This window comes from Labeo rohita, chromosome 9 (genome assembly GCF_022985175.1).
Source record: "Labeo rohita strain BAU-BD-2019 chromosome 9, IGBB_LRoh.1.0, whole genome shotgun sequence".
NCBI lineage: Eukaryota > Metazoa > Chordata > Actinopteri > Cypriniformes > Cyprinidae > Labeo > Labeo rohita.
The window spans coordinates 22,070,298-22,210,276 of record NC_066877.1 but is presented as its reverse complement, the minus strand read 5'-3'; the positions used below and the strand labels follow the sequence as shown (position 1 = coordinate 22,210,276).

At 36.3% G+C, this 139,979-nt stretch overlaps 7 protein-coding genes across 8 annotated transcripts; 6 read left to right on the top strand and 1 right to left on the bottom strand.

The window, feature by feature from the left end:
• The first annotated feature begins 21,106 nt into the window (after positions 1–21,106).
• Positions 21,107–32,862, top strand: ercc1 (excision repair cross-complementation group 1). The gene is made up of 9 exons (XM_051119434.1): positions 21,107–21,254; positions 26,075–26,452; positions 26,725–26,828; positions 29,187–29,286; positions 29,510–29,586; positions 29,732–29,831; positions 29,924–29,995; positions 32,111–32,179; positions 32,367–32,862. The coding sequence occupies exons 1-9, from the start codon at positions 21,192–21,194 to the stop codon at positions 32,427–32,429; spliced, it is 1,026 nt and encodes a 341-aa protein (XP_050975391.1). The 5' UTR covers positions 21,107–21,191; the 3' UTR covers positions 32,430–32,862.
• A 1,059-nt stretch (positions 32,863–33,921) lies between these two features.
• Positions 33,922–37,199, top strand: LOC127171032 (granzyme B-like). Its single transcript, XM_051119440.1, has 5 exons — positions 33,922–35,645; positions 36,006–36,153; positions 36,325–36,490; positions 36,568–36,828; positions 36,916–37,199. Exons 1-5 carry the CDS (start codon positions 35,600–35,602, stop codon positions 37,063–37,065), a joined length of 771 nt encoding a protein of 256 aa, XP_050975397.1. The 5' UTR covers positions 33,922–35,599; the 3' UTR covers positions 37,066–37,199.
• Positions 37,200–39,381: 2,182 nt separating this feature from the next.
• Positions 39,382–42,476, top strand: LOC127171031 (granzyme B-like). Its single transcript, XM_051119439.1, has 5 exons — positions 39,382–39,780; positions 40,032–40,179; positions 40,358–40,526; positions 40,606–40,866; positions 41,679–42,476. The coding sequence occupies exons 1-5, from the start codon at positions 39,735–39,737 to the stop codon at positions 41,826–41,828; spliced, it is 774 nt and encodes a 257-aa protein (XP_050975396.1). The 5' UTR covers positions 39,382–39,734; the 3' UTR covers positions 41,829–42,476.
• A 1,256-nt stretch (positions 42,477–43,732) lies between these two features.
• LOC127171029 (granzyme B-like) lies at positions 43,733–48,919 on the top strand. Of its 2 annotated transcripts, XM_051119436.1 has the most exons (6): positions 44,286–44,353; positions 44,578–46,368; positions 47,123–47,270; positions 47,406–47,574; positions 47,658–47,918; positions 48,215–48,919. In XM_051119436.1, exons 2-6 carry the CDS (start codon positions 46,281–46,283, stop codon positions 48,368–48,370), a joined length of 822 nt encoding a protein of 273 aa, XP_050975393.1. In that variant the 5' UTR covers positions 44,286–44,353; positions 44,578–46,280; the 3' UTR covers positions 48,371–48,919. The 2 variants fall into 2 exon arrangements, with proteins under 2 accessions (XP_050975394.1, XP_050975393.1); XM_051119437.1 differs by lacking the exon at positions 44,578–46,368 and having other exon boundaries at positions 43,733–44,353.
• Positions 48,920–50,411: 1,492 nt separating this feature from the next.
• On the bottom strand, positions 50,412–53,509 carry rabl3 (RAB, member of RAS oncogene family-like 3). The gene is made up of 8 exons (XM_051119442.1): positions 53,410–53,509; positions 53,024–53,115; positions 52,810–52,939; positions 52,580–52,694; positions 52,314–52,464; positions 51,205–51,276; positions 51,026–51,064; positions 50,412–50,851 (listed from the first exon to the last, which is right to left on the bottom strand). The coding sequence occupies exons 1-8, from the start codon at positions 53,453–53,455 to the stop codon at positions 50,795–50,797; spliced, it is 702 nt and encodes a 233-aa protein (XP_050975399.1). The 5' UTR covers positions 53,456–53,509; the 3' UTR covers positions 50,412–50,794.
• A 326-nt stretch (positions 53,510–53,835) lies between these two features.
• dnajb11 (DnaJ heat shock protein family (Hsp40) member B11) lies at positions 53,836–59,251 on the top strand. Its single transcript, XM_051119433.1, has 10 exons — positions 53,836–53,995; positions 54,475–54,631; positions 55,645–55,742; positions 55,917–56,049; positions 56,214–56,356; positions 56,442–56,524; positions 57,466–57,523; positions 57,670–57,781; positions 57,957–58,116; positions 58,232–59,251. Exons 1-10 carry the CDS (start codon positions 53,922–53,924, stop codon positions 58,294–58,296), a joined length of 1,083 nt encoding a protein of 360 aa, XP_050975390.1. The 5' UTR covers positions 53,836–53,921; the 3' UTR covers positions 58,297–59,251.
• Positions 59,252–72,647: 13,396 nt separating this feature from the next.
• Positions 72,648–127,028, top strand: satb2 (SATB homeobox 2). The gene is given in 13 exon segments (XM_051119428.1): positions 72,648–72,756; positions 89,462–89,594; positions 89,596–89,678; positions 93,542–93,724; positions 103,517–103,643; positions 105,319–105,442; positions 106,134–106,236; positions 108,241–108,282; positions 108,385–108,962; positions 110,350–110,562; positions 112,250–112,402; positions 115,119–115,313; positions 122,550–127,028. Coding segments are annotated over 13 exon segments (2,604 nt in total). The 5' UTR covers positions 72,648–72,707; the 3' UTR covers positions 123,171–127,028.
• Positions 127,029–139,979: the final 12,951 nt, after the last annotated feature.

Below are 139,979 nucleotides of genomic sequence, written 5' to 3'. Positions count from 1 at the left end.
CAAGCTTGAAATGAGTACTAATATAGAATTTGTTTTTTTAATTTCTCAGGTGGAAATTACATTTGTTTTTCTGTAGTATTTGCCTCATGGCAGAATCATTTTAATGTGTGCATAGCTTAAACTTGTGAAGACCAAATTATTAAAAAAAATGTCCTTGCAAATAAAGCAAAACATGTTGAAATTCTAATTATAATGGAAAATGCAGTGCTCTTTATTATTTGCAGGCTCAAAATTTGGCCAAATCATGTTTTGCTTTAAATATATGATATCAACAAGTTTGTTTCTAATGCTTTGCTGCTGAAATAGGTTTACTAAAGATTTACACAACTTCTTTTTGGGCACGTTAACGTGGGAAAAGTGGTTCATAAATGATCAAATGATGAATACATTTTTTAATTTTTAAAATTCTGTATTCTAATATTTTAATAACTACAGAAGTCTAGCTAAGCTAAAGTGTGTGTGTGTGTGTGTGTGTGTGTGTGTGTGTGTGTGTGTATGTATGTGTGTGTGTGAATGTCCAAGTCAGTGCAAGTTTAAGACTGATTGAGGGCCATCCATCCTTAGCTATTGGTGAAAAGATGAGTGTGAGAAGATCTCCACTCCTCCTTTCAGAGCCTCTGCACATGTCCCAGGATTTATCTCTCTCCTCTTCGGCTTCTTTATTCCAGCAAAAAACACCAACCTCTTTGTGACTTATGAAGGGTTAGAGAGTCATCGATATATCACACACACCAACACAAAACACACCACACACATAGATAAAAACTGATATATTTTAGAAGATGACTTCTTTTTATATTCACTGCGCAATTACATTATTAGTTGAGGTAAGAATCAATATTACTATTGCTCATCCTTGCTCCATTCAACTTAAAACTTTGATGTGTAACTCATTTTTGTGTCACAAACTTAATGATGCCTTAAATGTTGCGACTAAGGAGAAATGTATAATTATTGCCTAGATGATTAGACTTGTTGATTATAACAGAATCTTAAATTGGGTTCATTTACCTTGGGCCAGGAAGCAACCACCTAGTACACGCTAGCAACCAAATAGCAACACGTCAATAATCATCAGGAACACTTTAGCAACTTCCTGGCAACCACCACACAGGAGAAAAAGAAAATCTGTGTAGAAATAATTTTTATTACATTTTATTAAAAAAATATTTAAATCAAAAAATATTTTTACACACATTTCAAGTTATTCTTGGTATTATCTAAGAATCTTTTCAAAATCATCTTCAAACCTTTTTATCTCTTCTGCTCTCTTTCCCTCTCTCTCTTCTCAACGTGGGGAGTCTTGGTGATAGGAAATGCTGAGCCATAAATTGGAACATGTGAATGAAAGAGAGAGTGGGAGGGAGGGGTGGAACAGGGGACCCCTCTCCTCTTCCCACCCCTCTTATTTATCTCCTTGAGCATTAAAACTCCTGTATTCCCTCATCCATCCATTCCACCCTCCCTGCCTCCCCCTCCACCCCAAATTCTTGCCTACTGTTCTCCAGGCCAGTTCAGCCCAGTACACACACTTTACTGGGCCCAGTAATGACCTGTGCCATTAACCCGCCGATCCTCTCACACCCTCTCTCTGTCACACACACACAGTTTTATTGGCTTCCATAACAGCGTCTCATTACCCTTATGCCCCGCAGGACTGTGAGTGCTTCAGGGTGGTGTGGCATGGGAACAAACCAGACCCCAGCAGTCAAACACACTCACACAGACATAAGAAAAGAAAGTTCAATGTCTTACCAAAGATATTGGGAACATTACCAACCAGACATATTGTTTTGAAATTATATGTGACCATGGACCAAAAAAGCAGGCGTGAGTTGCATGGGTGTATTTGTAGCAATAGCCAAACATACACTGTGTGGGTCAAAATGATCAATTTTTTTTATGCCAAAAATCATTAGGATATTAAGTAAAGGTCATGTTCCATGAAAATATTTTGTAAATTTTCTAACGTAAATATATCAAACTTAACTTTTGATTAGTAATATGCATTGCTAAGAACTTCATTTGGACAATTTTAAAGGTGATTTTCTCAATATTTTGATTTTTTGGCACCCTCAGATTCCAGATTTTCAAATAGTTGTATCTTTACAAAATATTGTCCTATCCTAACCATACATCAGTGGAAAGCTTATTTATTTCAGATGATGTATAAATATCAGTTTCAAAAAAATGACCCTTATGACAGGTTTTGTGGTCCAGGGTCACATATGACATTTTATACAGTTGCCTCAAAAATAATTTAAACACTTAAAGCAAAAACGCATGCATTTTATTACAGTACCTAACAAAATATAAAACCAAGTGGCATCTGCAATTATTTTCTCCAGACTAGCTAATTTCTTTTACCTAACTAGCCTCAAGTTCATTTTCGTGTTAAGTTAATTCCCCTCAAGTGTCGTAAAGTGGAGTGTCTTCATTTAAAAAAAAAACAAACAAACAAAAAAACAAAACAAATCATCATTTAAATTAATTAAATGTAGGAATCCTTATAATATAATATAATATAATATAATATAATAGTTGACATTTTATGTAAAACAATGACATTCACATACTTATATGTCTGAAAAAAACATCCAAAATATCCAAATATTTTCTCTACAGTTACTATATGCCACAAAACAATATGTAAAAATAAAAAAATCTAAATGGATGAATGTCATTAAACTGTTAAAAAATATCAACATTCTATGTGGGATTAGCAGTTGAAGCAAGAACGTACTCATGTTTCAGTTCTCATAAGAGTCTGTGAAGTGCAATATAAATACACACTCACTCGCACTCTCGGGCCAGAGAGAGTTCTCTCCAGTCTGAAGAGAAGAGCAAACACACACATACTCACAATCACTCTCACTCACACACAGACACGCTGTTTGGGCCGGGTGTCCCTGTCGGCGTGGCAATGACCCAGTGGCTCTTAGTTTGACCTGTGCCCCAGCGCTGCCCTGGGGTCCGGAATGCCAGTTAACACATCACAGAGCTTTCTCTTTTCACTCCCTCTCTTTTTTCTTCTCTTCTCTTCTTTATCTCTGACATGTTCCTGCCCTTCTTGCCCCGCAGAGGCGGCAGCGCAGCTGACAGGGAACAGGCTTTTCTCTTTCTCTCCCTTTCCCTCTCTCCTCTGTTCCTTCTCTTTCTCTTTCCTACTCTTTTCTGCTTAATTGAGTTGTTTGGCAGACGGGCTTGTCAACCCGCCGCCACAGCGTGGGGAGTCTGTGTGTGTGTATAGACACACACAGTGTGTGTGAGATGCTCTTTGTGCTCCACTAGACGGGTTAGTTTTTCACTGTTAGTGCTGCTTGACTAGATATTCCACAGTGCGATAGAGACAGAGAGCGGTAAAGAAAATAATGTAACGCTTTTTATGCATTAACATCCTATAAACAAACAGTTTCGTTTGCATTCCATTAATATTTATATTTTAGAGATTAGATTTTTTTTTCATTTTCTGAAACTTTAAATTTCTGTAAAGCTGCTTTGCAAAAATGTGTATTGTGAAAAGTGATACAAATAAATGTAAATTAAAATTAATTAAAATGTGTATATTTTTCAGTTAATCTCTATTGTAAAGTAGTTACAACTGTCTAGTAACTGTGGAATTTTGGCTGTAACTGTTACCATAGTAGTTTTGGGGGAACTTGTAATTTCAATAAAAAATTTATTAATGACGCATTGTTAACGTGCAGTGAAAAATTACTAAAAAGATGTTTTTACTGTCACAATACAAACTTTTACTATACAAAACTAAACTGTAAAAGTTTGATTTGAAAATAATAAAAAAAATGTGCTCATATAAATTAGTGTAAAAACTATGTAAAGTGTTAGTGTCAGAGGAAAAGTGTATTGTTTCATTAAATGCATTGTTTGCTTTCTTCACAAGGCACTGTGAAATAGAGCTCTCAGCTCTGACAGCCAAGCAAACATCATAAATATACTCTGAGTTCAAGTTTCTTCCAGATGATTCTGTGCTGTTATATTTCACCTCAAGAGGCTTGCAAGCATATCTTTTGAGACACAAGACAGAATGGAAGTGGTCAGTAAACACAGCTTGTGTGTAGCCTATTAGTCACACGTGCCTCCTAAAACATATAACTATGTGTTTCATGTACATTCATAGTTTAATTTCACTACAAATAATTGCATATTTTAGTGCAAGCATTTCAAATTGGATTTATCACCTTACATTGCAAAATAGAACATTTAGAAAAAGACAAGTCCATAATCCATAATACTGCTTCCCAGTGTTGGGGAGTAAGTAGTTACATGTAGCGGAATTACGTAATATAATTACAAAATAAATGCAACTTTAATATGTAGTCACTGAGAAAAAAATTAATTAAATTACAGTTACTAATGAAAAGTGGGCAGTAACTAGTTATTAGTAATGCATTATAGTAATAATGTTACTTTGCCTGGTAACTACAGTGTAACTAATTACTAATAAAATGTAAGTAATAATATTACAGTTACAATTAAAAAAAGAGGCTAGTTACTAGTTACTTTTTTGTCAGAATCACTAATAATTTGAAATTAAAAAATTCAAACATCTCTATTAGTTTTCATAATTGTTGTCATGCATGTACGCACATGATGTCACCAATACAGCAAGCTAGCTTGTAACTTTCAACCATTCGGCTGCAAAAATGATTAAATTACCAATTTTTGGGGGGTGTAATTGAAAAGTAATGTAACTAGTGGTGTAACTAATTACTGTTTGCCATTTATTAAAGTAATAATATTACTTTTGAAAGAAGTAACTAGTTATAAGTAATATATTACATTTTTTGAGCTTGCCCAACACAGCTTATGAAAATAAAATTTTTACACACAGATTTGATTGATTTCTTTCCCAAATTGCTCTAAAATATGAGACAATGAGAAAATGTTTCAGGAGTTTCATAGAACAAATGCTTATTACATGCTTATTTAACTGTTTTATTTTCTATTTAGATTTATGTATATGCTTTATTTTTTAAATGAACTTTTTTGTTTGTTTGTTTGTTTTTACAAGACATTGTTAGATGCCAGTGTTTCCTTTCATAGTGATGCAAAGATTTGATTACAGTATCATTAAACTATATCTTGATATGATTGTCTGACATGAACATCTTGGATGACAAGAGGGTGAGTACATTATCTGTAAATTTTTGTTCTGGAAGTGGACTTCTCCTTTAACCCTGCCTGCTTTAAATGTTTTTTTTTTTTTTTTTTTTTTTTTAATTCTTAAAATGTAAAAAAAAAAAAAAAAAAAAAAAAAAAAAAGAAATGTAGATTTGTAAAAGTAATCAAAAAGCAATCAAATGTAATTACATTAATAAAGTAACTGAAATAGTTACACTACTTATTACAGTCATAAAACACAGTTGTTTCACTTGTAAATGGTGCTTGATATGTGCATATTTCTCTTTTGATTCAGACAACCTTTCCTGGAGAAGAAGAGGATTCATATTTTAGCCAGAAGCAAAAAGGTAAAAAATCGTAATTATGAATGTTTATTACAAGCATGCAGCTTTTTGCACTACAGGACATTAACTGATAGACTGGGTTTGTGTCGATTATGAATCTATCATATTGTGAAATGTTATATTTGAAAAGTGTGCTTTTTGAATTATAGTATGGTACATATTTATCATACTTGTGTTATATTTGATGAAGTTGGCCAGTTCTGTTACTCCTCTGTTTAATACTGCGAAGCTGTTTTGAAACAAACTCTGTTGTTTAAAGCACGACTTGATTTGTATTTACAAAAGTAACTGATCCAAAATGACATGCTTTTGAAAGCACATTTCTCATTGTATTTGGTATGAACCAGAGAAACCCATCACGGTAGTTGTATGTGTGTGTGTGCAAAACATGTGCTTTTCGCTCAGTGTGAGTGATGCTGTCATGCCCTCTTCCTTCTCCCCTGTGCACTCTGCCACAGATCAGAGACAGGGAAGGGCAAACGCTTTCTCTCTCTGTGTGTGTATGTGAGAGAGAGAAAGAGAGACACGAGTGTTTGTGTCATTTATAGACAAGGTCTGGACTTGAGCCACCTTACCTCAGCTTTTCCCCACGCTACCCTCCCAACCAAACACACACACCTCTCCTCATTTGGGAACTACTGACATCTATGCCAAGTCTCAGCACACACACACACACACTCACCCTCTGGAACTGTACTGACAGCAGAACTCAGCCAGACGGTGGACAGACGTTGTGCTGACCAGCACAAACCTAAAGACACATCGGCACAAGGGCAGTGGAGGGAAAGAAAGAAAGATGAGGGGAAAGAGGGAGAGAGGGAGGAGAGGGGTCAGATCCTCTCTACTCCAGCTTGCTGGAATGCCAAAACCAGCAGGCAGGATCAAAGCGCACCGTGCTGCAGAATTCATAAACGGCCCAAAATATGCAGGTGTATAAATGACTTACCACTTAACAAATGGCGGTTTACCAGCATTTCTAATAGTGCAATAGTGGCATGTTCTGAACTAAAGCTAAAACGATCGATTTAAAAACATTTTTGTAAGCTGAATTAAATAATAAATGGAAAGTTAAAAAAGTATTTTATTTCTGTGATGCAAAGCTGAATTTTCAGCAGTCATTACTCCAGTCTTCAGTATCACATGATCCTTCAGAAATCATTCTAATTTGCTGATTCATTGATCAAGAAACCTTTCTTATTATTATTAACATAGAAAATGTTGCTTAATAATTTTGTGGATTTTTTTTCAGGATTATTTAATGAATAGAAAGCATAGAACAGCAACTGAACAGAATTTATTTGAAATAGAATTACAAAAAACATGCAATGTTTTTACTATCAATTTTGATCAATTTAATGCATCCCTGCTGAAAAAAATTGAACATTTCTTTAAAAAAAAAAACAATCCAGCTATTGATGACAAAGTCAACTTCAGTTTGTCTCAGCTCAATGGATTTCAATGCCAGATGATTTTATTATTTTGTACATATCTCATGCTGATTATAAAGTCATTTCATTCAGCCTGTGTACAAATGTCCTTATGCTTACGGAGGGCAGTGAGAAAAGTGGGTGGTGTAAAAAATGCACTCTGTTGGAAGGGCACGGTCACACACACACACACACACACATGCACAGGTCACTACTGGTCTCGACTGGTCAGGTCCGCAGGTGCTGCTTGGCTTGACTGCAGCCTTGTTTGCATATATTTGCATACTGTCAGACAGCGTCAGAGAGTTGGAGTTAACCCAAAACCAGAGAGAGAAAGAGAGAGAGACAGAGAGATGCTGCTAGTTTAAACTCTAAATACAGAGAAGAGACAGGGTGATGAAAATAAAATAAAAATGTCCTGTTTTAAAGAGATAGTTCACTTAAAAGTGAAATTTCTGTCATTAATTACTCACCCTCATGTCGTTCCAAACCTGTAAGACCTTCGTTCATCTTCAGAACACAAATTAAGATATTTTTGATGAAATCTGAGAGTTTTCTGACCCTGCATAGACAGCAACACAACTGACACTTTCAAGGCCCAGAAAGGTAGTAAGAGCATTGTTAAAATGTCCATGTGACAGTGGTTTCATCCATAATTTTATGCAACATTACAGTTATTTATATATTATTTCAAGTGTTTGCTATACAATACAACTTATTGTCCATGGACAGTGTTGGGGGTAACGCATTACAAGTAACGCGAGTTATGTAATAATATTACTTTTTTCAAGCAACTAGTAAAGTAACGCATTACTTTTGAATTTCTAAGAAAATATCCGAGTTGCTTTTTCAAGTAAGTAACGCCAGTTACTTTTTCCCCCTTTATTGACTGACAGGTCTCCTGTTGGGAAATTGGGAGTAAACATGATGTTACTGTATTCTAGACTAAATGTGAACATGCATTAATTCATCTCACTCACAAAAAAACGGATTCAGCATTCTTCAAAATGAATAAAAACAGTGAAAAGCAAACATAGAATATGACGCAACCCTGCAATAATTAAATATGTTAAATAAAGCATAATGTATTTAATCCCATCGTATTAACCAGTGTCTTTGCTGCTGACCTTCAATGATGCAATTCAACCATAAGCAAAAATTATTTTAGATAAACTAACATTTGTGCTTAATTTTTAAGTGATCTCCTGCATAAATGTACATTTCTTTCAGCCTGAGGTGAATTCATTTCACTTTTGTTGTAAAAGGGCTTTTACAAAACAAAGAAACAAGCCCTGCCCAGATTTAAAGTAACACAAAAGTAACATAACGCATTACTTTCCATAAAAAAGTAAAGCAATTAGTTACTTTCTCAGGGAGTAGCGCAAAATTGTAATGCATTACTTTTAAAAGTAACTTTCCCCAACATTGACTATGGGCATCATGTTGCCAATTTAGAATCATCTCCCAAATTGAAAAAAAAAATGCAATTCAATAAACATTTTAAAGTATTAACTTATCAAACTCTTAGGGAAAAAAAAAATTATTGTGGTTACTTTTACTGGCCCTTCTTCTTTGGCTGGGATCGTTAAGAGCCCTTTGAAGCTGCATTTAAACTGCATTTTGGAAGTTCAAACTTGCAGGCATGCTAAAAGTTCACTATATGGAGAAAATTAAATGTTTTCCTCAAAAAACATAATTTCTTTACGACTGAAGAAAGAAAGACATGAACATCTTGGATGACAAGAGGGTGAGTACATTATCTGTAAATTTTGGTTCTGCAAGTGAACTAATCCTTAAGACAAGACAAGTTGCCAAGTATATATGTGTGATTTTCTTCTTCCAGAATGTACTAGTTTAACATATTGCTGTCTAAAATGAATCTCTGCCCTCCCTTTCTCACCTTCTCTCTCAGTTTGTCCTCTCCTGCTGAGGGACACTGATGCTTGTTTACTGCCGCAGTGTCTCTGGACAGGGAAGCTTGTAGCACAGCGTGAGTCTCACACAGGTGTGAAACACACGCAAACACTAAATATTACAAAGTGAGCGAGGAAACGTTTCTGCACAATGTGAGGTTTGATTTGATGAAAATTATTATTGAGTGATTACTGTATATTATTAAAAATGTATTTAGATTTTATATTTATAAAAAATAGAGAAATTATTCCTTGTTCAGACACTGAAAAAATATTCCAATATGATCACATTTACATAATTATATTTAATAATAATAATAGCAAATTTTGGTATCTTGGCAAATCTGGGCACTGTTGAGATAATCTACTTTTTCAAAAGCCTCTGGTCTTTTTTTTCAGATTTTTCTTTACTTTCAATACTTTCATTTAGCAAGGATGCATTTAACTGATAAAAATGACTGTAAAGACATTAATAATTTTACAAAAGACATTTATTTCAAACAAAATCTGTCCTTTTGAACTTTCTATTTAATATTCTGGTTATCAAGAATTTGGTTTCCACAGAAATATTAAGCACAACTGTTTTTAACATTGAATGGAGTAAGAAATGTTTCATGAGCAGCAAATCAGCATATTAGAATGATTTTTGAAGGATGTGACACTGAAGACTGGAGTAATGACTGCTGAAAATACAGCTTTTTACTATGTTTTTGTAAAATAAGTGCCTTTTTTCAAAATCATTAAAATAAATAAATAAAAAATCATATAAATCCCAAACTTTTGAATGGTAGTGTATCTTCTGAAACTCCAATGAGACACGTGTGAGTTATGTGAGTTTTTTTTTTTTTTTTCTCAGGAGGCTTAGTCTCCAATCGATCTCATTGCTGTCTATGAAACAATCAAGATGTTAAAGAGGTCTTAATCATGATTTGGGTCTGTTCACCTGATCATTCAAAACCAATATTTCTAATTCACACTGAAAAGTCCTGTCACCATAAAACTTTGCAAAGAGGACTTGAGTGTTGATGGATGGAGAGATAGATGGATGGATGGATGTGAAAGTGTTACAGAATGACAATCGCTCTCTTTCTTTTGATACAAAGACGGGTCTGTTCCACAGCAGCTACGAGTAGCCTGACCATCTGTCAACAAACCCCCACAGTACAAACATTGTGTTTATAGGACGGACTGACTCGCACACACACACACACACACACGCCGGCACACGCACACCTGACCGGCCCAAAGCATTACATCTCAGATTGTATTCCTGCCAAGAGTTTATCACAATGGAACGCATCTCTTCCCTGTGCAATGATATCATAGAGAACCCGCTGGGCTCTTTTCTCCTTTCTAACTCACTCTCTCGCTCTGTTTCTCCCTCTGACACAAACCCTCTTTCTCAATGTGTGCGTCTTAAGCCGGCACAATAAGATCTGGTCCCCATACAGCAGGCGTGACAGTAGAGTATTGAAACGCTATTGGAGAAGAGAGACGCCACTGTGTGACAGAAGACAGAGAAGAGACAGCATGAGTGAGAAGAAGAGAGAGCGTGTTTGTCAGTCCTTACAGCTTATGGAGCCATCTTTCACTAAGATGCTCATTATTGCTGTGTTTGTGTGTGTGTGTCTTTTCCAGCAGGTTCTCTCACACACACAGCTGTGAACAGGGTGTAAAGGGAAAGAAAACCCTAGACTGCACCAGACATCACCTAGGCAACAAGATACCACCTGCATCTTTCCTTCTTTCTTACTTTATCTCCACAAGTTTCTGTTGAAGAGAAATGTAAGGTTTGTTTTTTCTCGATAGTGGACTTCAGTGACAGCCAATGAGTTGAAGGTCCAAATTGCAGTTTCAGTGCAGCTTCGAAGGATCCCAGCCAAGCATAAGTGTCTTATCTAGCAAAATGATCTGTCATTATCTAAAAAAAAATAAAAATGTATATACTTTTTAACCACAAATGCTCATCTTGCACTAGCTCTACGATCAGATGCATGTCTTCACACATTGCATTGGAAAAGTCACATGTGGTTAGTTCTTCATCTGTGTACTTTGGTTTAAAAAGGTAGGATAGCGTGAAAAACTGACTTATTTTCTCTCCAACTTCAAAATGTACAGCTGCTTGTAAAGGCGTTCGACTTAAAAAAGTATATAAATTTGTTTGTTTGTTTTTTTAGAAAATGACAGATCGTTTTGTTAGATAAGACCCTTATTCCTCAGCTGGGATCCTGTAGAGCCGTTGGAAGCTGCATTGACTCCCAGTGAAGTCCGCTATATGGAAAAAAATCCTGTAATGTTTTTCTCAAAAACCTTAATTTCTTTTCCACTGAAGAAAGAAGGACAAAGTATTTAAGTTGAAGTAGGCAGTTTGTATAGTGTACATCTATTTATACTGACTTTGAACTTAAAAATGGTTAAAAGAAACTTACTTGCTTTAATTTAAAAAAAATAAATAATTCTCTCCCAAGAAAACTTATCAAAACATTTGGTCATTTTTTGTGCAATCAAATGCTTTTTAGAATTAGACACAACTACAACTACACAGCTAGCAGTTATAAAATCAAGGTTCATGGGTGTGATGTAACTAAAATTGTAGCTTAAATGTAGCTTAATTATAGCTAGTCTATAAAACACAATTATATAACAGTATAGAGTTGAGTTGAAAAGTTCACATACACCTTGCAGAATCTGCAAAATGTGAATTATTTTACCAAAATAAGAGGGATCATACAAAATGCATGTTATTTTTTTACTTAGTACTGACCTTTCACATAAAAGACATTTACATATGGTCCACAAGAGAAAATAATAGTTGAAATTATAAAAATGACCCTGTTCAAAAGTTTACATACACTTAATTCTTAATACTGTGCTGTTACCTGAATGATCCATAGCTGTGTTTTTTTAGTGATAGCTGTTCATGAGTCTCTTGTTTGTCCTGAACAGTTAAACTGCCCGCTGTTCATCAGAAAAATCCTTCAGGTCCCAGGTGAAGCATCAGCGTTTGAAACTTCTTTAATAGTTGCATATAAATCCCTCTGTTGTCCTCAGTGTGAAAATATGGATCTCAAAATCATACAGTCATTGTTGGAAAGTGGTCAAATACACAAAAATGCTGAAAAACAAAAGAATTTGGGGGACATGAAGGATTTTTCTGAAGAACAGCAGGCAGTTTAACTGTTCAAGACAAACAAGGAACTCATGAACAACCCTCACTAAACAAACCAACAGAAAAAAAAAAATATAGCTGTGGATCATTCAGGTAACAACACAGTATTAAGAATCAAGTGTATGTAAACTTTTGAACAGGGTCATTTTTATAAATTCAACTATTTACTTTCTCTTATGGACTATATGTAAATGTCTTTTAAGTGAAATATCATAATCAGGTCAGTACTACATAAAAAATAACATGCATTTTGTATGATCCCTCTAATTTTTGTAAAATAATTGACACTTTTGCAGATTCTGCAAAGTGTATGTAAACTTTTGACTTCAACTTTATCATAATTCATTCCCTTATTAAACTGCTTGAGATTCTCATATCAATGCTTTTATTTATTTCCGAGTTAAATTAACTTTCTTACAATTCAATCAACGAAGAAGCAAGCTGCCCAAATAAGAGTAAACTGGAGTTCCTCAGTTTAACCAGTTCTACAAGACATGATACTACACAAAGGTAATGCAAACCACAAAGGAGAGACTGAAACTGACACTGCATTGGAACATACCTACTTTTGCAATCCAGTTATGAAATTGTGATACACTGTAGTAGTGTGCTGAATCGTGACAGATGTATTGCTACAGTATGTGTATTGTGAGGTAGTTAGACCTACTTGATATGTCCTATCCAAGGCCTATGTTTTGATACAAAATATTGCACTACACAACACAACACTCGTCACTTTGCTCAGTTGCAGTACAGACGATATGTAATTCCATTCATCCCTCATGTCATTTTAAACAACTTTCTAAAATTGTTTTTCTTTATTGTGAATGTGTATAAGTTGCTTGAGCAGTAAATTGCATCTGTTACATGGGAGGTCACCGAATGGTGAATAGGGCAATATTTGGAAAGCTAAGTTCAGAAAAACAGTCAGGTTGCCACTGTGCATGCAAGCAACAGCAACAATAACAAGGTGAGACAGTGAATGCATTGGGGTTAATTTCCCAAGTGACTCTCTGTTCCTCTCTCTAGCACACACACACAGTAGGCGAAAGGCAGGGGGAGGATGATCTGCTCAAATAAATGTTGTCAGGTGTGTTTTGTGCTTTAACTCTAATTCCGGGTGTTTATCCGCACTAATGAACAACTCTGAGTCAGCGCAAGAGAGCTAATTGTGTGTGTGTGTCTGTGTGTTTATGTGTGTGTAGGGGGAACATGGGTTAATTTAGTAGAAGAACATTGGAGATTCAGTAACTCTGACATTTATGGGCAATTAAGGATGGAGGAAGGAGAACAAAAAAACATGGGTTATGGAAAGGAGAGGGGAAAGTATGGTATGTGTTTGGGTTTATGCAATTTCATGACATGCCAGTATCCAAAGCAAGCATCTGTTTAAGGATAACCAACACACTACATCTTATCTGATTGTTTTTTCAAGAACGTTATCATCTAATGAAGGTCATCAGTGGATCAGTGATGTTATAAGCACATATATTGTTGTAGATAAACTATGATGTTCAATACAGTAAAACTCCGCTGATGCACTCTTTTTATGCCACATGGACACCCACTTCCATTTACTAGGTTTGTCTATTCTAGAAAGGCATACATTGAGATGGTAAGGAATTGCATGCTTTTATCTATGTGGGAACAGTTAGGGAAGCCCATTAAACACCTTCTTGATTGAATTGGCGGACTTTTCTCTAGGTAGCATAAACGCTGTCTTGCTCAAAACGATTAACAGCAGTTAACCTGAAACAGAAAACCAATTTACTGTAAGACAAGACAAGCACCCCTTGTGTCATTGCTGAGAATACAATACATACAATACTAGAAGAGTTAGTGTAGCTAGAAGTGGTTTTATTCACATACTTGTGTAGAGTATGTTTCAGACTAACAGCTAAAGTCAAGTGCCTGAAACAGGCTCTATGCAGGCACATGAATACAGACACTTCTTGCTATGCAAGCCTGATTTAGCCAAAAGGAACGATATAGTGTCTATTACCATAATTGTCTTCTTTTTTGCCCAGTTTTCTCCTTCAGGTATCAGAATGTTTTCTTTTAATAGCTGCCATGGCAGAGTTTGAAGAAAAGCAATTTATATTTAAATTATATCTGCTTAACTGAATAACACCTATTGTTAATGCCAAAGATATTTAAAGGTAAATCTTGAGTATTGACCTTTATTACTGCCAGATCAACCAAGTACAAATATGTTTAGCCCGACTGTTTGTTGGCCAAGTGTCTGCATCTGCATTCACATATAACAAATATACATCAAGATCTGAGCTGTCACTAAAAATTATTTTGGTAATCAAATAATCTATTTATTATTCTGTCGAGTAATCAAGTAAATTGATAATTCTAATTAATATTTCCCTGTGGTAATAAAAACAGACATAAGCAAACATAAGCATTTTTTTTTTTCACTTTACTGCGCAATCTAATCCTTGTTTAATCCTTGAAATTTTTGAAAAACACTTTTGACCATAGCATCAGACCTAGTCCCAAAACACACTTGGCTTTTCTTTGAACATGCTAGTGTGCCATCTTCGTTTGTTTCCATGATCATCATTATGCCAGGGTTGTGTATGTACATGTGGTGCGTAGATATCAAAACAGGGGCGAGGTGCTGTTAGGGTATGGGCATGTTTGTTTCAGTATGTTTAAATATCAACATTGTTTGGCAAAAATCTCTTAGTGCCCCTTTAATACTGACTAAACAAAATTTAATTCAAATGTAAACTTAATCGTTAATATTTGGTCATTTCTTTATGACAAAAATCCTACAGCCACTTTAATTTCTTGAATATGTGGACATCAAAACATGTAAACTAAGAGTGAGGGGGTTGAGCTTTTAATTGTGATGAACAGTTAACATATTGAGAAAGATGTCAATGTATTCTCTTATGTTTGCATAGGTTTATAAATGATTTACTTTACAAATCTGATTAAATGGCGTTCCTGCTTATAAAAAACCCAAAGTCAGGGCAATATTATTTGCTGGAGTTTGAGACAAGTGTAAATGATAACAGTTTGTGTGGAGCAGCATTTACTGAATGGAGCCGCTCTGACACACACGTACGTAACCTACGCGCATGTAAATAATTAAACCGCATATGTTAAACCTGCACCGTATATATTTATTTAATTGAGTCATAGCATTTATGAATTCACAATAGCATTATGTCTATGGTTTTTAAATGGGGTTATTATATCAAGCAGCCCTGGAAAATGGTCTAATGTGTCACTTTAGGTATTTTGCTGGTTACTTTACATGGGCAAATTGCAGTCGAGGACTTTTTAAAATCAAGTACCCAAACTGAATCGAGGAATCGTGACAGCCCTACTAAGATACCTGGAAGAATGTTGGTAACCAAACAGTTTTGGTTACCATTGACTTCCACTGAATGGAAAACTACTGTTTGTACTCAACAAATGCTTTCCAAATTAAGCACTCTTTAACAGACATCTTAGAAACATACATGTCTCCAGGTACTTGCACAAAATATGTTTCTGGCCTAAGACTGACAAATGTAAATGAATGCATCCTGAAAGCAAAACCAGACGAAACCCTGACAAAAATGGTCACCCAGTCTAAACTCACACACGCATTGAGTCATCGTGCCTGATGCCCAAGCATTACACAATCCAGCACGGCTGACAGTCATGCTCGTTTCCATCGGCAACAGCTGCTGGGAGGCGATGATGTCGTGCCACACAATACGGCATGTGAGCGCTGACAAAGGCGGCACTGTGTTGGCGCAATGCCGTCACGGCCCGCTTCCTAGTTCGGCTGCCATCAACGTTTGCTTTTTTTGTTGTTATTGTTGCTGCGGTTGTTTAGAGGCCTGTTTTGGAGACTGGGGAGAACACAAGGGTCTTAACCCCCTGGTCTCACAAATAGCCACAAAAGAAGGGCGCATTCAGCAGCCGCAAACACACAACAATGCACCACACGAGGGGGGAAGTAGGTCATGGGAAGAAGCCCTGGATCTGGATTGAGATGCATTGTGGGTAGACAAGGTCACTTAGTGCGCTCTGTTTTATACAGGTTATGGAATATCATGTATGTTTGGGTCTTAGTGGCTGGTGAGGAAGTATTCCCGAGATATTTACCCTGACGACCTCTCAAATCCAGTGGGCAGTGTTTGCCCTCGCTCCATCCCACTTGAGAGTTAGCTGTACACTCATTAGTGGGCATTTTCAGTGTCTTTGTTAATTGCGCCTTGATTCTTTCCACACCTGGCCGCACATATCCTTCTCGTCAAGTCTTTCCCAAAATACATCTTAATTTTAGCCAACCTGGGATTCTATCTTCTTTCAAAAACTTTCGGTATGTCTTATACTTTCTAAAGGTACATAATTGACTTCGTTGTCTTGGTCGCACCCTTTCTCTGGTTAATTGAGCTCATAAGGATTTGCTCCCTGTCACAACTGGAGAACAGACCGTACACAGACAGCATGCAGCCTGCTACCATCGGCCCCTGGAGGCCCTCAAGACGGCCTGGCTGTCCCGAGGGCCACACCCACAAACACAAGTGCACATGTACATTCGAACACATCTTTATCTCATTTAACCCTTCTTACTGTATGTCTTTACTTTGTAAATTATCCTATATTGTTTTATATAGCACATATAATCGCCTTAATTTCTCTCTTGGTTCTCTCTCTCTCGATGTGTGTGTACAGATGCACACGTACGTAAGATAGAGCCACCAGGGGCCAATGAAAAACTGTGCATTGATATTGTAGCTAACAGGCAGTTTTGGGAATTGCTGGTCCCAGGATTAGAAGGTGGGGGAGGTAAGATAGAGTAACGAAGCCTAACTGGGAATTCTCATAATGTGTGGCACTGGGACGTAGGGACCAATGTATTGTAACCTGACTGAGAAAACACACTTCATTATGTGTCTATGTGCTAAGAGGAGAGGTTATTAATGTTGTAGACAACAACAGGCCTACAGAACTAGTGTGTGTGCTGCAACAGGAGACAAATGCCATGATATATGGTGACAGAAACTGTGGAAGAAAAAAAGAAAATATGTTTCTGCTTGCATCAAGTCAGGGCATGATATAAACCTGAAGTGAAGTTCTTTAGCTAATGAAGGAGCACTGTAATTACTTATCATGCTCTAGCTTAAGGGTTTTGACAATTTGTCTACACTTACATAATCAAACATAAAATTCAGTCAGCATGACCAGAAGAAAAAAAAAACACATTAAAGAGCACACCTAATATGAATTATATTAGGGGAGTTCTTCGACTTCTGTGCACCAGGAGATTATTTTTTATTAACATAAGAGACTTTTTCTTCATGTTATATATGAAGACCAAATTAAAACTTTCTTCATTGTTTATTTCTCAAATGCCTTTTATGTACAGATTCTATTGTTTTGTCTTTATCATAAACCCAGACCTTCAACCCTTACCATTAACTATTAACTTTAGCCTAAAATTATGAAATATAAAACCTGTTAAAAACTGTAATAATCTAAACAAAGTTTGGAATAAAGTTTATATTTATTCAGTATTTATTTTGAGGAAGTAATTTGCCAATTTTAAAAAAATATATAAATAATATATTAAATAATAAATAAATAAATAAATAAATAAATAATAATATATAAATAAAAAAAGGTAAAAATATGAAATTAAATTATTAAAGGGCATTTTTCAAACATATTAAAAACTATTAGGAAAACCACTAATAATTTCCAAGACAGAATCACATCACATAGCTTGAGACAAGGTGAAAATGGCACTGTAATGGCAATTTTCAGTCCTTTAAAATAAAATAAAATAAAAAATATAAATATATATTCAATATTTATTTTGAGAAAGTAATTTGCCAATTTTCTAAAAATAAAAAAAAGCCCTGAAAAAAATAAGAAAATATTATTAAATAATATTTAGAAAAAAATTAAAAAGTAAAAAATATATAAACATTATAAAATTAAAATATGAAAGCTTTTTCCAAATAATAATAATTCCCATCACAGAAATACATCACAACGTTTGAGATAAGGTGAAAATGGCACTGTAATGGAAATTTTCAGTGTTATAAAATAAAATAAAATAGAATAAAATAAAATAAAATAAAATAAAATAAAATAAAATAAAATAAAATAAAATAAAATAAAATAAAACATTTTATATATGTAAAGTGTGAGGTCTTTGCTTGCATTACATACAGATAAAATTTATTCAATATTTATTTTGAGAAAATAATTCACCAATTTTCTAAAAAGGAAAAATGTCCTACAGTTGTTTCTAAAACTCTAAGCAATCAGTTAATTTGTTAAATTATGCAAAAAGTATGACATTTTTAAAAAATATATAAAAATCTGAAATTAAAATATAAAAGGGCATTTTATATTTTTCAAAAATACTAAAAAATAATAATAATTTTCATCAGAGAATCACATCACATCATTTGAGGTAAGAAATGATGAAAATGGCACGATAATGGAAATTGTCTATGCTTAAAATAAAGAAGAAAAAAGAAATATATAAAAAAGAATCTGAAATTAAAATATGAAAGGGATTTTTTCCAAAAACATTAATAATAATAATAATTTCCGTCACAGAAATACATCACATCATTTGAGATAAGGTGAAAATGACACTGCTGGGCCAACTTAGGTACCTGCTGAAAAAAAAAAAAAAAATTGAACCAGTCTAAAATGGTTTAAGATGGTCTCACAACCTTTTCAGTTTAGCCTGGTTTAAGCTGTTTTAAGCTGGTTTAAGCCAACTTAACAGTTATGACAATGGCTACTGCATTCAGCTCAGTGTAGTTAAACGACACCGGAGCAGGACTGCAAAATTATGTATGCTGTGTGCTTTCACACAGAAAAAAAGCAGTTTTTCTGAACCTCATGGGTAAGAGGGTACTTTGGCACATTTGGCACAGGATGGTACAGTCAGTGTGCTGCTGAAACGCATATGTTACAGCTGAGGGTGACTCGGTGTGTGTACGTATCAGGGAATGTGGAGATCTCAATAAGATATGTGTGTGTATGTGCGTGTTGTGTATCAGGGCATGTGGTTTCCTCAGTAAGGGGTCTTGCGAGTCCTTCAGTCGGACAGCTGGAGGGCCAATCTGTCCTCTCGCTCGCCCAGCGATGGCACGGCAGATAAGCGGCCACCACGGACCCGACCGTTACCCCTCTGCCCCAACACACGCGCACACACCCACACCGGGAGCCCAGGAGCAGCCCGCAGCCGGGGGCTGACAGCTCGACACAGCCGCCTCAGCATGGGGTCTGCGAGGGGAGGGGAGGAGAGACCTGAGGGAGGGGCCGGAGGTCTGGAGGTGGCCGTTGCTGCAGCCAAAGCCAGGCTCACTGCCAACATAGAAAGGGAGAGAAAGTAGCGACAGAGGACGGAGAAACAGAAAGCAGTGTCCAGATATACCAGCCAAGTGTTAAAAAGCACTAAACGCCTCTCTAATGCATCAGTAACTTTCCTGCTGCATCTCTCCTCACCCTTTTTGGACAAGAAAATGACTAAGAATGTGAACATTTGTGTTGGTGAACATCTTTGGCTAGTATACAAAATGAGAGCTTTTCTGAATGATGTATTCATTATTATAATTACATTATGGGGATACACATTAAGGTTAAACCTATGGAGCAGCTAATTGGCTCAACACCTTTACCCAGAGTCCTTTGCTTCACAGGCTAGATACACAGCCCCACTCACCTTAAAACCCTAACTGTGTCCTTGTCATACTGTGGTTAACCAGACAAATCTTTTATGGTAAGCTCAAGCGTGCGTGCGTGTGTGTGTGTGTGAGAGAGAGAGAGAGTATGTGCGTCCATACTCTCTTTTATCTTATAATATTGTCTGTTTTGACCTGAACAGTGACTGACATACATTGGTATGATGCCAGAGGTTTGTGTGTGTTGTGTAAATGCATAGCAGCTCTTGGAGGGCATGAACACAATCTCAGAATGAAGCTGGCACCATCTGTCTGTGGGACCCACAATGCTATGGCACAGTGGCAGGACGTCCCGAAACGCCATCCACATACACATACAAACAGGGTTAAATGGGCAATACACAGATGTCTGTCAGACTTTGGGTTTCTTAATTGGATAACCTCTAATTTAACACAAACACTGAACATAATGTTATGAGGTCCGAGAAGAGAGGATGAAGCCATGAATGACATGAGTGAGAACAATATTGACATTGTTAAAAATAAAGACATACAAAAGAGTACTTTGGAAATCATCACCTTGGAATTATAAAGTTCTATCTGACGTTTTTGTCAAAATTGAGTTATTCACAACTTATTTACATTATGTGATGTTTCTTTTGTGCACTGTGTACATTTTGGGCCTTTTTTTAGAAAACAAAAAGGGTTCCGCCTATAGAAGTCTATGGAACCAAAAAACTTTGAATCTCAATATCTCAAAACTGTTCAGAATGCAGATAGAACCTTATAATTCCAAGGTGACGAGATACCATGGTAGAATGATAAGATCATGGTAATAGCATTGTGATTGTTGACATATGGGAAAGTTGTCACAAGGACTATACTCAGAAACTATAAAGTTTTCAATCAAAGGTCTGGTTTCTTTCATATTTGTATTATTTTTATTTTTAACTCAAATAAACTAAACTATATTTTTAGTTTAGTTATCATTATCATAAAATATTTTTAGATAAACTACCCAGGTGAAAATTAGTGCTTCTTAAGATAAACATAAGATAAACTAAATATAGCACTTTAAGTACATTATTGAAGTAAACTTTTTCCACCTGGGTATTTCTCTCTCTCTCTCTGTCTCTCTCTCTAAAAATTATTTTCCCCCTGAGAAATGGTGGAAATGTTTAACAAATTTTTGCAGTTTGTGATGCAGTCTGAACTGTAAATGACCAAATTCCTATGTCGTATTATTAAGGTAGATGTTGAAAAAGTACGGTAACACATAAAAATAACACATAAAAAGTAGTAGGGAAAATCGATACGCTTTCACATTGTTTCAAAAAGGGACCCTCTTTATGAAAAGTATTAAAACATGTTGTATTGTCGCCATCTGTCGGTTACTATGAATAGGCGTCTCAATATCGATCGATTGTTCTGTGTTTGACACATTTGCCTGACACTGTTTGTTTAGGTGCAATGGCGGCAGATGGAGTAAAATGTTTGGTTCATAGTTTGTGCATTTACTGATTAACTAATAAATGGAAAAAAAGAGATTCAATATCAATTTGGACGACTCCGCGTTCACAAAGGAAAGAAGTCCGGTGGGTTTTGTTTTCTTATTATGATTATGTTGCTATGGTGTGTTGTAGTGTCTGGTAACTGTGAGGATTGAGGCTCGAACCCCTAAAAAGCTTCATACATAAACTACCACCATGGTACTAATAATTGGGATTGAATCTGTAATGCATGTACTGCAGGTCACCAAACAGCGTCAATCAGTTCTAGTGAATAAAATGTTCATAAAGACTATTACGTAAATGAGGTTTGTCACCCTTGTCAGTTAATAAAATCACAAGAGCGATCTGCCAACTTCACGTACAACTTTCACACACTTTTTGCAAGTGTGCCCGTAACAAGGTGTTGATGACTCAAAACATACTGATGCATCACGTTGCCCACCACAACAGGAACAGCCCGACACTTGCACTTGCACTTGCACAGTGTCTTGACCTGTACGTGCAAAACTAAAAATTATCACAGAATAAATGTGAGCAGTGTTTCATGTGCTACTTTTCAGCCGCAGCGATGACAGTGTAACGCAAAATAATAGCAAAAAAAAACACGTCTTTCAATAAAATGTGCACGATAGTTGCACGCGCACGCAGCGCCCAGTGTATTCGACAACATTAACAAATTACTCTTATGAACCGGTTCGTTTTGAGTCAAAAACACAAAGCGCGGCCCAGTTCACTAACGAGTTGTTTTACATTTGTTTTTTACAAATCTAATCCCGTCCGGATATGTCTGAGATTCATCGCGTAATTGTTTGATGATCCGATTCTCTGAGCGCTCCTTCCACGTTCATCATGGATATAGGCCTTTTTGCCGTATTCGACGAAATAATAATAGCATGAAATCAATAAGACGATGCCGATCACGGAAACTAATAGCAGAGTTAGGCGAGCATCTGGTCGACTGTTAGACACATTTCTCAAAAAGTTTAACAATAAGTAAGTTAAACGTAGCAAAACTGATGACACACCAATCAGAATCTCTGCATCCAACAACGGAGAGAGGAGAGAAATGAACGAATCATTTACATGGGTATTATACTTACACATACACTATAATTATAGTACAGTACCAGCAGTGGCGGATTAAGACTCTTTGGTGCCCCTGGGCAACGACACCTAAAGTGCCCCATTTTTCATTCATTTATATTTAATTTACACAATACTTTTCAAGTGTTTTTACTAAAATGGGTGTTTTCAGAAATGTGACAATGAGAGCGTGGTCTCTCAGATGGGCAGTATTTCAAATACATGTATTTGAAATACTATTTTGAATCTTTATATTTAAACACCTTTGGAAAAAGACATGTATTTTGGATTTAAATACATTTAGTATTTTTGTATTTATTTAGTACACTTGTTGATACAGGAAATCAGCAGTCTAATAAAGAGGTTGATTGGCAAAAAGTATTTTATGTATTTTGAAAATACAAAAATACTAAGATTAAATGCATTTAATTACAAAATACAAAACAGTATTTTGTATTTCAAATAAATGTTTTTGAAATACTGCCCATCCCTGACTGCGCTTAACAAATTTATTGGACCACCACCCAGTGTACGGTTTGTGCCACAGCTGCCCTAAACTAAGTACTGGTGATTACCAAAATAATTTTTAATGTTTCTGTAATGGTTAATCCACCAGTATGTGTAAGATCTTTAGTCAGAGTAGTTTTTCTAATGCTAAAATATAATTATTATTGGGATTGAATGGATTCAAAGATAGACTGCACAAAAGGTTAATCAAAAGCAAGTATTTGGGAGCAACTACACTGTAAAAAACAATTTGTTGAGTCAACTTAAAATAATTTGTAACATGGCTGCCTTAAAATTTTAAGTTCAGTCAACTGGAAAAAAAAAATTATTCAACTTGAAATGTTAAATTATACTAAGTGACAACTTAAAATTTTAAGTTGATTCAACTCAAATATCTAAGGCAGCTGGGGTACTTGCCCATCTGTTAAGCTTAGCAAACACAACTTAATATTTCAAGTTGACTGAACTTAAAATTTTAAGGCAGCAGGGTAACAAATTATTTTAAGCTGTGTTTTTTATTTTTTACAGTGTAGAAACTATTTGGATGTCAGTGCATTAAAACAATGTCAGCAAGAATGCAAGCTTTTATCAAGGCCAAAGGAGGCATACAAAATAAAAATAAAATATGTATTTATTTGGATTATTAGTTTTTGGTTATTATGTGTGAACAAAGACAATTTAGTCGTTTGTTATTTGCCCAATAAATGACAATACAATGTTTAGTTCTAAACAAGTTTTTGATGGGTGGTCTAATAAGTTTGATAAGCTACGCTGTATATAGCTACATAGTTTTATCAGGGTTTGAACTGAAAATAAAACTCACGAACTCACTTGTTTACACTCTGCCCCTATCTTGATTGCCAACGGCTGCAAAGTAACAAAATATTCAACAAAATATTCAGGGGACTTAGTATGTTCTGATGAACGGGTATATATAGGTCATGGTTTGAAAATACATCGCTTGTCTTACCGGAGAATATTTATTTGCGTGGTGCCCCCCCCTGGACGTGGTGCCCCTGGGCACTTGCCCAATTGCCCATATGGTTAATCCGCCCATGAGTACCAGTACATTAGATGATGGAAATTTCACTATTCTATATGTACAGTAAACTGTAGCACATGTTGTACACCTTCAGAAGTGTGACTGTCAAATTTTATTTGTAACCATTTTTTATGTGTAGCCTACTGCATTTTTGCAGAACTGAGAAATGACTACCTAGAGATATAGTCTTGTGTCAGGAGACCAAATAGTACTGAAATGTAGCCAAATGTGCAGAGGATGCTGAATTTAATTTTTTATTTAATTTTTTACTGTACTGTTTTGTGGTGCATACCAAGTTCATATGCAGTTCTTTGTTATTTGAACTTTTCTAGTGCTTTTCATCTGCTGCAACATTACTTTACAGTAGTAAAATGAAAATATTTTTTTCCCCAAAAGTTAATTGCTGAATTAGCAATCTGTAATTTAATTTATGTTGTATACTGTAATAGACATTGAGTTGCAAATTAATTCCTAATAGGAGGTTTTTTTTGTGTGTTATTGATCTCATGAGTGTTCAGTCATCATTGTAATTGAATTGTGAGTAATAATTTAAAAATACCTGTAATAACTAGATTCAAACGTTTGAAAGACATATTTATGCTGGCTTGTCTTAAAACATGTTTAAAAACATAAATAGTTTGGTCAGTTAGATGTTCTAGATGTTTGCTAAAGTGTTGCTAGTTGGTTGCTAGGATATTCTGGGTGGTTGCTAGGCTCTTGCTATGCATTGTCTGGGGTGTTGCTAGATTTTATGGTTGATTGTGTGTTCTGGGTGATTACAGACATTTCCACCCCTGTTAATAACAGAAAATCAAACATTGTTTCCAAAACCGATCCAGTTTCAGTGCTTTGATATTATAATATTTCTTTCTAATGTTAGGAAATTAACTTTGTAAATTTACTGTATAACCTGTTGACGTTTTTTTTTTTATATGTTGTTTATTGACTTGGTGCCATAATGGACATTGAAATGTTGTTATTTATTTTTCATTTTAATCAGTATAGATCATTACTTAATGACTCACTCAATATTTGTGAACACAACTGTGTATGTCAGACTATAAATCTCCAAAAACTATGCATGGGGGCTTTCTTTGGTGTTGCCACCCCTCATAGACCCCATGCCACCCCTTTGCCATATATATATATATATATATATATATATATATATATATATATGAAGGTCACAGTGAAAATGTCTATAAGGAACCTTGACAAACATCATAAGTGGACTTAAAATAGAATGATACAGAAGTCCCGGATAACACACGTACGTCTGAAAGATGTCTGTTAAAGATCATATAATCTGGAAAACATCTGCTGTGTACAAACATCTGACAGACGTCTGTAAGATGTCAGTTTTACATACATTACATACAAGTATGTTCCTTGAGTTTTACTAATAATGTTAATGAAGTTTTTGCACAAAAAAGGTGGAAAAATTATTATTTTCAACCCTCATTCTGACCCTTCGTCTAAAACGAACTGTTTTAAGGGCGGGTCCTTTAAGACTTGCCAGTGTTATGATTGGCTAACGTCATTGCTTAGGAAACGGTGTCAATACCCCCTCGCTATTGCATGTGAGTGTTTTGACAACATGATAAGAAAAATGGTAATTTCCAGAAAAAGTCTTATGAAATCATTTACTTGCAGTTTGTGATGCAGCTGCAGTCAGATCTAATACCACTTCATTTGTCAACAAATGTTTCATTGTAAACCCTCCATGTCACTGTGCCTTGCTTACAAAACAAAATGCTCCGATCCATCCTCAGACACGATCTGGGATGGCATTAAAAATAAACTATCCACTTGTTCATTACGCTGGGATCCTTCTGATATCTGTACAAAGACACGAATTAGCTGTTTAAACCAAATGCGTTAAAACAAACGATCTTTCACTTCACTTGTCCTGTTGACGACAGATTCCAGCCAGTGGACTGTGTCAGAAAGCGAACGCGCATCTGTATACTGTATCCAGTGTAGACAAGATAGCGGTAGTGACTGTAATTTCTATTTGCTTTTGACGCAACATGACACTCACATTCAGGTTGTCAGCCCTGAAGTGACTGACAAGTCCAGTTGGCACCTCAGATCCAAAAGTAGACATTTTTGGAGCTTGATTAAATAAATGCTTTGTTTATAATGAGGAAGATGTTTTAAGCTATGAAACTCGCAGGATGTTTTAATGGTACAAAGACCTTTTATATACCAAAAGATATGATTTCTCATAACCCTTTTAAATGAAGTAACCAAGTTTCTTTTGATCATACAGGTGACATCTTTGTTCAAGGCCAAAGATGGTCAAGTAGAGACGTCATCTGCTCAGAGTGCTCCTCCAGCTCCTGGTCAACCACTGTCCTATGCAGAGTTTGTTGTTCAGACCAAAAACAGGGCGCTTCAGGGAGCTGCCCATGGACCAGAGAAACAAAGTAGGAACGATGCTGCAGGGCAAAGCAGTGTAAACACAGCTGGTAGCCGATCAGTTAGTACGTCCTCCACAGATTCTGGAAAACCTGAGACTGAGCAGCAGGCGCCAGCAAAAGTATCAACAGAAGATCAAACAAAAGAGGAAGGTCAGAGTTCGGAGAGTTGTATCGTTCCTCCTCATCTTTTAGGATCCGGAAATAGTATTATTGTCAGTCCTCGACAGGTATGTATATTGTTTGTTAATTTTTCTGCTTTAAAGCTATGCTTGGGATTTTCCCCTGTTGTTTTACATAAAGAAATGAACTACACTTTTGAGATTTTTTTCTAAAGTAGTGGGATTTCATGCATTCATTTAAATATGCAGCAGTATAAACATCCAAACATAATGTAAACAAACATCAAAATGTACTGACTGCAACTTTTAGTTGATTTCTACTATATAACATGCAAATATAGACGGTGATTATGTAATATTATGTATTTATCTGTCTACAGAGAGGCAACCCCATCCTAAAGTTTGTGAGAAATGTTCCTTGGGAGTTTGGAGAAATTGTGCCTGACTATGTTTTGGGGAGGACAACCTGTGCTCTTTTTCTCAGGTTGGTTTTTGGGTAAAAGTATGGTACAGGAGAGAAAATACAGTTGAAGTCAAAAGTTTGCAGAATCTGCAAAATGTTAACTATTTTACCAAAATAAGTGAGATCATACAAAATCCATTTTATTTTGTATTGACCTGAATAATATATTTAACATAAAAGACATTTACATATAGTCCACAAGAGGAAATCTTAGTTAATTTTTAAAAAATTACCCCTTCCGGAGTTTTACCATGCACTTGATTCTTAATTCTGTGTTGTTACTTGAATGATCCACAGCTGTGGGTTTTTTTTTTTTTTTTCATGAGTGACTTGTTTGTCCTGAACAGTTAAACTGCCCACTGTTCTTCAGAAAATTCCTTTAGGTCCTACAAATTCTGTGGAAAGTTCTTTGTATATTTGAAACCTTTCCAACAATGACTGTATGCTTTTGAGATCCACCTTTTCACACTGAGGACAACTGAGGGACTCATATGCAACTATTACGGAAGGTTCAAATGCTCACTGATGCTCCAGAAGGAAACACAATGCATTAAGAGCCAGGGGTGAAAACTTTTGAACAGAATGAAGATGTGTACATTTTTCTTACTTTGCCTAAAAATCTTTTTTTTTTTTCTTCATTTAGTACTTCCCGTCAGAAGCTACAGAAGATACTTACATGTTTTTCAGATATTCAGATATTCAAATTCAAAAAGTTTTCACCCCCCAGCTCTTAAAGGGGTCATTGGACATATTTTCCACAAGCTGATATAGAGAAGTCTATAACATACTTTGATTAAAATTTCTCATTGGTAGTGTAAAAAACACCCTTTTTACATTTCCAAAATCAGCCTTGTTCAGAGCGAGCCATTCTATTGCATGTTCCTTTAAATGCTAATGAGCTCTGCTCACCCCGCCCCTCTCTTCTGTGGGGTGACGAGCCTATCTGTTTACTTTAGCCGTGATAATTGCTAACTAGCACATTAAGAAAGGTGATTTGCAAAGATGCATAAAAACTCTTATACTCTCTTTTGCTTTGGAAGCTGCATCACAAATGATTTGCACGAGCATAGATGCATTTATGTAGATGGCTGGGTGCATTGCCTTCTTAAGCAAAAGAAACATTATAATGCTCTGTGTCTTTAGCGGCTCAGATGACCGCTATGATCATTATAACATCCAACAATAGAACACCTCAATCGTTCAGTCTGAGACATTCTTGCCTTCCCCTGCACCGGAGTCTTCTGGAGCATCAGTGAGCGTTTGAACCTTCTGTAATAATTGCATATGAGTCCCTCAGTTGTCCTCAGTGTGAAAAGGTGGATCTCAAAATTATACAGTCATTGTTGGAAGGATTCAAATACACAAAAATACTGAAAAACCAAAAAAAATTGTGAGACCTGAAAGATTTTTCTGAAGAACAGTGGGCCGTTTAACTGTTCAGTACAAACAAGGGACTCATGAACAACTAACACTTCACAGATTCTGCAAGGTGTATTTGCAAACAGATTTGTACGTTTATGTGTAGCCAGCACAACTGTACCCTATATGCTTAGCACTTGATTGTGTAATTTTTGTGTTTTGTTTTTTAGTTGGGATTTGTTATTAAAGCAGTTACTAAATGTCTGTGCATATCTTTTAAATCCCAAGACACCATAAATAATGTAATCAATAATTAATGCAATTAATTGTTGAGTGTTAAATATAGAGCCCTGGGTGCAAGCATGTGCAACTTGAAACTCTTTTTGTAAGTGTTATGTGAGAATGGAATGCTCTCAGTTAGTCAGGTGTGAAACCACATCATCCTGTGTTTGCAAAGAAGAATAAGTGAGAATTCAAAGTAACAGGCTTGTTGTGGTGACAATCATGATTGGTATGACAATGCATTGTAGACGATGTTGAATCAGTTGAGAAATGTAAATTAACAACAGCATTTTGTATTTTTAGAATTGCTAGTTTCTGTGAATAATGTAATTTAATTTCTATGGTAAGATGTGGCTTTTTGTGTTTAAAGGGATGGTTCGCCAAACATTTACACACCCTCCACTTGTTCTAACCCGTATGAGTTTCTTTCTTTATTTGAGTGCAAAAGAAGGTATTATGAAGAATCTTAGAAACTAAATGGTTAATAGTAGCCACTGACTTGCATAATATTTTTGGCTACCATCAGCTCTTTGGTTGATAACATTCATACAGGTTTGAAACAACTTGTGGCTGAGTACTGAAAGGCTGAAAGGTTTTTAGTCCCTTAACCAATGGTTTCACTTTACTAAACTTCAAATAGAAAATTGAAATTCACTTTCTCTAGAGTTTATATTCATCAACCATGTGTAAGTACAGTGTGTGATGTTTTAGTTTCTCTTTCTCTCCATGCCTTTGCAGTGTGCGTTACCATAATTTGAACCCAAACTACATCCATGAGCGTCTGAAACAGCTGGGACAGAGTTTCACTCTCAGAGTGTTGCTCGTCCAGGTTGATGTGGTGAGTCTGTCTGTCTCACTTACTAGTTCACTTACATTTCATTGTCTTTTCTGTTTCTTTGCCCTTTCTCTATTGTGTAAAATTGTGTTGTTTCTGAATTAAATGCTAAATAAATCATGATGGTTAGTAAAACATAGTCTCTGTGTGCCAGCTTTTGAACTTTTAAGCTGCTCGAATTCAGTTATGATGTTCATGTCCCATTTCTCTCTTCCTCACTTATCAGAAAGACCCTCATCATGCACTGAAAGAGCTTGCTCGAATATGCATCATGGCTGACTGTACCCTCATTTTGGCCTGGAGGTAAGGGGATTGTTCAAAATAATTAAGTGGGAGGGGGATTCCCTTAGTGGCTTTTGTAAATGTAGGCATTAAAGCTCCAACCCTATTAGTTTTTAGTGCGTTAATTCAATTCCTGTAACTAAACGTATCTATTTGTGCGTGTAAGTCCTGAAGAAGCAGGCCGTTACCTTGAGACATACAAATCCTATGAGAAGAAACCTGCAGATATTCTGAAAGAACAAGTGGAGAAAAATTACCTGTCCCAGGTTAGAGCACAAAAACCTATACTTAAATCTAAAATGATTATGTTTGGTTCATTCAATCATAAGCTGATGACAAATTTCCTTTTGTTTAACAGGTTACAGATTGTTTAACCACAGTAAAGTCTGTTAATAAGACAGATGCCATGACTCTCCTGTCTACTTTTTCTGTAAGGAATATTTTTCCTTTATATGTTGCATATTTACTGTATTACTTACACTACTGTTTGGGGTTAGTAAGATTTTTAAAAAAATAAATAATTAGTTTTATTTAGCAAGGACACATTTAAATAATCAAAAGTGACAGTAAAGTCTTTGACATTGTTACATAAAATGTAAATGTTTTAATAAATGCTGTTCGTTTGAACTTTCTAATGATGAAATGTTCATGAAAGATATTAAGAAGCACAACTGTTTTCAACATTATTAATTAGAAATGTTACTCTCGAACAAAATCGGCATATTAGAATGATTTCTGTCATCTGACACTGAAGACTAGAGTGATGGATGCTGAAAATTCAGCTTTGCAATCGCAAGAATAAATTACACTTTAAAACATTTGAAATTCACGTTTTTGATCAAATAAATACAGTATCTCACAAAAGTGAGTACACCTCTCAAATTTCAGCAACATTTTTAGTATATCTTCTTAAGGAACAATACTATAGAAATGAAATTTGGATATATTTTAGAGTAATCAATGTGCAGCTTGTATAGCAGTGTATATTTACTAAAAATGACTTTCCCCTGAAATAACTCAACATACAGCCATTATTGTCAAAATAGCTGGCAACAAAAGTGAGTACACCCTAAGTGATAACATCACTGTCATTTAACGATGCAAAGCCACATGTCCTGTTCATGATGTTCATGTTTTTGTCTACTTGACAGGACCATGCAAAGTTGTTTATCTTGTATTAGAGCAGTTAAAATTTGGTACAGTTTGTTTCTCATACTAACCACTGGATGTTCAACAAGGCACCTCATGGCAAAGAAGTCTCTGAAGATTTGAGAATTAGAATTGTTGCTCTCCACAAAGATGGCCTAGGCTATAAGAGGTTCAGTAACAACCTGAAACTGAGTTACAGTAATGTGGCCAGGGTCATAGGGAATAGGCCTCGCAAGGGTCGATCAACGAAGTTGAGTGCTCGTTCTGTGCTTCAGGTGCAGAACCTGGCTTCAAAAATAGATGAATAAGTGCTGCCAGCATTGCTTTAGAGGTTGCAGAAGTAGAAGGTCTGATTGTCAGTGCTCAGACCATACGCTGCACACTGCAACAAGTTGGTTTGCATTGGCGTCAACCGAGAAGGAAGCCTCTTCTGAAGCTGGCTTACAAGAAAGCCCGCAAACAGTTTGCTGAAGACAACCTGTCCAAGAGCATGAATTACTGGAACCATGTCCTATGGTTTGATGAGAATAAGATAAACTTGTTTGGCTCAGATGGTGTTCAGCATGTGTGGTGATGCCCTGGTGAGGAGTACCAAGAAAACTGTGTCTCTCCTACAGTCAAACATGGTGGTGGTAGCAACATGGTGGTGGTAGCATCATGGTCTGGGGCTGCCTAAGTGCTGCTGGTACTGGGGAGATGCGGTTCATTGAGGGAAACATGGATTCCATTATGTACTGTACATTTCTGAAGCAGAACATGATGCCTTCCCTTCAGAAACTGGTCCGAACGGCAGTTTCCCAATATGATAATGACCCCAAACACACCACCAAGATGACAATTGCCTTGCTGAGGAAGCACCATGTGTCTAACTTCCAGCAGCTCAATGATGCCATTATAGAGGATTTGAAGAGGATCCCAGCAACAACCTGCGCAGCTCTGGTGACTTCCTTGCGCAGAATGATTAAGGCAGTGATACATAACAATGGTTTGACAGAAAATACTGACACTTTGGACACAGTTTTGACAAGTTCACTTAGGGTGTACTCACTTTTGTTGCCAGCTGTTTTGACTATAATGGCGGTATGTTGAGTTATTTTCAGGGGACAGTAAATATACACTGCTATACAAGCTGCACATTGACTACTCTAAAATATATCCAGGTTTCATTATAGTATTGTCCCTTGAGAAGATATACTAAAATGATTGCTGAAATGTGAGGGGTGTACTCACTTTTGTGAGATACTGTATGCAGACTTGGTGAGCTTAAGAGATTTTTTTTCCCAGTCAATCAGTATTATCAACCTCAAACTTTTGAGTTTGTGTATAAAAAATCCGTTGCCAAAAATATTGAAATACTTGTATGTTCTTTTATATTGATGCCATTTTATCTCTTCAGTCTTTGGAGGGCATCATTACAGCCTCTAAGGAAGAACTAGTTTTGTGTCCTGGACTTGGTCCGCAAAAGGTGTGTAGAGAAACTTTGATATGTTTTGAGCATTTGGCTTTATATCTAGCATCTGATATCAGTTTACATATGTTGCATAGTTTTAAATGTAATATTTTTATATTTGCTTATGACTTTTAACAGTAAGAGTATTTGACACTTTAAACTTTTTTTTAAATTTTCTTTCCTGTTTATGGTTCATTTTTAGGCAAGAAGGCTTTATGATGTACTACACCAGCCTTTCATAAAGACCAAGAAGAAGGAAAGCTGATGTAATCACCAACTGTCTTTGAACACAGTGCCTAGAATAAGACTCTGGGACAATATAGCAAGTCTTAAGTCTTATGGAGGATTTATGATCTTTGTCTTTAATTGGAGCATAAACAGCCATAAATACAGTGGTTTATTTATTATTTTTTGTTATTATTATTCTTTTTTAAGGTGTAACTTGCTTTTGTAATTCTGTAAATTCAGTCTGACTTCAGTAGGATGACGCAAGATTAAAATTTTAGTCAAAATAACTTTTTTCTTGTGTGTTCAGTTCAATAAATGTCAATATTATTTAGCAGTAATTGTATGTTGTTGTTCTTTTAGAGTGGGAGAGGAGATTCTGTTATAGCTCCACGATTCTTATTGCAACTGGAACAAAACCTGAAGAAACCACTTGTCATATATATATATATATATATATATATATATATATATATATATATATATATATATAAAAGAAAGAAAGAAAGGAAAAACTTAAATGGTGGAAACTTAAATGACTTGTCGGAATTAGACTACATGGGCAAACTGACTCAGAGTATGAATGTGTTTGTGGGCCAAAAGTTCAAGGCTATCACAATTACCACAGAAAACAACATCACACCAGCCTTAATCTCACAACTAACTGACTGACTCACAACAAGCAACAAGCCAGGTGAGAAGTTTTATACTACAGACAGTTATAATTAGAATCTTCCTGTCTAATCTAACTCCAGTGCAGTAAAGGGTTAGTTTACCCAAAAATGAAAGTTCTGTTATTAATTACTCATGCTCACGTCTTTCCAAACCCATAAGACCCTCATGCATCTTTGAAACACGAATTAAGAAATTTTTGATAAAGTCCGAGAGGTTTTTTACCCTGTATAGACAGAAATGGAACTACCATGTTCAAGGCCCAGAAAGGTAGTAAGGACATCATTAAAACAGTCCATGTAACATGAGTGGTTAAACTGCAATTTTATGAAGCCACGAGAATACTGTTTGTGTGCAAAGAAAACAAAAATAACTACTTTATTTAACAGTTTCTTCTCTTGCTTGTCAGTCTTCGACGTGCGTTCTACGGGTTCTACGTCAGAACTGTGGCACCTGGGTCAGCAACACACATCGAAGACTGATACTGGGCCTTGAACGTGGTATTTGTGTTGCTGTCTGTGCAGGATCAGAAAGCTCTTGGATTTCATCAGAAATATCTCAATTTGTGTTCTAAAGATGAACAAAGGTTTTACGGGTTTGAAATGACATAAGGGTGAGTAATTGATAGAACTAAAATTTTTGGGTGAACTCTCGTTATAATGTGGAGGTTGTATGTTATATATCTCTTATTGTTTGCATGACTTGCGTCTGTGAAACATAAAGGTGATATATTGAAGAAAACAAAAAAAAACAAATGGCAGTTTTTTTTGGCACATATGGAAGTCATGTACTCACTAAATTATTCTCTAAAATTCCCAACATTTCTCGATTTTTTTTTTTTTTTTTTTTTTTTTTTTTTTTGTGTTCTGCAAGTAATGCAGGTTTGGAATGATATGTTGCAATTGAAATTATTCAACCCCACTGCAGTACTGTACAAATACAAGCTTTTCTGAAGATCCAGGACTTTATAAGAATTGCATCTACAACAGTGTACTGGCATATTAAAAGTGATAATGTCAATATATAATGTCATGGTTTTTGAGTTATAAGATTTTTTTAATAAGACACCTATGTCACAATTATTCAACCCCTATTCAAACATTACTGTTTTAAGTCACTTATTTTTATGATGGGGATCAAAATTGTCTTAAAACACAATTAAACCTTTAAAAACTCTTATAAAAACAGAATTTGCTTAAAATGTTACACATACATACATTTAGTCCATGCATGTGCTGAAGTAGAGTAGTAAATATGGTCAACGGAGCTCTCACAAAAGCTACTGAGAAGTTTTATTACATTAAAAAAGTCTATAGGCTACATGAAGACTTTAAAAGACATTAAAAGTTCTTAGAGACACAGCTGGCAGCTTTTTTCCTTAGTTTAAAGTGTGTTGTACCTTAAAACCTTTGAGGGTGTTGAACAACAAAAAGCACAATATCACTAAATGTCTGATTAGAGCAACTGAGAAAAACCTGCAATGTAGAGCCAAAGAATTGCAAGGTAACCTGACAAAAGGAGGAACAACATTTCAAATGATTAAGATAAACACAAAAAGGCTGACTTGAACATGCTAACATTCATTTGGATAGACCTGTGAAGTTCTGAAGGAATGTTTTATGGAGTGTTGTGACCAAACTGGAATTTTTGGACCCATGGATCAGCAAAGCTCATAAGCAGAAGAACACCATCTCCATGGTCAAACATGGAGGTGAATCAGTCCTGTTATGGGGTTGTTTTACTGTAGCAGGAAGTGGAAAACATGACCGTACGAAGGACATCATGGGTTCTTTGAAATATCAGGCCATTTTTGCAAGAATTGTGATGCCTTTGTTGCAAAGCCTGAAGCTAATGATCAATGGACTTTCCTGTAGGACAATCATCCCAAAGTATACATCCAAATCTACTTATGCTTGGTTCAGGGATCAGTCAAAGAATGTTCTTGAGTGGCCTGTCTCCAGATTGAATTCTCATTAAAAATATTTGGTTGAATTTGAAGAAAGCAGTAGCAATGTAAAAAAAACAAAGATGATCAGTGATCTGAAAGCTTTTTCAGGCGAGGAATGGGCCAAGATTGCAGTAGAGAAGTGACAGAAGCATCTAAGCATTTCCAAGCAGCATTTATTGGTGGTTTTAAAAAATAAAAGATTTTGCACCAAATTTTACTTTTGGGGGTTGAATGATTTTGAACATGAACGTTTAGAGCCAATTTGTTTCTTTTAATCATTCATCTACTTGCGTTGAGTTGAATAATTTCGATTGCAACTATAAATGGCAACTGAAAAATTTGTGTGGACTGTCCCTTTAGATGAAGTTCAAAATACCTTTTTTAAATATATTTTCCTTAAAACTCACTGTGTTATTAATACATGCGAGTGAGATCTTTCCCCTACACCCTTGCGTTGTGTCCTCTCATATGTGAGAGTATGTAGGTGAGAATAGTCTCTGACCTCTATACTCTGTCACATATAAAAGTAAACTTCACTGAGGGTCAAATCCTGTTCATGTTCCATTTCTACATCAGCACAGTCGTACATCATGCTGCTCAGCATCTGTCTCCTGCTGTCCTTCTTCTCTCTGTCCGGTAAGACATTATTTTGTGTGGGAATGTTTTAATTGAATGCAATTATTTTACTAGACCTATTTCTGTATATGTATCTAAATTTTTGTATCAATGGCTTGCAATCATTAGCTGGTTTGTACTGTATCCATGTTGTAACTCTATATTAACCATGACAACCTCTTGTAATAGAGACAGGCAGATTAAAGTAAACACAAACTTTTATTTTCGATTTGACAGCATTAATTTAAAGCTATACTTTAATATATGTACATGTGCAAAGTGTACATAATTCAAACTGTAAAAATCCATGTCTCTTCTTCATTCAATGTCTAATTAAATAGTCTGGTAATGGTAATGGAGTTACTCATGTTTTTATCACAGGTGGGATGGAGAGTGGTGTTATTGGAGGAAAAGAGGCTAATCCTCATTCCAGGCCATACATGGCATCTATTCAGTACAAAAAAGCGCACAAATGTGGAGGGATGCTGATCAGAGAGGATTATGTACTGACTGCGGCCCACTGTTTGAAGTGAGTCTGTCTCTGGCTGCATGTGAAGGATTGTTTATGATGCTTTTCAAAAAGGACTGTGGTACCCTCAATACTTTTAGTCTTGTAATCTGTAAATATGTGCTTTAGTTATACAAATACTAAAATAACTAACATAACTTAAATTACACAGTTTTTGTTTTTTTTCTGCAGTCCCAATGACTACCCTGATCAGGATGCTGAGGTTGTTCTGGGAGCTCACTATATTAATAAGGTGGAGAAGACCCAGCAGAGAATCCCAGTGATGAAATTCATCCGACATCCTTTATTTGAACAGAGCAACAAGCAGGACTACAGCTATGATATCATGTTACTAAAGGTACTTTCACCTTCACCTACCGTAACTCTATATTATGCACTTTGTTTGCTCTCTTTAAATTATTTTGCTATTTGCAGCTGACAGAAAAAGCCAAGCAGAACGAATATGTGAATGTTATGCCTCTTCCTAAGAAAAATGAAAAAATACCAGCTGATGTTACCTGCTCCATTGCTGGTTGGGGATTGAAAACCCCAAAAGGAAACCAGGCATCAGATGTGTTGCAGGAAGTCAGGCTTAAACTGCAGGAGAATTCAGAATGTGAAAAACTGTGGCAGCAGCATTTCAACTCTGAGAGAATGATCTGCAGTGTTTCAGATGGAAAACATGCTTTTTGTCTGGTATTTTTTATTATATTATATTATATTATATTATATTATATTATATTATATTATATTATATTATTTCTCTATCAATCTTTTCACTAGGGGGATTCAGGAAGTCCTCTGATCTGCAATACTAAATCACAAGGAATTGCTTCATATACTGTTCGTGATGACTGTACAAATACAGTATATCCTCAAGTTTATGTTAATATCTCATCCTTTCTCCCCTGGATTAAAGAGAACATTGATTAAATTGAGATGAATATATAAATGAAATAAATACATTTGATAAATACATAAATTAAATAAATAAATTGGTGTCTTACATTTAAAGGTGATTTTTGTTGTTGTTGTTGTTCACTTTTAGACTTAAAGGAGAGCTCCACTTCCAGAACAACAATTTACAAATATTTTACTCACCCCCTTGTCATCCAAGATGTTCATGTCTTTCTGTCTTCAGTCGTGAAGAAATTATGGGTTTTGAGGAAAACATTTCAGGATTTTTCTCCATATAATGGATTTCACAGGTGCCCCGATTTTGAACTTCCAAAATGTAGTTTAAATTGATAAAAATGATCCCAGCCGAGGAAGAAGGGTCTTATCTAGCGAAACGATTGGTCATTTTGAACGGATCTTTAATGTGACTCGGGAAGAACAAGTCGTCTCGGGGAGTGATTCATTCAGTTTACAAACAAAAAGGTACAACGATGTCTTCCTCTCAAGTTGTAGGAGAAAATAAGATGGTTTTTCGCCATACTCAGTATACAGATGATGAACTTACACGTGATTCGTTGTAGTGATGGGAAGTTCGGATCATTTTACAGACTCAGACCTTTCTCGTTGTCTCGTTCAGCAAAATGGACAAATCTTTTTTTTTGAGTCATTTTGTTCATTTTAGCAAAATGTAATTAAAATGTTACGTGTTACTTCCCTAACACATCTACTGCTTACACAAACGTTGATCACACTACAAACAAGACAAAACTATAATGCTATTAGAAACAGAAAAGATTAATTCATTGTTTACCTGGGTCTTTAGTCTATGATTAGCTCACCTCACCTCTTATCTGACATGTTTTCGGGTTTGAGTCATTCATGAGAGCCCGATAAGATGAACGAACGACTCGAAAAACCCGAAGACTCGAAACAGGTGAACTAATTCCAGTACAGAACCTAATAGGATGTTGCGCATGCGCAACTGAATGAATCACTCCCCGAGACGACTCGTTCTTCCCGAGTCACATTAAAGATCCATTCAAAATGAAAGAATCATTTAAGAACGACCCATTACTAATTCGTAGCATCGTGGATGCGCCTCCCAGAGCCTGTGCTACACAAGCATTTGTGCTTAAAAAGTATACAAATTTTTATTTTTAGCTTTGAAGCTGCATTTAAACTGCATTTTGGAAGTTCAAAATTGGGGCACCAATGAAATCTATTATATGGAGAAAAATCCTGAAATTCTTTCCTCAAAAACCGTAATTTCTTTACGACTGAAGACAGAAAGACATGAACATCTTGGATGACAAGGGGTTAAGTAAATTATTCGTAAATTGTTGTTCTGGAAGTGGAGCTCTCCTTTAAGTTTTTTTCTGCATCTAAGTGTGCTAATTGTTTGCGTCTGCTGCAACAGTCAAAATCTCAGTGCATCTGGTTTAAGCCAGTTTGAGATTACTAATGAACAGGTGATGACTAATTTTACCTAAATTATGTAAAGTATTAAATCATTGAAACTCATAGAAATAAAATTCACTGCAATATTCGTTAATTCATTAGAAGACTGCATGTAGATCACAAATGAAACATTAATTCATAAATAATTATTAGTTAGAATATAATATTTTGTTAAATATAGGCTCCATGTACAGTATGTGCTGTCAAGGACCAACCAGATAGGAAATTCAATTCAGCAGTGTAAATTTAGCCTGATTGCAGTTTTACATACTTCAAACTTTCACACTTTTTGCTCTTAAATGGGCAAACTAGTTTTAAATAATGGTTTGATACTTAAAATTAGTCTGTTTCAGCAGAAACCTGTTGATTTCACACCCCTTTGCTATCTGAGTGACCTTGTGAAAAATCCCCCTATGAAGCCTCTTTGTTCGCATGCAAGCGTGTGGTGAGAGGTATGAAAACTAAAAGTGTATCTGAACCAAAGTTGAGCTCATCCTTAAGGTGTCAGTACTGTCTCTCAGAAAATGAATTTTGACATTTTGGTCTGTCTTAGCAAAAGTGGATCCATTTTGTTGACATCAAATTATTACATGTGTGAATATGTAAAGCTGAACTATTCTTTATTCATATTCATTATTCATTCTTGATGTTGAAAAGTATTATGAAATGGCAAAAATAATGCTAAATAGGTGATGGCAAAAATAAAGATGTCCATACCCCCCCCCCCTTTTTTTTCACAAATTCTTATACTTTTATGTTTGCCACAAGCAATTGGCTGCAAATAAAATATTAAATTACTACAAAATTTCAACCCATCACTTTTTTTTTTTTTTTTGGACAAACATTAGTTTTAGAATTAAGGTACTTTTTAAAGTGCCATTTTATCTATTTTCTGATAACCTTAACTGAGTATATTATTTCATTACTCTTTGTTCCTGTTAATTGTTTGTTGGGTAATGGCTACTTGTTATTTTATAAAACATTTGCCTTGTTAGCTTGTTGACTTGTTCTTTTAAGTAAATTGTTTATATTGCTTTCATCTCACTTGTGATTTTTGGTAGAGTGTGGGTTAGCCTTTTTTTCAAGTATTCTACTTTTTGGGAAATGTTTGTGTCCTGCGCATTTTACACACATTTGTGTAAAGAGTGGTAAGAGTGGGAGGAGTTGCACCTAGCAAGGGTATAGAGTGGGTTTGAGTATTTTTGCAGCACATTCACTCTTAATGCTTGAACGCAGACTGTTGCACCATGGTCCTTTATTCTTTTCTTCTTCTCCTTGGTGTCTCTTTGGCTGGTAAGATATCATTCAGTCATTTCTTTCTCGAATTTGTATTGTGCACCTTTTTTTTTTTTTCTTTTCAAAAATAGAAATGTCTAAAAACGTAAAGATTTAAAGCTATAATATTTAAAAAAAAAATTAAATTAAATAATGTACATGTGCAAAATGTACATAATGCAAATTGTCAAAAATCCATGTCTGTTCTTCATTCAGTGCCTAATTAAATAGTCTGGTAATGGTGCAAGTTACTCATGTTCTTATCACAGGTGGGATGGAGAGTGGTATTATTGGAGGAAAAGAGGCTAAACGTCATTCTAGGCCATACATGGCATCTATTCAGACTGATAAAAGTCACACATGTGGAGGGATGCTGATCAGAGAGGATTATGTACTGACAGCGGCCCACTGTTTGAAGTCAGTATGTCTCTGGCTGCATTATTTAGGATGCTTTTGAAAAAGGAGTGTGGTAGTCTTAAGACTTTTAGTTTATCTGTAAATTTGTGCTTTAGTACTTCACAACTATTAAAAAAAAAAAAAACTTCAAAACTTAATTACTCAGTTTTGATTTTTTTTTTTTTTTTTTACCCCGCAGTAACAATGTCTACTCTGATCAGAACCTCATTGAGGTTGTTCTGGGAGCTCACAACATTAACAAGATGGAAAACAATCAGCAGAGAATCCCAGTGATGAAATACATCAAACATCCTAAGTCTGAACGTAACAACAAGAAGGATTACAGCTTTGATATCATGTTACTAAAGGTATTTTTAGCTTCACCTGCTGTTACGCTATATTATGCACTTTGTTTGCTCTCTGGAAATTATTCTCTGTTATTTGCAGCTGAAGGACAAAGCCAAGCTGAATAAATTTGTTAACGTAATGCGGCTTCCTAAGAAAATTAAAAAAACACGACCTAATGTTAAATGCTCCATTGCTGGTTGGGGGTCAAAATCCCCTAAAGGAGTACAGGCATCAGATGTGTTGCAGGAAGTCAAGCTTAAACTGCAGGAGAACTCAAAATGTAAAGAAATGTGGCAGCAGTACTTCAACTCTGAGACAATGATTTGCAGTGTTTCAGATGGAAAACATGCTTTTTGTAAGGTATTGTATTATATTATATTATATTATATTGTATTATATTATATTATATTATATTAATTATAGAGTTGGGGTACTTTGACTTGACTGAGTTGACAGAAATGACTCTATGGATTATCATAAAAGTGATATTCAGTATTTGCATGTGTTTTTACCATTTGTTATATAAAATCCAAAACACACACAGCCACATTCAGAGATAAGAGATACCTTTACTATAACGATGAATAAAGTCAAGTCCTGCCCTATAATTTTTCACATTGTAAAACCTGTTTCACTCTGAAATATGTCACAATACATAACTCAGCCATAACTTCTGTTACATGACTTTAAGTTTGCTAAGCAGAGCAGGACATGATTATGAGATGGTGTGATAACAAAAATCTAAATGGCAAGATCGACTAGAGGTTTGCTTTTCTTAAATTTTAATTGACATTGCGTTTTTCCAGTTGTAAAGGTTAAAAACAGGGGTGCCCAAACTCTGTCCTTGTCCTTGGTTTAGCTCCAACTTGCCTCAACACACCTGACAGGGGGTTTCTAGTATGCCTAGTAGGAGCTTAAATAGCTGGTTCAAGTGTGTCTAATCAGCCTTCCAGGACCGAGTCTGGGCACCACTGGGTTAAAACAATGTTAAGATACCGACAAACAGTAGTGTTTTCTTGGACTCAGACTTGACTCGGACTCGGACTCGTCTCGGACTCGATTGGTTAAAGACTCAGGCTCGACTCGGACTCGACTTAGGTGGACTCGAACCCAACACTAATTAATTATATTATATTATATATTAATACATTTCTGTCCTTCTTATTCAAAAGGGGGATTCAGGAAGTCCTCTTATCTGCAATACTATACCACAGGGAATTGCTTCATATACCTTTGATGGTAACTGTACAAATACCAAATATCCTCAAGTTTATGTAAAAATCTCCTACTTTCTCCCTTGGATTAAAAAGACCATTGGTTGAATTGAGACAAATAAATGAATGAAAGGAATGGATACATTTGATCAATAAATAAATTAAATAAATAAATTGTGATCATTACATTAAATGTTTTTTGTTGTTGTTTTTTGTTAATTGCTTGTTCCTGCTGTAACAGTCAAAATCAAAGTGCATGGTTTTAGCCAATTTGAGATTATTAATAAACTGGTGATAACTAAAAGTATTACTTCTTTGAAAGCCATACAAATAAATTCACTGCAGCATTCGTTAAATTATTAGAAGACGGCATCACAAATGAAACATTAATTCAGAAATTATTATTAGTTAGAATATAATCTTTTGACATAGGTTAAATATATGTGCCATCATAGCTGCAAGGGCCAATCAGATAGGAGATTGAATTCAACAGTGTAAACATGTAGCATGATTGCAGTTTCACACTTTTACACTTTTTGCTTTTAAATGGGAAAACTAGTTCTAAATAGTGATTTTAATACTCAGCAAATTAGTCTGCTCTAGCAGAAACCTATTGTGGCTCATGTGATGTCACACCTCTTTGCTCTCTGAGTGACCTTGTGTAAAGTCCCCCTATGAAGCCCCTTTGTTTGCATGCAAGCATGTGGTGCAAGGTATGAAAACTAGATGTGTATTTGAACCAAAGTTGAGAACATCAATATGTCTTAATATATAAAGGTGTCAATATGTCTGCTATTCTGTCTCTCAGGAAATGCATTTTGACATCTTGGTCTGTCTTAGCGAAAGTGGATACATGTGTTGACAACAAACTATTACACATATGAATATGTAAAACTGATACTATTCATTTAAACTTCAGTATTTGAAATACATAAGTTTAAATCCTGTTTGGGCAATGGCCAGGTCTCTGACGCCTCTTTATTTATTTTGCAGATAGAGTGCCTTGCGAAAGTATTCATACCCCTTCATTTTTTTCACATTTTGTTACGTTGCTGCCTTATGTTAAACTGCTTTATAATACTTTTTTCCCACATCAATCTACACTCCATACACCATAATGGTAAAGCAAAAAAATAAAATAAAATAAAACAGGTTTTAATATCTTTGCAAATTTATTACAAATAAAAAACTTAAATAATTCCATTGCATAAGTATTCATACCTTTATCTGGGACGGTTGAAATTTAGCTCAGGAGCATTCATATAGCTTGTAGATGTTACTACACTTCGAGAGAAGTTAACGTGTGGCAATTTCAATTGAATGGGTATGATTTGGAAAGGTGCACACGTCTTAATGAAAGTTCTGACAGCTGAAAATGCAAATCCAAGCCCTGATGTAAAAAAAATCTGCTGCATTAAAGGGTCACAGAAGCATCTAGTCTTCATTACATTTAATGGAAGAAGTTTGAAACAACCAGGATTCTTCCTAGAGCTGGTCTCCTGGTCAAACAGTTGACTGAATTACAAATTACAAAGCATTTTGAGTTTGATCATTTAATAACATGAAATTAAATATATCACCATTTGTTAATATACAAAAATCTCACTAAATATGTTTCAGATTTGCAAACATTACATAAACTACATTATTGTCCTTTCTAAAACAGATGAAAAATTTCTAGCTCATGTGACTGTCGCTGACTGGGCTCTAAATAACAAGAAGAAAGTGCATCAAGGTTGCTGCAGGAAGTCACTCTCTATTTGCTGCTCACCCCAGAATATAGAATCACGTTGGAGCGATACTTCAGTTCAGAAATATTTCAGTTGTGGTCAGAATTATTGACTCATTATTATTATTCTCTGTTTGGCAGTCTGATAGGTGAGTCTGGGTTTGGTGAAAACCAGAAGATATCTGCCTGACTGCACTCTGCCAACTGTAAAGTTTGGTAAAACATTAAGCATTAGTGCCTGATCTCACATATGCTTTACTGGATGAATGGGCAAATTAATTATTATTATAATTATTTACTTGTCTGTATTGCTTCCTGGGAGAACAACTAGGCTCACTAAATTCCTCTTTGATATAACCTGTTGGACTAGCCTGTTGAAATTGCATATGAATTGCAACATGTATCTCAAAATGAATTTTATTATAGAGAAAACGGAAAGAAAATACAGGTCCACAGGAAACTACAGAACATTGTTCATTCTTGATGTTGAAAGGTATAGATTATCATACCATTACATATAAAATATTATGAAATGGCAAAAATACTGGCAAATAAGTGACTGCAAATTGTGTTTCGATCTCTGTGGGACATTCAGCACTTTTTTTTATTTTTTATTTTAGAATTAAGGTACTTTTTAAAACTAGTTCATTTCTTTTCTGATAACCCTAAGTGAGTATATTATTTCATTCATCTTTGTACCTTTGACTCTCAGTTGTTTGTTGGATAATGGCTACTTGTTACTTTGAGCACACATTTGTGGTTTGAGGCATGAGTAGGAGGAGTTACTCTATACCGAGAGTAGAGAGTGGGTTTTTGCAGCATATTCACTCTTAATGCTTGAACGCAGGCTGTTGCACCATGGTTCTTTATTCTTTTCTTATTCTCCTTGGTATCTCTTTGGCTGGTAAGATATCGTTCATTCCTTTCTTTAATGAATTTCTATTGTGCATCTTTTTTTTTAAAGCAAAAACTTTATATTTAAAGCTAGAATATAATTAAATTAAAATCAAATAATGTACATGTGTAAAATGTACATAATGCAAATTGTAAAAAGTCCACGTCCTTCTTCATTTAGTGTCTAATTAAATAGTCTGGTAATGGTGCAAGTTACTCATGTTTTTATCACAGGTGGGATGGGGAGTGGTATTATCGGAGGAAAAGAGACTAAACCTCATTCCAGGCCATACATGGCATCTATTCAGTACAAAAAAGAGCACAAATGTGGAGGGATGCTGATCAGAGAGGATTATGTACTGTACCATTAAAAATGACTGTACAAATACAACATATCCTCAGACTTATGTAAAAATATCCTACTTCCTCCCCTGGATTAAAGAGAACATTAGATAGATTAACTTTAACTGTGTAGTGGTTAATGTGTGGTTGTCTGATACTCATCAAATTAGTTTGTTCCTGCAAAAACTTGTTGCTAATGTGATTTCACACCGTTTTGCTCTGAATGTTCCAATCCTATTTGGGAAATGACCAGGTCTCTATTGCCTCTTTATTTATCTGGCAGATGAATATCAGAGATGATAAGAGTTCATACTTAAGTAAAATGCATCTCATGCTTTCTCATCCAATAGTTGACTGAATTACAAATTCCAAAACATTTTGAGGTTGATAATTAAAAAACATGAAATTAAATATATAACCATTTATTAATAAACAAAAAATAAACAAAAATCCTTCCTAAAAAAAAAATTAAAAATGTCTAGCTCATGTGACGCTGGCTGGGTTCTAAATAACAAGGAGAAAGTGCATTAAGGTTGCCACAGGAAATCACTAAGTCTCTTTTTTTATTTATAAATGAATGGCGGGGGGGCACTGACTGTGTTATTAATAAATGCCAGTCAGATCTTTCCAGTGTGAACTTTCATATGTGACAAAATAGACTTTGGCTTATATACTGAGGTCACTACCATGACAGCCCTCTGGTGTCATGACCACAGGAGGGTTAGAGAGTGGTGTTGGTAGCAAAGAGGTTAAACCTCTTTCCGGGCCATACATGCCATCTATTCAGTATAGAGGACAACATAAATGGATAATTACATACTGACTTTGACTTATTGTTTTAAATAAGGACACACATCTCACAAAAACAATGCTATTATAGAGACAAACAAATAAAGTGGAGCAAATGATTTGGTTTATCAAGCTAATGTCATTCAAATCCTAAACCTAAAATTAAAGCTGCTATAGAACTTCGGTCCACCGGAGGCTCCAAAACATTGCTCATGTTGAAAGTTATAGATTACCAAACATATGCACCATTACATATATTGATAATATATCACATACTGTATATGAAATAGTAATAGTATATAAAATGGCAGAAAGTGGTGCTGCCAGAAAATAGCAAAGATTAACATACAAAAGGGAAACGAGGTACAAATGTCATTAGAGGACAGAAACAACTTTGAAAATAGTGTTTACAGTCACATTTCTTGAGTGTTACAAATATTTCCTCTTTAATTGAAAAGCCTGTTTGGCTGTTTGGCTTTTTTGATGTCACACATTGTTTGTTTAATTGCTAACCACAAGAAACGTCCCAAGGACACCAAGACTTCAACCCAGCATATAATTGTAATAAACATGAGATTTGGGATTAAGGTACTTTTTCATTTCACTTCATTTCTTCTCTGATAACAATACTAGTTGAGCACAGTATTTCATTACTTTTGTTTATATGACACCTCTACCACTGCCATCTTGGTTTTAACTGCTATTTTATACACACATTTATGGTTTGAGGTAAGAGGGGGAGGAGACACACTGTAACTAGTGGGTGCAGAGAGAGGGTCTGAGCTATTTAATAGCGTGCACACTTAATGCTTAAACTCAGACTGTGCTTCTCATTCAAGAATTGCACCATGTTTCCTTACGTTTTTCTTCTCCTCATTGGTTTCCCTTTGGCAGGTGAGATGTTATTCATTTTGTTCTTTTTGAATTTGCATTGTGCATTGTTTTTGTTGTTGTTGTTGTTGTTTTTTTTTTTTTTTTTCAAGAGCCAACAATTATTTGAAATGTGCCTTATCAAATATAATGTGGTTTTTACACATTAATTTAAAATTTAACTGATAGTTAGAGTTTGATGAAACAGGATACAGCAACACACTGATGTCAAAAAGTAACAACTGACTTTCAAAAGAAATCACCCCATCTCAGACTGAAAGAGAGAGAGAAAATCAACTGTAAACATTTTTACTATCATAAATTATGTGATCAGAAGATCTGGGGTGTGTGTGGACTCTTTTTTTAACATTTACATTTTGATGAATTGCAATGCCACTGGTCAGTTTCAAATAAGACATCAAAAATCATCTGTTTTATATATTTCTATAATATGTGTGGCCTTCCAACCTTATTTGTGTTTAAGCTCTAATGTTCAGTGGTTTGTAGAACTGAAACTACTAACCAGTTAACCACTCTAGTAAATATACTTTCAGCTCAAAAGGGTACACAGCTTTTGTGTTTTTGTACATTGATATAACAGAAACAAGCAGATGTTGATTGGTGCTTGCATGTTATTTTTGTCAGCAGAAATGATTCATTTATATATTTATACTATAATATAGCAATACTGTGTTGCAAGAATACTACACAGAACAAATTTTCACATTACTAAACACAACATGTCGGACAAATGATGTGAGTTTGGTTTTTGTCACAGGTGGCATGGATAGTAGTATTATTGGAGGAAAAGAGGCTATACCTCATTCTAGGCCATACATGGTATCTATTCTAAGGGATAAATATCACACATGTGGAGGGATGCTGATCAGAGAGGATTATGTACTGACAGCGGCCCACTGTTTGAAGTGAGTTTGTGTCTGGCTGCGTTAATTATGATGCTTTTTAAACTTTTATTTCATGTGTAAATATGTGTTTTAGTTATTCAATATACATAAAGACCAAAATACCTTCACTAAACCGTTTTTTAATTTTTTCCACAGTCGCAGTGACTTCCCTAGTCGAGACCAATTTAAGGTCGTTCTGGGAGCTCACAACATCAACAAGGTGGAAAGGAGCCAGCAGAGAATCCCAGTGATGAAATTCATCCGACACCCTAAGTTTGAACAGAACAACAAGAAGAACTACAGCTATGATATCATGTTACTAAAGGTATCACCTTTCACCTTCACCTACTGTATCTCTGTGTTATGGAGTTTATTTGCTCTCTTTAAATTCTTTTCTGTTATTTGCAGCTGAAGAAGAAAGCCAAGCTGAGTGCATTTGTGAAAGTTATGCCTCTTCCTAAGAAAAATGAAAAAACACCAGTTAACGTTAAATGCTCCATTGCTGGTTGGGGGTCAAAAGACCCAAAAGAAATACAGAGAGCAGATGTGATGCAAGAAGTCAGTCTCAAACTGCAGGAGAACTCAAAATGTGAAAAAATGTGGCAGTATTTGTTCAATTCTGAGAGAATGATCTGTGGTGTTTCAGATGGGAAACATGCTTTTTGTAAGGTAATCTATTATATTATATTATATTATATTATATTATATTATATTAATATTCCTGGAGGGCCGCAGCTCTGCAGAGTTTAGCTCCAACTCACACCTGCTTGGAGTTTCTAGTAATCCAGAAGACCTTGATTAGCTATATCAGGTGTGTTTAATTAGGGTTGGAGCGAAAATGTGTAGAGCTGTGGCCCTCCGGGAATTGAGTTTGAGACCACTGTGTTATATTATATTATAATATAATATATTATATTATATTGTATTATATTATATTTCTATATCCATATTTTCATTTTCACTAGGGGGATTCAGGAAGTCCTCTTATCTGCAAGACTATACCACAAGGAATTGCTTCATATACCATTGACAATGACTGTACAAATACAACATATCCTCAAGTTTATGTTAAAATCTCCTACTTTGTCCCCTGGATTAAGAAGAAAATGAAAATGAATTAATGAATAAATAAATGTAAATTAGATTTATTTTTACATTAAAATTGTTTTTCTCTTTTTGACTTTTTTTCAAAAAAGACCTTAGCATGTAACTAGCATGAATGGACAATAAACAATACATTTATAACAATATTTATTAATCTTTGTTAATGTTAGTTAATAAAAATACAGTGGTTCATTGTTTGTTCATGTTAGTTCACAGTGCATTAATTAATGTTAAAGGGACAGTTAACCCAAAATTGAAAATTTGCCCATTATTTACTCTCGCCAGGCATCCTAGGTGTATATGACTTCCTTCTTTCAGACGAATCCAATCAGAGTTATATTAAAAATTATCCTGGCACTTCTAAGCTTTAGAATATAGACGGGTGTTTCTCTTCATCAGTCCATCCATCCATAATAAAAAGTGCCTCACACAGCTATACCTTTAACAAGCAAAATTTCTGATTTTAATAATGCATTAGTAAATGCTGAAATTGACATTAATAAATGCTAGAAGTACTTTTAATTCTTAGTTCATGTTAACTAATGTAGTTAACTGATGTTAACTAATGAACCTTACAGTAAATTGTAAATGATTTTGTTTTAAATAAAAGGTTACTTTAACTGTGCAGGGGTTTGTGTGTGATTGTTTGATATTTTTGCTCTCTGAGTGAAAAGTCCCCTCAGTTGCAAGCCTGTGGTCAAAAGTATGAAAATTTGTATGTGTATTTGAGCCACAGTTGAGAACATTCTGAAGGTGTTAATATGTCTACTATGCTATCTGTCTTATCTAAAGTAGATCCTTTCAATGACAACCAAATATACTTGTAAATTTGGTTTACAAGATCATGTCCCATGAAGATATGAAGATATTTTGTAAATTTCTTACAGTAAATATATCAAAACTAGATGCTAAGAACTTCATTTGGTCAACTTTAAAGCCGATTTTCTCAGTACTTTTATTTTTTTGCACCCTTAGATTCCAGATTTTCAAACAGTTGTATTTTGGCCAAATATTGTCCTATCCTAACAAACCATACATCAGTGGAAAGCTTATTCAGCTTTCAGATGATGTATAAATATCAATTTCAAAAAACTGATACTTATGCCTGGTTTTGTGACCCAAGTTTTTACAGAAGAACATTGCGCAGAACATCACACTGCCTCTGGCTTGCCATAGTGCATCCTGGTACCAAGTGTTCCCCAGGTAAGCGACGCACATGCATCCAGCCATCCACATGATGTAAAAGAAAAACTGATTCAGCAGACCAGGCCACCTTCTTCCGTTACTCCGTGGTCCAGTTCTGATGCTCATGTACCCACTGTTTCGGCAGTGGATAGGGGTTAGCATTGGCATTCTGACTGCGGCTATGCAATCAAATACGCAACAAACTGTGATGTGCTGTCTATTCTGGCACCTTTCCATCAGAACTGGCATTAACTTCTTGAGAAATTTGAGCTACAGTAGCTTGTCTGTTGGATCGGACCACACGGGACAGCCTTTGCTCCCCACGTGCATCAGTGAGCCTTCATGACCCTGTTGCCGGTTCACCACTGTTCCTTCCTTGGACCACTTTTGATAGGTACTGACCACTGCAGACCAGAACGTCCCACAAGAGCTGCAGTTTTAGAGATGCTTTGATCCAGCCGTCTAGCCATCACAATTTGGCCCTCGTGAAACTCGCTCAAATTATACGCTTGCCCAATTTTCCTGCTTCTAACACATCAACTTTGAGGGCAAAATGTTTACTTGCAGCCTAATAAATCCCACCCACTAATAGGTGCTATGATAATCAATGTTATTCACTTTACCTGTCAGTGGTCATAATGTTATGTCTGATTGGTGTATATATTTATAAGTGGAAAATAAGAGCCAGACAGTTTATTCAAATAAATCCTTATTTATTGTTGATGTCTCAAGTAAATAGTTCTGTACATACACAGCATTAACAGCTTGCTAATATAGCAAAGAATTTTGAATCATTTTTAATTTACAAAAATCAACAAAGAATGGTAAATCTATGATCATATTAATTTCTTCCTTCAAATGACTGGCAACTAATTCTAAAGATTAATTGTTTATTTAATAAAAACAGGTCATATCTCTTGAAACCATTTACATTACCTTTTACCATAAAAAAACACAGGTTCCATGTCACCCCATTAGTACAGCAGTAAACATAAGAAGGGAAAAGAAGGGGTATTTCCTTGAGTCCATGTTTTTACCATTACGTATGAAAATACAAATATCTCACAATACAGATGATGATTAATTCACATAAACCATTCTGTCATGGTAAGCTGGAGGTTAATGTTCGAAAACAACCCTCAAACTGTTTGGACTTTGCAGAGAAACATGATGACAGAAGAATATTTATATGATTGTTCAGGTTACATGAACTAAACCCATGACTAAACCCACCAACCCAAAGTATATGTGTACACTTAATCATTGTGGAGACTCTTGAAATTAAAGCGCCTCCTGTCGGTGAAACTCTGCATCTAGGGAGAAAAAAATAGGTTGTTAAATAACAAAATAATAATGCATTATTGTATATTAAAATTATAAATGAATTGCATCTTTGATTTATAATCGTATAAGTAATTGTCTACAATTATAACAAAACATGTAAACAAATGTGGTCACATGCAAACAGAGAAAGTACACACTCTCACCTGGCTAGGGTCTCTTGTGAAGTATCTCTTCTCTATTACCTAAAGATACAAAATAATAATTTACACACACATGCTAATACACTGCACAGAGACACAGTATATCAGATATTTACTCACACCAGGACAGAGATTCATTAGGACCAGAGTGGAAATATACATTTAAGTTTAGAAGGCTCTACCTTGTCAAAGAATCGGCTCAGTTTAACAGCATTTGATGATCCAGCAGCAAGATACCGTGGATTTGTACAATCCTGAGAAGAAAACCAGGCTTTTTGGTTAATATTATACTAGTTTGGGTTAAAGGAGAAGTCCACTTCCAAAACAAAGATTCACATATAATGCAGTCACCCCCTTGTCATCCAAGATGTTCATGTCTTTCTTTCTTCAGTTGTAAAGTAATTTTTCTTTTGAGGAAAACATTTCAGCATTTTTCTCCATATAATGGACTGATATGGTGCCCCAATTTTAAACTTCCAAAAGACAGTTTAAATGCGGCTTCAAACGATCCCAAATGTGGTTGTAAACGATCCCAGCCGAGGAAGAAGGGTCTTATCTAGTAAAACGATTTGTTATTTTCATAAAAAAAAAAAAAAAAAAAAAAAAATAACACAATTGAAATAGTTTTTCATCTCAAATGCTCATCTTGCCTTTCTCTGCCTGAACTCTGTGTATTCTGGCTCAAGACAGTTAGGGTATGTCGAAAAACTCCAATCATATTTTCTCCCTCTACTTCAAAAATCATTTCAAAATTATCCTACATCACTGCAGAAGTACTGACCCGGTCTATGCAAAGCGAACACGCAAAGAAGATCAAACACCCTTGACAAAAAAGGTAAAACAGTGATATAGGACAATTTTGAAGTTGAGGGAGAACATGAGATGGGAGTTTTTTGACATGAACCAGAACAAAAACAGTCCAGGCAGAGTAAGACAAGACGAGTGTTTGGCATTAAAAATTATATTTTAAATAATTATATTTTAAAATTGTATTATTTTTATTAAAATAACCCTTCTTTCTCAGCTGGGATTGTTTATAACCGCATTTGGGATCTTTTTTTTTTTTTTCGAATTTAAACTGCCTTTTGGAAGTACAAAATTTGGGCACCATACCAGTCCATTATATGGGGAAAAATGCTGGAATGTTTTCTTCAAAAAACAAAATTTCTTTACGACTGAAGAAAGAAAAACACGCACATCTTGGATGACAAGGGGGTGAGTACATTATATGTGAATCTTTGTTTTGGAAATGGACCTTTAAGACATTTTAACAGCACTAAAAAGCACGCACCAAATTGATTTCCTCCGCATTGAAGTCCTCAGATAGAAAGGCGGTGCGGGTCAGCACATCATTCCTCTTATTTTCTGGGATCTGATCAAATTTGGTGCCAATTAGCAGCAGGGGAATTGAGTTCTCTGCAAACTGTTCTCTGTCATAATCCCTGCAATTGCAAAACATCAGAATTGTTTTCTTTTAATGTATCTGGGAACTTACAGACAAAATAAAGTATAATATTCTCACACTGTGTTCTGAACCAGATGTTAACCTTGACTCACCCATTTGATACAATGATGCCAGTTGGAGAGGAGTCTTTGCTCAGCGCCTCCAGTGACCAGCGGTATAGATTCTGGGAGGATTTCTTATTGGTCAAATCATGAACTAAAATAATGCCTAGAAGGGAAAAAAGACAAGTGATTTAGCATTAGAGTCATTACAAATATTCCAGCATGCTTTTCACTTTGTACACATACAAAAACAACTTTTAATGGCGTGTCTGATACTTAACCATTAACGAAATTGTAAAACACAGCTCTGGTGCTTTTAACACTGCTGGCACTGCCAACAGATCCCCCGACATCCCAGAGTTCAATGTAGTATGTCTTCTCTTCTGGAGTGCCTTCTCTGTAGTCATGAACCTGTGCAAAGAATCAAGACAAGGTTTGCTCGATTTCATAATGACACAGTAAATTAATAAAAATTACTGCGGATTGTCAGTGTACCCTGATGTCCACTGAGCAGCCCACAGTCCATGACGGATTGCCCAAAACTTGATTCTGACTAAGTAAATGTACAAGAGAGGACTTCCCTACTCCTGTAAACAGATGTAAAACAACACTGATCAGAACAGGAATACTGAGGCTCGGAAAGTACTTATGTAAAGCAAAAGTACAGCATCTAAAGTGGAGTTCCTCATGGTAGATATTCTCAAATAATACTGAATATAATAGTAATACTGTAGAAATCCAAACAAAAGTGGCAGGCTAATACTGCTAGCTTGAGACGAATATTAAACAACACGCTTACATTTTAAACTTAACAGTCATAATATCTTTAAGGAGGCTAGAAAAAAATAAGATCGACATGTTATTTAGATAATGTTCATTACCGGAATCTCCCAAAACCAACACTTTCACCCTATCCAAAGATGCCATTTCTTCCGGAAGTGCTCTGTGTCCGTGTATGAGAACAAAATAAAAGCTGCAAAAAATACATGAAGATAACAGAGCTGGGAATAGTGAAAATCGAAGTCAATAAAACGTAAAGTATCACTTGAAAAAAAGTAAATAAGTTCTGTATTTAATAGTAGCCCGTGTGTGATATGCTGTTGAATTTTTATTATTAGCCTCGCTTGCTTACTTACATTACTTGGGTCACCAGTTCTACTAATATAATATAATATAATATAATATAATATAATATAATATAATATAATTAATTTAATGTAATATAATATAATATTAGGTGGCTTATTACGAGACTTTTTTTTTTCGATTGAACTTTTATAACACTTCCTTTTCAAAATGAGGCGGGACTTGTGACCGAGCAGGAAGAGGCTTTTTGATAGACATCACAGAAAGCCGGTGTATTTTACTGGACTTCTGAAAGAAACAAGGACCCATGGCTGTTAGAGGAATGAAACTGTCGAGTGTTTGTTTTCTACTTTTATATTTGATATTGGCAGTACTGGCTGGGTAAGTGAATATCGTGTTATTTTCAGGGTTTAGGTTTAGTGTATTAAAACTCAGTACTCTGGCTGGTACACATGTTTCACTGTGATTGGTCTACGCCACTGTCCGTGCATCATGCTAGTGAAGCTCGCCATAAACTACTTAATATCACCTCACTTATTTGTTGTACTTTAATGCGTTTTTTAAAACCAAGAATGCTGTTTATTTAAAATAGGACGATGTTTTTTAAAGTACCAAAAATTGCTGTGACAGGTCTTAATAACTTGTCATTGTTGCCACATGTTTATATAACGCTAAATGTCACATTTCTTTCAGAAATATCTTAAGCTTCATACTGTCGTGTTCTGTATGATTTCCTCATCAAGATGTGTAGATGTTAAATAATTAGACATCATTGTCAATATAATGCATCTGTTCATCAGTAGTTTGAATGAATGAACTGGTGTACGATTGAAAAGTTCTAAAGTAATGTGTGTTTGCAGGAGGGATTTCTACAAAATTTTGGGGGTTAGTAGATCAGCATCAATTAAAGATATTAAGAAAGCCTACAGAAAGCTGGCATTGCAGCTTCATCCAGACCGAAACCAAGATGACCCAAATGCCCAAGACAAATTTGCAGACCTCGGAGCTGCTTACGAGGTATGATTGTTTATGTTTAATAAGTCCTTTCAAGTATCACCATTGTCGTTTTCACGGTTACGCTTCAAATGTTGAACAAAGATAATGACATCACTGAATAGTGTAGATATTAAACTGATGTGTATTTAAGAATGACATGACTTTTATTTACGAATATTAAGCGTAACTTTAATACAGATATCTAAATTGGTGATGCTTTGTGGCACTAAAGCACTGCATTAAAGATTTACCCTATTTTCTAAACATCAGTAGAAAGCCAGTGAATCTGACCAGCATGAGCGTTGTTGTTAGAAACGAACCCATGGAGCGATTTGATTGGTTGGAAGAAATGTGTGGCCGCCTCTGATTGGTTGAAACATCTGCTCATTGTTATTCATAATATTTATGACGTGGATCTCTAGTATAGCTTGAAATAATGTGCACAGAGTACGAAATAGAATTCTAATTACATGATAAATGTTTTTCTGTTTATAAATAGTAGTGGTTTGCCTCATTGTAATATTAACAATATTGTGATTGAGCTGTAGGTATACCTTTCATATATAAACATATGTTAAAATATATATTAAATAATACATCAAATTGTAATAAGTAGATGTGAATTATTTTTTATATTTCAGTATAGAATATTTGGGGGGGGAGTAGGTTTAACATTTTAAAGTGTTTTTTTTTTTGTTTGTTTGTTTTAAGCAGGTTGCTTTATAAAAAGAAGTGCAAATTTATTTTGTCTGTATAACCATGTAAGATTTTTAGAAATTAATCAAGAGTCGCTAAGGGCAAGGAAAATGCCTCTATAATTAAAATGAGGTGGCAAAATGCCTATTTTTTTTAATCTGTTATTTAACATTTTGTATATTTCATCATGTCTAATTATGGTTTTAGACACTATAGTTACCTTTGCGTTTTATCTTAAACAGAAAAAAAATTAATGGGGCTAATATTGCCTCTTAAGAGTTCATGATTTTTTTTTTCAGGGTGAAAGACTAATTTCTGAAGGTTCTTTTTAATCACAGGTGCTCTCAGACGAGGGGAAAAGGAAACAGTATGATGAATATGGAGAGGAGGGGTTAAAAGAAGGCCATCAAAGTTCACACGGTGATATATTCTCCAGGTAAACGAGGCCTCAGCCTAATTTAAGTTTTCTTCGAAAGTTAACAACTGAAATGTTTGTAAAATTTCCCATGAATGCTATATGATTTCTCATTTCAGGTGCGTGCCCATTTGAAACAAAGCTTCTGGTACTATCACTACGCATCGATAAAGTATGTGTTTTTTCTTTTTCTAGTTTCTTTGGTGACTTTGGATTCATGTTTGGTGGAAATCGGCAGCCAGCCGGCCGGGATATTCCAAGGGGTAATGATATAGTACTGGACCTTGAAGTAACCCTAGAAGAGGTGTATTCAGGGAATTTTGTAGAGGTGAGCTTCTTTTTTCTTCTTGATCCCTGTCCATTTCCTTCCTGGTGTACTGTAGTGTTCAGACTCTTTCTGTACTTCTGCAAGCTTTATCTGGCAGTGTACGTGGAAATGAACACTCTCCTTTCCTTTTTCCTGTCTCTTCTGTTTCCTCTCTCAAAATGTAGGTGGTGCGAAACAAACCTGTAGCAAAAGAAGCCCCAGGCAAAAGAAAATGCAACTGCCGGCAAGAAATGAGAACCACACAACTAGGACCAGGTCGCTTCCAGATGACACAAGAAGTTGTCTGTGATGAATGCCCTAATATCAAGTATGTTTGCCTGGTAATCACTCTTACTTTGATTCACTTGGGCATATTATGAATTTTTTATTAAACGCGGTGTCATTGTTTTCAGGCTTGTTAATGAAGAGAGAACGCTAGAGGTGGAGATCGAACAGGGTGTGAGGGATGAAATGGAATACCCCTTCATTGGAGAAGGTATAGAAAATAATTCTACAGATAACTCAATACAGTAACATTTATTTTTATGAATTATACTACCAGTCAAAAGTTTTTGGACCGTAACATTTTTAATGTTTTTAAAGAAGTCTCTTCTGCTTACCAAGCCTGCAAGTATTTGATCCAAAGAACAGCAAAAGCAGTAATATTTAGAAATATTTTTACTATTTAAAATAACTGCTTTCTATTTGCATATATTTTAAAATTTAACTTATTCCTGTGATTTCAAATCAATCATTACTCCAGTCACATGATCCTTCAGAAATCAATAAAATATTCTGATTTTCTATTCAAAAACCATTTATTATTATTATGTTGAAAAAAGCTGAGTCGATTTTTTTTTTTTTTCAGGTTTCTTTGAATAGAAAGTTCAGAAGAACAGCATTTATCTGAAATAGAAATCTTTTGTAACATTATAAATGTCTTTATCATCACTTTTGATCAATTTAAAGCATCCTTGCTAAATCAAAGTATTAATTTCTATAATTTCTTTTAAAAAAAAATCAAGTTTTGAATGGTATAGTGTATAATGTTGCAAAAGCTTTTTATTTCATATCTTTAGATCTTTATATTCATCAAAGAATCCTGAAACAAATGTCCTAAACAATTTAAAATATTATTATTATTATTTATTAATAATAATAATAATAATAATAATAAATGTTTCTTGAACAGCAAATCAGCTGGCTGGAGTAATGATGCTGAAAATTTAGCTTTGATCACAGGAATAAATTACGTTTTAAAATATATTCTAATAGAAAGCAGTTAGGGTGTAGCATTTGTGAGCAGAAGAGGCTTCTTTAAAATGCATTAAAAATCTTATTGTCCAAAAGCTTTTGACTGGTAGTGTAGCTAGATGCTGGAACATATTTATGAAATGTGCATGTGACATTCTGTTGATTCTGACATTCTGACTACAGGTGAACCTCACATTGATGGCGAGCCTGGAGATCTGCGTTTCCGCATCAAAGTTTTGAAGTAAGATTAGTATTAAATTACAGCAATTAGAACAGTGAATTGAACTTTTGTCTTAATATACGTTTAATATAATTTAAGTTAATGCACCTCTGTTTATTCCCTGACTCAAAAAAAGAGTGTAAATATGTAAATTTCTTCTTGTCCAGGCATCCAGTGTTTGAGCGCAGAGGTGACGACCTATATACAAACGTCACCATCTCTCTGGTAGAGGCTCTGGTTGGTTTTGAGATGGACATCACACATTTAGATGGTCACAAGGCATGTTTTGTTTGATTTTAATATATCTGTATTTCATTTCACATGTGTAACTAAAAGCCGTGACTTGATAATTTATCGTAATTCAGAGTACAAATTAATTTATTAATATATTTTTGTGTTTGTGTATAAAATGACTCATCACAAACTCACACAGGCTCATCTTGTGGTCTTGTAGGTGCACATTGTCAGAGATAAAATCACTAAGCCAGGAGCTCGTATTTGGAAGAAGGGTGAGGGCCTACCAAATTTTGACAACAACAATATCCGTGGATCACTCATAGTCACTTTTGATGTAGATTTCCCCAAGGAGCAGCTTGATGACCAGCAGAAAGATGGTAAGAGAACATTTTGCAAAAATGGGCAATGGTATTTTTAGTAGAGAGATGATTTGTCCTTTATCTTGCTTGTGCATTTGTGAGTTAATGAATGCAACAATTTGTTTTTCCTCAGGTATAAGGCAACTTTTGAGACAGGCACCATCTCAAAAGGTTTATAACGGTCTGCAGGGATACTGACAAACCAGCCAAGTAAATCAGGACTGATTGCCCTGTCCCTGTCTGCCCTTCACACACATACACACTTAAATGCACACTGAGGAACAAGCAATGGGGTGTATTTATTTTTTTTCTGATTGTTCTCAGGAAGGGTTGACATTGATATGTTTTTATTATTTTCCTTAATTTACGTTTTTAAAGGCCATCATTTTCTCATGGAAAGTATTTTTTTTATTTGACTCAACATTTTTTTTGTCCAAATTATAAGTTTTCCTTATATGGTCCCTGGTTTCATACTTTAAGTAGTTCAAGACCTTTGTCATCAGTTTATGTGTTTGGACACTATGACCAGTCAACCACCATTCACTCATGGATCAGCGTAATGTTTAGTGCCAGTTGACCTGAGACTTACTACACCACAAAACAAAAAGAGGACTGAAACTTCAAAATAGAGGACTTTTTAAACACCTGCCTCAGCACTGTATGTCTTCAAGTCTTTTATGAAAGAAACAGTTATGTGAATGTAAGTTCATTGAGTTTTCTCAACTTAGACTCTTCAGTCTTTGGTCTGCTTGTTTTAAAGAAAATGTGTGTGTGTGTGTGTGTGTGTGTGTGTGTGTGTGTGAGAGAGAGAGAGAGATTGCCTTGTTCAGATTTGCGTCTGGCTACAGGTCTGTTTCCTTTGAGGCGTTTACTTGGGTTTTGAAGTTCAAACAGAAGACCTCTTAAACTGTACAGTTCAACTCTTTCCTGTGAATTTTTTTATGTGACAGACTCACGTTCTTGTTTCTTTCACAACCCCTCCTGATGTTCAGCCCACTGGGTTTCCTCCTAGTTAGTAAGTTTTCTTTGCTCATTTGTGGACTGTACCAGAAAGAACAATGAACATCTTCTTAGGATAACTGCACAGGTGAAGGAAATATCATTTGTCATTTTCAAATGAAAATTAAAGTTTCTAACTATGGTTAAAAATTGATTCGATATGAAAACTGAGCATTTGTTTGTTTTGGAGCTTCACATTTTAACTTGCATAACTAGACTACTTTAAACTTCAGTGGTTACAGTAAAAATCAAATGTATATGAATTATTTTCAATAAATGTTTGGTGTAGTTTAAGCAGCTTTAGGTAAGCAGTAACTGACTTGTCCAGTAGAGGGCAGCAAATGATAGATGATCTCCAGCATTAGTCCTTTTGAGACTAGTAGTGTATCTATGATTATATAAACTATTATATATTACATAATATTATATATATATATATATATATATATATATATATATATATTTTATTTTTTTTGCTGTATATAATATTTAGAATAAATGTTTAAATTTAATTGAATTATTTATATATATTTATTTATATATATTAGTTTATATATATTATTTATTTATATATATTATTAAAACAAATGAATTATATTGTTATTAAATATTAGGTGTGTATGTATATATGTATATGACATATTATATAGATATACACTACCAGTCAAAAGTTTTTGAACGGTAATTTTTTTAATGTTTTTTTTTTTAAGGAAGTCTCTTCAGCTCACCAAGCCTGCATTTATTTGATCCAAAGTACAGCAAAAACAGTAAAATTTTGAAATATTTTTAGTATTTTATCATCACTTTTGATCAGTTTAAAGCATAAATAAAAGCAAAAAAAATTATACTCACTCCAAGCTTTTGAATAGTAGTGTATTATTTAAAATAAAAGCTGATCTTTGGATCTTTCTATTCATTAAAGAATCCTGAAAAAATGTAGTCAACTGTTTTAAATATTGATAATAATAATAATAGTAAATGTTCCTTGAACTGCAAATCTGCATATTAGAATGATTTCTGAAGGGTCATGTGACATTGAAGACTGGAGTAATGATGCTGAAATTTTAGATTTGATCACAGGAATAAATTACGTTTTAAAATATATTAAAATGGAAGGCAGTTGTTTTAAATACTAAAAATATTTCACAATATTACTGCTTTTGCTGTATTTTGGATCAAAGAAATGCAGGCTTGGTGAGCAGAAGAGACTTCTTAAAAAAAAAAAAAAAACATTAAAAATCTAAAAAAACTTTTGACTGGTAGTGTGCTTATGTATATATAAAAGCATATGATACATTTAACAAAGTGTCATAACATGGAGACGTAAGGCAAACCTACATTTGTTTCTCAGAACTCCAACATATTTAGAACAGAGTTATTAATGCCCACATTATAGGATGCATTAATTACAGCTCATTACAGATCAAAGGCGTTTGCTGTCTTTAATCATGCGGTGGAATCCCACCCAGCTTCATAAGATCTACTGTGCTTTATGAATGCCTTGTGTGCATGTGACCTTTTGGTAAGGAATAATCTCCATATACTCAACACCCTATATAGAGATTGATGTGTGCGTGTTTGCTAATCACTGTCATGTTTGCTAATAATACAGTGTGTGTGATGTCATTCAGAGTTGACTGTGTGTCTGCTTGTTTGACACTGAGTTCACCCATTACCATTGTGGTTATGACCTCTGACTGCACTGCAGGTGGTTTTACTTACACTGCGTTGGAGGCCGCAGAGCTAAAGTGGAGGTACTGTTGCGCTGAGTCAGGCCTGAGCCCTGCTCTGCGTGTCCGGGGAGAGAGGACGGGTGGTCGCCCTTCTTGGGGAGGTCGTCTGTCAGGGTGTAGCCTGGAACTATTAGAGGCATCTGTTTATATGACTGTTTTACAGTGTGGTTTTACATGTTGTGAATTTTCCTCTGTGTATCTGTGAGGCTGTGTGTGAACACTGTACACGTGTTTGTTAGATGGAGTGACAAGGATGAAGAAAATCCATTCGAATGCAAAGGACAGTCGAACCAAATGTGTATACGAGTGTTACGAGCATTTATAATTAAAGGGATGAAACAAGGCGTTTCCTTGAGGGTCTTGTAAGCAGGATAAAATGTGTATGTGTGGAGTATATGGGGGGTCTTTCTCAAACATCTCCTTAGCATCTGCTCTGGAGATTCTTTCCCTCACAACTCCAAGCCACAAACTTCTCAATTTACCCTGCTATTTACCCTGCTTTAGGTTTCCTTCAAATCATTCTCAACCAAGACTTACACCACTCTTCCTCTCGTTTTCCTCTCAGAATAGATTTTCTGCATTCCTTTTGGTTGACTGCGCAGACTGTACAGTACATTTGTTTTGATCTCCCACAAATATTAATACTTAAGGATAGGGAGTTTCTACTGGTGGTCCACCACAGGGTTGACTGTCTCGTCTCAGTCTGACTGATTTAATAACTGCTCATGTTGTTCACCTTCTTGTCATTTAGCTGTTGTCTTCAGCTAACCTAACTTAAGGCGTAGGTGCAGCAACAAAGCTATTCATCCGTTTTAATCTGCTCCTACAAACAAATTAAACACTATGCTTGGCAGTTCTGTATAAGATGAGTTTATCGAAAAAAATACAATTTAGTCATCATTCACTCCTCTTGGTGTTGTTCCAAACCAGTATGACTAAGCTACTCAGAAAACAAAAAAGTGAAAAATTTTAGTGGTCGCTTATGGTGACTGAGGCTTTAGCTTTAAATGAACACTTAAATATTAATTGTAAGGAAATCTTGATATCCGTTTATCTCTCCTCAGTGCGATAATGGAAGAATTTAGCGATTTAGCGTTCTTTTTCAAATGATTCTTTTTGAGTGAATGAGCCAAACACGAATCGGACTGATTCGATTTGGAACGATCCGGTCACAACCGTTAACAACCCAAGATTACAGGTGAATAACGACAAGTGAAATTGGATTATGGAATATTTTTGAATCTTGAAAGTCTTGTCCTCATTCACTTGAACGAAGACAGCGCCCATCACAGTCTATAGAGTTCCTCCTGCGTTACACGGAAGATATTCAGTCATACAGGTTTGGAGAAGCTTTGTTAATTAATTAATGATCGAATGTTTGATTTAATCTGTCCTGATATTTTCATAATAGACACATAAGTGCGATAGTTTCCTCATGAGGGCAGTGTTCTCTTTACAATGGTAATGCAGGAACCATCTGTCACGCATAGTTGGGATTTGTGCCACTGAGTGAGATGAGGTCTGGGAAAACGCCTGAACACACTGCTTTTGGGAACACTTTCTGAACAGATCCTTGAGGTTCAAAACAATCCTGTCAGGCCGTAGATTTTAATGGCACAATTGCAGAGACTTCCTAGCTGTGCTGGGTCAAAGCCACTGAGCACTTCTGCTTACCCTGTCTTGTTAATGATTTATTGTTTTAATTGTTTAATTTTCACTAATTTTTCTCATTTTCAGCCTGAACCAAAATAAGGATGTGTTCTGTTTCAGTGGGCTAACATATCTATCTATCTATCTATCTATCTATCTATCTATCTATCTATCTATCTGTCTATCTATGTATCTATCTGTCTATCTATCTATCTATCTGTCTATCTATCTATCTATCTATCTGTCTATCTATCTATCTATCTATCTATCTATCTATCTATATGTCTATCTGTCTATCTATGACAGGAAAAATATGTTTTTAATTTGAATGGAGCAACCTCTAATATGCAGATTAGTCTAAAATAGTCTAAATAAGTTAAATAATAAGTCGAATAGATTTTATTTAGTTTATGGTTTAAGTTGAAAAACAAAAATTTAACCTAAAAGGCTAATACTAATACTAAGAGTAGTAGTAAGTTATTACTGTTATTATTAATAATGATAGTATTAATAATAAACCTTTGTTTGTTATTAATTATTATTATAGTTAGATTTAAATAACATTAATTCTTTAGACAATTCATATATTTGCAAAACAAATTTTTATATGCTTTTTTGCACATATTATAATATCATTATATTTTATGTATATTTAGTACCTTGAAATACCATGTATTCTACATACTGTGGCATGTGAATGTATCAATCAATACTATGGCATATTCAACAATTCCACCATTTTCACCTTCTGATACATTACTGTACCATAAAACCGCCACAGTATGTTTTCTGAAGGGTTCAGCTATAACAATCTGTGTCATGTGGTTATCGGTGCCTTAACAGCATGTAGAAAACACATAGTGGGGAAGCACAGGGTATCCAAAATAGCAGTACTTGATGGACAAATCCAGCTATTTTGTGGCCGGAAGCCTGAAATGAACAAAAGGCAGCACTTGTGTAGAATAATACATGTCAGTTGTCTTCAGCCCACTGCTGCTTTGAAGGCGGCCATGGACGGCCAGCACCGTCCCACGGCGCTGGGAGCTTGTGTACGCCGTGCTACTATATAAAAGTCTGTCGATTCAAAGGCAAAAAGCCTCAACTATTTAACAGCGAGTTGTGGGCTCTAATTATGGGAAACGCAGGCAGGAAAAAGTGGCTTGGGGTTTTTCAGTCCGTCTGTTTGTGAGGACGAGATGCTGTTTATTGAAATATTTTCAGGGCTAAACATAGACAACTGTCATTATGGACGGTCTCCTCAGAATGTCTCAAATATACTGCATCCCTATTTCACAGGCTAATGTGACGCTGTGGGGGCTGAAACTGGACTTCGGCATCCACATCCTCAGGAAGAGGTGGTACACTCATGTGAAGCCAGAGACACAAACAGCGCTTAGACCACCTTCCTTGATTAAAAGGGCTCTGAGTGCGTTTGACGCAAAGTAAAGCAAAGCATTTGTTGCCTCCAGGCACATACGGGCTACTGTACAGAAATTTACAGGGTCATGTTGTACTAATATCCCATAATGGTTTGCGTTCAACTGGAACTGAGTGAGGCACTCTGTCCCATTTTACCTCCCTCTGCTTTTATCGCCTGTGACATGGTTTTGAAGTAATATGTAAATACCATGGTACATGAATATGGTAATCGTTCATTACCATAATATATACAAAATGACCATTGGTAACACTGTTTGATACTATCAGTGTACCATGGTATGCCACAGTATTTTTTTTGTAAGGGTATTAGGTTGCCCATGCATGGATTAACTCACTTTTGAATTTCAAAAAAGCCCACAAGTTCAGCAAGATTTTTTTAAAATGAGGCCAAATGTATGTATGTGAAAGTACAGTAAGTGTGTATTAGAGATGCTTGAGGACTGGAGCGCTGAAAGCAGTCTTTGTGTGGGTGTGGAGCCCATCCTACGCCCTCCCCACAGCCACGGTGCCCGGGCCCTGTGGTGGCGGATCACAGTTAATAACTGTGTGGTTGGCTGTCAAGAGCACTTAGCCTGATGCTGGGCAGACAGGACCTACGAACAGAGCTTCCTCTGGCCGATTGAGAGGCTGTGTGTGTGAGTTAGTGAACATGTATACACCAGTATCTTGACCTTAAACCAAAGAAGAAAAAACTTGCATGTGAAGGTGTTGAAATGATTCTGTAATGTCTCTATTTCAATCTTACAATATTTTTTTGAGTTTAGGATGCTTTTTTAATGAGTCTTGCTAATGCTAGCATTTTGCATTTTCTACACCAGGGTACAGTTACTGATTGCTTTAAAACATTATGATACAAATATGTACTAAACTGTAAAAAAAAAAAAAAAAGTAATTCTACAGTAAAAACATATGATTTACCTTATTATTACTTACCAGCACCTTATAGAGTGATGCAGTAAAACATGGTATTATATGTAATTTGGCTATAAAGTACTGTAAAATGTATGAATTAACAAATTATTTAGTTTAAATCTGTATACTTTTTTTTTTTACAGATTACAGTTTTAATCTGCAATACAAGAAAATGTTTTATAGTAAATAGTTGTTGTTTTCTAAGTAAAACCATCACTTCTTATATTGAAATTGTTTTGTTTTTAATCATTTATGTATATTAGGGTGGTTTGTGCAATATTTTTTTGTTATGTAGTAATTTAAGCTTATATTTTTGATACAAGTTAAATAGAGGCACCTGTATCTACAGATACAAAATGTTATTCTCTAATAGCCAAATCATTGTCACTATATTTTAAAGGTTTAAATGCTCACTGATGCTCCAGAAGGGGAAACAATGCATTAAGGGGTGTAAACTTTTAAACAGAATGAAAGTGTCAGTTTTTCTTATTTTGCCTAAATATCTTTCTTTTTTTTTCATTTAGTGCTGCCCTTCAGAAGCTACAGAAGAATTTGTGGGACCTGAAGGATTTTTCTGAAGAACAGGCAGTATAACTGTTCAGGACAAACAAGGAACTCATGAACAACTATCACTATAAAAAAAAAAAAAAAAAAAAAAAAAAAAAAAACACACACATAGCTGTGGATCATTAAGGTAACAATACAGTATTAAGAATCAAGAGTGTGTAAACTTTTGAACGGGGTCATTTTTATAAATTCAATTATTATTTTTTGTTGTGGACTATATGTAAACATCTTTTATGTGAAATATCTTATTCAGGTCAGTACTAAATTAAAAATAACAAGCGCTTTGTATGATCCCTCTTATTTTGGTCAAATAAATAACATTTTGCAGATTCTGCAAGGTGTATGTAAACTTTTGACTTCAACTGTATATTGGAACCTGTAATTTAAAGCAAACAGAAAAAGTACACAACGGCAGAAAATGCTAAATGCTAACTAGCTGTTCTGCTGCATTTCTCACCAGTGTGAGCTGATACTTTGGCCGACGTTTACAAGGACCTCCTGATGAGGAAAATGGCTTTTTTTTGTAGTCAAACAAAGCAAGCCATATATTCACTGTCTGTTTGGGATTCAAAGTCCAGCTCATCCTCAAGTGTGTAGATTAGATAAAGACACATGAAGACAGGGATACCCGGCCTTCGGCTGTTTGCTCGGTCCCGTTCCTAATAGCATTTGATCCTGGTACAGATAACAAGGTGACTTCTGCAGTGAAAAAAGCTAGACATTATCTGTACAGTTGCTGAGATTTGGGAAGCACGTCGACAGTCATATCAGTAACACAGTAGTGTGTTGGTTTTTAACTGAATTTTAAATAGCATGAGTAAAAACGTGTGCTTGAGCAAGTGTTCCCTAAATAGCTTTTGGCCCACCATTTCATGGGTCTAAGAAAAGTGTAATATTTTTGTCTCATCGATCATAGCTCATTGATCCCTTGCACACCTTTCCGCAGCCCCTTTTCCCAGATCGCTTCATTGGTTAATGCTGCACAGGCTGTCAGTCAGCGTGCTCCAGGGCTCCTGTATCAGACTCCCTTGGGTGGAGGCTGGAAAAAGTTCCCTCCAGTCAGGCCAACAAATTAGATCCCAATCAGTTAGAAAGCCCTGAACACTGCTTCTAGCCAGACCCCCAAGCCTGCAAACACAAGCCACCTTGCAGCTCTGATTCCACCTAGAGCTGCACAAAGCCGAGACAGCTTTGGCCTTGTCCCTGACAAGACCCCTGAGCTCACCAGCATTCCCCTCTCCTCTCCCCACACACTCTTCCTGAGAGAAACCAGGTGCTACAGACGCTGAAATAGTGTTGACTGTTCTTCTCCTTTCACCCCTGGATATGGTACGCCATTTCCCACTACTTGGATCATTTGCACTATCACCTTTCCACTTGATTTTTCAATTTCTTGCTTTCCAGTTTCAGAACGACAGGCTTTATTTGGAAGTCACTTCAGAGATGTCAAAATTGCACTGTGCAAATTATATGTGGAAAAGGTCCAGCTCAGTTTATCGTATAGGCAATTATTTACGACAACTCCAGGTTGTGAGAACATGATGTTTTGTCTGTTGTATAGCCAGCATGAAAATGGCTATATGGTTACATTTTGCAACTAGAAATTAAAATGAAAAGTTAATACGTACAATAAACATACAATAAAAACAATTACATATAGTCTAAAGGAGAAAATAATAGTTGAATTTATACAAATGACCTTGTTCAAAAGTTTACAGACACTTGATTCTTAATACTGTGTTGTTACCTGAATGAACCACAGCTGTTTTTTGTTTTTTTTAAAGAAATGCATTAAGAGCCAGGGGGTGAAAATGTTTTGAATTTAAAGATCAGGGTAAATTTAACTTGTTTTGTCTTCTGGGGAACATGTAAGTATCTTCTGTAGCTTCTGATGGGCAGTACTAAATGGAAGAAAATATATATATATATATATATATATTTAGGCAAAATAAGAAAAATGGTTTACACCCCTGGCTCTATAATGCATTGATTTTCCTTCTGGAGCATCAGTGAGTGTTTGAACCTTCTGTAATAGTTGTCCCTAAGTTGTCCTCAGTTGGAAAAGGTGGATCTCAGAATCATAGTCATTGTTGGAAAGGGTTCAAACAAACAAAACAAAAACAGCTGTGGATCATTCTGTTAAACAACAGTATTAAGAATTAAGTGTATGTAAACTTTTGGTCATTTTTTATAAATTTAACTGTTATTTTCTCCTGTGATATGTAAATGTCTTTTAGGTGAAATAGCTTATTCAGGTCAGTACTAAATAAAAAATAACATGCATTTTAAATGATCCCTCTTATTTTGGTAAAATAATTAACGTTTTGCAGATTCTGCAAGGTGTATGTAAACTTTTGACTTCAACTGTATTTCATATTTGTCCATACTAGCTCTGGACTGTCTTTGCGTTAAAATATTTGGTAACACTTTTTTGTTAAATACTATTTACGAAGGTTAAGTGGTTAAGTGATCCACAATATGCATGCATGCCATGCAAAATAAGGCATTAATATGTGCTAATAAATAGCCAATAAGCTAGTAATATTCATGCTAATGAGCAGCTAGTTAACAGTGTATATGTGTTCCCTGATCTAAAGTTTTACCACTTGAGTTGTTGCATTATTTATGAACGGTGTATGGCTACACTAATGGTAACTAACAAACACTCATCATAAATGGTTCTGACAGGTTTTCACATGCAAAATCTGAACAATACAGTGCAACTGATTACAAATTTGGCAGTTAGTCGAACCAGATTTTTCTAACAGTATGCCATTTTGTTAAACGATATCGTTTTGGTATAAATTAACAAATAGATCACCAGATGTGCGAGTGAACAAATGAAGAAGGTGAGTTGTCAGATGTGATTAGCAAACAGCTTGTAATTGCATGACACTGGCCAAAAACCGAAGCCTGGTTCATGCTAATTACTATTCCTTATTGCCACTCTGAAATTGTATTTGTCATTTTCTGGAACGTATTCAAGTTCTTGACACTTCCAAATGCTTAATTCTGCATGTCTTGCATAAGACACCATTACATTTTCCTTTGACAATACTTGTGTTACAGATATAAAAATCCAAGCTATTATTTAGTGCCATCACTCATATAATTCATTACATTAGATTGTGCTGAACTGAAGTCAAGCTGTTTGCATAACCATTAATGTACTTGCTGTTGGACCCCACCCTTCATCTGAGAGTCTTTATCCTCTAAATAGCTTGAAGGCTATTAAGTTAATTAATGGCACATGGAGAATGAGGATCACCCAGAATCTCAACCTCATGCAGTTTTTATCCCATTGTTTTCTGTATTTTTTTTTTTCTCAGTTCTTCAGTGTCAGATGAGTCCAGTATGCTAAATACCGCTGTTCCCAATCCAGGCAGATCCAATGGTCAAGTATTACTCATTCAGAGATTCCATTCCTTTTAAATATGACTCTGGCTCCACCTTCCCTCCTCTTGGTGCTCAATCCTGCCAACATCTTTCTCTCTAATGAACTGTGGGTATGCTGTCATTGTCCAAGAGCTGAGCGTAAAATGTGTTGGGAGTGAAAATGACATGGGGACGAGCCAATACATGTCAAGAGGGCACCACCAGGAAGTAAAGTTATCTCACGTGGTTCGTGAGATGGGGTGCTGAAGAAGAGGAAAGTGTCAAGAATGTGAGAGGCTAGGCAAGGAACAGGGAGGTTAACATCGGGGGGGAGGGTGCTAAACTGATCTGGTTTGCTCTCTGATGAATATATCTGTATGTGATTATTTTGACAGCAGTTATAAACCCATAAGGCCTGGCCCCAGTTCCTGCTCTTGTTGATTTAAACCACTGAGCCCCATAAATAATGGCTGATTAAGTGGCTGCGCCAGCTCTCTTAGCCCAATTTACCGCTGCCTGGGTCTGAGCGCTGTGGCCCTAAATGTGTTCTGCATTAGTATTACTAAAGAGGACTGGGAATGAGAGGCGACTGGTCCCACGAGCTGGAAGAAGCTCTCAATGAAACAGAGCATCTTTTAATAATCATTTGAGCAGACCTAAACTGTGCCTTGATTTAAAGGAAACATGGCAGAGATACACTTATGTCATGAGCAGTCATAAATATGTCACGCTAAGTAAGCTCATTAATTACAAAAGTCTGATATTTTTAGATGCAAATACACTCACTCCAACTGTGCTGTTTATGTCAGTCACTTTTTGCACTGTGTATCAACAACCCAGCTGCGATTTGTGACACACAATAGTAGCCATTATAGTTGGAGGAAAAACAACCCAGGCTCTTTGGAAATACGGGCCTCTATCCACTTTTTTCTGAACGCGGAATACTCGCCCGACTGGAACCGTGTTTTACATTTCCAGGCTGGTAAACCTGTGCACATTTTTATATTTAGTTATATTGAAAAAGTTTAAATTCAGTCTATCTTTTTTAACCCATTTTAACATGGATTTCTATGGAGACCGGAACATGAAAGCACCCAAACGGAAGTTAGAATCCTTCATGGCGCCACTCATCGGTTACTCAGGAAAAAGGTGGATATATTACATTTCTGCAACACCGTAATTAAGTACCTTACTGAACGTTTCGCGGCAGTTTCAAAGTGCAATGTCCGGAGAGTGGCGCTAAAGCACATGTTTAATACGTGACCGTGGCACGTTTTTATTAGGTTGGTACAGGCATTTATTACTGCGTTTTGTAATTACGCTGCTTGAGGTACGTATTGGGGCTGTTCAGAATTCACATATCCGGTTAGTATCGCTAAAGGCTAATGCTCTATGGTGTTGGAAATATCCCCTACACCAAACCCAACCCTAATCCTAACCGATAGATTTAACAAATGCATAAGTGATATAAAACGCATTTGTTGAAGCTCATTGCTCAGTTTTACATAAATTTTAATAGAGGCACCAATATTATATAGAACCTATATTGGTAATATTGGTATATTATTGGTATATTTTGGTAATCTTAGCAACTCTCAAAATGAACATGTACATTAAAATATGGTAATGCCTAAATTCACTTGTAGCATTGAAAAATATATAGTGATTTATAGTGGTATACCATCTACCATTTATTGTTTTTCTGCCATAATATAATTACATAATTATCTGACTATTGGTATTAAATTAATTTTAAGAGCAAAACTTTTGTGTACTTTAGTATTTATGTAGTCTACTTTGTACCAGGTGCATAATAATATTAGTAATAATTATCATTATTTAAATATTAAATGGAAAAGGAGCTCCTGACATCAGTTTTCTTTAAAGGGATAAATCACCCAAAAATGAAAATTCTGTCAATAATTACTCACCCTCATGTCGTTCCAAACCCGTAAGAACTTTGTTCATCTTGGGAATACAAATTAAGATATTTTTGACAAAACCCGAAAGCTTTCTGACCCTGCATAGACAGCAACGCAACTGGCATGTTCAAGGCCCAGAAAGGTAGTAAGGACATTATTAAAATAGTCCGTGTGACATCAGTGGTTTAACCTTAATTTTATAAAACTACAAGAATATTTTTGTGCCCAAAGAAAACAAAAATAATGACTTTATTCCACAGTTTCTTCTCTTCTATGTCAATCGACGCACATTCAGGAGGGTGATCTACTGATGTTACACTTTGAATTTCATCAAAAAAATCTTAGTTTGTGTTCTTAAGATGAACGAAGGTCTTACAGGTTTGGAACGACATGAGGGTGAGTAATTTATCTCTTTAAAATAAGGCTGTCAAAAAAACTGTTGAAATATTAAGGGTCACAAACTTAATACATACAATTTTAGGACGGTCTATATATTTAATTTTTTTTTTTTTTTTATTTCAACTTAGTTTTACTGCAGCAGAGTTTCAGTTGGCCACTGAAAGTGTGAGAGCTCCCTCCAGCTGTCACTTATCCTGTTCAACAGTGCAACGACTTGGCGAGCAGTCGTTCTGACAAGGGAAGCAGGCGCAATGGTGGTAAGTGTGCTTTGAAATTTCATTTCCCCCTCTTTAGTGGGATAACATTTCACCACTTTAGATTAGCCACCACGGGTCCCATCAACACATTTAAGAGGGTGACCTCCACCTTCCCCCTTCGTGGCGCACAGTGAGACGTCTGAGATGACGGCGCTGTGTTAACCTGGCCAAGGGCAGCATAGCAATAACAAACACAGGATCACAGAACCAGTGCGACCCCTGACCTCACAGCCCTTGCCCAACACCACATAGATTATTATCAACAGAAACAGCTTTAAAGACCCAAACGAGGCCGGAAGGAAAGAGATAGTCACACACTAGGAAGTAGTTTTACATATTGTTTTATTTTCATTACAATATGCAGTTTTGACGAAATATAATTTACTAAAACCATTTGTTGATTTGATGCAAACATAGGCATAACATTTCAAGTTAAATTATTGTTTCAGGACAGTGGTGGAAAAGGTCTCTTTAGTTACGCTAAACACTGACTAATGCTAAATATCCATTCTGACTTCCAAAATAATGCAAAATGAAGGACACTGTGTGGTTTGCAGCCAAATGCTGTAGCTGTTTTCTTCAAATCTGCGATACTTTGCATTAAAACATGTCTCTTGTGCATGCCACTGAGTCATAATTGTAAATGAAATGAAATGTAGACTACAAACATGTCAGAGAGAAAGAGAGGGATCAAATTCTGTGGTACTGCTCTGAGCCGAGTCTGACAGACTGCTCTAGTCCAGAGCTCTCAGACCTGATTGAGGTTTTAATAAGTAAGAGTAATATGACCTGGCTCCAGTCCCCATTTCTCTCTCTCTCTCTTTGTATTTTTTCTGTCCTTTCACTCAGTGTTTTAGTGCATCAGAAACACACAAATCTATTCCAGCTTTGGGAAAACTTTGCAAAACCAGTGACGATTCAGAACTGAGAAGGTGGATCGGTGATGTGTAATACAGCTCACAGCTATAACCCTCCCTACTTTAACAAACACATCAGCTCACGTCGCGTTCGCGTTCAACAAAAAACTCCGCTTGTCTGAGTCTGAATGAGACCTCCTTTGGCTTAACCCTTCATTTTATTGAAGTTCATCGAGAATAAACCATTAGTTCGCTACCGAAAGCAAACTGTAAATCAGACTCTTTGACAGGCGACAAGCCAATCAAAGACATTAGCTGGCAATGGCTCGGTTCTTCATTGGTGAGTGGCAGTAAATGATTCACACTAAGTGTCATAGTTCCGCCCAGTCGTGAAACCAAACTTGTGTAGGCTGCTTGCTTTCATTGATTGACTAGGCTGTTCTTTTGCCAAACTGCTGTCAGCAAAGCCTGTGAGAGTCAGAAAAGCCAGACAGCCTGATGAAGAGTGTCCAGAGTCATCTGCCTTTACGTTCCGGTTTAACAAGTGGTGAGTAAAACGGGTAAGATAATTTCATTTGGCATCTATCAGCTCAGATGTTTGCCTGAGGTTAACTGCTTAAATGTTTCGAAAAGCATTTAATTGTAAAGCCCAAATTTACAAGTGGGTTTTGCTGATTGCCGCAGCAGTGTATTGTTGTGTGCTCAAGGATGTGTTTGAGATGTGTGACTGATTGTGTTTGTGGGCCTCATTCTTAGGAATCTGTTTATTGTCCTGGTCACTATAAGAAAGTGGACTTTGCTCCCTATTAAGTTAGTGACGACACAAATGGCATCAGCATCAGTAGCCGTAAACTACTCCCATCCGTCTTTTCCATCACCTGAGTCCCTGACATGAACCTTTGATAAGATCCCATTCACCTTGAGTGTGGTGAATGCGTCTGTGTAAATGTTGATTCTTTGTCTAGACATCTACTGGCTTGCTTGTTCTCGTGCTCCCTGTGGTTTTCCTAGGGATGCAGAGAAATGATCCACTTGTCTTAAGATGACTCTCAGGTTGAATTGTAGGGGTTTAAAGGATACTGTCAGGGAGGGGAAAAGGATGGGCCAGCGAAACATGATCATTGCTAAACATTGTAGAATTCAGTGGGATCACTTTTAAGCTTCTTTAAATGTCTATTATTATTATTATTTTAACAGGCACAAGTTTATTTTTTCGTTCATTCATTTGTTCAGTCATTCACACACAAATGCATACAGAATATTAGAAAAGTGCATCATAGAAAATATTGTTGCATTAAGCTTTTGTAGCATAAAGCGAAAATCAAATAAATTGATTTTGTCAGTTAAATTGAAAATTATATTGCATTAGTCATACTTTTGATTATATTGCTTGCAAAACTTTGCTTTCTTAGTTATTAATATAATGTTGTACATTTTTCATTTGGAATGTAATTTTACTAAAAATATTGCACAAGGGTTTTTGTCATTGCTTTTTTTTTTTTTATTTTTAAATGGAAAATACACTTTTATTGACATGAGCATGTGTCTATTATGTAAATGTGCCAGATTAAACCATACAGGCTAATTTTCATTTGCAGTCCCTATTAAATTAGTGGCGACACAAATTTCATGAGCATCAGCGTCTATATAATACGGAAGAATGAAATATACCGGCTTTTCAATAGACTGCTTAATATTGTACATATACAATATATTGCAAAACATATGTAATATACAAATACGCAGCTGGTGTTTAAAATTCTCTAAAAAGCAAAATGATTTAAGCTCTGTACTTAATAAAACCTCTTTTTAGTTTCCATTTTAGCAAGGGCTGTTAGATCGACAAAATCATCCCCATTGCACACCCACAGCCCTTGATATTATATGGTCCCCTTGTCCAGTAACTGTGCTTTGAATCTTACCTTCAGCACAGACCTGCGCCGTCCCTTGACAAGGTTCCTTATCAGCTGAACTTGAATAAATTCATTAGGAACAGCACTGCGCGAGTTATGCGGTGGGTCAAAAACTCATCTTGTCCAACAGACGTCCTGCTTTTCATGTTAAGTGGGCAGATCACATTCTTAAGGGCCCCTCCTCCGCTTTCAAACGCGGGATCGATTTCTTTTTACTCTGTTTATGTTATCATTTGTAAATCTTACCAGAACTGGACCATGAGGCACAAGGGGGAACTCATACACAGTCTAATGAAGTATTTACAGATCATTCCAACTGTCAAATACTTTTGCCCAATGACATAGTGCAGAGTGCTCACGCTTAACAACTCGCGTTTGCTTTCCAAAACCCTACATGAATGTCTCAGGTTCAGGCGGATTTCATTACAGGTAAATACTATTGCGGGGACCTGCGGAATACGTAGCTAGTTTTCACTTTTTACGGGTGTTTTACTAGTTTTCACTTTTTACTGGCTCTCGATTGAGAAGAATGGATTTTTTTTTTTTTTTTTTTTTTTTTTTTTTTAACGAACTTCATCCTAAATCTCACTCATTGCTTTCAAATGCAGGCTACTTTTCGTGCTAAACATATATATGTATTATAGGTCCACGTGTCCATTAAAACATGACATTTTTCCGCACATGATCGACTGCTTTTTTTTTTTTTTTTTTTTTTTTACAGATAATTGTATTTATTTATTATTATTATTGTTATTATTATTATTATTATTAGCCTATTAGTGCTACTAGATTTTTTCTCCTAAAATCTTGTGAAAGATGCAGACGTCAAGGTCTTCAGTGGAACCATTAGAAGGGGAAAATACGGGGGGGAATCGTGACCTCTGAGTGGAAGTAATTAGTGCCATTCCTATCAGAGTTTCGCTTACAAAACAAATGGGTTTAACATTTATTTGGGGTGATGTTTTGTTTTCTATTAAATTCTTGTTGGATAGCTAATTCGTAGCATTGCATATAATAGTATAGCAATATTAATAAAATAACATGAGATCATTCAATACTTTAATTTTCGTTTAGGCCAAATAGCTAATGTAACGAAATAAACGAATTAAAGATTTAGAATTAGGATATTAGGGAAAAAAATACCTTTATATTTTTTTGTGATGGCTTTCATTGTATTTTATTGAGTTGTTGTCCGCTTTGTGATGTTGGAAATCTCACTTAGACGCGTTAACGCGTATTTCCCAAACCAATATATTGCAAGTTAGAAGATTTAGAATTCTAATAAGGCCAAATATGGTTCTGAAATGTAGGCTAATTAAATATTATTGAATATGAAATAATTGTTTAAATAAGAGTATTATAAATCTTAGTGCTCAACTAACTACATATTAATGTAAGGGCTGTACAATAACACTGTAACTTGTGACTGCGGTGACTTCATTAAGCAAGATGCAATGAAACAGACAAAGTTACTCCTTAATTTAGGCACATTGGCTTTGTAATAATCAACATGCATCAATTTGTTAATCTAGTCTTGTCTATGATACGCTGAAACCAAAGCCCATTTACGTCTTACATGTTGAGACTATGCATATTTGCATTATTATTACTATTAGTTGTAATAGTAAAGTGGAATAATTGTGTAACATTAACAGATGAAATATGCCATTTAATGTAAATGAGCCTATCGATTTACATACAGAATTAATACTTATTAAAAATGTGTAGCGAAACGAATAGAATGAGCATAATGATTTTGCTGATTGCCTCTACTATTGACTAATTATTTAGGTTACTCTTTAGTATTGTCCGACAACAATTGATCAGAAACTGTGTATGGGTTGAGCAAATGCTCTTCATACAATTTGTTTACTAAATTAATGTCGGAAAATATATTTAAACGTTATGTTAGCAAAAGTTGTGTTCTGTCATCCATACGACTTGATCATCATCACCTTTAAGGATTGCAGTAGTTCACCTGAGTTTCTATCTACACTATGCAGGTGGAATATCCGTTTGTGCATTTATTTAATACCTGTATAATAGCTGTATAAATTAAGTATTCATTTATACTTTGAATCTCTCACTCTCCACTTCACCTCACCCCTGTGTACAAGCACAAAAGATCACACTCCATGCGATACAATTCAATACAACCACACTTGCATCTGGAATCACGGTAATTGGAGGCGTAGTTTGGATTCTGGCCACTAGACGGTGCTATTTCCACATTTACTATTCAGAGACCAGTCAGTGTAATCGGCAATGACCTGAAGGCACGATCCCCTTTTCAACACAGACATAACTCAAACAAAACGACTAACATTTGTGATTCGAGATTATGCTAATGTTAGCTTTTGACAGGTGAAGTTTGTGTAAGTCCTTTAGATAGCCTACATTCACATTTTTATACAGGGTGATTTGCGAAAACTGCTCCTGATATGCTACTTTATTTTATTTTTTAGTTATTGTCTTAACTGATTTTAAATGAGACTTTCACTGTGGATGTGCATAAATTAGCAATAAACCTTTGTGTAATTTTAGGGCTTCCCCAATCGTTTTAATTCGTTATATTTCTGGGACGTTATTAGGACGAAAATGCTGTATCAGATATTTCTCATTAATGTCCCCGTTTAAAAAAAAAAAAAATTTTGGTAAATCTTTGATCGAACGTGCGTTCAAAACATTTAGGTAATTTACTTTGAGACAGTAGCCCAGCGCGTTGCAAACCGCCAAGTAATTATTGTCTTACAGATTCGTCGGGGAAATGGCGTCTTTTCAATTATTTACTTTCTCAAACCGAATTGTTTTCTTATTTCTGAAGTCTCAGGCATATATATTTTTAATTGTTTCACGGTTTGACTCTTTCTGCTTGAATGTTGTTTTGACTTAAAGCAGTCAGCTAATTTTAGATCCCCAGTTACCCAAGAAATGGAAAAGGGAGAGCTCATGGGGACCGTAAGAAAGATGCTCAAAAAAGGATTCCAAAACCAGAGCTCAATAATTTAGAACTGCTCGAGACACCAAGCTTTTGCGTGCAAGAAGTTCACATTAATTAGAGAAACATTCTCTGCGACAAATATACCACAGTAATGTTCATTTGGTTAAAGAGTGTGTCCATGCAATAGCAAATTATTACTGTTTTTGTAATGTTTATATAAAATAAAATGGATATGAATATTTACAGAGCATAATTGATCTTGTTAAATTATTTAGATATTTAACAATTATAATGTAATATTCAAATATAACAGTACAATTTAATACAGAAACACTGAAAGCGTACTAAGTTTATATATGGGTCAAATAATACGTAATAATAATATTCTATCTGTTTGTCTATCTATTCAATTATTTAGTTAATGCTAGTTGTGGTTTTTATTATTATCATTTTGTTTTATTTATTTTATTTATTTTTATAAATCTGTAAATCTGCAGTTATGTGGCCCAGGTGGTAAAATACTACATTTCCCATGGAAGTCGCATTTACAGAAAACAAACTTTCGCTTTGCATTCAAATACCAACACAGAAAGTGTGAGAAAACGCGCGCTCCGTGATTTTCAGGGTAGGCTATGTTTATGATTATAATTATTTTTGCATTCAAATATTAACGCAAATATTTAGATAATAATTTTGTTAATTATGTTTGTCTTTTTGAAAATTCCAAAGGCTTAAAATGTGCGTTTTTTTCATACAAAAGAGAGTGAGGCATAGATAATTGCAGAGCTACAATATTAATAATAATAATATTAATGATAATAATAATAATAATAGATGTTTAACTTTTGATTTCTGTTTTCCTGTGTAATATAAAGACTTGTTATCTAACGAATTATTCGCATTTTTAACTATAAGTGTTACGTTTGGTTAGTGGAGTTGTGAAAGAGCACGTTGCTAAAACGAGCAAAACTTTAGCTGATGGGAACATTCTTTTAGATGTTCCCATCAGCTTTTAGACTTGTATGTCACTATACATCAAAATAGAAACAACTGCACTCACCTATTCAAGTTTACACGAGACGAACAGGCATCATGCTGTTCTTTATATTTTATTTATAACTGCGTTCTGTCAAATTCAACGAGGAGCACGGTTAAGAAGTGACATCCAACTGATATATTTTGTGTTGCTTCATCCAGAATTTCAAGTTCTACATGGTATATATGTTGATCAACTGCATTATTTAGTCCGTATTAACAACACAATTCCATTTTGCATTTTACCTGTCACGCAACGCTGCAACACCATCATCATCGTGATCATTATCTTGTATTATAATAGTGACGAATGAGGTTGGAGAATCAGCCAGCGTTCGCTCACACACCCCAGAGTGTCTCAAAGCAGCAGAGCAGCCAACAGCACACACCATTGTGCAGTTAATGAGTTCTCATTAAACCATCACAAAGGTAAGTTTTTTTCGTACAAACATGAATGTATGCATGCATTTAAATCTTCATGTGATGCAGCTTATATGTGGCTATAGCTATGAGATCAACCGAGGCCATAGTTGTAAAAATGGTTGTGAAGGATCTGTTTAGTCGAGAACTAAGTTTTCAGGTTCAACTCTGACAGCTTGTATGGTGATTTGTAAGTGGTGAAAGCAAATAAAGAAAGGGGAGATCCTAAAACATTAGGCTTCGACATGCACCATGCTGTTTTTTCCCCTCCGTGTTCAAGCATTGCTCGTTTCTTTTAGACACCACCGTTTCCAGTGCACATCACAAACCGTTTCACAGTCTAGAAAGTGTTCTGTCTTTATAGCTTACGGCTTGTTGCGACTGTGTCATTTGCGCTGTTGTGAGGTGTCCTCTCGACTTAGGACCACCAAAGATGAGTCCGTCATTTCCAATGTGCTATGATAGAGAAATCAACCATTAGAAGGTGATTCCGTTAAAGCAATAACAACTCAACTATCGACACAGAAACTAAATTAGCTGCATTTTAAGTAGTCGGTGTTCACGTGAAAGTGCCTCATTCATCATTTCCAAACATGATTTTTCCATTATCCGTTTTAACATTAACCCACAAATCCACCCGTACAGTTTCCCTCCTCCAGAAGATTGCACGCTGCATACTTTCTCCTGTATGTTCTTATCACTGTTTAACGTCTGTCGAGCAGATCAGTCATCATTTCTGTGTCATTTCATTGGGTTAAAAAGTGAACATTTACAGGACAGCGATGCTTTCGGTCATCGCGTAAAAATGCATTAAAAAGAGATACCGGTGCGCGGCTGATCTGAAACAGCTTTTTAATAGAAATGCAAGCTAAGGACTGAACTAAAATGATAGGTTTTAAAGCGGATGTCAACACCAAAATAATGAAATAAATGACTGCAGAAAAACAGAAGTCAAACTAAGAAGCTAAACAGAAGTTCAACTAAGTCGCTTTATTGATAACTTATACATGGAATGCATTAATTACTTACCTTGGACAGCCCCGTCCCTCCCTCCCTCCCTGTCACACTTCCACGTTTGCTCTCCAGTCCTCCTCCCCTCCCACTCCCCACTCCTCTCTCGGCTCTCCGTCAGTCTGCTCGCCGCGCAAGGGAGAGATTGAAAGTGACACACTCACATTGTTGCTCTTGAGATTTTGCGCCGCTTGTAATAGGTAATGTCCGCATCGCACAGAGCAGATACTTGACGTCTGTTTTAGCTTGCTTTCTCTTTGTGTGCATGCAGCAACATAGATGGACGTTTTCAGATCTTGATGCTCTCTTTGCGCCCGCTGCTGAGATTTTCAGTTCTGCCCCGGACACTCGTGACTCAAACTCGCGGTAAACGGTGAGCAAGATTCTGTACTGCCGGAGAGACTGTCGTCGGTCGCTTCTCGGAACTTCTCGGATCTCTGTGCTGTGTTCAATCTCGTGCACTGTCCTCTCTCTCTCTCTCTCTCTTTCTCTCTCTCACACTCGCTCTCTCTCTTCATGCTGTCTATCTCCTGCTACCTGTACCCCTCAGCTCGGAGTCTCTCAGTTCCAGTGGCTCAGTCACAGCGCACAGTGCACGGAGCCCACGTGTCCAACACCGAACCCACCGAACCCGACCGTATTCAGTCCTCTGCGAGGCAGCGAGAAGCCCAGCCCTGGATTCAATACTTTTAATCAATGGACAGAGCCCTCTCAACGGCCAACCGAGGTACCGACACGCCATAAGCAGTAAGTGCAACAGAAAATAACTTTAGTCTTCTTTCATCCGATGCTTCACATTCATGTTAACTCCTACTGTAACAACTGGTACCTTTTGGAGCTAAGTAGCATTTCAGATCGAACTAACTATTATGTGTACAGATGAACAGAAATCTCGTGTTTGAATATAAAGGGGAAATTCGTTGAGGCCTTTAAAAAGAAAATAAATGTAGGCCCATTAAGCAGTTTAGAAGGCCATGGATGTTTTACATATTCCCACTTGCAGCGTACCTCAAGTGTAGCACCTTTCCCTTTCTATTTTCTACATAAATAATGTTGCTGAAAGTTATTAAACTTAGCTTAGAGAGTGACTAAAGTTGAAAAAGTAAAATGCTGAATGCATCGGACGAGAGGGAGACTTTTGCCAGTGGAACGTTTCGGTTTTTTGATATTCATCAGAATAACCAGAACGCTTTTATTAAATAGCCTAATAGTAATTTAAGATGTGTTTCTATGTAAGTTTAATTTCAAATATAATTGCAGTACATGAATAATAGCATCATGCAATTACGTTTAATTAATTAGAAGCTCAGGAAAGTTCAGAGCAAGAGCACCAGCGTCATGCACCTTGTGCACTGTCGATCGTGTGGAAAAATTTTAATCTATGACGTTTTCTTTGAAGAAAATATATCAGTTTGTATATTCAGTTAAACTGGTAATTTAATAAACCTGTCGAGATTCTCGGATGAATTATTCGTTTTTATAGACGAGAGTGTTTTCAAGCGTTTAGAGGCCTTGAGATTGAGCTAGTCTAAAAATTATGTTGAACTTTTTACAATTTGTACAAATAAAAAAGCTTGCGAAGCAATGTAAAATTGTTAGATATTCTGAAAGCATTTTAAGGGAAAATCCTGTTTTTACTCCAGCCCCAACAAGATTAGGCCTCAAGTTTAGCTTCACACGTGTTTGACTTTTATGTCTGTGGTCTCCTTGCCCTCAGGTTTGTGTGTGTGTTTGCTTGCGTGCGTGTGTGTGTAATTGGCATTTTCAGACTTTTTTTTTAATGTGAGAGCCTAATTTTTCTTTTCTAAGTCTAGGAGAGGAATATGTGACTTGATTTCGAAAATGTTATGCTTGCATTATTTTGTCAAATAAATGAGGACAAAAACAAAAACATAGCTATTAATAGGTCAAATAATTTTCAGCCTTGAGAAATTGACGTTCATGGTTTGTTTACCCGGAAACTTTTCTTTTTCGTTTAACAATATTGTTATTGCATTGTTGTTTTTCCTGTTGTTTGAGAATGTGCTTGCATACATTAATAGTACATTAAAAGCCGGTCGATTTTTCGCTAATTGTTCATGTTTTGTAAAACCTCGCACTTTTTTGATTTAGGTACCTCACGCTGTTAAACAACTATTAATTAAGTTTTTATTTTTTTATTTCTTTTAATGAGGAGAAACAGCCTTTATATAAAGGGAACCTGAAGCAAAAGACCGTGCATGATAGTAAGATTTAAGTTTTATTAAACGAAATTTCTTTTACACTGTTCTATTTCGATGAAATCAAAAGTGATTAAATTTGATTAAATTACATTTAGCATTTATTTAATTAAAATATAATTTTTTTAAAGCCAATCTGGGAACTCTATAAAGACAGCTGTTTAGGACTGAAATCGAACACAGTTAGACATGCAGCACATAATAAATCGGAACAGGACAATGCATTTTTAATTACCATCCGATAGTTTCAAGATATTTAATGCAATGCGACGAAATAAACCTGTGATCTGCGTCTGCAGCAGGTAGTCTGAATTATTTGGGCGCAGACGTGTTCGGTGAAAAGTCAGAGATCTCATGTCACTGTTTTTCCACTATCAGAACGCACAGTGTTTCTCTTTAAGAGTACAAACCTTTGAAGTGAAAGAGAGTGAGCCCTTTTCCTTACAGAGCCCGTGGATTTCTCTTTAATATAAGAATGATGGAAGTTACCCAAATCGTCTTTGCTTGGAGCCAAAACACACACACACACACTCAGAATTAAGTAATGAAATCGCTATCCCTCTGTTGTCGAAAACAATACACATTACATGGAAATGGAACCACAATCCAGAAGACAGTTGTACTCTTATTAGACTCTGAACTCTGAAGTAAATAGCTAAATTAAAAAAAGAAAAAACACATGCTGAGTGCACATGATTTGTTATTATATTACATGCGATATTTTTTCCCCTGTCAGTTCAAACTCCGAGTTATGTATACATCGCTTTAAAACTTTACAGCAATGTATTTGAAGAGTCACTCACAAAATCATGCCTGTGCAAGAGGGAGGTATGGTTGCTATATAGCTGCCATCAGCGGTAGAGATCATTCTGTTTCTTTTTAAAGTTACATTGATGTATCCATTATTCATTTGCACAAACTTGGCCCCCATAGCCAGCGGAGACGTTTTCTTAACCAGGACCAAAAGGAAAAACAAAACGTTAATTAGTCTCCGTAACAGAGAGGCTCTATACGTCTCAGTAATTTTGCAATAGATGGAAGCCTCTGAGGATACTTTAATCTCGCGCTTTGGGAAGCCCATCAAAATGGATCAAATCCAGCATTTATCCACGGCATGTTTTCTCCAGCCCTACCTTCAGGGAGAGTTCAGCGCCAAATCATTTTACTTTAGCCTATACCTGTTCATTATTTTCTTTAATACGTAACACACTTGTCGTTATATCTGTATGGAAGGCGGGAACAGATTTTAGCTGCCTAGAAATGTCAGAATAAAAATAAAATAAATAAAAATAAAATAATGACCTTCACGCAGCGAGCAACCCCTTGAGCCTACAATATAGCACTGCGTTATTTCTTTTTTTTTTTTTTGAAGTCTACTTCATAATACTGATATTTCACGTAATTCCAGTAAAGCAGTATTTATTATGCAAATTCTTAAAACGTCATTCTTCTGCTGGAAATACAGTCTTTGACAGATTACACCGGCCTGTGGGTTCCGCACAGTGATTCACAGATGTACATTCGAAAGGTCAACAGGTGTTTGTGTCATTGCTGTATATTGTGTATCTTAGAAGGTTTGGAGCACTGTACCGGCCGACCAGCTCGCTGGACCTGAAATATTCGTTTAGCAGAACAGGCCTAATATTAATTCGCCGCAAATAGCACGTCAAGGCCTGCTACCTTACATCTGGACGCGATTCAGTCGAATTTGGTCATTTGTAATCATTTTCAACACTATTATTATTTAAAAAAAAAAACAAAAAACAAAACATAAAATAACTACAACCTTTTTTTCTCTTCAGTATTATTTTCTTAAAGTAGATTTACTAACTTTCTGGATTGCCTACATCAAGTCTTGGCTATGACAAACGCTATTTCGATCGTTTTGCCCATGGAATGATACGGATCATGCGGTTTGTTTCACAGTACAGCGTATGTGAATAAGCTGCCAAAGTTAAAGCTAATATTAAGCACCATATCAGCTTAGTTTAGTTTAATTATCAGTTCATCTTTTAGTAAATTTCAAACAGTTAAACCATAATAAAAAATTCTCAAAACAGCAAAAATCTAAAATGTACGTTATGAAAATAACAAGTTATTGTTTTGGCCAACTACTATTGTATTTAAAAAAAAATTTTTTTTTTTGTTTTTATTAATTTATTTTGTAACATTTATTAGTCCTGAGGGCACAGTTCAGCCCTTTATATAAAATCTGTCATTATGTAGTTGGCTCTTACTTGGTTATGCAAGCATGGTATTATTGTGTGTATCAAAAGCTATTTGAAAGTTTAGTTTGAGGGGAGGAATTCACAAAAATATTCTAATTTAGGAGGGTTTTGAACTAGGTGTTTAACACCTTATAAAACCACTGCTAGAAAAGTCGCACATTTTTGGAACTAGATCTCTCTTACTGAGATATATTCATTGTGACAACTTCCCTGTGTGACAGCTAACCTCTCTATATATTTATATATATATTATCAAACCCTTTAACACTTCATACCTAAATCCAGACCGCAGTCACCGACACCGTGTGTGTGTGTTCATGTGTGTTTTATAGCCCTGCTCAGTGTAGTCTACCATGTGTGATTTTTGTGAGTCAATGTGTGGTCCCTGGAAGTGTCAGAGCAGTGAGCCTGCTCTGTGGTTTCTGTGTGTTGAGTGTTTGTGTACACTTGTGTTTGTCCGTTTTTGTGTATGTGCGAGTCAGAGAGCAGGAGATTTAGGGAGAACATAATAAACTGCTGCTCACTCTTTATCTTTTACTAAGATGTTTATAGCAAACTAAACGTGCTTACCGGAAGATCTGTCGTGCCCTCTCTTTGTATCTGAATCGACATATACGCCGCACACGTCCAGTACATTTACACACTCGTCCACATTATGACAACTGTGCTTGTTACTTTTTTTTTTTAAATTCAGTAATATCTTATGAACACTTGTCATGACTTTACTGCTAATGTATATTTCTCACTGCCTGTCAAGTGTTTATTTCATATATTCCTAAGAGATTATACATATATATATATATATATATATATATACACATGTATGTATATATATTTACACGTACATCCAAGGAAGTCCCGGTATCGAGTTTGTCACACTATGTATATTTCCAGTGTAATCATCTGTCTTGGTTACAGTTTGATCTGCCATCAAAATAATGGGTGATAAGCTGCTATCTATCTATTCTTCCCTTCCCAACGCACACACCTGTGAGACACCGAGGGGCCTTCAATACGAATCCCTCAACCATCTTCACCTGCTTTATCTGTACCCTGACTGAGCCGATGCTTTAATAACCCTGCAATAAATGAGTATCACAGCCCTGTTCCCTGGTCAATAAGGTTAACGCCTTAACATGTTGTCAACACAAAGATACCTTGATACCACCAGGTTCTGAACAACACACGTCTTTATCTCATTCACTCATTTGCATGCGTGTCTCTATTAGTTGTTATTAGCTGTTGTCGGGTAAAAGGGCTTTTATTACTCTGAGTTGGAAACAAGCAAGAAATCGGACACTCTTGTCCTGCCAAACAGTCTTTTCCATACCTAATTTGCGAAATTGCTTTTTATGTCATCCTTGTAGTCAGCATTTCTCCTCTTTTCCCCAACCTTCTGCCTTTTTTCTCAATATTGTTCTCTTCTCTGTGTATACTGACTGACAGTGTGAGCATAGTCAGATCAGCAGTGTCGTTTACTGCCCTCAGTTTCCTGTGTGTGGTACAACTGGCAGAGGCCACGCTCATTGCCAAAGAAAAGAGTGCAATGTGGAGGGGAGAGGAAGGTTAGCAGAAAATATATATCGCATGCTTAGGAGAGAGTCTCTGCAGTGTGGTCGTCGTAGTTTGGAAATTTGAGTCTCATGGGATCGGAGTTCTGTTCCACTCCCTCGTCTGGCTTCTCTCATCTACCCCTAAACATAACAGTCATTAGTTATGTTTGTAATGTGTGGCTGCAAGCATTACAAATAAAAATGGAACCGTGTATCTGGTTGTGAATACCTATTGGTACAACTCTAAAATGTAAGGTGCTGTGTATCTTTCAGTTCCATGTTGTGTGTCATTTGTCAAGTGGACTGGTTAGTATGCATGCTTTTTATTGGCATGCAAAAACTGCAAATTTGTAATAGCTGTACTGTTTTAAACGCAATAACCTTTTCGATATTTTGTAGCGCTTCCAGCTATTAATCACCTTACTGTAAGCAATTTCTTAATCTTGAATCAAGATCTTGCTTTCATTTTTTTTAATCTTCATAATCTTTGTTGATTGTTATTCATAAGCTGCACTGATTAGACTTTTATCTCTATTTCTAACTGATGTCAACTTGTTGCAAGGACAGGACTTAAGAGCAATCACAATTTTATGATGACTGTAAATGTAATAGTTCAATTGTAATAGTTCAAAAATGAAACTCTGTCATCATTTAATACCTTGTTGTTGTTCCAAACGTGTATGACTTTCTTCCTTCTGTGAAACAAAAAAAGATGTTAAATAAAGTCATAAGTCAGGTTTGGAACAACACGAGGGTGACTAAATGATGACAGTATGTTCATTTTTGGCTGAACTCTCACTTTAAAAACCTAATGTAATTCCTGTAATAAATATATATTGAAATTACATTGGATTTTATTAATAAAAAGTTATTCTTTTATTATTAGCAATCCCATTTGCGACCCTGGACCACAAAACCGGTCATAAGTAACACGGGTATATTTGCAGCAATAGCCAAAAATACATTGTATGGGTCAAAATGATCATTTTTATTTTATGCCAAAAATCATTAGGATATTAAGTAAGGATGTTCCACAAAGATATTTTGTAAATTTCCTACCGTAAATATATCAAAACTTAATTTTTGATTAGTAATATGCATTGCTTAGAACTTTTTTTGCAATTTTCTCAATATTTTTATTTTATTTATTTATTTTTTATTTGTATCTCAACCAAGTAAAAGCTTATTTATTCAGCTTATTTATTCAGCTTTCAGATGATGTGTAAATCTCAATTTTAATAAATTTACCCTTATGACTGTTTTGTGGTCCAGGGTCACCTTTATCCTTTATAATCGTATAATAGTCAATTTTAAAAATACATAAATTAGACATTTATCTCCAATCAGTTTATGAAATAGAGGAATACACTCTCTGTCGATAAAGCTTTGATTAATCCGTCTCACCATTAGCTCTGCGAAATCTGGATGAGATCTTGCGGTGCTGAATTACAGGGCTTTTACCAGCATAATCACACAATCTCTTTCACCTCGCAATTGAGTTCATGAATTCCAAAACTTTGAATCACAGTAGTTTGTTGCAAAAGTTTCCAAAGCAGTCTGTCATAACTGTAAGCGTACCTCTTCAGTAGAGTTGTATTGATTTGTTACAGCAGGTGTGTATTGACCAGAAGAAACTTTTACAGCACCATCTTTGCATAGCCACTGCCATCTCCATACGTGAGTGACGGGCAGACACACTGGAGCTGTTTTTTATCTCCCCATCAAATATTTGCCGGGGTGGAGGAGGATCAGAATGATAGAGAGAAAGCGAGCGAGAGAGATTAGCATAGAGATAGAAGAAGAGATTCAGACAAGGTCTTGATTGGGATCGGAAGACTCATTAAAATCAGGCAGGTTTGGACCTGTGAAGGAAGGAACAAAGACAAACCATCAGTGTCAGATGAACTAAGCCTGATAAAAGATTTTAACGGTTGGTAATACAGTGCGACTTGTAGGCAAACAGATGAAAAGCTCTCAGCGTCGCTGATGGCAACAAACCCATCAAGTACAATGGCCATTGTGTCCGTTCGCGGTTTCATCCTTCAGATTTCTCGCTGGGTTCCGTGCAAGTATCTGAAACATCTCAAGACACTTTTTGTGAAGAGATTTTATTTTACCCCTGGGACTGCAAGTCTAATGGGCAAGCCCGCATCGTAGACGAGCTGTTAATTAAAAGCAGATCTGTTCGTCTCATACAGTTAAAGCGGATCCCAGTGATTTTAAACATAGCAGTGGATTGTATCTGTTATATTTTAGGACCTTATCCTCTATTGTTACTGAGGTGCAGTGTTTTCAAACTTCGTGCCATTTAAAAAAAACTTTGACGTGATGAGCACAGTAGAAATGAGAAGTAATAGTTGCATGTACACTGGGGGAATATCAGTTTTAATCGGAAAGCTGTGTTTAATGGGTGCTATTAATTTTGTATATACATGCGAGTGTTTTCATAAGCGTGCATGTCCATTGTTGTAGTGTATTGTTCACACTTGAGCTCTATTAAACTGTCTCAAAGGCTCTGTAAATCTCTTTCCTCTCTCTGTGTGTGTGTAAGTACAGTGTGGACCATCAGTTCTTGTTCCCTCAGCAGCACACCAACACATTTCTTTCCATTCAAATGCTCTTAAAGTGTTTTTCCTCCCACCCGCTTATTAAACTCTAAAGAATTCAGACACTTGATTTCTGGACCCGCATTAGGTTTTTAATCACGCAGAGGCTAATGTTTTTAATTTATTATTCATTTTGAAAATTTAGCTCCAGCTTGTAATTCTCTTTGGACTTTTTTATGTTCCATGATGATGTTTTTCTCGTCAGGGCCAGAGAAAAGAATGATGTTTTCTGCATAACCACTATGAGAAGAACAGCAGAGAGGGTGGACGCTGAAACACTATCTATCTATCTATCTATCCATCTATCTATCTATCTATCTATCTGGCCATCCATCCATCAGTATCCCTCTGTATTTAGGAAGTGATATGCAAATCAAAGCGCTCCACTAGGGAGTGTGTTCCTAGTCTTTACCTTTTGGCATGGACTCAATACAGCCTGGCACTGACTCTGATGGACATTACCAATATTAGAGATCTGGCTGAAAAACCAAGACCTTTGAAAGGTGTCCCTGTGGAGCCCCCTTGCTCTGATGGATGTGTACAGACATCCACGTGCGTTCAAAAATACCATATTTGCATGCATGCACACACAGATATCATTTGAACAACTTAAAGTAACTTAATCCATAAAAAGTCTTTAAGCATATTTGCTTTCGCATAGTATATTTGCCTAGAGGTCTGTCATTTTGGCTACACATGCACATATAAATGCACATTAGTTTACATTCCCCATAGACGCTGGAGCAGAACGAGACACTGGGCCTCAGCTTTTCTGTTTGCTGATAGTGTTGATAAGATGCCAGCGTCCTCTTAAACAATTCTCTGTATTTTAGAATGTAGTGTCTGATGGCATTGTGTTGTTGTTTGTTAGCCCCGGTTGTTGGTTTGTGTGTAAGAGTCAACGACAGGGAATCTTTTGAATCTTTGATTTTATGATAAAAAGATTTAGAAGAAAAATGCACATTTTATTCGTAATTTGGATTTAGTTCTTTCGCTTTAGTTAGATTCGCTTTAGGGTTTATTGGATCCAAATGATAAATTATCATGGTCATTGTGAGGACACAAAAATGTGTGTTTTTTGAGGAACCTACAGTGCATTTTATATGTAAAATGTATTATTAGGACAGAATGTATATATAATAATGTATTGTTATGTATTATTATGTTGTGATATTATTAAGTCTCCCACAGATTCACTCTAATGTTTTTTCCAACTCAGTATTTTTTTAATTAAATGTACAATTTATGATGTTCAGGAAAAAAGTGTATGCATTGATATTGGCTTCATTTTCATTAGGTCTCTGTCTCCCCCTTTCTTTGTCTCAGGTCCATATCCTCTGGCTGGTGTTCCCCCTGTAGTGTGGAGGGGGATGGAGCGTGGCGGAGGAGAAAGCCCTCGTTTACGGGAGAGCCCCGAGCGACGTGGGAGCAGCAGTCCTGATATTGGTGGCCCCCCCACCAAAGATGGGCCGTCTGGAACTCAACGGCAGTCCCACAGGTCACCGCGGTCGCCACAATGGGGCCCAACAGAGACCTCTCAGCGGTAAGACATTCACAACCTTTATGATCCCTAGATTCACACTACCAGTCAAAAGTTTTTGAACAGTGAGTTTTTAAAGAAGTCTCTTCTGCTCACCAAGCCTGCATTTATTTGATCCAAAATACAACAAAAGCAGTAATATTGTGAAATATATTTATTATTTAACATAACTGCTTTCTATTTGAATATATTTCAAAATGTAATTTATTCCTGTGATCAAAGCTACATTTTCAGCATCATTACTCCTGTCTTCAGTGTCACATGATCCTTCAGAAATCATTCTAATATGCTTGCTGTTCAAAAAACATTTTTTATCATCAATATTTAAAACAGTTGAGTACATTTTTCAGGATTCTTTAATGAATGGAAAGATCCAAAGATCAGCAATTATCTAAAATAAAAATCTTTTGAAACATTTTACACTATACTTTTCAAAAGCTTGGAGTCAGTATTTTTTTTTTGATTGGGGGTGGATGCTTTAACTTGATTGAAAATGATGATAAAGACATTTATAAAAGGATTTCTATTTTAGAATATACTGGAACTGGAATAATGGAACTGGAATAATGATTCAAAAATTCAGCTTTGAATCACATGAATAAATGGCATTTTAAAATATATTCTAATAGAAAACAGTTATTTTAAATAGTAACAATATTTCAAATTTTACTGTTTTTGCTGTATTTAGGATCAAATAAATGCAGGCTTGTTAGCAGAAGAGACTTCTTTAAAACATTAAAAATCTTACTGTTAAAAACCTTTGACTGATAGTGTATATTATATATAATATAATATGTATATATGTTTCCTCTTTATTAGTTGTATAGTGGAGGAAGACCACACAGTAGCACCATGGTTTAATGTGCCTACAGCACAAATTCTAACTGCTACACCACTGCTTAAACAAATGTATTGTTTTTTTTTTTTAAATTAGTGAGATAATTATTATAGAATTAAAAAAAAAAAAAGAATAAACTTCAAAACACCACATCTGGCTATGCATTTAGCCCCGCTCTTAATTTTATCTGAGATTATTAAAAGAGCTGCCCATAGTGCATGATGCAGATCAATTTAATCCCATACACCACTGTAGTTCAGCTCACAGGAGTGTTGTGGCCACTATAAACTCAGTGAATTAAGTAGCACCATGTAGACCTGATTTATTCCCTTTGGCCAGTTATTGACTGCAACAGTAGCGTGTGTCAGAAGGGGGGTCATATTGATTACAGTGACCCTAACGAATTGCCACATACAGTGGTGTGGCAGGTGTGATTACTGAATGGCTTTAAATATGTTTTTACACATGGGTAGCTGACACATAACATAGACATGAACTTTTTTAATTTAGCATCAAGGTTTTCACAAAAAAAGACAATAATATTTCAAATAATTAATTATTTTACTGTGGTTTGATCAGATAAATGCGGCCTTTGTGAGCAGAAGAGACTTTTTTCAACAATTAAACTGAATAATTATATAATCATAAAAACCCCAAAATTCTGAACTCTAGTGTATGTTATATATACAGTTTTAGATATATAGTATACCATACTGCAGGATATTGCTGTTACTGCTTTAAAAGTGTCAACGACCCACATACAGTTAACATGACATGGTCCAGACAATAAAGCAGTTACACATTTTTTTCTAACAAAACATACTGTCTGTGTCCAGTAACACACAGCCTTAGCAAAAGTGTTACGGCCAAAATGTCACCAAGGTTAAGCCGTAATTCACCTTGACAGTGAACAACGTGTGCAGCCAATCATAAAGCGACATATCAGATATAGATTAGATATTTTCAGAGGCAAAAACCTTAACAGCACATACTGTGTGTTTGTCCATGTTGTATGTGTGAGCACCTTGCTGTACACCTCTGAAGCAGATTTGATTTGACACAATATCTAAGTCAACAAACGTTTCTTAAAAATTTCTGGATAGGTAGAAGAGGAAAGCAGTGGGGCTTTCTCTCCCTGTGCACTGGCAGATGGGCCAAATGGTTAGTTTTAATCAGAGGTTGTCTCGAAACAGTCTTCTCCAAACCACAATGGAACACTAAAGAGTGGGCCACACACAAATCAGACATGGACTCAAAATCACTAAGACACATGCCTGCATTGCTAAAAATCATTTTTGTCATCTTGTAATTTTTCTCATCCAGCTAAAGTAAATATAGCTTTAATTAAGTTTGTATTTTACCCCTTAAGGAAATTTTATTTTATTTTGTTTTATTATTTTATTTTATTTTATCTGGAAAACAAGACAAAAAAAATTGTTTAATTGTTTTCTTTTTTTACTGCTATATTTCAAAATGTTTAAATATTTAATATTGTTGCTTTAGTCAACTGCAATGTCACACGTTTATATACAGTTTAAAGCAAATACTCAGTGATTATGTTAACAGTCCATGCAGATGACACCCTTCATGTGTAAGTCTAAATGAAATGTTCAGGCATTAATGTGCATTAAAACAGATAATCAAAGAGACACTAAGACTTACTCAGAGTGAGCTTTGCACAGCATTAAAACACTCACACACACAAAAATGAGTCAGACACAGGCTTCACACACATGTCGTTATCTTATGATGAAACCGTGCTCATACAGGGTACAGGGATGAGCCCATGGGAGCTAGCGGAAGAAAGAGAGAGAGAGAAATAGAGAGGGGGACTGCTGGGAGCTGCTGTGTGTTGACAGTTATATTTCCCTGTTGGGGGAAATTCACTTACTTGAATTGGCACAGGCCCCTGGCCTGTAATTCACTCCATAAGAGCATTCTGAACTGGAAGCCAGGGTGATTAATGGAAAGGAAATAGAAATATAGGAATTGACTGATTAAACCAAGGGGCTCGGGGAGCAGTGTGTGAATGTATATGTATTTGTATGGAAGTGTGTGTGTGTGTGTGTGTGTGTGTGTGTGTGTGTGTACTGCTCTGCTCTTATTAGTACAACTGGGATTTTGCCTAATGCTTTCAGCCTGTAATTTTTAAGGGGTATTAATTAATAGTCAGAAGGCTTTTGAGCACTTCAGGGAAATTGAAAAAACAAGGGATACGTTAGGCCTAGATCAACCAGAGGAAACTTGGGTGGGATGTGTGTGTTTTCAGGCATCATTAGGTACTGCGTACTATTTCTCAACAAGCCGTGAATGACTATGCATCTCGACATCCCATTAAAAGACGGGACTCTGTACCCACCGAATCACTTGCCAACATATTTTACGGGTTAATCATAAATGTTTTTAACTAAAATGTTAACAAAGTCAACACTACTAAAATAATGTGTTAAGTTACAGCGCAATGAGCCGTATCCTCAAACACTGAAGGCAGAAAGGTTTGCATATCCGTTGGAAGCTCTTGCAACTAATTTTATTAAGTGACCCTGCCGTTAGTACGCAGCCCGTTGGCTTGAGGAGATATCAGCTCAGCTGCCCTGACAAAGCGAAGGGAGGCACCATAAAAAAATGATAGCTTTAATGAAGTATAATAGAGCTAGTTTGATAGACAATCTGAACCGTTTGCTCATGCTGACTATTTGCATTGGGCTGGGAAACCTGGGACAAGCGACTGACCCTGGCCACCTTATTCAAATGAAAGTAATGGACCTATTAATCATTAATGATTTCTAATGAAAACACTTCACGTGTGAACAGCACGTGGCGACTATTCAACATAATGCCACGCTTTAGTTATAAATGAGATTTATATAGAATATTTTTAGATAAACGAGTAAGATTTCCATTTGTAGAATACCATCCTAGTCACTGGATGTGATGATAGCGGATATTAATTTAGTAATTTGTCTCTTCTCTGTTGACCATTGTTTCTCTAATGTTTTCTATGCCATGCTGTTCTCCTGTATCACAGGTCTGATGATTCCAGTCTTCTGTGTGGTGGAGCAGGTGGATGGAGGGATGATATCAGATGGAGAGAGCCGGGAGGAACATGCCGAGTTTGTGCTGGTCAGGAAAGACATCCTTTTCACTCAGTTGGTTGAGACTGCACTTCTTGCTCTTGGCTACTCCCACAGTTCAGCAGCCCAGGCACATGGTGAGTTTAACATTGTCCCAGACTCAAAGTGCATGTTCAGAGAAGTTGATATATTTACATATTCAGTTTCAGAAACAAACAAACAAACAAATAAATAAATAAATAGAACCTGACCTTCCATTTCCAGTGTGACAGATATTTTTTTAAAGTTTAATCTCAATTTAACAAGCTTCACAATGTTTTGATGGCAAAATGTTTTTAACAGAAGTCCCTTTTTAAAAAAGAAGTGTGCTAAATTGTGTTTAATGTAATTTAATTTAAATCTTAAAAGTGTAAAAGTCTAATATATATATATATATATATATAATCTTATGGAAATAAAAAACCTCTTTAATGTATAACTTAAGTGTACCTAAAGAGAGTACACTTTCTTGACTGTTTCCTTATGCACTTAAGTACACTTTTAAAACAGTGTTACTTTGTAATAAAATCAAATTAAAACATCTACTTTAAAGTACATTTATAAGGGAGTACATTTTAAATAATTATATTTTAATAATCTTTTGTTAAGCTTTAAATAGGTGCGCTTATTGATTTAACATAATAAAGCAAAGTAGTTGATTATAATACTTTTTTTATGTATTTTATGTGTATGTATGAGTTTGTGTTTTATTTGAAAATGAATATTTTTTAAATGTACTAAATTGCATTCAATAGGAATTATATTAAAGTAAATTGTAGTTTACCATAAATGCTTGTCAGTATATTTTGCACTACATTTAACCATATTTCATAGACAATAGAATTATCCTTCAGTGTTTCAGTTCATTTTAACCTGCAAAATATCAATTTAAATTGAAATGAAATGCAATGCAATTAAATATCCAAAAATATTACATTCAGTTCGCACTTAAGTAACAATTAATCACGATTAATCACATTCAAAATAAAAGTTTTTGTTTACGTGATTATGTGTGTATACTGTATAATGTGATATATTTAAGAAAAATATGTTATGTTTATATATTAAATATATTTATATATATAATAATAATTATACAAATAAAAATATATATGTGTAAATATTGTCAAAATATATACTGTATGTGTGTGTATTTATATATTCCTAATAAATATACACAGCACACACACATACATTATGTAAACAAAAACATTTATTTTGGAAGCGATTAATTGTGATTAATACATACTCTTTTAAGTACGTTAAGCAGCGTACAGTCTATATTGCACAGTATGCAGTAAGCAATACGCTAGTATGCAATTCCTGTTCAGTTCAGACCGATTAGAGTGGCATGGAGTTCAGAGAGGAGGTTCGGCTGTTGAGATGTTGACAGGAGGATATACTGTTTTGGTCTAATATGTCTGAGAACACTGAGGAGGAAGGGCATTTGTTAAACATAACTAAATCACAGACAGTCTGAAAATCTCATTAAACAAGAACAAAGGAAATGGCGAGGCAAAGAATGCGGTACTTTCACGTCACAAAAAGATGCGTGTGAACTGTATTTGTGTGTATGTGGTAACATGTGGGAATGCAAGTTTGTGTCTGCTCGAGGTCTTTGTGCCTGCATAGTACGTGTTCATTTTCTGTGTGTGTTTGTGTGTGTATATGGACAATGTTTATGAGTATGTGGGCCAAGGAAGCAATATAATGCTTTACTTTATTGTTGTACACATGATTGTCATCTCCCAGAAGATTGAGAGTTTACTTGTACTCTGTGAAGTATGAAGAAAATTTAAAACAGTCATTACTTCATGTTGATCCGCGGTAACAAAAGACATCACGATTTACTTCATAGGTTCAGCATTTGGCATTTATGTGAACTTATTTTATGCAGTGTTTGTATTCGCAGTTCACGCTCTGTACGTCTGACTAGAACGAAGTTTGTTGAGCGATTTGATGGTGCTGCGTTTTATTGAGAGTATTGTCAGAAAACAGAGAGGGAAAATTGAAGGCCACATTTCAACCTTTAATTAAATGATCATTTAAGTCAGGCTGATGAAATGTCTGCACCGTTTTTGTAGTGATTGTAGTTTTTAAAATTAAATGCTGCGTGGTTGTGTTTGTGTGCGACTGCAGCTTGTTATTCATCAAAAATAATGTTAAATAAGCATCTCTCTCTTTTTTTGACAACTAAATATACACAGTAACAAAAACAGAAAAAAAAAAAAAACATGAGTCACTCGTAGGTCAACAGCGTGTCTTTAAATTCCCTCGAAGCGCCGTTTAGAGATTCCTTTGAAGAGCCAAAAACAGATCAATATGTTACCCACACAGCCATTTGTGTAACCTCCAAAAATACCGTTATGTGCTATAAAATTAAACAAGTATGCAAATTGATAGAAGCGGCATTATGATTGGAAAGGCGAAATAGTCCTGTCTGGCCCACACAATGGCGCCACATCTGTGAGGAAGTCCCAGACGCTACTCCCCTAAAAACAAGCGGTCACCTCTGTACAATCGCAAAACAATATCAAAAGGACACAAAGGAGGACAGGACAGCAGTGGAAAACAAACCGTTTAGGCTCAATATAATCCACACACCCTCACAGCGATCAGTTTAGACGAGGCCAGATAAAATAAAAGGAGAGGGATACAGCTAAAACAACGCTCCCACACTCGCTCACACATACTGACAAGATTCTCTCATTACAAAGAACTGCACTGACTTCACTTTATTCCTAAAATGAGCAGAGAATGAGCGATAGAGAAAGAGAGAGATGGAGAGAGCTCTCTTCTCAAATGAATACTTTTTGTTTTTAAAGCAAGCGTTTATGTTAAATGAATAATTTCTGGCTTAAATTATACATTTTTTCCTCTGCGGTTCACAACCAAAATTACACAGAGTCCCATCTATTTTCTCCCTGTTTGAATTGTGTCCTGCATAGCTCTCTCGTAGTGGTATATTTAAGCTCCTCTCCCAGCACCGCTGCCTTTCTTTAATTAGCCTGACCAGTAATTAACTGGGAGATATTGTTTATTTCAATTATAAGGGTCTGAGTACTTTTATAGAATCGTATGGACAGACCTGTACTTTAAGGCTTCAGACAATTAACAGTGGTGACGGATTACAGCACGAGTGCATTGTTGTGCTGCCACGTTTGACATGAAGCCATGGCGGGTCGAACTGGGGCAGTTTGATGAAAATACGCTCTGTTGCCTGAACAGCCACTTTACATTGAGCAATGACAGTTAACTAATTTCAGCCTGTAGTGTGAACATTTATGAATATCGACATGTGCAGATGACATTATTTATCTCATGTGTGTGGAAAATTGCAGGAGAGTTTTCAAAGAATATTCACACTGCTCTTTTCCATACAACGACTGTTCATTTTGACTAATGTCATGCTTCAAAAACAACAAAAAAGCACAAATAAATGTAACTATAGCTGAAACATGAAAAAAACATAACGGTGAGTACATAATGACTGATTTTTTTTTTTTTTTCGATGAACTACTTCTTATTGTTTTGGTATAAAATGCAATTAAATCCTTCAGATTTATGACCAAAGTGAGTAAGCTTTCCATCTGCCATCTGACACACCGGGCAACTAATCAGAAACGAGTCAGTTTTGTCATTGTTGTTGCCAGGGGTCTTCAATGCTCTAACATAAGATAATTTATGACAGTAACGTCTTTCCATTGTGGTTAAACCTCAAAATAAGTTGTATCTGTCCAATCCATAAATCTATAATTTGAACCAATGTTCTTATTAGCGTGGTTAAATCAGTGTTTTATTTCAGCAAAAGCAGTCTAGAGGCTAAGCTGTTATTGTATTATTTCTAATGATTTAAACATCATTAGATTGTAACTTCAATTGTCATACTTTTAATAAAAGTATACATTCAGTCACCTGTTAAAAAGAACTAGCTAAGACCAGGATATTGTTTCTCTAGCTGGTGGATCAGCACATTTGTTCAAAATGCTGGTCAACCCGTGTAATCTTTATGGTGAAACTGGCTGACCAAAGAGGCTTGAGCTTGTTAAAAAATTAAAATTCATAAGACATTGTTTATGCACCCTCATGTCATTCCAAACCTGTAGGCATTTTCTTCCTTATTTTAAACAGCATTGGACCCCGTTGAATTTTATTGTATGAACAAAAAACGGGTTTGGAATGACATTAAGGTGAGTAAATGATAACAGAACTTTCATTTTTTGGGTTAAAAAGGTTATATATGAATCTATAGTATTTGCACCAAAATACTGATCTCATAACAGATGCTTATATTATGATAATATAGTAAAACATCTCGGTTACGTATGTAACCCTCGTTCCCTGAAGGAGGGCAACAGAGATGTCACGTCGGTATGACCAACTTATTAGGATCTCAAATAATCCGTCATACTGACGTGACATCGAGAGTGACTGACTGTAAGGAAACTATAAAACAGTACATTCAGGAAAAGACAGACCATATTTCTCAGGCCTGCTTTTTCAGTTTGATTTGTTCTATCTATTTAGATGCATTATTAACAATTGGTCATAACAGTCTGTGGTCTTCATGACTCATATAGCAGAGTCAAGTCATTCAGAACAGCAAACATTCAGCGTTCAGTGCATCTATCCAAACTAGCTCTGCCGAACAGGGTATGTGCGCTAGGGAACATTTTCAGGCTGTGTGTGAGGTTGCGATTGTGTGTGCGAGTGTGTATGGATGGATACACATAAGCTTTAGCCAAGCCACCAGCCGACCACATGAAAGCCCAGCACTGGGAGGAGGAATTTTAATGTGGCAATGGGAACAATGGTTTGTACTGGGGGAGGAAAATGACAAGGAACAGAGTCTTTCCAAGTTAAAAATGATTCATTAATGACATTACCACAGTCTCTGTATGATGCTAGCTCATACTGTAAATAGGAATACATTTAACCGCTTTTTATTGGAACAGAGCTCATTGCTTTTTTTCAGATTAGCTGGAGAGAGCCGTCTGTTTAACACTGAACATGTGAATTGGGTAACCTCGCTGACATTCAACTCTTACTGCTTAACTTAAAGTACATTAAGAGCGTCTTAGATCAGACTTAATTGATGCTACTGCTCAAAGTGGGAATACTAATGACGTCTGCGTTGGGCATACATTCAGCATTGCACAATGAAACAAAACAGCAACATCGCTCAAAAAATCAAAGGAAAACCAGTAATATAAACACAGACTTGAAAAAGGAGGACAGATCTAACGGGGGGCGTGGCACAATCACACAAATTGTCTTCATCTGTCTGACTTGCCTCTCACAGTCTGGCGAATACATCTCCGCAAATACCTTAAGAACAAAGACAAGAGGCCTGTGTATCACAGAATAGAAGTTCACTGTAGTTACAAGGGTCACCAGCAGGATCGGCCCCCCTTGTAGTGGTTGTCTGGGACCCTGGTGCAAAAAATAAACTAGAATAAATAAATTCTGACACAAGGGAGCACAAGTGACAAACCTAGACCCTTCCCCACATAATCACTGAATTCTTCCGATAACATGAATAAAGGTGACAAACACCTGACAATTTGCTTACATTTGCCCGAAAAATAACATTTAAAAATTAATAAATAAAAAATCATACACTGAGGCTATTTTAGCTTACGGTTTAATGTTTAAAGTAGGGCTGTCAAACAATTAATCGCGATTAATCGCACACAAAAGTTTGAGTTTGGCTAATATATGTGTGTGTACTGTGTGTAATTATTATGTATATATAAATACAAACACATTCATGTATATATTTATAAGAAATATGTACAAGTATATGTATTTATTGTCATTTTTTATATAATTTATATTATATATAAATAAAAATATTTTGTACATAACATATTTCTCTTAAATATATACATTAATTTGTGTGTATTTATATATACATAATAATTACACACAGTACACACACATAAATTAGGCAAACTCAAACATTTATTTTGTATGCGATTAATCACGATTAATCATTTGCCAGCCCTAGTTTAAAGCACTTTTGCATGGTAAAAACAGCAGCTGTTAAAGCATATTTTTGTCACACTTTCTCAAAAATAATATAGGGAAGAAATTCAGGCACTGCTGTACAGTACAAAAAAATAAGACAAATTTGAACAAAATCTACTGTGTATATAGTTATTAAATATTTTTTATAAATATTTATTATATATATATATTTGAGGTGTTATAATATATTTATAAGACCTATTTATTTTTATTTTATTTTTATTTTGTGGCTTTTTTTGCATTGTTTTCATTACTTTTATCCACAATTATCTTTGATTTTATACCATATTTCTTGAACTATTTTTAACTAATGCAGCACTATTCTTTATTTGGGTTAGGTTAGGTTAGGTTAGGTAAAAATGTAAAGTACATAGTTCTCAGTTGTTGTTTATTTACACCGCATCTGTTAGACTGAAGCACACAGTAATATACAGTATGATGTACTTAAAAGAAACAATATTGCAGTGGCTCTGTCTAGTATTATTTTATATTTATACCATTTTTTAAACTAATAAGGCCCATTTTCATGATTTAGGGGTTTAAGGCTCTGCAAAAACACACTGGTCTTGTTTAGATTCTGACACTGATAAGCTCCCACATGAGGAGCAATCAACCAATAGTGGAGGAAAACGGTGAAACGGGTCACACAGAATGTCTTGTTATCTTTCTCTAGTCAAAACACAAACACTGAACTGAGAGAAACTGAGAGAAACAATAGAGCCTTTGCTAATTTGCAAAAGCATTTTGTGTCCAAAACTAACTCATTCAATCAGGCTTTAGTGGCAGCAGTGGCATTGCAATACAGTGTCTGGATGGAGGTAAGTGATCCATCGGCATGTCTGTGTGTGATTGAGCAGCTGGAGCTCTTCAGATGACACAAACAGCCTAAAGCACACACAAAAAAATAAAAAGACAAAAAAGAGAGAAAGAGAGCAAGAGCGGGAAGCTGGGCAGCGTCTGGGTCTCATTTAGCGGAGAGTAATGTGATTAGCATTGTTTAGTTTTCACAGCTTCAGTCAGTCCCTCCTAAGACCATGGGAAATACTTTTGAGTGAGAGTTTGTGTGTGTGAATGTGTTTTGTATCTATCTTCATGGCACACCCTTCGGTTTTGGTCAGGTTCACTTCCTGTTGTCGGATGTGTTGAATATATACATTGGCACAAGGGGCGTGCAATGACTGCACATGCACATGAGCGGTGCGTGTTGAAAAGTGTTGCAGTGTTTGGAAAACGGTTAATAATGCAACGAGCACAGGGTCCGGTTTACATGTACGCCGCATCTTGACAATGATTGCGACATCTGGAAATAAATAGAGCGGAGGGCATAATAGATTCAGCTAATTCATTTTTAATAGCACAGTGTGGTTCTTGGAAAAAAATGATGGCACCCTCAGTAGATGCCACTGCTGCTTAGCTTTTATCCTGATCTGTAAGCCTGTTCAGGTTCAGTAAATTAAGGAAACACTGTCGCACAACTTTAAAGGGATAGTTCACCCTAAGATCAAAATTGTGCTCTTTTTACTTTCACTGTAAAATTAAATTAGATGTCCTGTTAGATCTACTACAGTTTTTCAGCATATACAGTTGAGGTCGTAAGTTTACATACACCTTGCAGATCTGCAAAATGTTAATTATTTTACCAAAATAGGAGGGCTCATACAAAATGAATGTTATTTTTTATTTGGTACTGACCTGAATAATATATTTCACATAAAAGATGTTTACATATAGTCCACAAGAAAACAATAATGGTTGAATTTATAAAAAATGACGCTGTTCAAAATTTTACATACACTTGATTCTTAATACTGTGAATGATCCACAGCTTTTTGTTTTGTTTTGTTGTTTATTGAGAGTTATTTATGAGTCCCTTGTTCATCCTGAACAGGCGAACTGCCCACTGTTCTTCAGAAAAATCCTTCAGGACCCACAAATTCTTTGGTTTTTCAGCATTTTTGTGTATTTGAACCCTTTCCAACAATGACTATATGATTTTGAGATCCATCTTTTTACACTGAGGACAACTGAGGGACTCATATACAACTATTACAGAAGTTTTAAATACTCATTGATGCTCCGCAAGGAAACACAATGTAATCAGAGGTGGGGGGGTGAAAACTTTTGAACAGATTGAAGATGTGTACATTTTTTCTTATTTTGCCTAAATACCATATTTTTCATTTAGTACTGCCTTTCAGAAGCTACTGAAGATACGTGCATGTTTCCCAGAAGACAGAAGTAGTTGAATTTACCCTGATCTTCAAATTCAGAAGGATTTCACCCCTTGGCTCTTAATGCATTGTGTTTACTTCTGGAGCAATCTCAAAATCATACAGTCATACAGTTGGAAAAAGCTCAAATATGCAAAAATGCTAACTCCAAACCAAAGAATTTGTGGGACCTGAAGGATTTTTCTGAAGAACAGTGGGTAGTTCAACTGTTCAGGATGAACAAGGGACTCATGAACAACTCTCATTAAACAAAAAAGAAAAAACCCCCGCTGTCAATCATTCAGGTAACAACATAGTATTAAGAATCAAGTTTATGTAAACTTTGAACAGGGTCATTTAAATTATTTTCTCTTGTGGACTATTTGTAAACATCTTTTATGTGAAATATCTCATTCAGGTCAGTACTAAATAAAAATTATTTTTGGTAAAATAATTAACATTTTGCAGATTCTGCAAGGTGTATGTAAACTTTTGACTTCAACTGTATATAGTTAATAGGTTTTTACTGTAGCATTTTTACATTCTTTTACCATTCAGATTTCTTCTATTTTTATATTCCACAGAGGAAAAAAGGTCATGGTTAGGAAATGACATCAGTAAATAATGACAGGCTTGTCAATCTTTTAAATAGGAAGCAATCCACGTCCATTCACCCGGGTCTGTGTGGGACGGCCTTAGTTACCTGGAGTATTTACAAAACAATTGGACGACATCGTTCAGAAATATGGCTTTGTCTCACAGTGATACCCCGATTACAGATTACTCCTCGGCCATAAATGCTCGTCTCTTCCTTTGCACAACGAGAGGCATTTATAACAGTCAATTTGGGTTAATCATACAATCATTGACCTGTGTTTATGACGGACCATTAATGGAGGGGGGGAACTGGGGGTGGACATGATTGTAAGAGGCAGCGATGCGCTAGACGAGCGGCTGTTTTTTATATATATTCTTCTTGGCTGTAAAAGAGCCACAGGCGCCCCTTCGGCCCGCAGTTATCGGTGCGCCCTTAATATGTGTGTTAGATGCTTCTTCCTGACTTGATAAGTATTTAATAGATAATGCCTTATCATTGCTGTCTGCTTTTATAGCACAAGATGAAGCACTGCAGAAAATGAGAAGGAAACTAAATATATGATTTCCAAAATGTTTGCAATAGGCAATAACTCACAGGTAGTTGTAAATAGTTTCGTAAATGATAAATGTATGACTCATTTCCCAATACACTTCCTTGTCACTTAAGAATTGTATGTATAATTATGTATTTCGCAATATGCTGTAAATTACATTGGTCCGCCACCTACCTAAATCCCCTCTTTTCAATCACACGATGTTCTTGTCTCACTGTCTTTCAATCATTGTGTTTGTGTGCCCTCTAATGTTGATTTTCACTGTAAGTGGGTGCTGGTGTGATGATGTAATGTGCCAGGTTTGGTTCTGGTTTGGTGGAGCTGCCTACTCAATGGAGCGGAGCCCCTCCTAACTTATTCTTTTATTGAGATTTCATTACAGCCATCATTGACATGAGGCCATCTCTGATGATGTCATGGAAATATGCTACACAAATTTGCGGCACAATGAGATCAAGTGGGGTTAATCGACTCCCCCCTCTCTGCTTCCTTTTCACAGGCATCATTAAGGTGGGCCGCTGGAACCCCCTACCCATCCATTACCTGACAGATGCTCCAGAGGCGACGGTTGCTGATATGTTGCTGGACGTTTACCACATGGTCACACTACGCATCCAGCTACAGAGGTGAGGGACCACAGAGCACTCTCAAAAATTAAGATTATTCAATAGTTTCTTGGTTCAGCAGAGAACTCTGTGCATATCAAAAACCTTTATTGATATATGTTTTTATTTATTTATTTAATTAAAAAAGTATAGGTCCAATTTTAAGTTCAAACAACCAGCACAAACAAAATTAGATTGTTTTCTAAAATAAATTAATACATATTGAATTTTAAACAGATTATCTTGTGGTATCAGGTTGTAAAATATAAAAATGGAATTTATTTAAGAGTGTAAGTAAGTGTAAAGTATGTTAGGTTAATTTACATACATACATATTTATTTATTTATTTATTTATTCTTTCCTGATGATCTTGTGATGATTGAGGGGTTTCATAGTGTTTATGACATTAAGTGAAATCATTTTAATTTTTATAAAATGTAGAAGAAATGTCCTCTGTCTACAAACTATGGGAGAATAAAGCATAAGTTAATTATATAAATATTTAATTTAATTTATTACTAAATAATTATTGATTATTATCTTTTGTAATAATAAATAATTATAAAAGCTAATAATAATATTTATTATATTATACAAAAGTTTCCCATTTCTATTTATTTTACTTTATTACAAGTGACGAGATTATTTTGCTTATGTCAATGATAGGTTTAAATAACCATAAAATAAAATAAAATAAAATAAAATAAAATAATAAAACAAAATAAATGAATTTTAAGATTATCTTTTGGTGTCAAGTTGTAAAACTGTTCTAATTGAAAAATGTAATTTATTTATTTATTTAAGAGTGAAGTGTAAAGTACATTATTTAAGTGTATTTACATACATATTTAACTCTTTTTTTATTCTCTCCTAATGGTTTTGTGATGACTGGGAATCTCATAGTGTTTGTGATATTAAGTGAAATCATTTTCAATTTTATAAAATGTAAAAATGTCCTTTGTCTACAAACTATGGGAAAATAAAATATAGGTTATTTATATAAAAAATGTATTTATTGATTATTATCTTTTTCTGCTGGAAAAAAACTGCTAAAACCAGCCTAAGCTGGTTAGCTGGTCTTAGCTGGTTTAAGGTAGATTAGCTGGTTTTATCTGGTCTAGGCTGGTCAAGTGGGTTTTAGCTGGTTGTTCCAGTTGGTCTCCCAGCCTGACTAGCTAAAACCAGCCAATCATCTTAGGCTGGTTTTAGCGTTTTTTATTTATTTATTTATAGCAGTATAATATGAAATAATTATAAAAAAATGTAAATAATAATATTTCTTATATTAATGTTTGCATTGAGGAAACACCTTCCCTTTTCTATATACTTCACTCAATTACAAGTGACGAGATAATTAAGGGATTATTTTGCTTATGTCAATGATAGACAGCTAAGCAAGCCTCTAAAGCCCTGTGCATACATAAAAGCCAGGAAAACTTTTTATCTGCACTTCTCAATGACCTCTTTCATTCCCACTGATTGTAGTTTTCTCCTGGATGCTGAAGAGATAAACATAAGGTCCAAATGAGAAGATTGTAGTCTTTGTGTAGTCATGTATCATCCAGGTTTGTTTCCCTGTGTTCCCATGGGGATATAATTGTTGACCTGGCCTGCTGCAGGTTTTATTGATTAGGAAATGAAGATGGTTACTGTAAAATAATGGAGGGATGAGTAATAATGATTTTATGGATACAGCTTTGCTAAACTGGAGGACCTTCCATCCGAGCAGTGGAATCACGCTACGGTACGCAACGCCCTCAAAGAACTGCTCAAAGAGATGAACCAGAGTACACTGGCCAAAGAATGTCCACTTTCCCAGGTACAGTTGCTACCCATTCAGATTTTTTTCAAATACAACGCATATAGATGTGACATTTAAGATGATAAGTAAAACATATACTGCTGGTCCAGCTCTTCCAAAACTAACAACATAATACTTAGCAACACAACAATTGAAAATGTTGGGCTAATGCTTGCAGATGTTCCAATCAATGGCGTCAGTGCATGGTTAATGTAGCATAAACTGTCTTAGCGTGTTTCATTCATCAATTTGAAATTTACTCAAAAATTCCCCACATTCATGGGCCATTTCTAAAACCCAGAAATTACTTCACCATGAGAAAGAGAGAGAGTATGCATGTGTGTGTGTGTGTGTATCAATGTGGGTGTGCGTCCGCGATCCTTGCTGTGCTCATTTCCAAGTAAGCGAGCAATCTTGGAGATTTATGTATCTGTGCATGCTGTGTTTAAGTGGAGCTCTGTGTGGGTGTTGATCCTCATATCAATTGTTTGCATATGTGTGTGGCTCTTCGTCTCTACTTGTGTCACTGCGGCTCGAAGCTTGTCACGCCGTTCGCTATCCGCCTTGCCTGGGTGGCTTTCCGCAGTAATGTGTTTTATAGACCATTTATCATTGCAATTTTAAGATCTTGACCATGTGTGTTTATTTCCGATATCCTCTGTCATTATTCTCATTTTTTTCTCTCACTCTTTTCTTTGACTTTTTCTAGAGTATGATCTCCTCGATAGTGAATAGCTCCTACTATGCTAACGTCTCAACTGCCAAATGCCAAGAGTTTGGTCGCTGGTACAAGAAGTACAAAAAAATTAAAGGTAAGAGTTGTACTGATGTCTTTCTGGTTGTATTTTTACTCTGTCCAACCAAAATCCAGGTCAAATCCAAATTCAAATCTTCCTCTGTTATTTGTCGCCATCGAAAAAAGACTAAAACTTTAACCTGGCATCCACACACAGTGTTGCCAAGTCTGCAATTTCCCCGCAGAATTGGGCTATTTTAACACTGTTGCCACAGGGTTTTTTCATGTTGAAGTGACCCCAATAACCTGATATTTAGCCCCTGGAATACGAATTTTACCAGGGAAACCCCACCAAAAAAAACTTGTATTTTACTGCCCGGAATGCACTTTTTACCGGGGGACCCCCCACTGCAACGCGATTGGGCTAGTTTTGTTTTACACTAAACAGTACTCTTGAATTGAACAATTTTTAGAGTTTACCATGAAAAAAGTCACTGACTTTCTGCGACAGGTGGGATTCAGTTTGAGTTTTTTTTTAAATTAACCACTGGTCTTGCTTTGTAGCGTACATTTACATCATGATAACCAGTTAAAACCACACATCTAGCACCCCAATACCATGATAAAAATGTAACTATATTGTTTCTAGGTACATTTAGTATAAATGCACAAATGCTATAGCTTAATCACAAAAAATACTGCCATTACATTCACTTACTCCTTTCAATTTATTCAATTCGTGTCTAATTCATCATTATCCCACATTTCTGCCACGGTGCACTTAGTGTTACTACAGTAAATGATAGCGATTTGTAGATTGAAAAGCCTTCTGACTGTATCGTTGCGCACAGTGTTTGTCCTGTTTGTCAGCACTGTTTCATCTGGCATTAGTTTAAATCACAGAGTCATTTGTGTTCTTCGCTGAATTCAAGCGCTTCACACTGGATCTCACAGCGCTGTTTAGTGCTCATGTGACTGGTGAACGAGAAATGCATCTGCTCTAGTAAGCTTGGCCCGCGCTGCCATTTGAACTTTGAGCCGAGTGGATAAACGTCCGTGTGGTGCAGTTCAAATGAGTAGCGTTGTTTCACTATGCTTTTGGTGCATGAACATTATATCAAACATTTATTAAACTCTAGTTATCATTTTATTGAGAAATTATATTGCGCTAATTGTCATTATTGTTTTATCACCCAGCCCTACATGAATTTGTAGGAGTGTCAATGAAATCCAGACGTACAACATCTGCCGTGCTATCACTGTCATGTGACTTACAGCATCAGTTGTATAGCTCAACTGTCTCTGCCAACTCTTGTTCTGTAGACTTAAAGGATACTAAAAGTGTCCACTAAATGCAAATTCAGAAGTAGGTCATCGGTTGTTTTTTCATCCACTAAATAGCAGGGAACTAGGAATATTCGGATGCAGGGGTTGTGTCCCATTTCTAGCGTGTGGTTCGGTATTCAGGGTCATGAGCAAGTCTTGTGCGACGTTTTATACATTATCTTTTAATGACTCCTCTTAAATGGGATGGGGTAACTTAAGCCTCCTCGCGGCCTAATAGAAACCACTATTTCTTCCCCAAAAATGCTGTAGGGGGTCTCCCAGTGGCAGATCCTACAAGGAGTCGTCCCACAGCTCTGCTGTTTAAGCCTCTTAGCATCCAAATGCCTGTGACAATTTTCCTCCTCTCGTTGCCCCTTCAAAAAGTGAAATAATTACACAGCAGGACAGATCAAAGTGGGGGCTAAACCCCAAGTGCAGTGAGAGAGCGAGCGCCAGCAAAGAATAAAGCGATCCTCGGCACGCTGACAGAGTAAGTGGTGTTGAGTTACACCGAGCCTCCTCCATTAGTTCTGCTCCTTGCCTCCCAGAGCTAAACACTCAGCCCGCATTGCCAGATGTGTGTGCCAATGCAGAGAGACCCCATTGGATGACTCACGTGTCAGTCACACAGTTGTAAACTGAAGTTGTAAAACTTTCTATTCATGAAAGAACATTGTTGTTTCATGGTGAGCGTGATTGAGTAAGTGAGTGAATGCTTTTGTCATTTACCATGAGTCCTTTGTGTGTGTTTTAGGGGATTATATGTGGCAAGGACGGGAGAGCTCGGAAATCAAGGGTAGGCATCTACTTTGTTTATTTGGGTAAAGGACTGTCTTTGATTTGTCAACTAGAAGAGAGTTTGTTCTAGTGTTTCATATGAATCTCCATCTCTCCACAGTCGAAAGGGACAGTCTCACTGACTTCTGTGTATTAGCCCAGCGTCCACCTCCTCACCTGGCTGGTCTGGCGCAGCTCGGTCCGTTGAACAGTGCTGGCTCTCTGGTGAAAAGCAGCTCTGGAGAACCTCAGAATTCATCCCAGTCTCAGCCTCCATCCCAAGGGCAGCCGCAAGCTCCATCATCTCACGGGCAGCTCCATCACAGTCCTCCGCTACGGGCTCAGGTGCCTCCTCCGCCTCCGCCTGCTGCCCTGCAACCTCTTTTGGCACCCGGAGGACTCCTCTCACCCCAGCTCAGTCCACAGCTGGTGAGGCAGCAGTTAGCCATGGCTCATCTTATCAACCAGCAGCTGGCCGTCAGCCGCCTTCTGCATCAGCACCCGCAGGCTCTTAACCAGCAGTTTCTCAATCACCCACCTATCCCACGGCCTAGCAAATCCGGTGGGCCTGGAGAGCCCGGGTCCAACCCCTCGGCTGCAGAAGTCTCCTCTGATATCTACCAGCAGGTGCGAGATGAGCTGAAAAGAGCAAGTGTCTCACAGGCAGTGTTCGCTCGAGTTGCCTTCAACCGTACACAGGTAAGGTACAGACTGCATGGTGGAGAATGTATTATGTGTGAAGTTAAGTGTGACGTTAAGTTCAAAATTCAAACCAAATATATTTGCTTTACCATTTATACGTTAATATAATTACGTTGGAAAACCGCAGACTTACCGCCAAGTCTGCGGTTTTCCAACGTAATTGGGCTACTTTAACACTGTTTCCGTGGGTTGTTTTTCATGTCCACGGGTTGAAGCGACCCCAATTACTTAATATTTAGCCCCTGGAATGCTAATTTTACCTGGGGAACCCTGTCAAATAACATGTATTTTACCCCCCTTAAAGTGATTTTTACCAGGGGACCCCCCTCGAAATACAATTGGGTCACTTTTGGGCTGGTTTTGAGTACCAGTTGGGCGGGTTTTGTTGTGAAAGTCCGGCAACCCTGAAGTAGTGGATTATTTCCACTTTATTGTGACTTACATCTAAGTGAAATGTCTTTTTAAATGTAAAAAGAAAGCAAAAATGGGGACTTGGTTCTGTTTTTTTCTGATTTTGTAAATAAAACACACATGGATAAATTTCCTACAATAAAATATAGAACATGAATTTAGAAATAGACAGGATGAATTTACATTTTATATTGAATTTAAAGATTACTTAGTTTAGTTTTTGACAATTTGTCATATAATTAAAATGCATAATTTGTCAACTATCGTGGGAGCGGCCTTGGTCTGTGTGATGTCACATAGACAAGAAGCTGAGAATGGCCTGATCTTAAAAAGGGGATATTACTTACAAAGATTAAAAAAATACCACTGGGTGAATTTTTATCATTATAGGGTGGTTTTGTACACACACTGCCTACACACATTTATGTTCAAACAACATGTAAAAGTGAGAAGTGAGTTTTGCATCTGATGACCCCTTTAAAAAACAAACTGAAGATTTTTTTTTTTATTTTAAAAACCATATACAAAGTACATAAATGTTGAGAAGTATATTGAATGTTAGCAAAAAACTGAAAAATATCACAACATAATATCTATAAGATTTATCGGCAAGCCTAGTAACTATCCCAAACACAGACCAAATATACAAATCAGAACTAAACAAGTTTAATTTGCACTGAACTAAACAAAAAGAATAATAAAAGTGTTTGTTAGAGGATTGAGGTCTGTGAGTCGCTTTAAGCATGTCAGCGTGATTACTCTGGTATCCAATCCTCTCATACACCCTCTCGGCATCAAACACACCTGGTGAATTCACAGAGTCACTGCAGGTCTAAATTACGTCCAATTACATCCAGCATAGTGCACAGTCAGTTAAAGAGTGGGTGGAGACTTACATGGTGCAGGTGAAAAAATGAGCCTTCCACAAATCGCTTCCTCTGTGCTTACATACGTGTTTATGTGTGTACACCAGGGCCTGTTGTCAGAGATCTTGCGAAAAGAGGAGGACCCACGCTCAGCCTCTCAGTCTTTGCTAGTAAACCTCAAAGCGATGCAGAACTTCCTGAACTTACCTGAGAGTGAAAGGGATCGAATTTACCAGGAAGAGCGAGAGCGCAGCATGAACCCCCCTGTGAGTCTGCCCCCAAGCACAAACCCCAGCCCCGGTGGCGCCCGCCTTTCACAGGTACCCCACTTTAACACCCGTGACTGGGTTCAGCCCCCTACGCATCTCTTTCTCCCTGTTGCGTCTATGTTTGTGTGTTTGACTGGGTGGAGAAATACCTGAAAGCTTGTGTTGTGTCTGATTCTGAACTGTTTATCTCTACGCCTATGAGATTGCTTTTGTTTCTGTCTGGATTCATGTGATCTGTTTACTTGTTTTGTTTGGCTTACACTTTGTTGTTTTCGTTGTAATCTGTATCAGGCAGTTATAAAGCTTTTTAAAAAATGCAAGAACTTTAGGTAAAGAACACTAAAGTTTAGTAAAGGCTGGAATACACTATGTGACTTTTAAAATCTGAACATATTTTCACACACTTGTTGACTTTGTAAGTAGCTGAAAGAAAAACAATTCAAACATTACACAGAAAAATGCACCTTTTTGATAGGAGATGCATGACAAACGAAAACAATATGCATTCTAAAATTGCCTGTAAATCTAGGGGAAAATATCTTTGCAAAAGTCATGTAGTGCCTTTCAGCCTTAAGTCAGACAATTAAAGTCATATGTTTAGCTTCTAGACATCTTTAGCTGAAGCGTACAAGCATAACAGAGTTATGCTATTGTTTTTGTATGATGTAAATGATGTCTTGTCTTTGAATACAATGAATACATATTGACACTGACAACAACAATACGGATAATTCACTAAACCACCACACTGCCTTTCAAGACAGTGCCCTCTAAGGGTCAAAGTTAAAATCTGACTGCTATCTTCTTACTGCTAACTTCACGCCATACCTCCCAATGCAGAAAGTGTGGGAGCGCAGCATCGATGAACAGTTAACCCCTGACGCGTGGGCATCTATTTGGAAGAATAAGACCAAAATCACGAACTCGGTGAGGATTACATCAACACTCACTTCATTTCCTCATAGAGTGTACCTCATCCGAGACCTCCAAGATCCGTAGGAGTAGCGATCAGCTGTACACACAAAACTTTTCCCATTTTGCAAATAAAAGCCAAGCTGCTACAGAAGGTCACATTTATAATGTTTATATTGAAGATTTACAACTATATACATATAAGGGTTCACACCCATTGAAACGTCAGGTTCACAAGTTCTTGCTCCTGATTCTTTAAAATGACACAAGCAGAAAAGCATGGCTCTGCTCTTGTCATGGCATGTTTATATTAAATGACCTGGAACCGGGTGCGTGGACTTTCTAGAACGCTTCTATGAATCATATGAATACGGCTGCTTTCAACCTCAAGACCATTGTGAATGAACCCATGCAGATAATAAAAATCTTTCTGATATGGGAACAAAGTTCTCATTCTTCGGTCTTAGGGAATGTGGTTGTGTATTATCATTACTATTATGTCTGTATATGTTTATCTCGCAATCGTTTTTACTGGGGAATGTGAGATTACTTGCCTGTGCCTGCAGAGCAACTTCAAACATTGAATAAGAAAACATACCACTCTAAAATCAATACACCGTACTTCAAACACGTACTACAAAGAGTTTACTAACGGGATGCTTTAATGATTTATCTGCTAAAATCTCAGTACATTGCAGGTACAAACAAGGGTCTAAAATGTCATCGATGAATGTTGTCTCATATTGTACTCTCTCGAGCAATTATGAATATTTATCTAACCAATATGTCTTTGTTGCTTTTACCTTTGACCGCTGAACCCACACAGTCCAAAACTTCTGGTCCTAACCCTGACCTTCCCCTAAAACTGGAGCCGCTGGTTAACATCACCTCAGCTATTTATGACGAAATCCAGCAGGAGATGAAACGGGCAAAAGTGTCTCAGGCACTTTTCGCCAAGGTTGCAGCCAACAAGAGCCAAGTAAGAATGGATTTTTTTCATTGTTGTTAATAAACTGGACAAGTAATAATATGAATAATTTTTAAATTCTTTAAGGGATAGGAAATTTGAAACTTTTTAAAGTGATCTATTTTATTCTGAAAAGATATTGAGATTACATTTAGCTTACATGTTCTTTCCTCCGTCAGTGTAGGGTAAGTAACGGTGTCCGTATGTGCAGACTGTTATATCTGATTCTGGGGCGTCTCTGCAGTTGATAAACAAAAACATCAACATCAACAGATAGCCTGATAAATACCTTGCATTTATTCATCTCTGACTTACCATTCCAGATCCTGGCAAAGAATCTCATTCTCTTTCAGTGCCTTTGTCAATCTCCCCCGTGCCATGAGTCATGGCTTATGCTGTGATAAAGTCATGCATTCAGTGATCCATAGATTGATCTTATTTCTTTCCTCATACCTTTTACATTGACACTTGTTCCCAGACAGCTATATAAGGAATGCATAATATTATGACTTAAAGTATATGTCACAGATGTGTAATAGTCAAGGTTTTTTACGCTTTAAAAAACTCTGAAAACTTTTAGAAATATTTTATAAGCTTTAAGCATATTTATAAAGTTGGCGAGAATTCAAAATTAATGCTTGTCAGATCCTAAATAAGCAAATAAAAAGGACTTGCTTAGCAACTGCAGCAATGTTTAAAGCCGTTTTCGTTTCAATCATATATATACTTCAAATAAATGCTGTTCTGAATTGGTGAATTTGTTCATTTCAATTATCAACACTCCAAATTATCAACGCTCACCAAGTCTGTATATATTTGATCCAAGGTATAGCAAAACAGTACATTTTTGAAATCTGAATATATTTTAAAATGTTATTTTTATTCCTGTGATTTCAAAGCTGAATTTTTAGCATCATTACTCCAGTCACATGTTCCTTCAGAAATCATTCTAATATTCTGATTTGCTGTTAAAAAAACATTTATTAAAATTATTATTGTTGAAAACAGCTGAGTAGAATTTTTTCAGGTTTCTTTAATGAACAGAAAGTTCAGAAGAACAGCATTTAACTGAAATAAAAATCTTTTGTAACATTAAATACCTTTATTATTACTTCATTTAAAGCATCCTTGCTAAATAAAAGTATTAATCTCTATAATTTCCTTTCCAAAAGAAAAATAATAATAATAATAATAATAAAAATTATACTGACTCCAAGCTTTTGAATGCTATAGTGTATAACGTTATAAAAGCTTTTTATTTCAGATCTTTTTATTGATGATTTTTGGATCTTACTTTTCATCAAAGAATCCTGAAAAAATATACTCAACTGTTTTAAATATTGATAGTAAAAATAAGTTTTAAAAAAGTATTCTTGAACAGCAAATCAGCATATTAGAATGATTTCTGAAGGATCATGTGACACTGAAGACTGGAGTAATGATGCTGAAAATTTAGCTTTGATCACAGAAATAAATAACATTTTTAAATATATTAACATAGAAAAAAATATTTTAAATAATAAAAAATATTTCACAATATTACTGCTTTTGCTGTATTTTGGATCAAATAAATGCAGGCTTGGTGAGCAGAAGAGACTTCAATAAAAAATATTAAAAATCTTGCTGTTTAAAAACTTTTGACTGGTAGTGTAAATATAGATTTTATATTAAAAATATAGAGATTTCATGTATAATAATAATAATAATATATTTTTATGTGTATACTTGGATGGTAAACCTCCCATTGACAGGTATGGGAAAAAAAAAAATTGGACTCTGGCCACACTGTGTTAGTTCAAAGGTAAACAACGGTCCCATTCTTTAACGCAAACGCTGGAAAAGCATGGCATTAATTTTAGAGTGTTGATAAAGAATTTTTTCTGAAAGCTTTTGGACCATTTGTTTGTCTCTGTCTCATTTAGATCAAAGAGGGATAATTGATTTAGTCAAATATGATCCCACTCCCAGCTGCGCCTAATTCTTACCATGTAATAGCCTGAGAGAGCCTCGGGTCTCTGCTGCTTGCTTTACTAAGGAACTCTGCGTTATTGCAGCATGGCTCTGCAGGTGCGGCCACCTCATCTAGAGGCATGTGTTAGGGGCGTCTTCGCATGTTTGCGTGTATGAGATGTGTCAGCAAAGTGCTGCTCTGCTGGTGTGTGTATACATGAATGTGTGTGTGTGTGTGTGTGACAGATGCGGTTAGGTCTCACAGGTCTGGGGTCGGGTGGGGGGGTCACGGCTGAACGCGCCCATCTGCTGCAGCTGGCCAGGAGGAGCTGAGGGAGAAGGAAAAAGAGAGAGAGATGCTCAGGTCATTAACAATGTGTGCTGGAAGTGGTTGGCTGCACACAACAGCTGGTGTCAAAGACTGGCCCAGTCTAGCAGAGATAATCAAATCTTCCTAATCTCCCACCATTTCACACACTCTCAGCTCTCTCAGTGCACTTGTGATGCTTTGTGGTGGTAGTTGTTTACTGTCAAGTAAACTTTACAGTCATAAAATAAACACGAACAAGGGGTGAGTTGTTCCACATCCCATTCTGCTGAGTCCCTATACGGTGAAGTGACATAAATGCCCAAAAAATTGAAGAGAGACTCTATAGTGGTGCTTAAGTGGGTAACCAATTAAGCAGGCAAGGCATATATTGTTATCATTTAGTAATATTGTTAGAAAAATTCCTTCAGTGCAATAAAATTTCTAACGAACCCTCGTCCACTCTACAAGGGATGGCTGTGTGAGCTGCTTCGCTGGAAAGAGAGTCCCAGCCCAGAGAACAGGACTCTCTGGGAGAACCTGTGTACTATCCGGAGGTTTCTGAGCCTTCCCCAGGCGGACAGGGATCTGGTGTACGAGGAAGAGTCCCGCCATCACCACAGTGAACGACTCCACACTGTACTACACTTGCCCACTGACCCTCAGGTGAGTTTATGAAACATCGAGCATTTTAATGTGATGTTTGCAGTTAAAGGATTAAAGGATTAGTTCATTTACAGAATAAAAATTTCCTGATAATTTTCTCACTCCCATGTCATTCAAGATGTTAAAGAAATTAAAGGAGAAGTCCACTTCCAAAACAAAGATTCACATATAATGTACTCACCCCTTTGTCATCCAAGATGTTCATGTCTTTCTTTCTTCAGTCGTAAAGAAATTATGTTTTTTGAGGAAAACATTTTCTGCATTTTACTTCATATAATGGACTGATATGGTGCCCTGATTTTGAGCTTCTAAAATGCAGTTTAAATGCGGCTTCAAACATTCCAAATGCGGTCGTAAACGATCACAGCTGAGGAAGAAGGGTTTTATCTAGCAAAACGAGCAGTTATTTTCATTAAAAATATAGAATTTATATTACTTTTTAATCTCGAACGGTCATCTTGCTTTGCTCTCCATGAACTCTGTGTATTCTGACTCAAGACAGTTAGGGTATGTCGAAAAACTCCAATCATATTTTCTCCCTTTACTTTAAAAATCATTTCAGAATCATTCTTCATCGCTGCAGAAGTTCCAACCTAGTTTTTGCAAAGTGAACATGCAAAGAAAATCAAACACTCTTGACAAAAAAGGTAAAACAGCAATATAGGACGATTTTGAAGTTGAGGGAGAACATGAGATGGGAGTTTTTCGACATACCATAACTGTCATGAACTGGAACAAACAGAGGTTGAGAAGAGCAAGACAAGAAGAGCGTTTGACATTAAAACGTATATAAATTGTATTATTTTTATGAAAATAACCGTTCGTTACGCTAGATAAGACCCTTCTTCCTCGGCTGGGATAGTTTACAACCGCATTTGGGATTGTTTGAAGCTGCATTTAAACTGCATTTTGGAAGTTCAAAATCGAGGCACCATATCAGTCCATTATATGGAGAAAAATGCTGAAATGTTTTCCTCAAAAAACATAATTTCTTTACGACTGAAGAAGGAAATTACCATGAATTACCATTAAATGTTTATTCTGGAAGTGAACTAATCCTTTAAATGTCTTTTGATTCCTCCCAGTCCAGAAATACCAATTATTAAATGTTCATTTTTACATTCTATGACTTTCTGACATCAAGCAGATGAATAAATAAACACAACAGTCCACATTTTCATTTTTGTATGAACTATCCCTTTAAAGGTACAGCGTTAAACAAAAAACAAAAAAGAAAAGAACAAAGAAGGTTGACCCTGATCAAGAATTTTATTTTATTTTATTTTCACAATTATTTACTCTTTTTTTTTTTTTTTTTTTTTTTTAATCATTTATATTTCTGTTTTTGGGCATTAAAAAGGTCTGTTTAATTCTAAGAGAGAAGGTTTTGTTTTTAAACAAGAAACCCTGATTAAGATTGAAAGTAAAAAATTTATGAATTGACCGCTAAGTGTGTAAGACTTGAGGGAAAGATGAAAGAGGAAAAACGATGATTAGATAAGCATAACTCTCTTTAGGTCATATAAATGTGTTCATTTTGTACACTTCTTTGAGGCTTCAGTTTTAATATCAGCATCATTCATGCTGCATTCCTGCCAACATCTAATAACCCAGTACACCCCAACCTCTTTAATCACACACACACACAGAATTCCAAATAACACACTACTGATTAAATGGACTTTCCCCTATGCCAGCCAGGGTCATTATAGCAAAGACTGTGGACACACACTTCTCCAATATTAACATAGACATGCATGTGCACACACATCTACACACTATTACTTATATGTAAATACATGCACACACCAACGGCATACACATAAATCTACAATTGCTTGGATCAATGCTTTCCACTTTCTTTTAACCTACTCTTCTTTCTCACCCTACCAGTAAAGCATTGCGGTTTAATTCACTCACAATGATTGCTGTTTATTAACATTTATTAACTTAAGTTGAGCAGTCGTATTAAGATTAAGTACTAACAAATGGAGACAGAGTGACTCTCTGTTACTGTCTTAGCCCATTACGTCTCTTTCTCTCTTGCTCGCTTTCTCTTTTATGTCAGTGGAATAAACAGTCTGTTGGCAGCATGTGTGTGTGTGTGTGTGTAAATATACTCATTTATGTGTTTTGGGCGCAGAAGGAAATGCCCCATTAGGACACACCCTGACAGACAGTGCCACCACAGCCCTGATATTAATAATTACGGGAAGAGAAGGAACACACACACACAGACACACATATATGCACATACACACACACGTAATGACTCGAGGGATTTCACTACAGTAAGTCTCTTTAGTTACTCTACACTGGCTTTGACCATGAACTCTTACACAAGATTGATCATAAAAACATATGTTGAGGACAGTCAGTGCATTTACTAAAGCAGCATGTTACTAAAAGTACACGTAGCACTTTTCTTTTATTTATTTTTATTATGTATATATCATACAGGGCACATATATAGCATTGTTGTATTCGTATTAATAGTGTTATCTTTAATTGAAAATATATACATATTGATGACATATTAAAATATGAAATTATACACTCTAAAAAATGCTGGGTGAAATATAGACAGCGGTTGGTAAATGTTTAACCCAGCCTTCTGGGTAGTTTTATCTGACTCAACTATTGCTTAAAATTAAATTGTTTTGCTTAAATTAAGCCAAAATAGGATGGAAATGAACATTTATGAATATGTGCAATAAATGAACATTTATTAGTACGTTAAATAAATAATAATTAAATAGTAAACATTTTGTGTATTAATAAATGTTCACCTTTTGATTATTGCTGATGCCTCCAGTAATTATTAATTTACAACCTATTTTGAGTTCCTATTAAACCAGCCATATGGTAATTTTTAAACAATGGTTGAGTTAAATAAAATTACCCAGAAGGTTGGGTTAAACATGTAAACCAACCGCTGAGTCAAAACCCTTTTTTAACCCAGCATTTTTTTGAGTGTAATAAACATATAATATAAACTTTTTTTTATTTTTATTCTATTTTTTTTGACTTGTTTTAATGTAATGTAATATTTTTGTGTTTTTTGACACTTGTATTAATAGTAAATTTAAATTCTAGAATGTACAGTCCAACATATCTAAATCTTATTATATATTTTGATTCTGTACATATCATAGAGTATCTATATAGCATTTTTGTATTTATTAGTTATTATATGAAAGTATTAAAATAATATAAATATAATATTAAATATACAAAGTATTATATAAACAAAACTTACATAAATATTACAATAAATATTTAGTACCATTGACTTGAAAGATTAACATGTCTAACATAATTAAAAATAATGCAAATATAATAAAATAGATACATAAATTACAAAAGTGCCACACATGAGCATGTATGTGGCTGTTTGTGTATTTGTGTCCTTGTTGCTGTTTTTTTTTTTTTTTTTTTTTTTTTTTTAGTAGTAGTAGTAGTAGTAGTAGTAGTAGTAGTAGTAGTAATGATAGTAATGAGGGACCCTCCTCAGATCAAAATACCCAGCAGCCCCCTCGGCTCCAGCCTGCCTGCCACCACAGCACATGCATCCCAGCTGCATATGCAGACATGAGCATGTTAATTAACGAACACATGCAGCACATACATGTATACAGTTTATTTAGCAGACACCACCTCAGTGTGACCAATAGAAAACACTGATGTATTTACTTCACCCTTATAAGATCATCAAAGATGACTCAAAATTCCAGCACAAGTCCTTCTCTGGTTTTAACCATGAAATCCCTTAACATTCACGTGTCAAACAAAATAAAGCATGTGATTTATGTGCTCTCAGAAGACAAGGAATGGTGTACACATGGATATCCTGTTGAAAAGACCTGCACTGCAGAATATTACATTGGTGTTGCACTTAAGCCAAACCTTTTTTTTGGAAAAAAATTGCTTTGTATAAAAAAGTGTATCTTGTATCCTTTTAGAATTTTCTGTTCATGGTAAATAATAAGCTTATTTTGTGTGTGTGTGTGTGTGTGTGTGTGTGTGTGTGTGTCAGAATAGTGAGAAACTTTTTGCTGAGCCTATAAAGTCTAACGGTTTGAAACAACCCATTGACAGGTCCATGTGACCCCCTAGGTGCAGCTCGCACCACCTTAGGGATACACTCACACTAACGCACACTAGATGGCTGACCCTGTCCCACGTCGTCTTCATGCTGTTTCAGCACTGCATGTGTATGATCTTAAGTGCCTCCCTTTGCTCATTTGGCAAGACGTTCTTATGAATAATTTCTCCTTTGTTTTTGCTAAATTGGATGCTGCAGTGTGCACTGGAGTGCCCTCTAGACCTTGCCGTGTGGATTGGGACCCTGATTGAGTGCTCGGGTAGGAGTAAGATAATTGTAAGATAAAGTTTAAAATAAAGTCACAATTTAACGTTACACTGAGAGATGTCACATTCACTGGAAGACATAATGTCAATTTTAAAATCAAATTAAATGAACAATTTTTTCTGTCTGAGTAAATTTCTTTTAATTTTGTGGATTGCCTAAAGTCTATTCTCAAACAAATATCAAGACACACGCGAACACACGCGCACGCACATACATGACTCACCCATTCCTGAGGTATTGCAATGTGGCGAAGAAAAATTATGATGCACATGATAATTGGAGAAGGTGAAGTCATGCACAAGCAAACCAACAGGAAAGTGTCTTTCTCATCATTACATATTTATCTGCCTGTTAATGGCGTCTCCAGTGGCAACACATCCCCCCCCTTAATCCTGCCTCTGTCCCCACGAGGGCCGGTCCTCATTAAGAATCAACTGAATTTTTTATGTTCTATAATTCTTTTATACTTCTTCACCATAATTTGCCTTGATTTGTGTTTAAAGGGGAAAAAAAGATACTTTCGCTTAATGCAATGAACTCACAGACCCGTCCCGGCCTAGAATTAGAAAAGGAAGCAATGGAGAGGAATATTGAAAAAAAAGAAAGGCGTGCAGGGAAAAATGGCCCAGTGTGCAAATGTGACTCCTGTGGTTGAGAAGACGTTGTTTAAAAACTGAGTAGGTGAATGAATTGGATGGTGGAGGAAATCGGAGGTTGGCTTTATAGCTAAAGCAGGGTTTCGAAATGGAGTCACTCCTCTGGCTTGGCAGAAAAGCTCTTCATTAACATCCACCATTAGAGCACAGGCATCTTAGACTCTTGAATGGGCTGCTCACTCCCTCTCTGAATTTGAAATTATCTGATAGGATGCCAAAACAATGGTATGTGCGCAAAGTCGTTATTTAAAGTTTATGTCGTGCATTTTGGATCGCACTGTATATATGACTTTGGAACTTACCTAAATTGTTCCCAGAATTTCATAAAATAATATACACAACAAGCAAACATATACAGGACGAATGGCTTTGCGAATATGTGTGTGTGTGTGTGGTCTCTTTAGCTAAGCTAACGGGTATTCGGCGCTGTTATGCCTTGTGGTCAATCTAATTATTCACCATCTTCAAACTTCTTTGACATTTCTTTTTCTCGTCCTTTCTTGTGGCCTCTGTTTGTTTCTCTGAGACATGGAAAGTAATACATTATGGAGAAACAGAGAAGAAAAAGAACAAACCTACACACTTCCTGTAAAGCGCCAGCCCAAAACAGCCCCCACAAGTGAAATCGGAGCAATTTCATGGTCTGGCCTGCCCTCAATATTATTTAAAAAATACCCTGTTATTATTTAGGGAATAGAGAGAGAGCAGGAGAGAGACAGAGAGAGAGGCGCATGACTATTATCTTTATGTAGGTCCTTTAATTTTAATGCACCGCAGATTTATAGCTTAGCATTCCAGTGTGGAGGCACTGGGCACCCCACCCTGGTCATAAACTCAGCAGGACAGCGCCACAGACTTCGATAGCTCAGCTGTGACACACTGCACCTTCTCTTGTATTGGTGCTCGCCAGATATCTTGTTTTCCCTCTTACTAAATATCTGCTATTTACTCCTAATCCTATTTTACCACTATTTTATACTCTATCCCACCAATCCCCCTTCCCTGCTTCTCCCTATTCTTGTTTTGGCGCTCACACTAGAAGAAAACAGCAGATTTACTGAGAAACATATAAGGGTCTGAGAACCTCTGTAAAAACAATAGTGTAGCTCTGTTAGTCTTATTGGAAATTGCTAATGATTACACTGCATTTGTACAAGACAATAACACATGCAAACAATCCCACATCTCATGTCAAAGTCAAACGTGTCATTTTTGCATTACTTTCACTATTAAATTTAGCAGTCACTAGTCTGTGCTAACGGGTGGAATTTATCCCTGTCAAAATGACAGATGAAACCAACTTGCCACTATACTTCAAATGGTTGTTTCAAAACACATCTCCTCATAACGGATTCTTTTGATGTAATTTATTTTGGTTTTGCTGTGTATTTGTTCAGCGTCTTCCTCTGTTGAATTTCATGTGGTTGATGCGTCAGCTCAAGATGCTGTTAGTCGCCTTGATGGTCTCAAAACATGATGCAATGACAAGATATTTAATCTTGTGGAATTATGTGTACAATATACATAGTTAAACAATCATAGCCTGGAGCAGTCTGGTTGGATTTTTACCAGAGTTGATCACATACTCAAGTGCACAGAGGACATTAACTCTAAGAGACATTCATTGAAAGGACACTTTGAACTTTTAAAGGGCTAGTTCACCCAAAAATGAAAATTCTGTCATTAATTACTCACCCTCATGTTATTCCAAAACCGCAAGACCTTCTTTCATCTTCGGAAAACACAACTTAAGATATTTTTTAAGTCCAAGAGCTCTTAGACCCTCCCATAGATCCCAAGGGTACTACCAAGTTCAAGACTAAGAAAAGTAGTCCATGTGACATCAGTGGCTCAACTGTAATTTTACAAAGCTTCCAGAATACTTTTTTGTGACCATGTGACCACTGATGTCACATGGACTACTTTGTCGATCATCTTAGTACTTTTCTGGGCGTTGAGTGTGGTAGTATCCTTGCTGTCTATGGAAGGGTCAGAGAGCTCTCGGACTTCATCAAAAATATCTTAAATTGCGTTCCGAAGATGAAGGAAGGTCTTACGGGTTTGTAAAAACATGAAGGTGAGTAATTAATTAATTAAACTATCCCTTCAAGCAGTTACTCCAATTATTCCATACTGCTGACGCTTGTTTAGAAGTTTAGGTAAGAGATCACTCTGGCCCAACTAATAACTCTTTAACTTTCTCACCAGGCACTGCACAGACAGCCCATGCAGCCACTGAAGGACCACTCTCCCATCCGAGAGGAACCTGTTCCCAGTTCTGGAGCCGAAGAGAACCACCAGGCTAATGCAGGTTCGGGCAACAGCGGAGGGGTTAGCAGCGTCACAAAAAAGCCTCGCTCCCGCACCAAGATCTCTCTGGAGGCTCTAGGCATCTTACAGAGCTTTATCCAAGATGTGGGCCTTTACCCTGACCAGGAGGCAATCCACACCCTTTCAGCCCAGTTAGATCTGCCCAAACACACCATCGTTAAGTTCTTCCAGAACCAGCGTTATCACGTGAAGCATCACGGCCGGCTGAAGGAGCTCGGTTCCGAGGGCGGCGGTGTCGACGTAGCCGAATATCGCGACGAGGAGCTGCTCTCCAGTTCAGAGGATGCGGAATCCAGTGAAGATGGCCACGAGGAGATCTACAGTGGGCATGAAAGCGCACCAGCCGGAGCAGCCAACTCTGTCTCAACTCCAGTTGTTTCTTCAGGCCAGGATGAGAATAAAGACAAAGGTCTGCCTCTGGGATCAGCCAGACCCAGCTCCCTGCCCCCGTGCAGTTCATCCCCAAGTCCCCGAGATCAAGCAGAATATCAGAGATAAAACAGTCTCAAAAAAGACTTTACTGTAGGTGGGGAAAAGGCAAGGAGTGAGCACTTACAACTATTCTGTAGTGGAGAGAGAGGAGGAACTTACTGACAAAGACACAGTGTCCTCTGAGGACCTGTAAAAGGCAAACCAAACCAGATAAGATCTGCTTTTTGCTTAAGGTGACATGTAAAGTTTTGGTGTAGAAAAATGAGTTGTGATCTACTCCTGGCCTCATACCTCACAAGTTACTCACAGGGATGGCATGGTACGGAAGGAAAGAATTTGGTTTCTAGATGTAAATCATCAAATTAAGGCAAGATAGCTGCCTCAACCCTCAAGATGTCACAAGCATTCAAACTCGCATGCTAAGAATGTCAAGAAGGCCAGTCTTACACCAAGTGTTTCATTTCTGTTCTGAGAGCAGTGGGTCTCTCGCAAAATACCACTATCAATGCCCCCTCCTTATCTCTACAGGGTTAAACTGGCAGGGACAGTGCTTTAGATGAGCCATTGATCTCCTATAGGACACCGACAACTTCACTCCCGTCCGATCAGGGAGCCTAGTGGGCGGCTGTGGCTGTCCTCATCTTCCCCTCCGTGATGGGGCATTCTGGCGGTCGCCAACTGAGGGCCGTGCTTGACTGCTAAAGCGGTCGGTTGGGTTGGAGGTACAGATGAGATCTTGGGTGTACACATCAGCCCAGCCCAGGAACCCTACTATAAACACATGTGGTGTGCTGAAAGGTCCACAGTTAGCCCAGTGGCGCTTTTGAAGACCACGCCATCCTTCCCACAACCAGCCACAAGCGTCATTCCAAGCAGTCCCACACGGTTCAAGAAATCACTCCTTTTCCCCCACCACCCATGCACACCCAATACAGACTGTGCACAACATCCCAATCCGTCACTCCTGTCCAGTGGTTGAGAAGGTTTGCTTTATACAGATATGTTTAGACCGTAGGTTTCGTTCCAGTCTTGCTCTCTCGACACTTAAAAGACTGACTGCTATGGACAGAAGGACACTGGTTAGGGTGCAGTCTAACTGCATCTGCCTCTGGCCTAGTGGAGAAGAGCGAAGCATTTCCAGCAACTGTGTGGAAGTGCGGTAGTCCTTCTCGCTTCCGTCACCTCCCACAGCTTTCTCTTTTACTGACTGATGCCCACAACGTCCTGATTTGACCACACTTACCCACACCCAACTCCACAGCACTATTTATTGCTATCTTCACCCTCAATTATTATTGTTGTTATTGTTATTATTGTTATTATGGTTGTTCTTGCTGTTATTTTTAGTTCTATTTTCATGGTCTAATATCAGCTTTTGGCTTGCAGCAGATGTTTTGGTAAGGAGAGACGTTGTGAAAGAAAGAAACACTGCCAAAACAGAGAGGAGCGAATTGGAAGCAGTTACTGAAGTTACTGAGTGAATCATGTGATATGTACTGCCAATTCTATCAGCATTATGTACTTTTCCAAAGAGAACAGCACTTGGCAGATCAGATGTTGAATATAAAAAACAATAGAAAAAAGAGGAATCATTGGAATTTATATGATCTTTTTTTGTGCATACGATGACAATCCTTCTTTTGAGCCAATCAGAACTCAGCAAGCATGAACTCTGCATTCTGATTGAAACTTTGATCAGCGTAACTTGAGGCAACATGGCCACCTGTTGCAAATCATCCATGACACCGTGGCAACACTTGGATCCAGGGTTCTGATTTGTTTTTTCAAGAATCAGCTGCTACTTGCTCTTTCACAGATAATAGACAAAATATTGTTGTTAACCTTATGCTAACCCTTAAACTATTTTTGTTTCAAACGAGTGATAATTGTGGTCTATGTCCATGTTTTGTCTATTACAAATGGAAATGTTTTATTTAGAATCTTTAATGTGCAAAACGCTGATGTGGTTCTCGCAATTACTTTTAGCATCCATACCATCTTTCACATAGGCACAACGTCCACACCTGCACACGCCTATGACTAATGCATTCCAGCAGAATGTTAGTTAGAAATGGGGACACATTTTTCTCAGAAGATATAGATGGCATTCCAATCACAAGGATGAACATTATTTAGATGTCATTGATTATTTGTACCTGGTTACGATTTCATTGTGGTCATGCTGCATTTCTCACAAATATTCAATTAAAGACCAGACTAAGGCATCAAGGACTAAAGCTCTCCTAGTAGTATACCTAGTACCCGCTGACACTCAGTCAGCCTTAGCTTCTCAGCTGCTCGCCTCTCCAGAGAGATTGAATTCTTCCAACCTTTTTCTGTCCAATTCACCCATCTGCATCATCACCTCATTTCAGTTTCACCCTTGCTGTTTGCTTGATTGCTCCCTGGTCTGCATTTACCCAAATCGGAACTTTATGGTCAATCATAGGTGATTTTACAGACCCTGTCCCCTAAAAACAACCTTAAAAACTTAAAGACAACAGTCTACAGTCTCTTTTAATGGTCATTAAAAACCTTCACGGTTAGTTACATTTATGTATCATCTTTCCGTCTAAGTGGTCAAAAACATTCGCTTTGTATTTTAAATGGAACAAAAGTTGCTTATCATACATTGGAAAGAGCTACTGAATGACAAAATACTTTGAAATCTTGGATACCTGCAGGTTTTGCAAAAGGTCTTTAATAACACGGTAGTGATTGCCTGCTTGATCTACACCTCACTTAAGCCTGTCAATCATCCGTCACTTTTGGAGGCCCGCACCGCCCCTTTCGTTACACTCCGAGCATCTTCTCCAAATCCCGCCACCCTGCCGAGTCTAGATCAGCTGGAGACAAGCACTTCTGATGAGTCCGTCCCTATACACCTCCCAAATTACCCTCATAAATGATGAAAGCATGTGCACGCATGTGTCTGTGTGTCCTAGACTGGTGTTTAACCTACCGTGGGGGTGGCTTACCACTCAGCGGGAGCGAACAACCACGCACTTCTTCTCCTCCATCACCTCCTCCTCTCCGTCTTTGTCGGAGTTAGTGGCGAGAGTGACGCCGAGGAGAAACAAAGAAGATTCCAAGAGTCCCTGATGAGCACTAGGTCAAGGTCACTGCCCAATTATCCATGTCTTTCATTTTCATTCTGTCTTTTCAGTTCTCTCTGTGCCATCCTCTCCATTCCCTCATTTTCTCATTCACTAGGCGGGAAAGTAATCGTTGTCTCCCATGCTGTGGAGTCGAGGTTAAGTGGAGGTGATCGTGTCTCCTTGTGGAGAGGCTAGTTCCTTGAGAGGCAGCAGACACCTGGAGAGACATGTCTGAGAAGTGTTGCGGTTAAGACAAAGGCTTGGTTTGACTTTTAGTTTAGTCATTTGTTTGGTATCTGGTCATCTACAAAGCCACTGTAACATTAGGTTGACTTTTAAAGTTTTGAATCGAAAATCTGAAGGTCTCCAGGGCCACTTTCTGATATTTACACATGTTATTTAGACAGTTAGACGGACGATCTGAACTGTAATTTTCAATCCCCCATAAATTTCTGAGGAAGGATGTTCTTGCTCGTCTTGCTAATGCTTTCGTTTATCATACAGTGCCTCTGAACTAAGCACAACGCTCCAGTTCTTTGCTTCGGAGATGACAAAATTAGACGATCTCATAATTTCCATCAGTTTTCATCATTTTTGTACTCATAAACGCCTACAATGTGAATCAGGATCGCCACTCCTGAATTGGTACTTTCCTTGTCAATCGAATGCATTGTCGTTATCACTAAGTGATAATTAACTTATGTGCATCATTTGGCTTCTTTGTTTGTATGACAATGTTTTGTTTTTTTGATTTTGTTTTTTCAAATGCTGTTGTTTAAATAAAGTGCATTCAAGGAAATGGAAGGATTGCATGTGGGTTTGTTCTACCTGCAGACTGTTGACTAAACTGGGTGGTCCGCAAGTCAAATTGCTTTATCCGTAGTACACACTACGGTCACAGAAGTTAAAAGAAAAGCGGTGACTAATGCGCAATGCTATGTTGTATTGAGCAGAGGGATAAGAAGTGGAGACAAATGAGTGGAAAGAAACAAAATACAGTTTCACTTGTACATTAAAGTAATCAAACAAACCATAATAGGAAAAATGTTACTGGAAATGACAATGTAGCTTTTCACGCTTATCCATTTAGGAGAATTTGAATAAATAAATCACTTGATACTGCAATCTAGTGAGTAGTGAAAAATCTTCTGGCATATTGCTTCAGTGTCTATCTGAATCTGAAGCGTCTCTATAAATCAGACTTGAATACGTAAATTCCTTCGAATCGGGCATTATTCAAAATATCCATTTTGTCCCAACTGAAAACAAACCTGACTTTCATTTCAACACAATAAACAAGAAGTACACTGAGGAAAAGTTTCCTGCATCAATAATTCCACGCCTTATTGCATTTTACAACCTGATTGCTGCAGGCTTCTTTGCATTCATTCCATTGTGCGCTCTCTTGGGCTTATTGTGGGTTATGAAATGCACATTTGCATACAAGCGATAAACTTCCACTGGAGTTAACTCTGCTGAATTGCCTCAGCACATATGACCATTTTTGTTAGCATTTATTATTCTGTGGCAAGATAAGAATCCTGTTAATTATGTGACACCCCATCAGTCCCTTGACCGCACGTAGCCCTCGGTACTAAAGCCACCGCCGAGTCCTCTCTTCCTGGCCACCTGCCAGACTTCCCTCCTTTCCATGGTTCCCTTCTCTCTAGAACAGCTTGCAGTGGTGTCCTCTGGTTTTCATTCCACACCAGCCCTCCAATCTCCTAAATTGAACTTATTATTCGCTCAATTGGCTTGCTTTAACCCTTTCTCCCCCTCCAGGTCCGGGCCTGTATGTCATTAGCCAGAGGATTTTTCGGTCGTAGCGAGAGCGTCGGGAGCTGGAGGGGTGTAGCTATAAACCCGTGGTCCCTGGCAGGATTTGCAGTTGCATCCGCTGGAAGGGAGTCAGCGCTCATTCTATGAGTGCAGTGGAGCCAGACCACCCAGAGAGGGATGTGTGGCCCAGTTTGTTTTCTGGCTGATGAGTTTTAGTCCCAGCTGATAGCTTTGGCGACCTGGATCTCTCTCTCTTTCTCTGCTCATTCATTCTCTGTCTCTTCCTTTTTTGACGTCAACTAAGATCTGTATGAAGTATTTTAATGGCCGTCTGTGTGTACTCTTTATCACATATCAATAGGACAGGGTTCTATAACTGTACGGATATCATTCAATGCCAAATGATAAGAATGTGACTGCAGCCTTAGAGAGTGTCATATAAGTCTTCAGAAATTATGAAAAAAACTAATCCAAGCACCTGCTCTTTGAGATCATTTGCTTGAACTTTAGATTCCTTTTAACTACATCACCCAGTGGAAAGAATGATACTCATATTAGAGAAAAGTGAACGTATAGCTGAAGCCACTACAGCAAACATTGCCTTGTTTGTTTGTTCTTTTGGTATGTAAAAATTCTAGTTATACATATATATATATATATATATCCTATATATATATTAGTGGTGTGCTGTGGTGTTTTAAAATGAGGCAGTTACTGTATACACTAAGTGCTAAACAGCTATAGATTCTATTTACACCTACACTGTAAAAAATAAAAAACAATTTGTTGAGTCAGCTTAAAATAATTTGTTACCCTGCTGCCTTATAATTTTAAGTTCAGTCAACTAAAATAAGTTTAGTCAACTTGAAATGTTAAGTTGTACTAAGTAACAACTTAGGTATTTGTGTTTGCTAAACTTAACACATGCTTAAAATTTCAAGTTGATTCAACTCAAATATCTAAGTTGTCACTTAGTATAATTTAACATTTCAAGTTGAATAAACTTTTTTGAGTTAACTGAACTTAAAATTTTAAGGCAGCCAGGTTACAAATTATTTTAAGTTGACTCAATAAATTGTTCTTTACAGTGTAGCAGGATTTTCTGCTATTTATAATACTTATTGCAAATAGTGACAATTATCTGTACCTCAGTATTGAAGTACATTATAAAACAGTATGCAATAATAACATATTGAGTGTAAATAATAAATTAAATTCAAATTAACTGGATGCCATTGCCCTATTATTGGGACAATAAATCCCTCCCTACACCTACCTGATGCTTTACATTTAATTTAAGCATATTTTATTTATTTTGTCTTTTTTTTAATATAATGTATGGGTACTACACATAATCACATGAAAAACTATGGACCTATTTTACTTTGTTCTCTAAATGATGCCCGCAGAATTACATAACATAAATTCAGATCACAGAATATTTATTATCTATAGGTATTTCTGTACCCTTGTAGACTGCTATGTCAAAATCGGAATGATTTTTTTTCACAGCAGTAAAAAAAAAGAAAAAAAGAAACTCACTTTAATGGGATAGTTAACCCAAAAAAGACAATGTTGTCATTAATTAATCACCCTTATGTTGTTCCAAACCTTTAAGACATTCTTTAATCTTTGGAACACAAATGAAGACATTTTTGATTAAACCTGAGAGCTTTCTGACCCTTAATAGACAGCAACACAACTGACATGTTCAAGACCCAGAAAGGTAGTAAGGATATTGTTAAAATAGTCCATATGACATCAGCATACCAGCTCCTGCGTCACTGTACTCTCATGAATGTGCCTCGACTAACATAGAAGAGAAGAAACTGTCGAATAAAGTCTTTTTTTTTTTTTTCTTTGCGCACAAAAAACATTCTTCAAGCTTCATAAAATTACTGTTTAACCACTGATCTCACAAGGACTATTTTTAAGATGTCCTTACTGCCTTTCTGGGCCTTGCATTGCTCAAAAATGCATCAAAAATATCTTCATTTGTGTTCTGAAGATGAACGAAGGTTTTACGGGTATTAATTAATGACAGAAATTTCATTTTTGTGTGAACTGTCCCTTTAAGTGTTCACTTCACGTGTCACTCAGCAGTCTCTTCCTGCCTAGCGGTTATTGGACAGAGGGTCTGCGACATCTTGCAGCTGATTTAGCCACTTGGATGAGCAATAAAATGTATTTAACAAATGAAAAATACTGAAATTAATGTCTATAAAACCTACAGTTCACTGTTTGGAGGGATCACAGCAACGTCAGTTTGACAGGTGAATATGATAATGAGATCAGGGCCTCTGGGTAAGTGGGCATCACTTGGGCATGAGCGAAGCACGCACCCCTGAATAAATATTGGCCCAGCAAAGCAGCATCTAAACTTTCTAACACTGTGCTGTCTGTTTGTAATTATCAAACCACAGAAGAAGTGCGTGTGAGGAAACTCAAGGGGCCCATGTGGCCAAGGGTTTTAAGCGGACACAATAAAAGGCATCATTGTTTCTGTGGGAAAGGTTTAGATGTCGCACTCCATGTGACGGAGAGCTGTGAGGTCGTGGCTGTATGCGGTTTCCCTGTGTTGCTTTGTGTTTACATCAATGTGTCTGCGAGCAGGTCTGTGTGTGGCCTTTTTGACAAATACTTTGATTCTGTTTGTTGTATCAGCCCTCGTTAATGCTTTTTAAATTGTGCCAGGGACTCGTATTTCCTGATTAAGTGACAAAAACATCCTGGAAAACAATAGTTTGCAACACTACGGGATTGCATGACATCAAATACGCATCTAGTCTCGCTTCAGCTCTGGAGATTTATGCACTTTTGATGGTGTGTGTCTTAGATGGGAAGTGAGCGGTTAGACACAGAATGGAGGGTGATGGACAGAGAACAGATGAACTGAGATTGACAGCTCTCTGCCAGGGGAGAGGGGGCAGCTGCCAGGGCACTGCTGCTGGGGTATTAGGGCCTGATGGCACCGTGATTAGGGGCCATTAGAGGTGAGAGAGAGGGGGCGGCACAGGACGCAGGTGCACCGATGCCTGTTATTACCCAGAATTCAGTGGGGTGAAGCGCAAACACACACCTGTGGTCTCCCGTTGGCACGCTCTCTACCCACCCCCCAATCTCACTCCCGCACATTAATACACACACTGATAAACACGCTAATACCCAGAGCGCGCTTTCATACGAGTGGCCCCTTCCTCTCAAACCGTTTGCCTTTTCTCTCGCATTTTACAGCTCTAAAACAGATTTTCTGACACATTTACAGAATACGGTACATAAACCAACATAGGATTCTGCGTTGTTTTTCAAATTTATATACATATATTAAAGCTATAACTATATTAAACAACGCATTTGTTGGTTCAAAGTTAATAGCATGCTGTTCACTTACAAGTTTAAATAGATAGTTCTGCCAAATGTTTTTGTTCAGTAAAACTACAACTAAAACTATTAAAAACTGAATTAGCTGACATAAAACAAGCAATATATACACTGTACATATATATATTTTATAATATACACTACCACTCAAAAGTTTTTGAACAGTAAGATTAATATTTTTAAAGAAGTCTCTTCTGCCCACCAAATTTCTTCCTGTGATTTCAAAATTTAAGTTTTAGCATCATTATTCCAGTCACATGATCCTTCAGAAATCATTCTGATATTCTGATCTGCTGCTCAAAAAACATTTATGATTATTATGTTGAAATATAATATACACTGAGTAGACTTTTTTCAGGTTTCTTTGATGAAGGTTTAGAAGAACAGTAATCTTTTGTAACATTATAAATATCTCTATCATCACTTTTGATCAATTTAAAGCATCCTTGCTAAATAAAAGTATTAATTTCTATAATTTCTTTCCCCAAAAACAGAACAGTGTATTACGCTACAAAAGCTTTTTATTTCAGAAAAATGCTGCTCTTTGGACCTTTCTATTCATCAAAGAATCCTGAAAAAATGTACTCAACTTTTATTGATAATATTTTATTGATAATACTGATAATAATATGAATAATAATAAACGTTTCTTGAACAGCAAATCATTATATTAGAATGATTTCTAAAGCATCATGTGACACTGAAGACTGGAGTAATGATGCTGAAAATGTAGCTTTGATCACAGGAATAAATTATATTTTAAAATATATTCAAATAGAAAAGTTATTTTAAATAGTAAAAATATTTGAAAATGTTACTGTTTTTGCTGTACTTTGAATCCAATAAATGCAGGCTTGGTGAGCAGACAAGACTTCTTCAAAAACATTATAAATCTTACTGTTCAAAAACTTTTGACTGGTTGTGTATATTGTCCTTAAAACGAACTGAATTAAAATATGTTTAAGTACTAAAATTTCTAAAACTAAAACTGAAATCCAAATAAATTATAATATAATAAAAAGCTAAACAGAAATATAAAAAAATAAATTAACAAACAAAATAGAAGATAATTCAAATTTAAATAAATTATATAACAGTATATAAATAAAATAACACTGATTTATTTGCTCACCCCCATGTTTTTCCAAACCCGCATGACTTTCTTTGTTCAGTGGAGCACAAAAGAATAGATTTTTAAGAATGTTTGAACTGTTTTTGCCCCTTTAATAAAAGTCAGTGTTGGACAAAAAAAAAAAAAAAAAAAAAAAAAAATCAAAACATTTGATGTTCCACAGAATAAAAACAAAAGTCATACAGGTGTGGAAAGAAATTTTGACAGATTTGTAATTTTTGCACAAACTTTGCCTTGAAACACGGCTATTAAGATGAAAAAAAAAAAACAGATCTCTGAAGCTGGAATAAGTGTCACAGAAGCTAGTAGAGTTCCAGCTCATCATTTGAGTGAGAGATTGAGGATGGGAGGAAATGTGAGCTGTCATGATGATGTCCCGAGGGAGATCAGGCTAAAGCAGGGCATCTGTCACTGGCCCGTATCAGAGTGTCATACGACGACACTAATGCACCAAACAACAACATTCACATGAGCACAACCCAATCAGCTCTCATGAACAAACATTCAATTACCTCAACCGAGCATGAAAATCAAAACTGTCTCCGTTTGATTGGTGCCCCTAATTAGCTTGACGGCAAAAATAGAAATGGCTTCTGACAAACACAGGAATACTTTTATTCACAAAGTCAGATATCTGACCTCAAAAGCAGGGACATGATAAGATACCTTATTTACTAAGTGGGCTATATAGATTTGGTAGGTTTACGGAGTCCGATGCATTAGCGGGGGTCAGGTACATGTGGCAAAAAAAGCTATTTGTGGTAAAAATAACAACAAGGGTTGCAGTGGGTTTGATTTGTCTGATTTAATCAGTATCCCCGTCAAGCACAATATTCAATATAAGAGGCCAAACAGCTGCTGCAATTAAAAATGTATAATGCGCCACATTTCTCTAAATCCCAGAATAACTAATCTCCTCTGTAACATGAAAAAAACATGAGAGGAGATGTAATGATTTCATCCATCAAAAACCTGAACAAACACACCAACTCACACATTAGACGGTCACGTACTATCTGTGTGTTATCCAGTGCTGCCCACTCTTCATCTGCAGTTTTACAGGTGATGGGATCTTCTCAGAATCTGCCGTTTTCCTGTAATTCAAAAAAGAACATTCAGTATTAAAAATGATTGAAAATATACATTGATAAGAAAAAGAAGAGAAGAAAAAGAGGACAGTATGCCTGGCTAGATCTTCAACTTTGTAATTACCTTTTTAGATATTAGCAAATTTGTTACTGGTTAGATAGTCTAGTCTATATGACCCTTTTGTTAAGCATTCTTTTTTCAGATTAGTTTATGAACCTGAACTAAATTAAGATTAATAGAATACTGTATATGTGAATGGCACTGATAAAGGAATGCATTTCACAGGATTCCTCTAAGATGCCATCACAGTCGCCTCTCATGCCCAAAGGCGGCCAGGGCATGATGACAGGTGTGCGGAGCAGGCCTGCCCGAGGGGGTCCCGGGGTGAAGTGCCTCCACCCCATCTATAGCTGATGCTTTCTGACAGTCAAGCACTCTTATGGAGACAGAGCTGCAAAATTTATCATAGTTCAAAACTTAGTAGACATTTCTTTTTGACAAATGTCAAAAATATCAACTTTTTAAAACGTTAACATTCAAAATATTAATAAAAACTATAAGTGTGTCTTAATGAGACTAAAATTCAGTTCAAGAAGACATGAAAGATCAACATACTACTCCACGGTTGGCTAAGTTCCTATCAGTACACCCGCAAACGAGCAAAGCTACAGCATATACATAGTATCAAAACAATGGGCTGTCCATTAACATGTAATTCTCTCAATGCATATCCATACGCCCACTCTAATATCCTCCTTATGCAGTGACACATCATCCATGAATGATTGACCCATTCAGACGTGACACTGGCAAGTGCTGGACTCACTTCAGACATTAACCACAGTACCAGACGTGACTGAGCAGCCCATCTCCCCGTCACTGATTGTCCCTTTATTATTGTTTACCTTATTAAAGCCTGACTGATGGCTGTCATTCTTTTATCTATCAGAGTGTTTGTTCCACAGGCTGATATTATACTTAATATGCTCATTTGTAGCCAAAGTAAGCAGAAACTTGTAAAGATTTACTATGCAAAAATAACTTTATACCAAGAACTAAAGTGTGACACCCTGTGCCAGCACATAATTAGGGCAGCACTGGGGTTGCTTGAAATCTGTTAATGGTTACTATTAACACCTTGGGAACACATTTTTGTAGAGGAATATGACGAGGGACAAAATAGAACTCACCAAGAACCAAATCCGAGTAAAAGATAATAAAGTTTGATGAGTAAATTAATAGCATTCCTGGTGCAAGTGTGATATTGATTAATATAAAAGCTCAATAAGCAAGAAGTTAATTTTACATAACAGACATTTTACACATAACATTGCTGGTTATTTTGTCTGTTTATGTTCTGCCAATGAAAACAGTTCCAAACAGAGCAGACTGTTGCATGTCCATGAGCAGCACACAAAGTAATGGCAGCGTTCCTGAATAAATCAGTGTTTTAGAACAAAACACTTGAATTAATGATTCACTCATAAATAAATTCCTGATTTTTCCTGATTGAAAACTAATGAATGAATGTATTAGAATCAATCAGTTGAGTAAATGACTCAGTGAGTCACTTATAAAATAATTTGTTTTGTTCCTGAAAGAATCTGAGTTTTTGAACCGTTGTGTAAAAAACGATGGTTGAGTAAAAATAATTTAGTTTACTTGGAGTCACTTGATTTGTTTTAGAACCGTTAAGTTGAGTGAAATATTCAGTAGTTCACTCATAAAGTTCCTGAATGAATCAGTGTGTTGGAACAAATCAGCTGAGTAAAAGACTCAGTAAGTGACTCATAAAACCATTTGTTTTGTTTCTGAATGAATCAGTGTGTTAGAACCAATCAGTTGAGTAAAATATTTAGTGAATCACTCATAAAATCACTTGCTATGTTCCTGAATGAATCTGAGTTTTTGAACCGTTAAGTAAAAATGGATGGTTGAGCAAAAATAATTTAATGTACTCATGAGTCATTTGATTTAAGAACCAAGCGGCTGAGCAAAAGATTCAGTGATTCACTCATAAAGTCACTTGTTCAGTTCCTGAATGAATCAGTGTGTTACAACCAATCAGTTGAGTAAAATATTTAGTGAGTCACTCATAAAATCATTTGCTATGTTCCTGAATGAATCTGAGTTTCTGAACCGTTGAGTAAAAATCTACGTTTGAGTACAAATAATTAAATTTAGTCATGAGACTCACTTGATTTGTTTCAGAACCAAGCAGTTAAGTTAAAGATTCAATGATTCACTCATAAAGTCAATTGTTTAGTTCCTGAATGAATCAGTGTATTAGAACCAATCAGTTGAGTACAAGATTCAATTATTCACTCATAAAATCATTTGTTTTCTTCCTGAATGAATCTGAGTTGAGTAAAAATCAATGGTTGAGTAAAAAATTATTAAATTATTTACTCAACAGAGTCACTTGATTTGTTTCTGAATGAATCAATGTTTTTAAGCAAATCAGTTGAGTGAATGATGCAATGATTCACTCATTATTACAGTCACTTGTTTAATTCCTGAATGCATCAGTGTTCTGAAGAAATCAGCTGAGTGAATGACTCAGTGACTCACTCATTAAGTCCCTCATTAAGTCATTTGTTGCCACCTACTGGTGGGGCGATGTAACCTGCAGAAAAAGTCATACTGCGTATACTATTGCTTGTTAAGCACTTGAGTTGTCTGACATTTTAGCCTGTCAAGCACCAGGCCATGTGGTCAACTTGTCTTTACACTACATCCGCACTCCCACACAAAATATTTGAACCCTCTTTTGTATACGTGTGCCGCACACATACACTTGTCACATTACCACACAATCCCACGCTAATGTAGCTTTACACACATTATTCAATATTCATCACCAAGCTGTCACATAATACACTTCTTCCGCCAACTCAATCACCCTACGCTGGTTAACATCTGACAGAGCAGACCAACCCCAAGAGCCCCATGTCTCCGATCCCCCCTCCCGCTAACCCAGCCACTGGAATGGAGGTTTTTTTGGAGGGGCTCTATGTATAGCCGTCTCAAGCATCGCCTGTGAGGCCACATTCTGTGGACACTTGTGGCGGATGGTGCCGTTTACAATCTGTGGGCTCCAGTGATTGTTGGTCAGAAACGTCTGTGTAAAAAATAGGAAATAATGATGGGCTTGGTGCTCATTGTGCCTCTTCATGGTATTAAAGGTCAGCACTGAATGCCGAGCAAAAGACACAGAGCTCGTAAACAGGGCTCAGAATAGCCCGAGTCCAGTAAGCTGAGAGAACAGCCGCCCTCCCTGATACAAAGAGGGGTGAAAAATGAAGGTTTGCATGGATTTTGCTTAATTCACCTTCACTTGATTATTTTAAAACAACTTAAGATGCCACACACAGCACTCAACATTTGGTATGTGAAACACGAGAAGGTTATGTCAACTTAGTTACTGATAATTGTCAACAGAGGAACAAACTCAAAACAAGATAAGTAACTGTGACAACAAAATAGTAATAAAAAACAACTTTGAGAATACAACTGTCAAATATTATTCAGACAATGAAATCACACAAATTACACATGTCAGTGTATGCTGGGAAGTACGTGAATGGGACAGAACCAAAAAATCATTTTCAGTATATGCCTGTTTGGAGAAAATGCAGCTAATTTGATTTGCTTGATAGTTTGACTTAAAACGTAAGACTAAATTACAAAACTATACAATTCTTTGATTAAATAATTACATTGGCTGTGCAAACATCATGTGGTATGTAAATACATAAGGCTATACACTTCTGCTATACACTACCTACAGTAAGATTTTTTTAAAAAAAGTTTTCTGCTCACCAAGTCTGCATTTATTTGATCCAACGTACAGCAAAAACAATACAATTTTCAGATATTTTAAAATAACTGCTTTAATTTGAATATATATTAAAATGTAATTTATTCCTGTGATTTTAAAGCTGAATTTTTAGCATCATTACTCCAGTCACATGATCCTTCAGAAATCATTGTAATATCCTGATCTGCTGCTCAATAAACATTTATTATTATTATTATTTTAAAAAACAGCTGAGTAGAATTTTTCAGGTTTCTTTGATGAATAGAGAGTTTATAAGAACTGCATCTGAAATAGAAATTATCATCACTTTTGATCAATTTGAATCATCCTTGTTAAACAAAAGTGTTAATTTCTATCCTTTTCCAATATATATTCTGTCTTTTTGCTCATCCAAAGGTTTCTTCATGATCACCCCCAGAATTGTCAAAACGTGTAAAAAAACAAGCAAGCTTCGGTTTAAAAGGAGTAATTCTACAAATGATTTGGTGAGCCTTACTTATTGGGCAAAAAACATTAAGAAAAATATGTGAATCAATATGTAACATTTTCTCCCACCAGCCTCTGCCCTCATCTCTCTCTCCTCCCCTTAAGTAGCGATTAATGAGTTCCCAGGCCGCTATGTTTGAGAAACACTGATGATGTCTGACCCCTCAGTAGTTAATGGCTACATGTCAGTCATTTAGACAGTCAGTGCAGTTGGTATTAACTTTCCACTCTCAGTCTAGGTTACATAAAGATGCCCAGAGGAATCATGGAGATCTTCCATCATGAAAACACAGAATGATAACCAGAGAAGAGGGCCTTACTCATAGTCCATTCATTTGTTCATATTCATACTATGATTCAGTGTGAGATATTTTGAATAATACACTATTTTGAGTCTTACGTACATGCCATGTGTGTGTGCGCGATCGTGCGTGTGGGCATTGTCTTCGCATTACCCCGTGTGGGCGGCTGTATTAGCTCACCTGTGCAGCACAATGCCTCATGTCTCCGCGGTCACACTCAATTAGCCGCCACTGAGCGCGTGCAGGGCTGCCTCTCTTGTTTGCTGCCATTGGCTGATGGCCCCGGTGATAGCATTGAGCTGCTGTCTCCTCTCCAGCCCCAGCATGCAGCGTTCTGTCTGCAGATGGCTGCGATGATAGCATTCACAGCTGCACCGGGACACTTTCATCTGCTGCACATCTCCCGGCCCAATGCCAGGCACAAGCGAGTAAGGGCACGAACTGTATCTGGCCACCCACTGCCTTACTATGGCCTGTCCAAAGCAGAGGTCACACAGCTTAGGGCTGCTTGAAAGAGGGGGAAGACAAAGTTTGGTCACAATGTAAAGAGAGCTAATCAACAGAACAGTGACAATCTACTGCACTGAAAAATCCCACAATCATGATTTGCTTCCAGTACTTAGGGTTTATGCCTTGTCCAAAGTTTCAAAGGATGTCATTTATCCACTGTGAAATTCAAATTGTTTTGTATGTTGTTTTTTGGATGTTTTGACTCTGACCATAGCTAAACTTTACCATATTTTTAACTTGATACTTAATCAGAGCAGACAGTTTAACTGGTATAAGGTATCGCAAGAAAACATTGTTAAGAGAAAAGGCCAAAAAGAGCGCTTTTCCCCTAAATAAAAACTTATGGATTAAACACAAATGCTTCTTCTCAGCCTAATCCATATGTTATTCATTTATGGTGTAATAAAAAATCATGATAATTTACTCACACCTATGTCATCCAAGATGTTCATGTCTCTCTTTCTTCAGCCGAAAAGAAATTAAAGTTTTATGAGGAAAACATTCTTGAATTTTTTCTCCATATAGTGGACTTCAGTGGTGGCCAACGGGTTGAAGGTCCAAGCTGCAGTTTCAATGCAGCTTCAAAGGGCTCTACACAATCCCAGCTGAGGAATAAGGGTCTTATCTAGCAAAGCAAATGGTCATTTTCTAAAAAAAATAAATGAATAAAAATGTATATAGTTTTTAACCAAAAATGCTTGTCTTGCACTAGCTCTGCAATGTGTCTTCAGGCACATCGGTTTCTGTTACGTGTGCATGATTACATAATGTGTGAGGTCAAGCTAGTGCAAGATGAGCATTTGTGGTTAAAAAAGTATACACACTGCAGTTTGGACCTTCAACCCGTTTGCCACCATTGAAGTCCACTATATGGAAAAAAAAATCCTGGAATGTTTTCCCCAAAAACCTTCATTTCTTTTTGACTGAGGAAAGAAAGACATGAACATCTTGGATGACATGGGGTAAGTAAATTATCAGGAAATTTTTATTCTGGAAGTGAACTAATCCTTTAATATCTTATAATGTAAAATGCTATATCATACTGAATTGTCTATATAAATAGTGTTGGCACTGAATCCCAGTTAGTATTACTGTTTAGATATAGTACATTGAGCCGTAATGTTCATTTGGGTGACACTGGTTTAAAGCCAGGTTGTGACTTGTTGTGATAGAAAAAAAAAATGCATTTAATACATTTAATTAAACATGGAATTTTGTCTAATAATCTTTGTTTTATTTACAAAAAAATACAGTGTAGTAAAAAGGCCAGACAAGCAA

Bases quoted from the DNA above. Each gene is read 5' to 3' on its own strand.
- ercc1 (XM_051119434.1), top strand. From the start codon at position 21,192: ATGGAAAAAAAGAGATTCAATATCAATTTGGACGACTCCGCGTTCACA. The intron at 26,453-26,724 runs GTATGTATATTG...ATCTGTCTACAG, and splicing joins TTATTGTCAGTCCTCGACAG to AGAGGCAACCCCATCCTAAA. The intron at 29,832-29,923 runs GTTAGAGCACAA...TTTGTTTAACAG, and splicing joins AGAAAAATTACCTGTCCCAG to GTTACAGATTGTTTAACCAC.
- LOC127171032 (XM_051119440.1), top strand. From the start codon at position 35,600: ATGCTGCTCAGCATCTGTCTCCTGCTGTCCTTCTTCTCTCTGTCCG. The intron at 36,491-36,567 runs GTACTTTCACCT...TGCTATTTGCAG, and splicing joins ATGATATCATGTTACTAAAG to CTGACAGAAAAAGCCAAGCA. The intron at 36,829-36,915 runs GTATTTTTTATT...TCTTTTCACTAG, and splicing joins GAAAACATGCTTTTTGTCTG to GGGGATTCAGGAAGTCCTCT.
- LOC127171031 (XM_051119439.1), top strand. From the start codon at position 39,735: ATGGTCCTTTATTCTTTTCTTCTTCTCCTTGGTGTCTCTTTGGCTG. The intron at 40,180-40,357 runs GTCAGTATGTCT...TTTACCCCGCAG, and splicing joins ACAGCGGCCCACTGTTTGAA to TAACAATGTCTACTCTGATC. The intron at 40,527-40,605 runs GTATTTTTAGCT...TGTTATTTGCAG, and splicing joins TTGATATCATGTTACTAAAG to CTGAAGGACAAAGCCAAGCT.
- LOC127171029 (XM_051119436.1), top strand. From the start codon at position 46,281: ATGCTTAAACTCAGACTGTGCTTCTCATTCAAGAATTGCACCATGTTT. The intron at 46,369-47,122 runs GTGAGATGTTAT...TTTTTGTCACAG, and splicing joins CATTGGTTTCCCTTTGGCAG to GTGGCATGGATAGTAGTATT. The intron at 47,575-47,657 runs GTATCACCTTTC...TGTTATTTGCAG, and splicing joins ATGATATCATGTTACTAAAG to CTGAAGAAGAAAGCCAAGCT.
- rabl3 (XM_051119442.1), bottom strand. From the start codon at position 53,455: ATGGCATCTTTGGATAGGGTGAAAGTGTTGGTTTTGGGAGATTCCG. The intron at 53,116-53,409 runs GTAATGAACATT...ATCTGTTTACAG, and splicing joins GTTGGTTTTGGGAGATTCCG to GAGTAGGGAAGTCCTCTCTT. The intron at 52,695-52,809 runs GTTAAGTATCAG...TTTCCCTTCTAG, and splicing joins GTTTTACAATTTCGTTAATG to GCATTATTTTAGTTCATGAT.
- dnajb11 (XM_051119433.1), top strand. From the start codon at position 53,922: ATGGCTGTTAGAGGAATGAAACTGTCGAGTGTTTGTTTTCTACTTTTA. The intron at 56,525-57,465 runs GTATAGAAAATA...TTCTGACTACAG, and splicing joins ATACCCCTTCATTGGAGAAG to GTGAACCTCACATTGATGGC. The intron at 57,524-57,669 runs GTAAGATTAGTA...CTTCTTGTCCAG, and splicing joins TTCCGCATCAAAGTTTTGAA to GCATCCAGTGTTTGAGCGCA.